The following is a 141656-nucleotide window of genomic DNA, read 5'->3' as shown; positions in this document are numbered from 1 at the left end:
CCTTGACTCGTTCTGAGGTTTGGGCACACCTACAATACACCTCATGACCTACATTTGCCATGAACAATTTCACAGCTCCATTTCAGATCTTTCAAGAGGTGTGGAAGCGGAGCAATACAAACTTCAGCACTAAAGAAGTGCTGAGTTTTGTTTTCAGAAGGTTCTGGATAGTATGTAATGAAGGTGGAAGAAAAGATAAATTATTATTTAGTGCAATGTCTTTTTCTTGTGGTAAGATGACTGTGTTATTAAAAGGAAAATGAAAACCATGTTTCATACAAATACACAAACAGCAGAACTAGAACAGCTGTTTTCAGAATTAATGAGATATAACTCATCCTTAATTTGTTTGTTCAGAGAACCTTTTGGGTATTTCTCCTCTGTTTTGCCCATTTATATTAGGTCTTTATGTGAAGTACTTCTGGACTTCACGGTGAAACAAACATCTTGGTATGAAACATATATGAACTTTTTCTTTCAGCATCACAGTTTCTTTCCACAGAGCATCAGTCAGAAACATGATGAAGCATTGATTAATGCTGTGCTTTTCAAAAGGCAAGAAACGTCTGCATTTGCCACATGTCACACCTTCATATACTCAGCAACTTGACTTTTCAGCTCTTCCAAGCCGCTGCAGCGATCTATCTTAGGCTAAGTCTGTTTTCCTGTGGGCTGAGTTAACTCCTGTTGTCTGGCACTTGCTGTGAGCTAAGATGGTTTGGGCAGACAAATGCTGCATCTCAGCTGAGCCACATCAACGCCCAATGCCCTGGTAACTTCTGGCACCTGAGCCCCAGCTTCTCGTGCAAAGTTCATGTCTGGCTCATGGCTGAGCAAGAGGCAGTGTGCACTCTGCATCCTGAGGACAAGGCGAGACATTCTGAGTAGCTTTTTGAAGGGCAGGCTCTCTGCGAGGGGGGGACTGTGGCTGTGGTAGAAAAGCTGGGCCCTCGGTGGGAGAGCAGGGTGGCAGGAGAGCATCGGCTGGAAGGGGATGGAGGTCCCCAGCACCAGGCAGCCCCTTCCCAAGAAGGCTCTAGACCCCTCTCAAAGGGGCTGCTGGACACCGACAGCCCAGGACAGGCCATATAAGGGGTCTGCTGATGAAAGATCCTGAGGTTCAGCTTCGCACCAGCCTCTCCCCACCCTCAGCCTTCTGGTGACACAGGCTGGAGCTCCTCACGGACCTTGGCCTTGCAGGCTGCAGCAGCTGGGCAGCACAGGGCTGAGAAAGAGTGCCTGCTGTGCCGTGGACTTCTGTGGGCAGTGGAGTAAACACCCGGCTGAGTACTCACCATCTTCTCAACAGAGAAGAGCTCTGGAAGCTTGCTATGGACCCGGCCCATGCTTGTCCCAGTGCAGGCTGAAAGCTAGAGCCAACCAGATCTGTGCTGCGGGAGACATCAGGGTCTTCTCTCCATACTGCGGCTGTGTGTTTCCCCTAAATAAAGTATCTTTCTGGAACACAGGCCACAGCTACTCATCTCTATGTCTGCAAGCAGGCAGGAGTGTACGCTTTGCTTTTCACACATTTTTCTGGTGTGCTGTCCAAAATATCATTTGGTTGACACTGAAAGTAACGGGGTTTTTTTGCGGTATAATAATTCCAGAAAAGCTCATGTGATCCTACCGGTATCCACACAACAGCTTTACAGTTCTTCTCCTGAGGGACAGGAAAGGAGTTTCTAAACCTTTTTTTTTTCAGATGGCCTCCTGCTTGCAAGGACCAAGCTGGAACTTGGTCCCAACTTGTTCTTAGCAGAGTGGATTTAATGTAAACGACCCATGAGAAAGGTATCAGTCTGTAATGTTTCTAGTACAAAAAGTGACACAAATCTTGTCATGTCATTGAGCAGCAATTTACAGGCTTCTTTTCAGGGCTGTTGAGCTATTACTTTGTTTGGAAATTTTAATTGTGTATCCTGCCTGAATCTGTGGCTCCTGGAAAACTCATGAGGAGGGAAAAAGTGTATATCAAACTGTTCATGTTTCCATAAGTCTCCATAGCTGTTAATGACCCTTTTTCATATATGAAAACATTTAATTAATAGTGACTTTCTTTTTATAAACCTGTTGTTTGAAACCCTCATACCACAGCTCTGGTTACCAGACACGGTTATATGCAGGCATAGTTTCTGTCACTAATCGTATGTTGTTAGAAGAGGAAAGGGTTGATATAACTGTATACATCAAACCAGTCCAGAGAATGAAAATGTTAATCCACATCCGATTTCAATACCATGATCTGAAATAAGATACACCATGGGATAAGACAGAAAAATAGTCCTTTCTGAGGAATTCATATACTTAGTGAACGTGGGTCCCTTTTCCAGACCCGCTGTGTCCTTGCTCCTGCTGCATAGCACAGACTGACAGATGTGTGCAAGGTTGGCTGTTTGAAACTCTCAGAATTTAGAAAACTTCTGTTAATAAGCAACCAGCTATGGGACAATCTCAGAGCAGACAGATGCTTCCAGCTATGGGACAATCTCAGAGCAGACAGATGCTTCATGCTGTGATCTAGCTAGGTAAAAAGCTGCATTAAATTTCTTCTTTTTTGTGCTCCCACTCAGCAGCTGCTTCGTGATGGGCTCCATTTCTAGACAAGTTACTGAGTTTTGCCTTGATCTCTACAATAAGCTCAACAGAAATGCAGAGGACACAAACATCATCTTCTCTCCAATGAGCATCTCTGTTGCCCTGGCCCTGGTCCATCTAGGTGCAAAAAACAACACTGCTGCTCAGATAGAAAAAGTAAGTATTAATTAAACATGCTGAGATGCTTCCACACTGCTTGCTGTTCCCTTAATGGAAACGTTGGGCATCCTAGCAGGACACGTGTGCGAGGGTCTCATAGGAAACAAGCAGGAATACAAGCACAGGTGCTGCCTTCACCATCGTGCTTGGTGTGCTCTGATCCTTGCCATCTGCTTGTGTATGTTGCCCCATGCAGACTCAGGAGCAGGAGCTGAATGAGAGGAGGTAATACACCACAGTGGGGCACTCTGGCTTTCCCCCAGCCTGCTGCCAGGATATCAGACTTTGTTGCAAAATTATGAGCAGGTGCTTCCTCTTGTGGTTGCTATGAGAATCCTGAAAGTGTGAGTCTGGGTGGGTGGTGGGGAGAGTTGCAGAAACCTGAAGTGATTGCGTCTGGGTGACAGGAAGCATTAGCTCACTTACCGCTTATGACATTCAAGAGTCAGAATGTCTTACCTGCAGAGCTCACAGGGACCCAGGTGGGCAGGGAGGAGGTGAAGAAGGCCACCCCTCCGATTGCTGCGCCTTTACTCCCCACAGTGCAAGTTCTCCTTTCTACAATCTTCTCTTTTCTCCTTTGTGCCCATGAGCGGTAGAAGACCAATAATCCTAAGCCAGAAGTTCTTGTCAGCAGCTGGCTCTGTACTGGTAGATCTTCATCCATCATATCTGAACACTGCCACGTGCACAGTCTGACTGCTGGGTCATCCGCAGGCAAGGTAGACATGCCGTCCTCACGAGGTTTCCAGGGTGTGGTGGGTTGACCTTGGCTGGTGGCAGCCACATGCCCACCCAGCCGCTCTCATACTCCCCCTCTTCAACAAGGACAGGGAGAGGAAAATGATGAAAAAGCTTGTCGGTTGAGATGAGGACAGGGACATCACTCACCAATTACTGTCATGGCAAAATAGACTCGACTTGTTTTAGAGGTGGCTGGAACCAGCTCTGTTCGACATGGGGGCAGCCCCAGATCTCTTTGCACAGAGGTCACCCCTGCAGCCTCCCGGCTACCATAGCATTGCTGCATAAACCCAATAGACAGGGACTCTTGCTTATTTTAGGAGAGCAATGGGGATCCAGTATCCTCAATAAAAAACATTAAGTCTATGTATGATGCAACATTATTATAATGGAGAAGCTGCTGGAAATTTTTCAGCGAGATATTTGCACATTAGAAACGAGGACTGGTTTCCATTAAGAGCACTGTGGTTTTGATATATTTCCTAAGCTGATGCAAAGGTTAAGAATGATTGCAAAAAGCCAGTTTTGATGTTTTCAAAGAAAACTGTATTTATCTCTTTGCCTGAGGCAACTTTCTGTTTTGAAATTTAAGGTAACGGTAGCAATAAAAATACAAATAAAATGTAAATATTTTGAGGGATTAAATGCAAGTTCTTCTTGGTTTGTTAATATAAAAATGTGAATCTGAATATATGAACAATTTCAAGTCTGTCATTTTAGCCTTACTGAAGTTGAGAAAATATCTTTCATAAATCTACACCATTTATCCAGGATGGCACAGCAAATCTTTTAAACAAGGAAAATGCTTTTATCCCAGTTACAATTGCCATAATTTGACATCTTCAACTGCAGGTGCTCCATGTCAGGAAAGCTGCAGAAAGAATGAGCCTTGGATCTGATCTTGAGAGCGCAGCCCCAGAAATGGAGCCAGAACGAAGCCAGGAGAGACAGCCTTCCCTCTCGCAGGTGCGTCCTTGGGTGGGGAGTACTGGAGTCTTCTTCACTGCACGGAAGGTTACTAGGTACAAAGCACTGGAGTCTGCCACTGGAGGGAGTCAAAATCACATGCACAGAGTCTGCTTAATCCACTAGGAAATGCCTGACACAAGGTGTTATTTTATTAAGGGCCAAGTCTTCCATGAAGCCAATACCAAAGCCTTCGGTGATCTCATCTGAAGGAGGATCAGGCTACAAAGCTTAGACTAGCTGCATTTAAAAATCGGTACAGCAGGAGTTAGCCCTATAGTGTAATCTAATTAGGATGCAAATTAACAACCAAAGCTATACGGAGTAATCGTTATAATTGTTGTGTTTGTAATATTCCCAGTGTAACAAGGATGGGGACCTTAACCATGAAGCGTTTCAGGCACTGCTTTTGCAATTACAAAACCTTGGTGAAAGATATGTTTTAACCCTGGCCAACAATCTCTTTATACAACAAGGATTTGAACTCCAGCAGGTAAGTTACCTGTACCTGTTAACTGCTGTGGCCCTGACCTCAAGCCTCCCTGTAACTGTGAGCCTCACTGTTGTCCTCCTCGTGTGTATTTTGGAGCACTTGATGTGCTTCTTAGAGCCAGATTCCTTGCAGCTGGTCGGAAAGAGACAAGAGTTTTAGCTCTCCATTCTTTTGGTTAAAAAATCCCACCCTGTGGCTATCAATGGCTATAGAGCAAAAATAAAGCAGGAGTCTGTTTGCTTTTGGCATATGTTGACACTCAGCTGGAGGTGTGACTACAGCCAAACCCGGCCTATTCAAGCTGTCTGTAAGCTATTTATTTCTGGGCTTGCAAGTGGCGTGGCTGGGGCAGCAGTAAGCTTGGAGAGGGCTTATCACCTGAGATGTTACACAGTTTCATGCGTAGGGCTGCTGTGCTGAACTTCTTACTCCTTTCTTACTGAATGACAGAGCAGTCTCTAGACTACCTAGTATGGATAACTTGCTAGTCACATCTTTGCTTTTCTGTCAATTATTTCTGTTGAATGATTTGGATACTTAAGCATCAAACAACACATCTGGCATCTTCTCTAATGTTTTATTTTTATCTGGACCTCAGGTATGCAGTTCTCTATGGAAGACTCTTTCTTCTGGCTTTCCTTTTACTTATTTAATTTTTTTTGCCTATGCAATAGAATAGTTATCTCTTCTTCAAAGATTCTCTGAATAAACTTCAGGTAGTTGATGTTTCCAAAATTAAATTTTGCCTTATGAAGTCAACAGGTCCCTCACCATTTCTAAAATAGTTCTGAACCATTGATTTCTTTCAAAAGGGAATAAGTGCTTAACAGATTTGACAAATTTATAATCTTTATTGCTTTACAGCAATTTCTAATGTGCGCTAAGGAACTGTATGGAGCAATGCTGCAAACAGTGGACTTTCATGGTGCTGTTGAAGCCACCAGAATAAAAATTAACAGTTGGGTTGAAAGTGAGACACAAGGTAAAACAAAGCAAAACCGTAGCCATACTATCACTGCCTTCTTAGACTGCTTCAACAAAAGAAATTCCAGGGTGTGAAAAGCAAAGACTTGTTCATGTTTTTGGGTGTTCAGTCCTACGCTGTTTAAAGACAGCTTGTCTTCCCATCCACTCTTGAAATATTAGAGTAAGCTATCAGCTAAATTATTTCTGAATTAAAGGTGTGTTTGTTGTCAAATACTTTTCTATTCCCACCCTTATGCCTGGTATGATAATTGCAATAATACCTACAAGGCTTGACCAGACAAATTGCTTCCGCAAACAGCCAGAAATGCAGATACAGGACAGCAGGGGATGGAAGCTGTGAACTTCATGGTGAGACTGGGAACAGCCTGGGGAGCGGGGGGGGGAGGAGGAGGATGACTGAGGGTCTGGTTATGTGTAGAGCAATGTCCATAAAGACGAGAGGTTTGACCACCAGCGAGACTCACTATCACAAATGACAATCAACCAGCTCTTGCCCTTAACAAGGTAGCGGGGGCCATTGGCTCTTACTGATTAGACTAAACACGATATATGCCATTTTCCTTTAGTTTTGCCAGAGCTGCAGTAGCAGTGGGATGAAAATTTTATAAATCTTCTGGCTGAACATAAACCAGAACTTACTGGGGGACAGGCAAATAGATTTGAAGGCTTCTGTAATTTCTCAGTTGCCCATCTCCTGACCAAACCTGTCCTTGTACTGGTAGAGTGGCCTGTGACTGGTGTGGGAAGGAGCTGTTAACCCCAACTGGCTCCCAGTAAGAGGGCTGAAGGCGCAGGAGCCACCTTGCACAGGGTTAAGAGCCATCATTGCTCTGGGTGCTCATATGAAGCCTGTGGGCCTGCTAACTCCTCCTTCAGCCTCTCTCTGTGTGGAAAGTCAAAAGCTCCACAGTTGGTTAACTAACTGCTGCGTTTGGTGCAAAGGGAAAGATGCCCTCATGTAAACCAAAATATGTGATTGATGGTGGTGCCCCTTTCCCCGTGGTTAATGTCACCTGGCACATATGTATGGTCACTGGCACTGACGGTTGGCTAATTTGGTGACCCCCACTCCCCCCTCTACTTCCTGGCTGGTAACACTGCAGAGGAATCTACCATTTGTTTGCCTATATTGTCCCTGTCCTTTGAATAAACCAAGAACTGGATTTCTAAGTTTCTCCAAAATTAAGTCCACAGACAAGTAAATGAGTCTCAGTCCAGAGTCTTAATGACAATGAACAAATACTTGTATATTCCAAAATTTCCTTTAGGTAAAATCAAGGAACTCTTTGCTCCGGGTATGATCAATGCACGTGCATTGCTGGTGCTGGTGAATGTAATCTACTTCAAAGCATCCTGGGAACACAAGTTTGAAGAGCAAAAAACAGTACAGAGAGATTTTAAACTGAACGAGGTACATCTGCATTCTGTAAATCTTAACATTATTTACCCTAGAGACTGTGAGCATTGCAGCAAGCATAACATAGAAGCACAATGTCCAGGGCTCAGCTGCCCTGTGAGCAAGGTGTGGGTGTGCTGGGAACTTAGCCTGCCTCTCCTGTTGGGTAGAGGTGGCAGGAGGGTCATTCACAGAAAAGCATCATCTTTACTGAAAAAATGTGCAAGACTCAGAAGTTGCAACAACTCAGAGTTTTGCTTTGGTGACTGGTAAAACACAAGTGTTAGCCCTGATTAGCACTTTGGAACATAGTAGTCATTACAGATAGTCGTCATGGGTGGAAGCAAACCTGAACATCCCATTTCATATAGGCTCCAAGGGGTCATTGTGGTGTTTATATGTTCAGTACATTTCAACATTAGCTACGCATTTGAGAGATTAAAACAGACCAAACAAACCAGGCCAGATAGTGACAAACAACAAAAATACAGCTGCAATTTGAAAAAGGAGAAATTCTTACAGGGTATTTTGGTTTATTTATAGTATTTGCAACGTTTGAAAGTTTATTTTAAATATATTTTAAGTTTTAGCCCTTTTTTCTGCCATAGGGGTATCACCAAAGCCTTCATAGTTTAACTAAGGTATTGCCAATATTGTTGCAAAGTTAGTTCTTTAATAAGCACATTCCTCCAAGTATTGTGTGTGACCTTTAAGTCTAAGATATTCTCAAAAAAGACAATCAAAAACATTTACTTTCATTTAATTCAGTTTTGTCGTCTTTCCATATGTTGTGCCAATACTCTATTTGTTCTCATCCGTAACAAAAGAAAAAAGCCCAACACATTCAGGTCTGCTCTTAAGTTGCAGAGCTTTGTATGGGAAAAAGTCTTTTTTGAGTGTTCCTCATATATCAAAGGAAAAGGTCAGAAAAACATGTATTTCTAGTTATTGTGTTGCATTCCATTGTTAAGACACTGGTAAGAAACTGTCATATTGGGTACTTATATTTGTGACTTTAAATATTTCTTTGAATATGGATGTTGACAATGATCTATAGCTGAGAACAGTTGGTGCACTGCTGCAGTAGGAGAAACTATGAGATAGGGAGAAGCTGTATAGATTTTTCTTCATACGCTAATCAATACTAGCAGGATTTTTGCTGAAAATATGTCATCTACCAGAAGTCTTCTCCCTCTGCTTTAGAAGTTAGCTAAGAAGTTAGCTAACTGTAAAAGGAAACTTGGCCCTTTATAAAGCTTTCAAACAACCTCATCACAAAAAAGGCAAGATAACAAGACCTAGAAGAGAATGCCTGAGAAAGGTTATGATTTTGCTCTTAACCTATTTATTGTTTCCTGTCTAAACAATCAGTCTGATAAATGACAGCCTGATTCTTGCAGTGCTATTTCTTCTTTATCCCAGTCCAAGTTAGGACTTGCAAATCCAACCAGCATCAGCCTGTTTGGAAGTGTTACACTATTAAGCAACTTCACTATCTATCTGATCAGTTGCAGGGAAATTGTTTTTTCTCCAAAGAATTATCCCCTTTATTTATGCATGGCAAAGCTGAGGTTTTGTGTGTCACAACAAAATAAAGAAAAATGTTTAGCCTAACAACAATTACTGCTGAAACCCTGACTACTGATAATACACGTATAATAAGTTTAAATGTTAAGAGCTGTATTGCTTAAGTGACTGTATAATTTTCTTTTAAATAGAATGAGAAAAAACCTGTGCAGATGATGTATCAGAAAGGCACATTTAAGTTAGGCTACATTGAGGAGACGGGTGCTCAGGTCCTTGAACTCCCTTATGCTCAGAAGTCACTGAGCATGATCATCCTGCTGCCAGGTGACATGACTGATGGATCTACCAGTGGGCTGGAGCAGGTAAGGCAGTATATATCATGGACTATGGATGAAAGTTGGTTGTCTGAATTGAGGCTGGGTAAAGATCTAAGCTTTTCAAAACTGCCTGCCTATTTCAAACTCTTTTTCCCCCCCCATCTTCTAGATTGAAAGGACAATGACCTATGAAAATTTAATGCTGTGGGCCTCTTCAGAGCACATGTTTGAGACAACAGTGGAGGTATACCTCCCCCAATTCAAGCTTGAAGGCACCTTTAACCTCAATGAGGTATTACAAGAGATGGGGATGACTGACATCTTCACTGAATCAAAAGCTGATCTTTCTGCAATGTCGTTTGCAAAATCTCTGCTGCTGTCAAATGTTGTCCATAAGACGTATGTGGAAGTCAATGAGGAAGGCACCGTAGCAGCAGCTGGTACAGGAGCTGTCATTGTGAGGAGGTCTCTTCCTCTCACAGAGGTGTTTATGGCTGACCACCCTTTCTTATTCTTTATTAGACACAATCTTACCAATACCATTCTTTTCTTTGGCAAACTCTGCTCACCTTAAAATCAGGGCCATTTTCTAACATTGTGAGAAACACCTGGATGAAAATCAGAAATTGTATTTTTTTCCCAATGCATTCTTAATCCTTTGACAGCTAGTTTGTATTTCAAAGTAATCTCTGCAACCATTTTAGGTTAGAACCCATCAACTGGATGCTCTGCCACTAGGCTCCTTGAATTGCAAATATTGGTCTGAATCTAGAATAGGATTAAATTTTGCCTTAACCTCACTGGATATGAATAACATTTTGTTTCCTCGATGCACACATATGCTTCTGTATTCCTGCATTCATATGCATTCCTGCATATTAATGATAGTGACGATAGGGTTGAGGTTAGAAGGGACCTCTGGAGGTCATCTTGTCCACCACCTCCCCTGCTCAAGCAGGGCCACCTACAGCCGGTTGCCCAGGACCATGTCTAGACGGCTTTTGGATATCTCCAAGGGTGGAGATTCCACAGCCTCTCTGGACAACCCCCCTAAGTGCCCCATAAGTTCTCAAATGACTCCAAAGAGAATTTTGAATGCACGGTGTCTGCAGGAACAGGATATGAAACCACAGATTTCTAAAGATGGTTAATTATTTACACAGTAAAGAAGGCTGCCTTTTATGTGGGGATAAATCAAGTGATCTCAGTCTCAAAGAATAGGAGGAAAATGGTCTAAAGCACCCCATTGAATTTACTGACACGGAAAACTGTAGCCATGAGCTTCCAAGAAATGTGTTTTCTTCCTTGCATGCTGCTGTCTGGTGAATTGTCACAATCCGAGATGCAGATCTGAAAGACAGGGCTCTCTCTATGCTCTGAGAAATGAAGAAAGGTTTTGTAAAGGGCAGTGTAAATCATGGAAATCACAGTTAAACATAACCTGGGAAGGTTTTTAGTCTGTGGGAGAAAAATAAAACTTGCCACTGACTGATAGGGAGACATTACTGCTAATATGCTGGTTTAACATAAATAACATCTTCCTCAGAGGGATTCTGCATGAGATTTAACAAATTAACATTTGCAACATGCTTTATGACCCATGAAAAGGAAAATATACATTAGCTGTTCGCTGTATAATTGGATGTAAAGCACCCTCATGTTCCGCATTCATGATTACCATAGCTTATGCACCATAAGTTACCTGGGGCCCTTTGGACAAGAAGTCTAGGAAATAAGAGGGAATGATAACTGAGCAAGAACAGACAGGAGCAGGACAATAAAAGAGTCAAATAAACAAACTACTCTTGACAGTCTAAGTTGAAGGTGCAGAACAGCTCCAGCAGTAGTTCTCCAGGCTCTGTCCGTGTTTCCCTTCTGGAGGCTGGCAGCCCAGTTTGCCTATTAGGCAATGTTTTTGTTACCTAAAGCTGTCATCATACAGTGTTTATATTCCCCAGGGAAGTTCTGAGCACTGCAACCTCAAAAATCAACACTGTTTCTGAAGACGCAGGGATGAGGATTCCTGTGATGAAATGGCAAATGCCACAGGGGAAAAAACGCTTCCCTTTATTCCCACCTTTTCTCAGAAATGAATATACAGTCTCCAACCCCCAGCATATCCTTTTTCAGCACCCTTGACTTAAAACAGGAGTTTCTGACAACACTGTGAGTTAGCAGGGGGATGGATCTGCACTTGCTACCAGTGAAGAATGCAGGAGCTTAGTCCCGAAGGTGAAGGAAATAGAGGGGGAGGTTTGCAATAAAAGTCTCTGTTTAGCACCAGCCAAGCTGGACTGTTCCTGTACCACCAGAGCACGGGAGCCATGAACGCGTGTGGTGAGCCCTGCACGGCGTAAGGGATGCGTCTGGGACATTTCTGGTACATGCAATAGCAGCAGTTTTACTACTGCCACAATCTCATGAACTATGAAAAGAAGACGAATGTTGTGAAAGAAAAACCAAATGTCTATGCAACATAGGTTTTTTTACATTTTTTTTCCCCTCGGTGCAAACTCCGCCTCTCTGCCAGTCCCCATCCATGCAAACAAGGTCCAATGCTTCTTCTCTTCCCACAGCTTGCAGCTCACCAGGGGAACAGGCATCTCCTTTGCAAATGGCAAGGTTCGGATGTGTTTGCTGCTCTGCCCTGAGCCCCCGGGGTTGGACTACGTGATCTTTAAAGGTCCCTTCCGAACCAAACCCCATTTTATGGTTCTGTGTGTTGCACATCGGTTAGCTGGATTTGGCTAACGCCACTGAGCTCTGATCGGTTACTGATTTACAGCTGGTTAAACTAGTTTATAGTAACCACATTGTATCGCAAAATATCTGAGTCGGTAAAAGCCACAAGAGTTATTAGGTATTGTGTCTTAGACTTGAAACATACATGCACATTTTAAAATCTCCTGACTTTAATATCCTGTGTTATACTTATGGAACTGTGTAGGATCTGCCTGGTTTTCCTACTCCCATCTGGAACGGGAAGTGGGACAAACTCGACTGTGATTGGAATTGTGGTTATTGGCAAAACATATAGCTTTTAAGCAATAAGGTGAAGAAATACTACTTTTCAGTGCTCATGGCCTGAGACTGGATTTAGAGACATGATCAGTGTTTAAAGTTTCACTTTTACAGTATCACTTTTAATGTTTGTGTTCAGTCTGAGCTAACTTTGCATGTGGTTTCCTCTCGGTGTGAGGCAAGCGGTGGCAGTAGAAATTCTCACAGCAAGTCTCTGCCTCTCCTCTTGAAATTTGGCACGGTGCATTCGGGCTGCACAGCATTTCAGCTTCTCCAAGTTGCGGGGCCACAGCCCTTCTTAGAGGATTCATTAGCAGCTGTGGATGCTCTGTCTCATGGTGCTTATCGTCTCACTGAATTAGGTACTCACTTCTTCCCTAGTATCAACTGAGGGAAGGGCCACAATTTGGCCCTTAAATCACAAAATCAGTTGGTCCCTTATGAGCAGTAAAGTGGAATGCCTACCCCATACACAGCTATTTGTATTATTCACTTATCTTCAAAGAGAGTTGAATTTTACTTTAGAAACCAATTCAACATGTATTTCAAATCTGATAAAGTTGGCATACTTAAATTTCCAGAGGAGTCAAGACCCCCTGAGCTACTGCTGTAGAAAGCTTAAACACTGATTTGACTCTTGGGGAAAGCTTTACCACAAAGGCTAAAAAATAAACCAGAAAAGGTTCAGCTGGTACACTTCAAAAGATGCTACTTTGCAGGATTTATTTGACCTGTTATTTCCTAAGTCGTCCTGGGAACTTCTCAGAATTTGGCGCTCAGTCATTTTTGGTTTTGGCCTTGGTGTTATGGATTGCTAGAGACTAGTCTATTTTAGACAGAGACTCAGGTAAGTATAGTAATTCCGCCTGATCTTAAGACTGAACACAGCAGTATCATTACTAAAAATACTAACAGTAATAAAATTACGTTTAGAAACAATCCTGTCACTGATTTCTTACAAATATTCTTATCTCCGCAACCCTTCAAAAAAAATATCTGACGCATTGTAAATATTCTGGCTTCCAGTCTCCCTTCCAGTAGTTACCAACTTTCCATCGCCTTTCTCATGGACCATCCATCCCATGTATCCAACACACGTATGGAAGTGCCAGCTCACTTTCTTGGATGGTTTCAGAAAATCATCCAGAAGTAATGCTTTGAATTCACTTATTTTTTAACTTCTGTGTTATACCATATTTTATTCCATTAGCCCAGTAGAGTCAACTTAGCAGGGTAAACGTATAGTAGCATCTATCTATATTCAGATAATACCGGGGCTTGTTCCCCTTGAACAGAGCAGCAAGGGAGGAAATACGCAATCTGACTGAAGGGTAGCTGGATGGCAGTGCTACTAGTTAGCGCCTTCTGGCTAAGACCTGCACAAGGTATTATAAACAGATTATCAGGACTAAAATTCAAAGTTCAACCATGGTATGATATACAATATAAATTGTACATAATTTATTACATTGATTCATTATCAATATAAATAGGTTAACTTTTATTCAGTTATAATTTTTAATTATAATAATGTAATATTTGATACAATATAAAATTACCACACATCAAAGGCTGGCCTTGACTGATAGTAACTTAAGTAGTTTCATGCCTTCTGTTCTGTACAAGGTGCTGTTCTACTCCAGCTGTACAGTCAGTCACACGGTAACAGCAGCAGGATAATCTAGACTTCTAATTCCATATTTATTAAAAAAATTGTCTTTTAGTAAATCCTCGATTTTATTTTCTTGGTAAAGTATGCTCATTTTCTATATGGAATTATAATCACTTCTAGCAGGTACTACATCATAGTATTCATAGGCTTTATGAAAACCAGATTCAGAAGTTACACTTCCTAACTGTATTTTTCAGTGTATATGTAATGGAGAATCTGTGAGTAACATGTTTAATGCACAGAATTATAAATGGCTTTAGAAAGGAGAAGAAACACTAAAATAATGATGTGGTTCTCCTAAACATAACATAGGCTGGCTTTAAGCATGTACATCCCAAAAGCCATCCGAAAGAAAAATTCTCTTTTCCTATGCATGTGGAGGTAACCAAAATTTGTAGGCATTTTATTTTCACTTTTGTAAATTCTGTAGCAGCTAGAATTTTTCTTTGCTTGCTCTGAACTGCCTTGACGTGCTTTGCCCATGCTGAAATTCAGGAATGAGGCAGAATAAGGTGCAAGTCCCCAGAGAACATTTAGTGAATGCATTCAAAGCAGATCTTGTGCAAGCTATTCAAATAGGGGTCCCTGAAAATGCCATTAGGGTGACTTCATTTTTTTAGGTGACAATGGTACCTAATTTCTGTAGTGGAAAAATTCATGTGGCTCAGGAGGTGAAGGGCCTGTCTTCAGTGTATCCCTTGTCACCTATGAGAAATTAGCAGAATCGACCCACATGGAGAACGTGTATCCGCAAAAAATCACAGTACACTTGCCTCAGTTCAGAATAGAGGAGAGCTGTGAGCTCATACTAGTACTGTGGGCTCTGGGGATGAGGGGTGCCTTCATCCTTGAACAAGCTGATTTCTCTGGGCTGTTTCTCTGGCCCAACAGCCCGGGCCGTTCCCCTCCAGGGCCATTCACAAGTCTTTTGTGGAACTCAATGAAGAAGGCACTGAGGGAGCTGCTGCTACAGGAGTGACTATAATACCATTGTGCCCTCACATTTCTTATGAGTTCAGAAGTCCACTCGTTCCTTTTCTTGATCAAACACAATCTGAGCAAGAACATTCTCTTCTTTGGCTGATGTTGTTCCCCCTGAGGTTAGAGCAGATTCTACTTCTTTCTTCCCAAAGAGAGCACAATACTGTGGTAGAAAGGAGTAAGGCATAAACAACATGTTGCTATCAAGTGTCACCGGCATTTCCTGATATCCGTAGTCTTGATCCCAACAAAAAGCACCAAGCTGCTTTGGCAAGACTACTGGAAAAAATTATAATGGGCCTTTCCTGTTTAGAGCTCTTCTCAAACAAGAGAACAACGCTAATGGAGTTTATTTCATTCTTAGCCATGAAAACTCTCATTGCAGTCATGTTGTCTGAACAGTTGGGTTAAGTGCTGTATAAATAAGAAGTTCAAAATGATGCCTCCCCTCTTCAGCTGTATGGCAAGGCTGGTGGTGGGCCCAGCCTCCAGAAGGTGTTGCAGACCTTCCTCCCCAGCCACCAGGTCCCAAGCCAGAGACAGCTTCATGCTGAATCCCCTGCTTTCCTCCCACATGCCTCCAGCAACCCCATCTCCAGTGCTTTAACACCACCATGAGGGGAGGCTCTTGGCCACCATGATGGCAGTGAAACCCACAGGACATGTTCATGTCCTGAGAGCAGCTCCACACAGGTGTTGGGCGTGGAGATATGGAGCTGCATTTGTCCCTCACTGTTCTCCTCACGCACTCTCTCCAGCCCTCCCCTTTGTGAAGGACCGCTGAAGTGATGAGAACATTGCTTTCTTCCCTTTTTTTCTCTCCTGCTGTAGATCACGTGTAGACACATGGTCTGACACATTGCATGCCATGAGTGAGTGTGGTTTTCCAAAGCTTGATATATTTACAATAATGAACTATAGCTTAGAAGTAATTTTAACTATAGTAGTCCTGTTAAACTGTAGTAGTTTCCTGAACCATATAGTGTGGCAGCAATAAAGGTATTCAAAGCATTTAATTGGTCTGGCTTTTTGAATCTTGGTTTGAAAGATGCCTTAGGTACTCAATGTTTTTGAACATCTTGCCACATGTCTTGTTTCTTGCCTGTTGCATTTCATCCATGAACTAAGTGAGGTGTAATGTGCCACCACCGGGAACTTAAATGTTCTCCACCTGCCTTTGTCTGACTTGCCATTCTAAAAATAATGGATGCAAAAGGTGGGGTTTTTTTTTAGTATCACTGGGAAACCTTTCAAAGAAAACTCTTCCCCAAAGCTCTGGTGTTTGACATGTGCCTGAAAAACCACACTCCTTTAAGACCATGAGATATTTGGCCTTGGAGGAAGATTGTTCTGCCTGTAATCTCTCATCCTGCCAGTTCTACAGCCCTCTGCCTGATGAGTGGGAAATATTTTACTAAATAATAGAGGGGTGACCCCTGAGGGGAAAGACTTTCTCAATCCAGAATTTCATAATGGATGAAAGCCCCTCTAAAGTACCATGTCCTCCAAATCATGTTTTCAAAATATATTAATGCAATCATCTCATATCTGTACTGGGGTGTACTGAGTGTGACTGGGATGGAGTTAACTTTCTTCATAGCAACCTGTATGGTGGTCTTTTGGATTTCTGGTTAAAATAGTATTGATAAGACTAATATTTTGGCTGTTACTGAATGGTGCCTGCACAGCATTGAGGCTTTCTCTTTTTCCCACACTGCCACTGTCCCCAGCAAGTAAGTTGGGGGTGGACAAGAAACTGGGAGGGGACACAGCCAGGACAGCTGACCTGAATTGGCCAAAGGGATATTCCATAGCACATCATGTCAGGAATAAAAACTGGGGTAGAGGAAAAAGGGGTGGTGGGGTTTTTTTTTGCTTCCAAGGTGTTTGTTGCTCAGAGATTGGCTGGGCATTGTCCTGCTTGTGTGAGATGGTGAGTGATTGCATTTGCATTGCTTGTTTTTTAACTCTTTCTTTTACCTATTAAACTGCCTTTATCTTAACTCACATTTTTTTCCCCCTTTGCTCCTCATATCCTCTCCCCCATCCCTTTGGGAATGGAGGGGAGTAAGCAAGTGGCTGTGTAGGCCCTTGGCTGCTGGCTGGAGTCAACCCACAACACAGGATTTAGCTGCAGTTTGCCAAATGTGGCAATTAAAGGGAAGTATTTTAAAACAGCAAATACGTGTTTGGGTTTTTTTTCTTGAGTGGTGTTCATAGGTTTTAATATCCATTTTATAATATAGCATGAAATAGTGAGCTGAGTGTTTTTCTGTGCCAGAACCCACTTCAGGTAAGGCCTTGAATCATTAAATTTGTCTTTACTGGTTTTCAGTGATAAGAATTGTTATCTAAGTGTATTTGTGCAGTTTACTCAGTTTGCTTCTGCATAGCAAAGCTCATTTTCTGTCTGTACAAGAGTGAGTGAAGTACTGCAATACATGTAGGTTTTAGTGAATGTTAGTAACTCCAAAGTTTGGAAGCCTGCAGTCCTGATTGTTGAGATTCACAACTGGGACAGGGAGAATGGAGCTGTATGCAAAATTAAATTGGGTCTAATTCTGGTCTCTTCTGCCTATACAATTTCCTTCACTTACACAGTATGAATTTATAAGCTATTTAAATATCAGTGAACTGATACCAGGGGAGTTATGATAGATTTACACCCATGCCTGAGAACAGAATTCAGTCCCAAGTCTCCAGCTAAGTTGCTCAGACACCTGTGCATACCAGGAAGAAAAAAGGGCCATCATGAAGTCTCAATTTAGAAATGCACACACACTGCTGTGTCTCTCCATGTAGCACAAAGGCAGACAAAGGGAGACTGTATTTATGAGCACATCTTGTAGCTGTTTTCCAAATACAGGGGAAAAAAATGAACCATGTCTTAAATACATAGTAAACTGCAGCTCTGCAAATGAAGACATGTAGTTGCAGACTTCTCCCACTCTCAAATGAGAAGGCTTGCTGGCAGGATCAGAGCTTTGAAGTCACCCCACAAGCATTTGATGGCATTCCAGCTCCTGTTTACCTCCTGTGGCTTAGTGGCAAAGTTTACTTTGTACAAGATGGAGGTTTAGGAAAAGGGTCAAATGGTACTTTCCATCAGCAGTAGCAGTGGTTGTGTGTGCTGCTGTACAACTGGGACACTGTTCCACTGTTCCACAAATAGATAGTTGCGTGGGAAGCAGTGTGAGACACTTCTGTGTGTGAATAGATTTCACATGGGTGTCCCAGGTCAAATACCAAAGCTATTGGACATCATGTTCTGTCAAGGCATTCTTGTTCACATCCAATGAGCATGCAAGACTGAAATAGCAGGGACTACTTTGCGTATTCTGCATGAAATAATTGTTCATGCAAGTATATTGCTTTAAAGTCAGCTTTTCTCTAATATCTTATTCTGTGTAGTAAAAGTATCTTGCTTTATGAAGGTTGTTGGTAAGTGATACTGGTCACAGGTTCTACATTAGATTATATGTAAATGTTTACAGCGAGCCGGGATACAAATATCTGGTATTCACGAGGTGATGTATCTATCTGGGTTACAGGCAGGCCAGAAATGAAGAGGCTGTCAAATTTTATCCAGGATAATATGAGAGCAACAACTTTATCAATGGTAAAAATCAGTGCAACTGAGAGAAAGCAGAAATGGGGAGAGATGTAGAGAACTTTATCTTCAGGACAGTTCAGTAGTCCTTGGTTACCCCAGGCATGTAGATAGGGAATTTGAATTGCAGAATGATGACATGATATATTATACAAATTCCATGGCAGGATGTGGAAAACATGCCATTTGCACATCCACGTTATTCCATGGCCTGAAGAAGAGCCTTTTTCCATGGGAACAAATTCTCTTTTCACACCTCCTCTGGACCTGAATCAGTTTACATTGGCTGAAAATTTGACCCCGTGTTTTCAAATTATACACCTGCCAGTTCCTCACAGCGCTTGGCAGCTTGGGAAGGGTATTTTCAAACTTTATATTTTGTTTTCAAAACTTGGTCACTAACCATATGTGCACAATATTGGCTATGACTTACATTCCACTTCTGGACCACAATACATCTGATTTCACTAGCTGTAAGAACTGGCAAGAACATCCCCACACTAACTTTTATGCTAATGACATATTAGGCTACCAAGCAACTAGATAATTTGACTAGCTATGGAAATCATACCACAAGGATTGTCACGGGAATGAGGAAGAACAATTACATTTAACATCCACTCTGATGGCCAAAAGCATACCTTTCTCCTCAGAACTGTGAAAACTACACAATGCTCTACAGGGCTGAGCAGCCCTGAAGGGCATTTCAGGTTTCCAAGTCCATAATTTGTTGAAGTAGCTCAGTAGCTAATAATATCCACAGTGTTTTGGATAGTGTGATTAGTGTAGTAATAAGTTCTTGGTTATGAGTATGTCTACAATAATTACATTTTAGGACCAGGGAGACACTCCTGAATGCTACATCTTGTGCAAAGAATAAATTGACTAATAAGTATTTGCATGACTTGGCAGTAACATATGTCAAAGTTTAAAGATGTCTGGATGTAACCGTTCTAATTTACAGTCAGGATGATTTAGGACAGAGATGAGTTAAAACTCCAGGGATAAGGAAGCACTGAAACATAACAGAGGTTTGGAAACTCTTTGTCTAGAAGCTTCCAAAAACAGGTTCAACAAACACCTATCAACAGTGATCTAGACATCTTTGATCCTGCCTTAGGGCAGCATATGCACTAGACAATCTCAAGACTCCTTCCAGCCACACATTTCTGTAATTTCCAATCAAAGCTAATTAATGGCTACACGGAGTTGCAAAAGAACAACAGAGATTTGCTCAATGTATCTGTTCAAAGTTATTACAAGATATGTTGGTAGGAATGGATTTGTCATTCCTTTTTCATACATGTTACTCTTGGAAACTTCATTTTCCAAATGGACAACAGTTTTTATTCTCAGCTGCTTCTATACTAAAACCATTGCCCATCCATTGTATTTTCCATGGTTGTGTACCACAACCCAGAGGAAGGAGTCTGCACACCATGTAGATTGCGGCCAGTGGCTGAATGCAGATTTTGCAGTAAGTGTCTCCCATTTCTTCATGTACAAAATGTTTCCAAGCAATCCTTTGTTCTTTACAACTCAGCTCCAAGAACAATGTGAAAATGAACACTGACCTGTGTTGAATGTGTTGCATTCTCTGAAAAGTTTGGGAATTCTTCACCAAATTTCATTTAAATTAGCACTATATAAATTCTTGTGGTAATCCCCAATTCTCTGAAGATATACCTTGTTCTATGATATTACCTATGCCTCTAACAGTGACGAAACAATAAATGTTTGTGATGAGATTTTATCGCTCTCCAACATCCTCAGTAACATTGAAAAAAGCTTGAGGATTCTAAGGAGAAATGCTTAAGTGATAAAAAACAAGGAATTTCCTTTTCACAAGTGCATAAACATGCCTAACTCCCATTTCTGTCACTTGAAGCACTCCCAAGTCCACCAGAATTATGACAGGCAAGTTTCAGTTTGAATTTGTGCTCTGGGTTTTCATCATTTTCTGGGCTGCAGAATGACTGGTCTGGAGGACTATCAGGGCCTTAGCAATGAAATAATAAGAACCAGTGCCTGGAGAGACCACTGCAGTATCATCTACTCACTGTTGCCTAGATTGAAAAGCCAAAATCCTGATGTTTCATCTTAGCAGAATTTTCATTCATGCATACATTTCATTGTTAAAAAAAAATGTAACCAGTCACTACCTTTGTAGGAATGAACTTCAAAATGCAAATCAATGTCTTTTGCACTTTTAGAAACCCCAAACAACAGCTCCATTGCATGAAAATGTCTATTATTTTTTCAGTGGTTAATCAATATAGAAAAACAGCCCCTTTTTTAAAAACCAAAGGAAGTTTTCTACTGTTTTCACGACTGCACCCCACAATGCTGGCTGCCAAGAAAAGCCATGCATTGAGATGGATGGAAGTTTAACTACTTGAGGTAGAGCTAGGAGAGGAATATTTCTGGATATTCTGTATCTCACAGCTTTAAAAATTGCTGCATTTGTTATTTAGGTAAAAAGACCTGGCTTATAAAATGATTTAAACTGCCAAAAAGGAATGATAGCCAGAGATACTGTAAATGAGATCAGTCACAAAGTCTGGATCAGCTGGTGTTATAAAATAGGCTCATCATCCGGAAATATTTATCTGTCTAGCCATAAACCCTTACTCTCTGGAAGCCAGTTAAGAAGACACATGCAGGCATCCTTGCTTACAAATGTAATTTCCTGCTAGTCATGGCTCATGAGCAGGTGAGAAAGGGTGTGAGCAGAGAAGGAACAACAGGCAGAACTGGCTGCATTGCTAGGGCTTTTTTTGGATGCTGATAAGTGAATCAAAGATGAAGAATTTTTGGATGCTTTTTTGCGTCATGTCTAAATCTCTGTAGAGAATGAAGGGGTCCATCGCAATCATAGAAAGACTTCTGGTGCAGAAGGAAGTTCAGGTGGGGCAAAACAGTGCTGGGCTCACCTTTTCCCTGGCAAGTTGAATGACCAGTTTATTCATGAATGGCCCAAGTCTCTGCAAAGCTGACACTCATCAATTCCTGCACTCTGTTGCCAATAAATTCAGCATTGGAGAGTCAGCAGACAGCAGTGCAATTTAGAAGGTGATACTTGCTTTTCACTAGGTTCTTGACTCATACAGCCTGAAAATCACAGGAATTAATATCAGGCTTTGCTCACATGGTGCTTCCCAAATGAGCTGAGACCACCAGCAATACCTGAAGTCTCTCTCACTTCTTCATCAACTTTAGGAGGTATTCTTCTGTCATGCTAAAGTTGCTGTGGATCACCACAGATGCTTTATCACTCTAATTGCTCTGATATGATGTATAAGGTTTGGTATTTTTTGTGATGATTACATAGCAGATGTCTGGCAAATAGGGAGGGCCCTCTTGGTTCTTGGCCCAGTGAAAATCACAGGAGTCCTTGTTTTGTTCTTGCTACTCAGCAACCCTACTTATCCGATGGTACCTTTACTCACAGACAACCTCAGACACATCAGGTACTCTGTAATTACCACCTGAGCAGCCTCAGAGTGGTAGCAGAAGGTGCATTTTATCAGATGAAAGGGACCAGAAAAGCCTTTGCTGTCAAGCTTGAGATCAGCCTCTGGTTCCTCAACAAGAATCCCCTTCCTTGCTGCGTCCTGCAGACACTGACAGCAAGGGAAGCATATGGCTGCAAATGATGAGAAAAAAGCCAAGGGAGAACTATGGCCATCCAGGCTTACTGCAGTGTGTCCACTTGCAGCAAAGAATAATCACAAGGGACATGCTGATGATCTGTTCTGTACAGAGGGAGTCGTTGCTTCTTGCTGTGAAATTGTGTTCTGCTGATCGACATCACCGAGTAGATCTCTTGTTCCTTGTTCTGGCCTTCCTATGCTTATCTCATCCATGTCATCAGAACTCTTTGTGATTTATAAATCATATAGACAAGTCTTCATTCTCTTGGTCCTAACCCTTGGCCTGACTTTCAGCCAAAATGACTGCAGACAGGTTAAAAGTGCTGAACAAAACTTGTCCCTAAGGATGTGGCACTATTTACAGTCTTACCTAAATGTGGGGAACTTTAGGGGTAGGAAGCAGCTCAGTCTGTGATCCACTCCTCTGTGCCTGAAAGCGACTTTACCATGACAAGCGTCTGACCACCAGCTAAAAGGGCTGTCTTTGAAATCTGCATTGTCTCCAGAGTAGTCTAACTGGCTGAAACAAAATCTGTCACTTCTTTTGTACTTGCAGTGCTTTTACCTTTCCATACAATGCATCTCAGCAACTACTTCTCTGTAACCCCTCAGAAAAATCCTCCTGTTATTTATCCTTTCCTGTTAGGAGACTTATCCCTGGAAAGGAATAGAGTCTCCTGATTCTGAGACTACCATGATCATCTTCAACCCTCTTCATTTTCCTCTGGCCAGCAATGATCCCGTGCATTATTCCAAGAACAAGAAGGGAGTCACAGGGCTGACAGGGATGCTGCGAGTCCTAGTCCAGCCCCCTGTCCAAAGGCAGGATGAGCAATAGCTTTGTCTTTCCCAGCAGGCATTTGTGTACTGAATCTCCTCAGAACCTACAACACAGGACATCCTTCAATCTACTTGAACAAAAATTCCTGTGTTTCTCAGACCTTCCCATAAGAGAGCTATGCCTGTCTAAACCACTCTCTAACCTGCATTATACTAACCTAGAAGAGCAGAAAATATCAAAGGAAGACACTAGAAGAGCAGCAGAAAATGTTCCTTTCTGGGAATTAATGCCAGTCCAGCTACTTCATTAGCTATAATATGACGACTGACAGAAAATGATCGCAACAAATGGAGCAATGGAGCAACAGTTAATCTTCAGGGTAACTAAAAATGTAATATGAACAGAAGTACCTAAAGAAATAGAGAAATAACAAATAACAACAAAGAAACCTGTTTAAGACAGTTAAGGCAAGAGCTCAAAAGTATCAGAAAACTAAGCAGCGCTAGGAGTGTACTGTTTCACTCTGCTAGCACATTAGATAACTTGAACTTTGCCTTGACAGATTCATACACAGAAGAATGAATCTTAAGGGGACTTGTGGCTTTAGCACACACCCCTGTGCCTAAAGGACACAATTTATTGTGCTCCAGGATTGTAATTTCCCTTTTACTATATTAATTCGGATTCAAAATTGCCAGTATTCCTGAAAGAGAAATACACAGTTGTGTCTTGCTGCTTGAAAACCATCTCCCTTCTGTTCTGGGAGATGACTGAACGCTACTTTGATTTAGAGCTGTTGCATCTTGCTGCTCCTACTTGCATACTTTCCACTCATATTCCACAACATTTTTCCTCCAACTGTGCTATGCCTAGTGACAAAAATAAGAATGCAGAGAAGAGCCCACCACTGCAAGAAAGGCAACAGCATCTGCCCGGTTCTGCTCTGCAGTTTGCTTTAGGTGACAACATGAGGAACAGGCTCAGGAGCTGGGTTTTGAAGTGACTGTGTGGAGAGCAGCCACTTCCTCAGCAGAAACCAGGAACACAAACCAGACACTTATTTGGGAAGTTTTCTTGCCCCAACATTAAGCAAGTAAAACCAGACTCCATGGCTTTCTTCCCTTCAGGCAAAATCTGTGCAGGTCTAACCCTCTTGTCCTCAGGGCTTGAATGAAGAGTGTGTTTTTAATTTCTATTTCCTCCAAGAAAAAGATATGAGAAAATTCAAACCAGAAAAGAAATAAACTCATGAGTATCTTATGACTGATATGAAACTGCCTTCAGAGCTTCCTAAATACCAGAGAAGCCTAGAGTCTGATTGGGTTGATACGTAAGTATACGTTAGTAGTAATAACTACATGCTTGTTACAAAACAGTGTTATAAGTATTTGTGCTTGCATACTATGCAAATATTTGCCCACCCACACACCATATCAACCTAAATGTGAAAGAAGATTTTTTTTTTCCAGGAAAATAACCCCAGAAGCATGCTACTTATAATTAGGTTGCTCTGTCCCCGCTGCCTATGCCTTGCTGAAGCAATCGATATAAGGCAAGGACCAGTCTTCCTCAGAGTCACTGATAAAAATAAGGAGTAATGAGAAGTCCTGGGCTAAACTTAGCTGACACATCAGTGTCTTGTGGAAAGCCTGCCTGGAGAAAACTTGTCCAGCTTTCCTGTAAACACATCTGCAGAATGCAAGGTTTTGAAAGAAGACTATGCGGACAGGGATAGCTTCTCTGTTTTGCTCCTTGTGCCACAAATGCCTTCCCCACTCACAGTAGAAATATCAGGAATCCCCAGGAGAGGAACAGGGCTCTCATATTTCCATCAAGAAAACCTAAGGAGGTGCAGATGATGCATGGGGAGCCCCTAACTGCAGTGTCTCTGCAGAAAGCATAGCATCCCAGGTGTACCAGAATTAGTCTGCACATGCTGTGTGGTTGATATGAATGCACACAATCTGTGCCGCATCACTGCAACAAATTCAGAGTGCTCAGCTGCAGCATACCCAGTGTACACACTTGGCACAGTCGTGCGATGCATGCACCGTGCCTGCTCTTCTAGGATGTCATGCAAATGAAAGCAAGCTACTGTTTGTCCAAGCTGTTGGATATTCAACAAACTCTGGAACAAATGGCTAAGTTCCTCTTCTCCATTAAGGATAAAATTGCCAGTCGAGGAAGAAAAACAAGTAGGGAAAGCTCCCTGGAAGGGATCTTTAAGAGAGAAGTCTTCAGAAGCACAGAACTGGAGCAGGCAAAGGGAATTGCCTTACCTCCACTCTTGAACCGCTGCCTTATGTCACAACTGTCCAAACAGGTACTTTTATTTTTTATATTTTTCTTTCCCTTGCTACTCTGCCACCTGCAGAGGTTTTAATAATTAATTTATATTACAAAAACATATGTTTGCATTCGATGGTGCCAATTCTGACAGCAACATACGTCAAATTTTGTAGAATTTATTTTTTTATAGGTAAAACCCCTGAAATCTCCTTTGTTTCTAGGAGTTTGTTTTCTTTTTTATAACTAGGTAGACTTTTTTTACATCTCAGTATGCATTTAAAATTGTGGCTTCTTTCTGAACTCCTAGGGATAAGGAAAAATTCAAGATTCCACAAAAGGTCCCCTAATTGTACTAACTGGTTGCCACAGACAGGAATGTGACTCATCATGAGCAAAAATTATGCTGCCACTGGGAGTGGCAATGGCTTTATATCCCATTGCTCCAGAAGCCCTGTCATCAAGCTCAACAGTCAACTTGACACCATCAGTCCTGAGGAGAAGGTAAATATCTCCCTGACCTTCAATTCTAATGTTTACATTACAAATGACATAAGCATGAAATGTCTAAAGATTGATATGTGCATTAGTGATGTACTTAGCACATATATACTGTATATAACATTTTGAGGAAGTTAGAATATTTTCAAGATGCTGTGCAATGTTTTGAATTACATTAAAATGTATGGGCTGTGTGATGAAGCTGTGCTTAACTTGTACAATGGCTTTACCAGGTGTGTTTCTAAAGAAGATTAAAACCAAACCTTTTCCCACTTCTTCTGCATGACCCAGATTGGTAATTTATGAAAGCATAATCTTTCTACACCATTCCATCTGTTAAATACTTATATGGATAATTTAGGCTTTCATAAGAAAGGAACTCTGTCCTAGGTGTAAGATGTGAAGAGTTTTGCAGAACATTCAAGGTCATCTGCTAGTAATAATTGTGATTGTAACTGAAGTATATGTGGGAAAAGCATTAAAGCTGCAGATAAAATAAAAAATATGACTGGGATTTTCCACTAATACATGATGTGCCTTTGTTGAAAATCTTGCTAAGTGAGCCTATCTGTAGTCCAATTTTCTGTCAAATGTTTGTTAAGCAACCAGCCTTAGAAGGACACAGTATGTGAGACACAGCTGATTAATACACACAAAGTTCGTAGAGAGAGACACAGAGAGTGAGGTGTGATCAAGCTCTGTAATTAATAAGTGCAATGCCTGGAGGACTTGAGGCAAGAAAGATTGGGACACAAAGTGAGCTGGGACTGTGGTTAGAACAAAGTTAGGGCTAAGTAATGAAGCCATAGCTATTGCTTGAGCTGGAGAAACAGCTGAACTCAGAATACTGTTTCTGAAAATGTGTTTCTCCTGCCATTCAGGGTACCGGTTTTCAGATTCACTGTGAAATCCTAGATGTGGTGAATCAGGAATCTTCCATGAAGTGCTGAACAATTCAGACACACTACTGCAGAAAACCTTACCGTGCTCTACCAAGGCATCTAAGCTTAGCAGGCATAATGATGAGAAGCCTAAATCTTTGTTTCCCTTGTTGCAGGCAATTGCAGCTCCACAATGTGCTCTCTCAGCGCAGCCAATGCCAAGTTCTGTCTTGACTTTTTCAGAGAGCTGAGCAAAAGAAAAAGAAATGAAAACATCTTCTTCTCCCCGCTAAGTCTCTCAGCTGCCTTTGGGATGGTTGTCCTCGGAGCCAGGGGCAACACACTCAAACAGATTGAGAAGGTGGGTTTCCTTTGCTCTGAAAAGGGGACGGTGGCAAGATATGAGCCAAGAGGCTGATAGTACCATCTGATATAGTTCCTAAGCATCCAAAGGAGTGATGCATACAGAGGGCCCTTTAAAAATACCCTCTCTTATGCTATTCCTAATACCAAACTTTTTCAGACTAAACACTATTACAGTAATTGATCGTTCAATGAATACATCAGTGCTAAAGAAAGTGTTTTGGAGGTACCCCTCCACACTCCAGGGCTCAGAAGTGGTGGTTCCCTTTGATATGGTCTTCTGCTTTCTCTGGATACCCAAAATCTTCTTTCTTAAGAAGAAAGATTTCGAAGATTTCATGAGCTCACCCTCTACAAAACCTTCTTGTTCACTTGCAAGGATCTCATGATAAACGACAAACGAGACTTTCCCCATTGACTGTCTGGCTGCATTTTGGGATAGGCTTGCAACACGCTCTTTTAGCTTGAGGTGCTGTCACTCATCTGCATTCAGCCAACATTTACATTGCAGGTATTTCATTTCAGTGAAGTTTTGAGCAGTACAAGCCAGGGAAACAGATACCCTTCCGAGAAGGTAAGAGAGTTGCAGCTCTGAGATGAAGAAACAGGTACCGGTTTGTCAGCCCTTTTCCTTGCAAACAATCACTTAATCAGAAAGCGTGGCAGAGTTGAGCAGCCTCTCTGTCTAGATTTGCAGACCTGCTTATTACTGTTCTTTTATTAGTTATTTAAGGGCCCTTGTGAGATCACACATTTCAACAGCTAAGACGTCTCATTACAGGTTTCTAACCAAAACAGCAGTACCAATCTAAAACATGATAAGTGCTTAAATTGTCACCTGCAAAGGTTTTTCTACAGGACATACCAAAGGCACCTTGGAGCTTGCTCCTCCCAGGCTCTAAGCCAGCAGACTTTTGCTCAGTGTGCTCAAAGACATCACTTTAGGATACAATGGGATTTGGAGGTGGACTAGTGGGGGCCTGAAGGGGAATCGTTTTGTCATTCTGTACATCTGGTACAGGGGGAGTTGGAGGTGGTGTCCTGATGCATTCATTCCAATGCCTATATCAACTAGGTGGAGTCAGGCTTCTCATAGAGAGAGAGGCTGCAATTCACTCTCAGGTCCAGCTTTGCATAGGAAAGCTTAAGCCTACCATGAAACTTCTGTTTGAAGTGCGAAGAAGCTGGAGGAGTCCATTCCCAGTTCCAGACTCTGTTGACTGCAGTCAGTGAACCCAGACCAGGCTGCTCTCTCACCATTGCCAACAGGCTTTTTGGAGAAATTACTTATCCGTTCTTCCAGGTAAGTGGCCGTGGTGTCCATTTTAACAGCTCCTGGGAGTTAAGAGCTCAGCAGAATTTCTTCCATCATAAAGTACAAAGGGAAATGAAACACGACAGCACCGTCAGGGTATGCTGCCAAATGACTGCACTCCACAGCTCCTGCAGTCAGGAAGCCTTTCCATTTCAGTTGCCCAGTGGTTAGACGTGGGGAACAGCAGAGCACTGGGAAGCCATGACTTAAAAGCTTTTATATAAAGAAACAGATCTATGGTAACAGCTCTCCCTGGGCATTCAGGAAAATGCAATGGCATTATTCACCATCAATATATCCTTGCCACGCACACCTGGTGTCTAACAGAGCTGGTGCTTGCTGCATCATTTCTATCCAAGGAACAAAGATCTGTGACCAGCAGAAGACTTTTTTTTCTCCCCCAGTGTCTTCTCTGTTTCTAATAAAATGATTGTACTCACTCCTCCACCTTTTCTTCAGAGTCTATGCGAATATGGGACTCTGTGATTCCTGCTGCCTTTTCAAGCAAGGCTTAGAGGAAAGTAACATCTTTGAGATTTTTGTCAATTTAAGTGGAATTTCCTCAGGGAACCAGCCTTAAGGTGTTTATAAGAGTATTGCTAGAAACAGTGCTGTTTTATTTCTGTAATCATCTTTCTCTTTTCAAGTCAAGATTTCATCTTGCTTCCAAAACTTGGTACTCTATGTAAAGAGAGATTTTTCAGAGCCAGAAAAAGGTGACCAGCAGCCTGGAAAAGTTTTATACTTAATACAACTTATAAGTTTTACAGTGTATATATCTACACAGAGTAATATGTATATATATATACACACACATCTCATCGTGATATTATCAGTCCTGGTTATTTGTTCAAAATAAGGCAACCTTCTTCATTTGGTGGCTGGGGGAAAGCAGTCAGCATAACAATGATATATAAGCTTAAAGAAAGGTACCAGGTTTTGATCTTAGGTATTTTTTACTGTGCTGAGACATTTCTGCTGCTCAGTGCTGCTTGAAAATACAGAAAAATATATTTACTAATATGTTTTTTTATAAATAATCATTCTCTAAAAACTGAATGCTGGAGTTATTTCAGTGAATTTCTTATATATACCTTTTTTACTCATTCCTTTCTTGCTGATCTACTACATGGAATTATCCTGAAGCCATGAAATTATCTCTTACAAAAATCATCATGTTGCAATAAACTTCTGTCATTTGTACTTTCCAGCAATACTTGGATTCCACAAAGAAATTCTATCGAGCAGAACTGGAACCAGTTAATTTTAAATACACTGAAGAAGAAGCCAGAGAGAAGATTAACTTCTGGGTGGAAAATGAGACAAAAGGTAAAGAAGAAAATCTGCAGGTTGTTTGGTTTGCAATTGAAACAGTCAGGAATATCATGTCTGAATTTCAGTTTCCACCTTTTTTTCCAAAGGTAGCAAGATTTTTATATATTAAACACTTACCGCATTTTTTTGCTCAATAGGAAATAAATGTAGGAAGAAGCACAAAAATGCCTTGAGTTCCTGGCTTCAAAAGCTGTACATAAACTTTTTGTTATTTGTCTAGACAGTATTATACTACTTTTCAGATTTACAGAAACAATTATTAATAGTCAAATGCAGCAGATTGCCTGAACAAATTAATAATTCTTAATTCATTATTTTTAAAGGTAAAATCAAAGACCTATTTTCTGCTGGGTTTATTGATCCCTCTACTGTGCTTGTCCTGGTCAATGCTATATATTTTAAAGGAAAGTGGGCAGCAGAATTTAAGAAAGAAGACACTAAGGAAACATATTTCCAACTGAACAAGGTACAGTATGGGCAGGAACTGAAACAGCTGGGGGATGGAAATCAGATGTCTGTCTCCTATAACAACAGATGGGAGCTTTCCTCCTCTCTGTTATCCCAAGACAAAATACTGGTCTTCAGCTAGAACAATAGAAAGCTACATCTTCTATCCAGTTTGGTAACCAAATTTGTAGCTTTTTCTGTTAGTTCACATCAGAAGTGAGTCTCATGCAGCTGAGATCCTGGTTGGGCCAAAGTCACTGAGCCCATGCACTAACTTAGTTGGGGATTTCACAGCTAAGGATGCTGTTTCAAAAAGTCTACTTTTGGGACTGAATTTGAGGATTCTGTTCCTCTGCTACGATTTACCAACAGAACAGTGTGTGTTTTCAGGAGAAAATGAGCTAAAGACAAATTATCTCAGGAGAATGTATACATTATTCATGAAAAATTTAGATTCATGGTTGCATCAGGTGCATCAGTTTCCTCATCTGACATGCCAGAAGAAAAAAGGATGTAACCAAAGAGTTGTGAGTAAAGTAATCTGGCACCAGTAGACATGGAAAAGTAGGTTTTATGCTTCTAAAATGGATAACTTCACTGGAGCTACAGTTAAGAGAGAAGAACACATCAATGCTGCAAGTACATTAAACTCATGACCAGTGTAAATAATGTTTCTGGACTCAACTCTAATCTCAATACTGAAACCAATTAAAACCAGGGTGGTCATTTCTGTATTTTCTGTTTAACATGTTTCCTGTGTTCCAGAATGAGAGAAGGACAGTGCAGATGATGTTTCAAGAAGGTTATTTTAACATGGCCATCATAGAGGAACTGAAAATTAAAGTGATAGAGCTCCCATACTTTAATAATGAACTGAGCATGTTCATTCTTCTTCCTGAAGTTGTCTGTGAGGACTTTACTGGCCTAGAACAGGTAATACTTCCTTTTCTCTCTAGTAGCATACATAAAAGTCTGCAAACAGGACAATTCTTTAACATTACTCCAGTGTGGTCAGAAGACAAGCGGGAAAAGCTGAACCTTATTATCTTTTCCTTCCATTCATTATGGTGTCAATCATTATTATCAATACCGCCTTACAGCTTGAATGCATCCTCACATATGAAAAGCTAGCAGGATGGACCAGCTCGGCTAGGATGCAACAGCTGAGAGTGAAGGTGTACCTGCCTCAGTTCAAGATGGAGGAAAGTTATGTTCTCAACAAAACTCTCCAGGAGATGGGAGTGATGAATGTTTTTGACTGGGGAAAAGCTGATTTGTCAGGAATCTCTACGAAAGATGGTTTGGTTGTGTCCAAGGCCATTCAGAAGTCATTTGTGGAAGTCAATGAAGAGGGCACAGAAGCAGTTGGTGCCATGGGGCTTGTTGCAGTACCTCTGTGTCGCCCAATTTCTTACGAGTTCAAAGCTGACCATCCATTCCTCTTCTTCATCAGACACAACCCAACCAACACTATTCTCTTCTTTGGAAGATATTCCTCCCCTTAAGTGGAGGTTATTTTGGAAATTAGATCTTTGTCCCCACTAACATCCCCATTGGCAAACAGCGAGGACAAAAGACGAGCACATTTTCCCTAGGCTTTATCCTAATGTGTTAATTTGGTGTAAAAAAGACTATCTAATAAGAGCAAAACTAGAGATAAAAACCTAAAAGACATTAACCATTTCCTTTCTAACATTGACTTCAGGCATGTTTTACTTTTAGGAGGCCTCACTAAAATGACATCTACCTTAAAATACACTGTATGATATTTGCCAAAGAGCTGTAGGCCTCTAGAGGCATCTGCATAGAAAATCTTACTTTGAGCCTTTCCTAATGTACTATGTCTCCAATGAACCCATGATTTTAGTGCCCTAAAGATGAGTGATACATTCTCCCACATCAAGGAGACAGGAGGATAGGGATCTGCATTAAAAGGATAAACTCAGGTACTCAGTCTCTTTTAACTTTACCTACCCAACCTCTGTACAAGTGCCACTTTGTATGGGAGTAGCAAAGTATTCCTGTGGGACTCCTCCTTTAAACATTGATTGGGGGTAATGGTTCAAGCTGGAACACTCGGGATTTGTTCTCAGAAATCAGAGAAAGCAGAAGACTTTTCTGGTGTAATTTTGCTTGTTCTCAAGCAGGGCAGACCCATTGCGTATTTTTTTCTGTGAGAAACCCTGTATGTGCTAGAAAGTTCTCCAACTTCTCCTTAAACTTCCACAGAACAAAAATAGGGTTTCAGAATAATGGAAGGCCTTTTCTGACAAGGCCTGCTCTGTGATTACACGCTTAATTCCCACATAAAACTTTAAGCAGTGATAAGCCATTCTCACTTCTAAACACCAGCTCTCTTTGTGGCTCAGATACCATGAGTTTCTTGCTCCATCTGTTTTATTCCTCATTAGCATAAAAAACTAATAAATCATCTATAGTGATGGTATTTAGGTGGGTAGCCTGTATTTATTCCATTTATCATAATAAAACCACTACAAACTAAATATTAAATGTAGTAGTCTGCAGAATTAAGTGAACAGAGGAGTAGTCTAATATAGCAAGTAAAGACAATGGTAATCCTTTCAAAAATGTAAGTGACATTTTTGTCTACCTCCCGTTTTTAAATATTCATCATGTTAAATTTAGGCACTGGGCATTAGGCAAAGAGCTGGCCATCTGTGCAGGGCCAGTTATGTCCTTCAGGTGCATGCTTCACAGATGTCCACACAGGACAAACACATTGAACCAGAGCATACAAAGGAGTGTGAGTGCCCAGGAAAGCTCTTCATGGAAGACCTAAAGGCATATTTAAGCAACTGCTGACCAGTAGCTGGAACGCTAATGTGAATATGTGAAAATGGGAGAATAAGAGAAGACACGCTACAGCTCTTTCCACAGAAAACCTGTGCCCTCAGGCAGTAATGGTTTGATAGAATAAAGTAAAAGCTACAGCAGCCCAGTTCACAGAATAAGGAACATTGAACAAGGTGAGAGGAAAGCTGCTTACTGTCTTTAGTTTTTCCCATCCTCATCACTGCTATAACACTCTCAGACGAAAAGCTCATTCTGAGTTGGGAACCGGAAAGCCACTCTAATTATCAGGCTCTACATTTCATGCATGCATTTCAGCAAAACAAAACACACTGTTAAGGGTAAAGTAGTTCCCTTTCCCTGTCACAGAGGGTGCACCTACTGCTGTATGCTCTGTGACTCAATATGTACAAATTTGGGATTTCTATTATCCACCCCTATGGCCTTTACAGATGCCAGATTTGTTTCTTTACTGCTCATCAAATCTATTATTCAATAAAGAGTAATAGCTTTTTACAATTGAATTATATTTGATATTGTGCATTATGATTGTCTAACAGACCATGAATGTTCCTGCAGACAGATTCTGTAGTTTATTCACCTGCCATAGTAAAAAGGTAGGTATGGAAGATCTATGAGAATGGCCTGTGCGTGTACCATGGGCCTTGTTGCCATGACCTGCGAAGAATGAAAATTAAAAGCTGACCCTCAATCATCATTTAAATCCTACTGGCTGGTCAAAATCCATTGCTGAATATCTGAATACTCTGGGGTCTGACTTACAGCCCAGCAAATATGTAATTTCTGACTGTTCCTCAAATCTCTTCCTCTGCCATGCCCACCCTCAGACCTCTAATTCATCTCAACACTGCTGCTCTAAATGTTTTCATCAAAATAAAGTTTTAGCAAAACATGCTTTCTCTGCAGAGCCCTTCTCCCCTCCTCCACATGTATGCTGTAGATCCTTTAGTTTTACCTCAGGTAAAAAACTTTGGTCTCACCTAGGTACAGAAATAGATGTGGCTGTGCTTTTAACAAGTGCAACCTATAAACCACACCAGTCCTTGGACTCCAGGAACATACTTCTGGATTTTGGCAGATCAAAACACCTCTCAGTACTATTTTGGTCTTGAAAAATAAACAGAAAGTTTTGGCTTTGTTCTTACATGAAAAAAATCCATTTCAAAACCCTCTGAATAGAATGACCATCCTGCAGCTGGCTCTGCTTGGAATTGCATTATTTTGGCAACATCAGATGGTCACTGTCCATGAGGAACTTCCCTCTGTTCCACTGCACAGACTCTGTAGTGAGTTGTTGCATATATATCAGACCTTCAGCAGTTAGCCCAGTATCCACTTTTCCCTTCACGCTTGGTGGGAGTACTGTGTTACAGTGCTTTCTGTACTTACAGTGCCTCATAGATGAGAAGAAGAGAAACAGCTTAGGTTTTCAGGGACTGATGCACTTTTTTGCACTCCCTGGTAATCCAAGACTCTTTCCTCAGCTATATCCATGGATGCTCACTAATGATGGACTGTGGTGGGAACTGTTTGCTCACTCCCAGATCACTGCACTGTGACTGGGGCTTATTTTCCTGTAATAATTTGGGCTCTATAGCTTCACTTGACTGTGAGAATCACCTGATCTGATGTTACAGCTAGGTTTATTAAAAATGTATTATGTGCTGCTGGATACATTTGTAACACTGTTTTTCCTCAGTTTTTTGCATTTGTTTTTCATTTGGCTCTAGTTACCTAATATGGCCCAATCACATTAATGTGTAAATTCAAAAGAACTGCATGAGACATAGTTTTAGACTTGAACTCCAATTGCTTTGGTACAGCCTTATAAGTTACAGCAAAAGCTTAAATAAGTAATTTTTTAAATTAGGTTTTACTTCAATAAATAAAGGTTGTTCTGCTGCAGATAAAGTACCAGTCTAAGATTGGTCTACTCAATGTTTCAAAGTGCAATGAATCAGAAGATCGTGACGAAAGGTTAGTGACTCAAAAGATGACTCCTTAAAGGCTAACAGTGGGAGTGTCTCCAATGGTACAATATATATCACCAAGAGCTCAGAGAATCTGTTTAGGTTCAGCTGGCAAGCTGGATTATTACGCGCCTCTTTGAAGTTTGTGGGGTAAGTATTTCTCCAAGTAAAATATAATTTCTAATTTGTATTCTTTAATACAAAAAAAAAGTGATATTTTGTTTAAGAACTTTAAGGTAAGTATAAGATAGATATGTAAAAAGACAGCATATACAGTGATTTTACCTTGCCTTATCAATATAGCTTATACTGTCTGACTGTCAAATACTTTCAGGTGTGCAAAATATGATTGTATGTACACCATAGCTTTGAGTAAAAATACCTCTTTTTTGTTGAAAATCTGGTGTCACATTAAAACAGTTCTTTTATAATTTTAATAGTTATTTTGGGAATAAAGGCATTTCTTTTTTCTCAGTCTCGGTCTCTGGAGAACACAGGTGAGGTACAGTATGACAATTCACAGAGTCTGTGGTTTAGCACCAGATGCCTCTCAGGTCACATAATCAACCACATCTGCTCCAAACTATGGACATGCTGCTATTCCTCCAAATTTAACTGTTTTAGAGACAAAAGAACAGTGTGCAACTTTCTTGGCCTCAGATTCAAAAGAGAGAATGACTGCAGGTTTCAATGACTATCCTTAACATATCACATTCATTTGCATCTACAGGAATTGCATCTGACTGAATGAATGCAGCTCTATGCTGTTTCAAGGTGTACTGCCAAACCCCATATTTGTGATATATATGCTTGTGCTTTTTCTCAACAAAAAAGCATCAGCAGAGATTAAATGTCCGAAATGGGACTACAGGAAAGAACCCCCCTAAATCTATAGTTCAGAATCTAAGCAACTGGCTGGGTTTACAGAGCAACTTACTCCTGTTATTCCTATAAACTACAACAAAGCAACCTCCAAATTTGTGACTGGTTGTACTAAGCAACAGTAAGAAATACACTAAGAGTATAGTGAGCTGACTACATTTGATTTAAAGATCCAGAGCATGGTCCAGAGCAACTGCAGAAGAAATTAAATATGAATCTTGCATTGTCTCAATCATCATTCAGAGTACTCTGGATGACCATAGGGAAACTCATCCATTCAGTGTTGTATTTACCATATTGAAGCATGGATGAAACTATCTGTTTCCTAAAAGGCAACTACAAAATACTATCTTGATGATAAGCTAGTATCTTGCTGGAAGAAAACAAACATGCATTCAGAGATAAATGGATCAGGAGTTACCATATTTCTAAGGATCACAGAATTTGTAAGCTTCACATCATTCATTGGTTCAGCATCACAAAACCAGCAATGAACTAGCAGTTTCTTGACTATTGACAGTAAAACAACTGCTACTATCACCACTATACAGTAATATTTCTGTTTGCTTCAGATAACACTGATTTCACAATGGGGTCCATCAGTGCAGCAAATGCAGAATTTTCTTTTGATGTATTCAAAGAACTGAAAGTCCACCATGCCAATGACAACATCTTCTATTCGCCCCTGAGCATCATTGCAGCCTTGGCCATGGTTTATCTGGGAGCAAGAGGTAACACTGAGTATCAGATGGAGAAGGTAAGTTACATAAATGGATACAAACTCCTTTTGATCCCGTTTAACACAGCAACAGATTATCCATTTACATCTTTGGAACTTTCTCCAGTTGAGGGGAGAAAGTCACATTCACATTTGGCACTGGATTCAAAGCTGCCTAGAAAAAGAATGGCATTCCAAACCATGAGGTTTGGATCTGGAGCTGAGTTTTCACTTACCATTGCTTTTCCCCATGAAGGACAAGAACAGCCTTTGGCTTCCATTAAGAAAGAGCAGTCTTGAAGGATGGTTGAGGCAGGTCTCTTGCTTCAGCTTATATTATCTCACACACCTGATTCTTTCCAGGTGGAAAGGACAACCTGTAATATACAAAAGATGAAACATTCAGAAAACAAGAGTCACAGTTACAGATACAATACAGTAAGGTTGTAGCTGGTTTATAGACTGAGTACCATCAACTGGAAAAGAGGAGATCTAAGCTGAGGATCATAGTTAGTCACAAATTTTCAGTGCAGCACATGCAGTAAAAAAACCTGATTTAAAGCTTACATGAAACTTCTCAGTTCATCTTTGTGCTAATCAGACCTGGTGAGTCCAAACCTACAATTTCAACACAAACATCAGTGACTCTCAGTGGACTTCACATACTTAATTTCTTCTATTGCTACTTTCAATTGCAGGTTCTTCACTTTGACAAAATTGCAGGACTTGGAGGAGCTATTCAGACCAAGGTACAGAAATCTAAGGTACATTTTTTTCTCTTTCACATTTTTTCTCCTGAGAATAGACTGTTCTGATTGTGCTTCAAGTAGATTCAACAGCTTCCCAAACCTTTGCTAATGCTCTTAATTTAAGAGATGTAAGTTACCCCCCCCCCCCCCCCCCCCAAAAAAACCCAAACAACCAAAACCAACCAACAAAAAACCAAACCAGAAAAAGAAGACAGGCTGCACATGTTGCACCAGAACAAGTGTCAGGACAGGATGGGATGCTTTGGGCACCAGGCTGCCTTCTTGTGTAGATGAGCACCTGCACACCTGCAAGTGCTACTGGGGCACAGCACTTGAAAGGGGCTCAGCACCTGGAGCCAGGGTACAGCAGTCAGACTTGCAGCTGAGACTTCAAAGTGGGGCAGGAAGATGCTTCGGCAGAAAAAAGCCCAGAAGCCTCAAAGACTGGAAAGTAACCACAGTCTTCCAAAAGCTACAGGGACATTTCCAGCCCCCAATTCCCACTGCTACCCCAAGACCACCATGAGGGGTTCCAGTACCTTGATATCACCTGTGTGCTTTCCTCCATGTTAATCTGCTGCCCCTGTAAAGATAACACAAGCCATGCTCCCTGGCCTGTCCCCATCCACTTGGGATCCACAAGCACAAAGTGGCACTTGCAAAGGATGAGAACACTTTTTTGGTTTGGGTTTTTTTTGTGTGTGTGTGTGTGGTTTTTTTTTTTAATAAAGAAAAATAAACATAATATCAGCTAGAGCATTTAGTGGCTGGTTAAGCATTTAGAAAGGAGCAGTTCAACACAATTCTCCTTCTCATAAAATGAAGTCCCACCCACTGTTTATCTTTGTGCATTTTTCTTACACAATATTAGCCTGTGTCATCTGGAACACTCTTCTGGGGGCTTGATCCATTTTTTCACTATATTATGAGACATTTCCTGACTCCCTTGTCATCTAGCACTCTTTTCCCATCTGCAGCTTTAGCAGAAAGCTGCCATGAAAATGCAAGCAGAAGCTGGGAACTAGAGGATCTCTATTTATGACAACTCTCCAATTGCAATCACTGACACCTGAATTTTTCTTTTTGTCACCTCACTCCTGAGCCATATGGTTTCAGATTAATCACTGAGGTTTTCTGCTTGTTATCACCTAGAATGAGTGTCATCATATGCTATGAAGTAATTGTACATCCTTAGTTGCTTATGTCGGAGCTTTTAGACTGTAGTACACATTCATTTGCAAATGTCCAAATGCATGTTTTCCCATGTTATTTGTACCTTATAAATAATTCTCTTCTTAGTAAAATAAGCTAACAGCTATACCTTTTTATCTTCTTATCAACAATTCAGTGTGGCAAGTCTATGAATATCCACATACTGTTTAAAGAACTTCTTTCTGATATCACTGCACCAAAAGCCAATTATTCACTCCGTATTGCCAACAGACTCTATGCTGAAAAGACACATCCAATCCTACCGGTGAGTTGTACATTAGAGTGATTTCTTGCTAAACCCTGTATAAACATGTAATCTAGGAGCACTGGCCAGAGTAGGTGATCTGTTAATCCAGTGGTGTCCGCTGGTGTGTAATTCCATGCCTTTTCCCTTTGCCACAGCCCTGACAATACCCTGAATGGAAAACAATTCCAGGAAAAAGATAGCCCTATTAAAAAATGAATGGAGTAATAAACAAAACTATTTGGCAATGTAATTCCCCTCTCCCTGCTTGCTCCCTCAAGGACTTTTCATTTTAATAGGTTGTTTGGTTTTTTTCAGGAAATAATTTGACCTCAGCACATTTCTTCACTTGGAAACCTCACCTCAAAAACAACATTTGAAAGTGTCAAAATCTTTCATTTGACATTTTCAAAACAAAAGGTACAAATATTCTAAATCAAAGAAACTTCCTGTCTTTAAAAATAAGGAAAAATGCTTTAAAGAAAAGGAATTGACATAATGATAATAAAACACTCTGAAATGAACCTGAAACAGTGTTTTTGGATCAGGCTTTCTTCAAGAAAATATTTAAACATTTCTAATATATAACTCTTAACTGGTCAAGTAATAAAAATGTCAGATCTGAAAATCTCATGGATCAGAATAATTTTTCTGGCCCAGTTTTAGCAGATTCTTCCAGGAAGAAAGCAATGAGAACAGCCTAACCATGGCATCACTATAAAAATCCTTTTGGCCATATTTTACTTCACCTTCATACTGTTTTTAAAAAATTACTAGTTTGGTGGCTACAATTGCTGTTGTTACAGATCTACTTAAAATGTGTGAAGAAACTGTACAGAGCAGGTCTGGAAATGGTCAACTTCAAAACAGCATCAGATCAAGCCAGACAGCTCATTAATTCCTGGGTGGAAAATCAGACAAATGGTAAGGTCAGACAAGATTTTGAAATGTACTTCCCTCTTGCAACTGTATTTGAACAACTTCTGGAAAGACTAAATATTAGAGGAGACATTTCCTCCTCCTGTCCCCATTAGTGGATATTTCCTGTGGAAAGGGATGACTCTATGGCACCTGTGTGGCAGTGACAATGTGTTTTAAACATATCTGGCAAAGGCAGAGGTGCCAGGATATGCACACTTTATATGCACACTTTTTTTGTCTGGAGAGCTTAACTCATGTAAGGTTAGTCCCAGCTTCTCTAGAATACTGGCATAATTTTATGAGGATGTGTTGGATGGGTAAGAAGTGGGCTTCCAGGGGAGAAAGTAATGCATGCACTAGGCTGATGGTGGGAAAGGAATGATTCAGGAGCTTGTGTACATTTATCGTGCTGAGGTGGGAGATAAAAACGGAGTGAAGTGTGAGAAAGAAACAGAGTGAGAAACAGAAGATATCACTGCTTCCCTCTCCGGTTCCTTCTTTTCTATATAAATCTTTTTCCAAGCACTGGTTAGAAATATTCCCAGGGATGTATACCACTCTAGAACCTACCTGTCTTCTTGCAGAAATGTCTGGCCAGGTGCCAGACATTCTGTATTAAATCATCCTCATGAACCTGAATTCCACAGGCAGACCTTTGAAGAGGAGGTCAAGTCAAGCAGCAGCATGTTGATTGACCTCTAAAATGCAAGACCACTGCTGTGAAACTTACCACTCTCTGTCCTGCTTCTTCCTTAAAGGACAGATCCAAGATTTCCTTGAACCAGGCTCTGTTGATCTTGATACCATGCTGGTCCTTGTTAATGCCATTTACTTCAAAGGGATATGGAAGACTGCATTTAAAGAAGACGACACTCAGGAATTTCCGTTCAGAATGACAAAGGTAGGAGGGTACAGAAACAGCTCCTGGCCAGGAAGCCAGGCTGTTGGCTTGCACAGCCAGCAGGCTGGGTGTTACACATGCAACATGCTGTGGTCATTGGCCGGGTGACTTAGCTGGGCCCCTCGCTGTCAGGTTTGCAAGAGTTGTGTCTGACCAGAGCACACTAGCAGACAAGAGAGGAAAACGGAGCCACAGCTATTCTTCAAAGGCAACATGCTTGAAGATCAAGTCCTGTCCCTTTCAAAGGGCTTGTACATTTGCCTGCCTAAAGAAAAAATTGTTCCCCAGTCACATTGGCTCACGTTTCTGTTTTTGCAGCAAGAAAGCAGACCTGTGCAAATGATGTGTCAGAACAGTACCTTCAAAGTGGCAACGGTGGCTGCAGAGAAAATGAAGATCCTGGAGCTTCCGTACACCAGCGGAGAGCTGAGCATGTTGGTGCTGTTGCCTGATGACGTCTCTGGCCTGGAGCAGGTATGGCCCTGGCAGGGGAAGCAGAAGAGTTATCTCTTCAGTGGGACTTGGCTGCCCTCAGACCTTTTGCTGTCCATTTACATCCCAGCTGCCCACACCATGGCTGTGCTGGGCAGACGGGAGCACAACAGCAGCCGAGGTGCTACCAGGTGCTCAGGCGGGGACTGGCCTCTTAGGAGACCCCTGGACTCCATCTAATAAAGCAAGGGTAAAGGAGTGTAGTGCTGCTGTAGCTGTGCAGAAGAGGATGTATGTGTGAGCAGATTTGTTTTTTTTCATTGAGAGGTAATTTCACCACCACCCCCCTCCCCATATAAACTGTTGAGGAAATGTTGCTAAAACTGATGAGAATTAGGCATTCTTTGCAGGAATCACTAATGATTTTTTTTAAACAAAATCCTCATTAAACATCATAAATGGGCTGCTTTCAAAAATTGCTCTGATTTTGTCATCATGGAATGAAAAACAAAGTCAGATAAAGCATATTCTTAATAAAATATTCTTGATTTTGAAATGGTAAAACAATCAAGCTAAACTAACTGATCAATAAGACTTCATCAGTTAAGACTTCAGAGAGTCTTAAATATAGAGATGGAAAGGCAATGCATGGAAGATATTTGGAAATTACACATCAAGCAAAGAAAACAGAAGAGGCTTGGGTCTAATGGGATGAACATCAACAGCAGAAAGGATCAGTGAACATACAAGGACAGAAAATGAGAACAGCATAGAAATTTAAAGAAAACATCGAAACTGCTTTAAGTCAGGTTGAGTCATTTTTTGCCAGACGCATGAAAACTAGTAAAAATCCCAGTTTTGTCCTTTAAAGAAATAGAAAAAAGTGGAAGCAATATGCAGTGAGGCAAGTATACAAATATAATCTACTGGCTGTGCAAAATTAAATGAACCTTTTGTCTTGGTCTTGGAAGAAAATGAAGATAAACAACTGAGTGAATGCAGGATGCCAACAGCAAAGAGGAAATAAAAATGGATAGATGCAAGGCAGAAAGAAAACTCGAAACCTTAATTTGCTTCTGTCAGGTGGACTGGCTTATCTTCATGCAGGATTTCTGAATGAAGTAGCAAAAAAATCATAATTGCAATGACAATCATTTAAAATAAAGTTATCAAACTGTTAATAAATTACCTATCCGTACACAGGAAAGAGAAAAAGTGATGCAGCCTGCAATATATAACCCATTGTTCTTATTTCAGCAATTTTGGGGGATTATGTTACAAGTAGAACTATTAAAGATGTAGAAGAGTTTGCATTTGTTAGGTACTATCGACTGTAGATAAATTTTCATGGCCTTTTTCTGCAATCTCTTTCACAAGCTGACTAATTTGCTAGGCTGTGAAACTGTTGGGTTGTGCCTCATGAGACACAAAACTAGTTGGACAGAAGGTGATGTGCCAGGTGGGTGAGGAACTGAATAACAAGACAGTGACACAGGCAGTACTGGACAGGCAAATAATAAACTACAAGAAGGGTGTTGATAGGATGCACATCAGGAACCATTCTGGTTTGGTTTTTTTATGATAGCCTTGATTAAAATGAATGGTAGGAAGAAGTTGTATTCACATCCCAGGCATTTCATTCCCTGCCTCTCTTTGCAGCTTGAGAGCAAAATCAGCTTTGAAAAACTTACGGAGTGGACCAGTCCTAATGTGATGGAAAAGAAGAGAGTGAAAGTGTACCTCCCGCGCATGAAGATTCAGCAAAAATATAACCTTACATCTGTCTTAATGGCCTTGGGTATGACTGACCTGTTCAGTCCTTTGGCCAATCTGTCTGGCATCTCTTCAGCAGAGAGCCTGAAGATATCTGAGGCCATCCATGAGGCAAACATGGAAGTCAGTGAAGAGGGCACCGAGATGGCTGGCTCAGCGAGTGTGGTGGGAGACATCGAAAGTTCCTCTGAGTTTGAAGAGTTTAGGGCTGATCACCCATTCCTTTTCTTGATCAAACACAATCCAACCAACAGCATCCTCTTCTTTGGTAAATATTGTTCCCCCTAAAGAAAGGAAATGCTGGAAATAATGCTTGCCTTCCCTTCAGAAACAGAACCCCTTTAATGTAGTATTGTAGTTTAATCTCATCTCTTCAATATTTTCTCCAAGTGGAAAGCCTAATCTAAGAAATGCCCATTTGGAAAGCTTCCATAGCATAGACATACCGGCAGGTGAGGAAACAGCAGCAAGCATGTTTACTCCTTTCCCTTCTCATACTGGTTTCAGGATTGTTTGAGCTGAGCAAAGACTGAGCCAACAGAGAATAGAGGCACCCACCAGCCAGGAAGGGGCTAAGTGATTTTCTCTTGAGGAACAAGTTGCAGGCATGACTCCAAGTTTTCGGAGTCCATTACACACAAAGCCATGGGCTGTGCTCATCCCATTCCCTGGTCGCATCCTGCTCACAAACCCATGTTGTTGTTCCTGAAACATGGGTTTTGAGATCTCCAGTCTGGAGGAGATGCTTGTGGGTAAGATTCTGCTATGCAGGTTATTGACTGGTGCCTATGTAAATTTTAATATTTTTTACTTAGCTGCTGGGAAATGGTGTATATGTCCACTATCATCAGAACTGGCCTCTCACCATGAGTTCCTCAGCTAATTCTGAATTTCTTGCAGAGGTTCTCCAAAGTCATGGAGAGTCTCCCTTCCACTTCAGAGAGCACAGAGAGATCTAACTTTATGTGAGTGCAGTTATGTCTTCCCACAGAGTGTAGATTCAAAGCCTGAAACATGGATATCCAGATGATCCAGACGATCCAGAACTCAGTGAGAACTGACAGGAAAAAGAGCTGTCTGAATTCTTGTTTACAACATTGGAAGACACTTCAAATTTGAGAACATATTGATTTTTTGTGAAAAATCCTCCACACGGTATTAAAGAATCTGATTTCTCAATGAGAGTTTTTTGAAATACACAGCTTTCAAAATAGTCCTTGTCTCTGTTGAGCTTGCTTAGCAAGTAAACTTCAGTTAGTCCTTGGAAAGCCCTCAGGTGAAGTTCAAAACTCGAGTACATTATTCTTCCATGAATGCAGCTGGGGTTCTTTGTTCCTGTGATAGTTCAAGGCTACATCTCTTGTTTTTAAGAAATACGTGAGAATCCTAGTATTCTCTGTCTTTTTCTTCCTATGTGTCCATTACCATCTGCAGATATGGATAAATTGGCTCAATACTATGTCCTGTTTTCATTCTAATCATACATTATTGATTTTGATGCATAAAATTGATTTTTTTTTGTTAACATAATAAAAGAAAATCACAAATGCTTGTCATGAGATTTATATTAATTTTCTGGACTACAAATCCTTAAAAATATTGTTACATTGGTAACCGTTGTGAGTAAAATGGGATTTAGTATAAAATTCTATTTTCAGAATGAATAAAGCATATAGATATGAAGTTTCCTAGGCATTTATGAAATGCATAAATGCACACATCTAGAGTTTGGTTCCTCTCTGTATTACAGATTACCAAGCAATAGCCCAACAGAGTACTAATTTATTCTTATGTATTTTTCAATACAATTCCAATGGGTATTAAAGATGCACTGACATTTAATCTGGTAAATATTTCAAGAAACAACTATTCCAGCAGCTCTGCCATTTTAGATGATGAAATCATCTGAAAATCATATAACTCAAAAGGCATAAAAAAGAATAAGTAGATTGACAACTATTAGGCAAAGTATTTCCCCACTGAGAGTCTTGAGAGGAGGAACTCTGTCGTTAATGTTGGCTATTTCCACATTAGCACATAGTGTGGTATAATAAAAGCAGATCTGTAGAGGAAAGAAGCTGGTGCTACAGGTTTGATATCCGCATTATTTGAACATCGTCAGGATATTTGTGATACAGACTCAGCTGTTTTTTGTGGTAAAACCAGCTATTTTACCATGTATACTTCAATGTTTGTTCTTTAGAAAGGAAAGCAGTGATATCAACAGTTCCAAGAGATGCAAAATTTCAACATCTCAGGGTTTATAATAAGCAGTTTATTTACCTTTTGCATTTCTTGTAGCCAGAAGCAGTTGATCCAGTCTGTTAAATTTAAAAGCCCATACACTTAAACAATCAGAAGACTTGAAAAGGGTTACATTTGCAAACTAGCCTTCCTATGATTATTAAACTGGAAAGTGCTTAAAGTACAAAGCTATGCCTCAGTGACCAACGTTGTTTCCTGAAAGACAACAAAGGTCAAAATGAAGGAATGGGAAAAAAGCAAAGGAGTCATGGAGCTTACAAGCAAGTACAAAGCTTCCCCTTTCTCAAAAGGGAAAACAGGAGGCAGCAAAAAATGCAAATTCAGCAATACTGGACCAAACCTATAACAAAGCACCAAAGCAACCAACAAAGCCCTGGCCACCACAGACCAGGTAGGAGGCATAGTATTTAAAGGGCAGTGGAAAAGTATTGCCCATGAAGGGGGTGGCAGACCTGCCTGGTGGGATGATGAATGCCTGCTGTCCTCTCATGACAGATGCTTTAATCACTTCATCATTTTTGTGGCTCTTCTCTGGTCCTGCTCCAGTACATCCACATCTCTTTTGTACTGGAAAGCCCAGAGCTGGACACAGCACTCCAGCCGTGGTCCCACCAGCCCTGAGCAGAGAAGGGTAACCTCCCTTTACCTGCTGGCAATGCTTTTCTAATGCAGCCCATGGTGCTGTTGACTTTCTTTGCCACAAGGACACACTGCTGACTCACAGTCAACTTGGGGTCCACCAGGACCCCAAGTTCTTTTCTGCAATGCCAGCATGATGGTATGGAGCTTTGTGCAGTGACATTTCTCCTTCTCTCCTTTTCTGCAGCAGCCTTTTCCTGCAGGGGAGGCAGGAAACATGCCAGGAATATTGTTAAGAATCTCAGTAGGCTACTAGTCGAAGGAGAGGAAGGCTTCATGGAAGGATGTCTGTGTTGAAAAAAACCCGAGTGTTAAGAGTATAATGCCATTTTTCCTGGGAGCATGTGCCAAGATAACTGGCATGCTGGGCAGCCTTCCAGTGAGCGGTGGGAGGTAAAGTGACAGGCACTGTGACTTGAGCAGTGCTAGTCACAGGCTGCCACGAACAGTATTCTCTGTGGGGAGGGACCCTGCTAACTGAGCTTCTGTATGGCACAGCCAGTAAACTAGTTGTGCCAATGCCAGTGGCCACTTGTCCTGCACTGTGTGTATGCCAGGTGTAAGGGCCTGGTTACCATGCTGCCTCCTTAGGACCCAGTGAGGTAAGATCATCCACAGCCTCACCCTGGCTGTTGGCTGATCCCAGGAACTTGAGGGATGAATAAGGGACTTGACATATGCTGTGGTGATTGATAAAGGGACTGCTGTGTGCACTGGTCCAGAGCCTGTATAGCAGCAGACCCTGGACACTGTGTGTGCTGCTAAGGAAATACAGTGAGTAAGTGTGAGAAACTTGTGACCAAGGCCATCAGAGCATCCTTCTGAAGATGCCTTCACTGGAGGAATCCACTCTGCCAACACTGAGGTACACACATCCCTGTCACAGTCTGTGAACGATCAAGGCAGTACTGCAGGCAACTCTTCAGAATGGCACAGTGCTGCTGCAGAAAGGTTCCAGGTGGGCTGTGAGCTCCTGTCTGAAGGAGCTTGACCAGACACCTCATTTTCTTTGTTCTGGAGAAAAAACACAGTCCTACAGAACAACTGAGAGAGAAACCATCATTGATAGCTACAGCACCAAGGTCTGCAGTGGCAACTAACTAAACAATCACTGGCAGTCACTCTGAACAAGACAAACATGAAACAATCAACATGCTCCTTTCTACTGGCAAAAGAGCAGCAGCATGGATGAGAACAAAATCTTGAGTTCTGCATGGGTTGTTGTGATTGGATGAGAGGATTTGGTCTGTGAGCTGACCTGGACTTCATATCCTTTTGGAAAGGCTCAAATGTCCAAGAGTCTGTTGGTTTAGGGACAGCTCCACAATGAAGTGCCTGGCAGAGCAAAGGACAGCAGAGCCTTAGCTGACCTCTTTCTTGGGACAAGCATTGTTGAAAAGGGACATGTGGCAAAACACATCCTTTTATGTTTGTGCTGCATTACACAGCTGTACTGGACAGGGCAATCCATTATCTTTTATACCAGGAATTGTTTCAACTACAGGAAGGTTTGCTTAATCTCACTAGACTCCATGACAGATCTAAAGTTGCTGAGTAGACTATGCAGTACCTCTTAAATTCTTACGATTCTGCACTGATGGCTGATCATGATCAAGATTTTAACTTACTTGTGGAATGATTTTGTTGCTTCTGCAACTTGCTTTACATTAATCATTCATTTGACCAATAAAAAATAGAAATGCTAACAAAAACAGTGACCTGGGTTGTGTCTTAACATGCTTCTGGAGGAGTGTACTGCCCCTTCTCTACTGCAGAACAAAAAATTCCTTTCATTAATGAATATACTCAACTCAGAAGTATTTGAAAACCATGCCATTGCTAAGAACATTAATGCTGCAGATTGGCTGTTATGAAACAACTGTACTGACTCATTGGAAATCTTTGTAACTACTAAGTTACAGTCTCTCTATGATGATCCAAATGTGATTCAGATAGATGATGCACAAATGCCAAGGTGGCTCACATATGGTGAGCTGGAGCGTACCGGTAGACAATTTGATTGTCAAGGAAAAAGATTCAAGGCATACTCAAAAGTTAGAAGTGATAGGGTAAAACATATTGGCTAATCCTTTGACTTCTGAGCTGTAAAGTATACAACAAAGGACCATGGCTGTGAGTGCTAAAGCCTGTTTGAACAGAAACCAAGCAGTCTTAGGCAGGAAGGGCAAAAGGGGCAGCAGCTGCAGGAACAACTTGCAGTTTAGGGAGCACTCCCAAGTGTGTGATTAAAAGTATTCACCATGTACAGACACATTCACCCATTTGACCTGTCTTTCCACCAGCATGGTGATACTATTTTCAGCTAAACGGGACTCACAACAGTTGTGACCAATTTACATATCGCTCCTGTGAGAGAATAGGTCGTTCTCTTTACAATAGATTGGCAATGATAGGCCACCAACGTGAGGCAAGGCCTAAAGATCTTTCCTCAAAAGCACTGTTGCTGCACAGCAATGGCTGTAGCAGACCAGCCTGGGCTACAAACCGTGCTATGTAAAGTACTAGTGGTACGTAAGTGTACCAGTCCAGACCGAGCTCTTCATGGTTATTATTGCACTAGCATCTTCAGCTGAATGGGACTAATAAGAACTGTATTAGGGAAAAAGGTATGGATGATTCAGAGGCTTTCCACTTGCATAGACATCTAAAAGGGTTAAAAAGGCCACCTCTCCTCTCCAGAAGCATAATTTGTTCTAGACAATTTCAGAGGCATTTTGCGTATTGACTTTGGATTTCTGTTTTAAAATCACATGGCACTTAGAAAGGTCAAAGCAGTTTCTTTTATTGTCTGTTCATTCTTTTATATCAAAGGAACTGCAACTGCTTTCTGTCTGCTATTGTATATTATGACTGTCCTGCAGACCATGAATGCTTCTTCAGCTGGTTTGTTCACCTGACGTGCCATGAAGTTACTTGTGGAAGATCTGTAAGAATGGTCTCTGTATGTGCAAAAGGCACATTTTGAACCTAGCATCTGGTGCTGTGACCTATGGAAAAGGAAAAGAACTCACCTTAAACTACACTTCAAAATTTTAGCAGCAAATTCAAATCCTTTTCTGGTAGCATCTGACTGGGATCTAAATATCCTGATGCCTGAATTTAAAAAGAAGCAGAAGCCTTGTCTTTTTTCTCTTCTCAACACTTCTTTCGCCAACACACCTTTCTTCAGCTCTGTAATTCTTCTCTATACAGATGCTCTGAATATTGCTTTTGAAATTAATTTGTATTCTCACAATACGCTCACTGAAAGTTTTGTTCCACTGATGTGCTGCGCAGACTGTGACTATGTTTGAATTCCCTGAGCTAGATGATTGCTCTAGGATGAAAAAACTGTGCACTGTGAAACACTGTATCTGTGGTCTTTTACAATGCAGGCTGTAAGTGGCACCAGGCAACTACATACAAGTTTTTGCAGAATCATCTATTTCAATATTATTAAATTTGGCAACTAACATTTGAGGGATGTGCTCTTTCTCAAGTTCCTTGGTAGCAGAAGTTTCTCCATTCCCCAGCAAGATCTATCGATTCTGGTGGGAAGAAAGACTAGTGATATTGGTAGTCCATCCAACAATGGGAGAGAGAAAAGTTGCAATGAGTATAGTGTGGGCATACCACAGCAAGCAGTACTGCATATGCTGATCTTACCAAATTTTTTGAGTTCACAGAATGGTGACTCTGAGAGGGATCTGGCCTGTCAGTACTCATTACAGAGGAATAATAAGGAAATTAATTCAAAATTCCTTAGAGACATTCTGCAAGACTGCATTTTTCACTTTTTTTGTTTTATTTTGATCAGCTGTGCCACACTATTTATTGCCATAACCAAATCATACTTACTATTCAAGTTCCAATGTATAACTTTTATCATTATTTTTGCTTCAGCTATTTCAATATGCTCCTTCCTTTTCTGCAAGGTTTCACATGCTATGATGAACAAATCTTCCATTCTGGAGATTTTAGGGCAAATTCCTTTCATTCAGGCGTTTATTTTTTTTTAAAGAGTGGACTTACTCCGAGTAAAAGTGCATGTCTGACATTGAGCTCCATTCATCACTTTACTTGGTAAACACAGAACAGGCAGTGTGGGGCGTGTCACAAAATTATACAAGATATATTTCAAGGAGTTCGGCAAATCTGCCCAAAGTACAGCTGAGAAGTTGTACTATTACCTTTGCAGGTGAAGCTGATAAGGTAAGCATTTCTTTTGATTATGATTTAAGTTCTAATCTGCAATTTTTTAAAATAATATCTGTTACAAAACTTACAAAAAGATTGATGTTTATGACCTTTAATATAAGTTGAAGAAACAAATGATTAAAGGATGCCTTCTGCAGAAACCTCATCTCACCTTCACATGTTCTGCATTATTTTACTGTTTCACATTCTGCCATGCATAAAGTCAAAGTATTTGTTTGTATGAACTAAAGCTTTGTTTACTAACATTGAAAAGCTGCTGATATGTTATGACAGCCTTTCTTCCTTCTTCCTCTATCCCTTTAATTTTTCATTTAGAATTAAAAGACAAAATTGAATTTGTTTAAATTCCAGAGGATGCAACTAAAGCTCAGTTGCAGGGTTTATGGAAGATATTCTCTGTATGAAATTAAGGAATAAAGCATGTTCAGGTGACCTCGGCATACTGCAGCTCTTTGTTATTTTTAATAGTTACATTTTCTAAGATTTAAAAAAAAAAGCATTTGCTTCATAAATATGTTTCTTCACCAAGACCACAAATGGTGCTTAAAGCCTAAAATATAATAGCTAGCAGACTTGGTAAATAATCAAAAAATCTACCTTATATCATCTATATAAGTGGTTCAATTTAGAGAGAGATTGAGCATCCATTCTAGCAGGGGAACAGCTAGATGCACTGCTGTTCAAATTAACCCACCTTAAGAGATGACTGTCACATGAATGCGTTGATTCCATAGGGACTGTGATACATACGGCAGAATATTCTGGATTTTGTTCTCTAGCAGCCACAGAGGGAAACAAATTAAAGTTTGCACTGCTTGAAGATCCCCAAGAGCTAGGAGAAATTCCACCCTAGCAAGGTTCTCTCTGCTTGTGCCAATATGTGGGAAGTTATAAGTGGCATAAACACTATACTGCTGCATTAGATGTTACAATACTGTATTTTCTACTCTGTGTTGTCTTCTTTACTAAAAAGTCCTTCCCTTCAGTGTTAGATGAAATGCTAGGTGCTGAAACTACAGGGAAAATTTTACAAGAATGTCAGAATAAGGGCAGAAAAAAATATTTAAATGTTGAAGATGTGAAGATCTCTGCAAATTATACACAGGGCTAAACAAGCACTGTCTTATTAAAAGGTGGATCTTATGGAAAAGGTGATAACAAAAATTAAACAACTTTTTTTTAAAACAGAGTGAGATATAATTGAGTCAACAATGATTGGAACATACTAGTTATAGATGTTTGTCATAAGCTGGATGAATTTGGTAAATCATTTGCAGTCTCCATTGCTGTGCCTTCATTATCCTATTTAAAAAAAAATGAAGGTAATGTTCCTAACATTTGAGACCTCTGATAAAGTAGGTGGTGTGAGAACCTAGCTTCCATTTACAGTAGGCTGAAATTAGAGTAAATATAGCAAAACTTATGCTGTTGCTTCAGACTTGCACATTGTATACTGGAATTAACTGCAGTTTGGATCATAGGGGGCTGATCTGTTAACTGATCTTAGAACTGATGATAAAAACTATACTGAAGAACCTGGTTTGGAGTCTCAAAAAAAAGAGAAGATTCTGACAACAAATCTATGTGTGTTTTTTTTCCTTAAGAGATGAGAAAAGACTGTTAGTAAGCTTCTTTCAAGGTAACTAATATTCTCTGCAACATTTTCAACAATATGATATACATGTACAGAGAAGGAGAACTCAAGTTTCAAATAAAAGAATCACCAGCCTATGCATAACTGGTAGCTATTCAGCATTTTGATTGCTCAGGAATCCGACAGCATGTCTGCCTTTTAAATCCACACCACTGGATTCTCTTTACTGAAAAAAACCCTGTGCACCAAGTTCAGGGGTTCAAGTGCACTGACTTTCTTGCATTACAATTAATATATTTCTTCATAATATGTCAGACTCTTTCTGTTTGCTTTAGACAACACTGATTTCACAATGGGGTCCATCAGTGCAGCAAATGCAGAATTTTGTTTTGATGCATTCAAAGAGCTGAAAGTCCACCATGCCAACGACAACATCTTTTATTCCCCTCTGAGCATCATTTCAGCCCTGGTGATGGTCTATCTGGGAGCAAGAGGTAACACTCAATCTCAGATGGAGAAGGTAAGTTACTTACATTGGTGTAAAGTGACCTCTGCTTGTGCTTGTTGTTCCTTCTAAGTAACTCCACTGAAATATATTATCCACTGACGAGGTTCTCACCTGTTTTAATGTACAAGAAGTAAGCAAAAGTCACAAAATGGAGAACTGGATTGAGAGTTATTTAGAGAAAATACTAAAAAAAGATATGTTTTTTCACTATAAGGGGCGGTTAGTTTTGACTTAGAAAAAAAATCTCAATGACAATAACAAAATGGATTACCAGTCAGCAAATTTTATTATATGATTTTTTTTCTAAATTCTGACATCTTTCAGATAATGTGATCAGATTTTTTTTTAAATATATAAAAAAGATAAATCCCAGGAAGAGAGGAAGACAGACTATTATAAGCAGTACATAATATGTAAACCAGTTAATTTCTAGACATTCACTAGAAAAAATATCACCTAAGCCAAGAGTGCTATTTACGGTTTCCAAGAAAGCCACAGAGGGCACAAACCAGTTGCCAGCTCACCTGTAAATTTTTAGTTCATCTGTGTTCTCAGTTAGCACTTTTTTTTTCCTGAGCCAACAGCTTTACCTCAAGCATCATGTGTAAATCCCAAATTCACATCATTTTTGGTCATGCTGGTCATTTCTATCACTGGCATTTTCTCTTGCAGGTTCTTCACTTTGATAACGTTACAGAAGTTGGAGACACTACTGACTCCCAGGTAGAGAAATAACTTGATCTCCCTTTCTGTCTTATTTTCTCCTCATAACAAAGCTAGAACTGTTCTGCCACTCCTCCTGACAGTTTCAGACCCTGCCAAAAACTATGGTAATGCTCTCAAACCAAGGAGGCCTGTGGAGGGAGTGAAGAAGGGTGTAAATCACCTATTTGTTAAAAACCAGGGAGAGAAGGCAGGTTGCACATCTTGCACCAGAACAAGTGACGGTGTGGGGCAGGATGCTTTGGGCACCAGCGTGCCTTCCTGGGCAAGTGCTACTGGGGGACAGAACATGAAAGGGGCTCAGCACCTAGAGTCAGGGTACAGCAGTCAGACTTGCGGCTGAGAGACTCCAAAGCAGGGCAGGAACATGCTGGGCAGAGAAGAGCTCAGAAGTCTCAGTGAGAGGAACACAACTGTACTCTTACAAAAAGCGTGTTTCAGGGGACTTATCTTGAGAAGGATGAACTTGTTGGTTCAAGGTACCATCACCACAGCACCTGCTCTCCCTAAGGTGACAGCCCTATGCCTGTGGGGGAGGACTCCACTGCACTGACTCTTAACTGATAGGGGCAATTCTTTAAGGTCTTATTTCCTAGATAAGAAGAAGCTAATGCAATGTATCTTCTTATTTTCATGTCATCACCTCAGTGTGGCACTTCTGAATACATCCACAATTGGTTCAAGGATCTTCTCTCAGACATCACCATGCCAAATGCTACATACTCACTCAAGATCGCTGACAGACTCTATATTGAAAAAACATACCCCGTTCTTCCGGTGAGTTGTACTGTGACCTGACTTCGGCAAGATTCCCCATAAAAGCCCCTGTGACTCTACCCTAGAGAAGCACAACCAACAATAGCCCACTGTTGATGAAGAGGTGGTTGTGAGCCATAAGGGGAACTGGTTCAGATGAGTTTGAACCTTCCTGTGGCTGTTAGGTAGAGGCCAGGCAAAAGTATAATGGCATAAATTGCCTGTGTTGCAACAATCACAGGGAGTAATCAAGATTGCTGTTCATTTGCTAGAAAATGGCTTTTAATGAAACATGTAACTTTTAAGGGAAATGAAATACATTTTATAACTTGAAAGCATGAAGACTGAAATTGTCAAAGTTGGATTTTTTCAAAGCCAAATATCAAATATTCCCAGTGAAAGGAAGCTTTGCTTTTGAAACCTAAGAATGTAAGAACACAATATTCAAAATAAAAAGTGGGCACAAAGAGAAGGAAACAAACATTGTCTGTCCTTAAAAATGTTTGTTAAACTGAAAATGTTTTGCTCAAATGAAGAAAATATTTCAAAATTTTAACTTAGAATCTTATCTGAAAAAAAATGCCAGACCTAAATAGTATTTCTTGTCCAGCTTTAAGATTCAATTACAGGAAGACAGCTGTGACTGACACGTTCAAACTCAGGGGTAAAAGTTCACTGTTCTTTTAACCATTCTGCTTCAGTTCACAATCTTGCATTTCACATTCATACATTTTCATGTTCTTATCAGTCTGACAACTGCAATCCTTCTGCTTACAGGAATACTTAGAGTGTGCAAAGAAATTCTACAAAGCAGGGCTGGAAGAAGTTAACTTCAAAACAGCTACAGAGGAAGCAAGACAGCTTATTAATTCCTGGGTGGAGAAAGAGACAAATGGTAAGCACTGAAAAATGGGTAGCAGATATTTTCCCCTACCTACCATAATCTATACCCTTGTCTTCCTCTCCTCATAATGTCTAGAAAAAGTGGGTCAAGCAAGAGCAGGTTGCATATTGCTATGAAACCAGAACTCCACAAAGTGACACCCTTGACCGCCATGCCCTTCATTGCAGGCATTTGTGCATAGCAGAGGAGGTGTATCTTACCATTCTCTGCCCTGCTTCTTTCTTAAAGGACAGATCCAAGATTTCCTTGTGTCAGGCTCTATTGATCTCGATACTGTGCTGGTCCTTGTGAATGCCATTTACTTCAAAGGGGTATGGAAGACGGCGTTTAAAGAAGACGACACTCGGGAAGTGCCCTTCAATGTGACAGAGGTAGGAGGGCATCGACACAGCTTCTGGCCAGGACAGCTGTTGGCTCACACAGCCAGCAGCCTGGCTATTACACATACAACCCATTGCTGTCACAGGTTGGGTGATTTAGCTGGGTCCCTCACTGTCAGCACCGGGGCCTAGGGCCAAGGAGTGTTTGAAAGAGCTGCGTCTGACCAGGCTTCTAGGGCACACCAGCAAGCAAGAGAGGAAAACGGAGCCACAGCTATTCTTCAAAGGCAACATGCTTGAAGATCAAGTCCTGTCCCTTTCAAAGGGCTTGTACATTTGCCTGCCTAAAGAAAAAATTGTTCCCCAGTCACATTGGCTCACGTTTCTGTTTTTGCAGCAAGAAAGCAGACCTGTGCAAATGATGTGTCAGAACAGTACCTTCAAAGTGGCAACGGTGGCTGCAGAGAAAATGAAGATCCTGGAGCTTCCGTACACCAGCGGAGAGCTGAGCATGTTGGTGCTGTTGCCTGATGACGTCTCTGGCCTGGAGCAGGTATGGCCCTGGCAGGGGAAGCAGAAGAGTTATCTCTTCAGTGGGACTTGGCTGCCCTCAGACCTTTTGCTGTCCATTTACATCCCAGCTGCCCACACCATGGCTGTGCTGGGCAGACGGGAGCACAACAGCAGCCGAGGTGCTACCAGGTGCTCAGGCGGGGACTGGCCTCTTAGGAGACCCCTGGACTCCATCTAATAAAGCAAGGGTAAAGGAGTGTAGTGCTGCTGTAGCCGTGCAGAAGAGGATGCTGCTATATGCACCAATCTCCATCAGGTACCAGAAACTGACATGCTAGCAGGATTTTTATTCATTTTGAGTGTTTTCGATCTTCTAGGAGAGCACTTAATGGTTTGCTAAACTAGAAAAGTTTTTCCAAGGGGAAGTAAAAAACAGAAGTGATGAGGAAAGCATTCCAAGAGCTGACTAAAAGGAAAATGGGAAAAGTAACATTAGAAAGGAACTAAGATGAGGGAAGAGATGAATAAAATATGTTCCAGGAGGAACAGTTTTGGGGCTGATTTGATTTGATATTTTTTAAAGAACTGTGTTTTCACAAAAAAAGCCTTGATCTGATTGAAGAAATTTTCAGATGATGAAGTTTTGGAGAACTTCATTAAGACAGATGAGATTAGGCCATAGTCAGGAGGAAGCATACATGACCAACAAGTATATTTAAGATTAAGTATCAGTTCTATTATGTACACAAATAAATGGAAAAAAATAGTAACCAGTGGTATAAACACAGCTGTTAAGGGTATTGCACTCTTGTCTCAGGCATTTCATTCCCTGCCTCTCTTTGCAGCTTGAGAGCAAAATCAGCTTTGAAAAACTCATGGAGTGGACCAGTCCTAATGTGATGGAAAAGAAGAGAGTGAAAGTGTACCTCCCACGCATGAAGATTCAGCAAAAATATAACCTTACATCTGTCTTAATGGCCTTGGGTATGACTGACCTGTTCAGTCCTTTGGCCAATCTGTCTGGCATCTCTTCAGCAGAGAGCCTGAAGATATCTGAGGCCATCCATGAGGCAAACATGGAAGTCAGTGAAGAGGGCACCGAGATGGCTGGCTCAGCGAGTGTGGTGGGAGACATCGAAAGTTCCTCTGAGTTTGAAGAGTTTAGGGCTGACCACCCATTCCTTTTCTTGATCAAACACAATCCAACCAACAGCATCCTCTTCTTTGGTAAATATTGTTCTCCCTAAGGAGAAAAAGAGCTGGAAATAGTTCTTGCCTTCCCCTCAGAAACAGACCCCCTTTAATGTAGTATTGTAGTTTAATCTCATCTCTTCAAGATTTTCTCCAAGTGGAAAGCCTTCAATATCTAGGGAGATATTCTTGAAGAAGCATATAACTTTTTAGATCTTTAGGTGCAGGTATTTCTGCTCATACAATTTGCATTCAGGACTTATATCCAGCATTGAATGCGAATTTCAGGAGGTAGCTTAGGAATATTTCCCATCGTCATTGAATAACTTGAGAGACAGGGCCAGTGTTTTGATTTTTGTGAGAAATCCTGCAACTGCTGTTGAGAATCTGGCTTCTCTATAGGAGTTCTGTGAAATAAACACAGCTTTCAGAATAATCCTGTTCCTTTCTGTTGAACCTGGTGGGCAACCATCCTTGAATTGATGCCTGGACAACTTGCAGATGAAATTCTAAACTTCAGCAAAGCATTCTTCTTCCAGGAATGCATTTAGGCTTCTTTGTGCTGCACATGCTATAAGGCTGTCTCTCTTGTTCTGAGGGAGCATACAGAAAGTCTACCATTTCTTCATAAATCATCATCTCCAAATACAACATCTTCCTGACTGATATAATTTCCCATCTTCATTCCAGTGACTTATCATTGATTTTGTGAATGTTAATTGATTGTCCTTCTATTTATTCTAATAAAAGCATTGCAAACTAAACATGTCATCTATTCTGGGTTACTGCACCACACAACCTGAAACATGTGATATATTGGGTAGTGATTATTGACAGAAGTGTTTTAGATTAGGATTTATATCCCATTTTCAAAACCAGAATGTACCCATATATGAAATCATTAAACAGCTTAAGAATTTTTTTTTTAATTTTAAGCAAGATAAACCCTACAGCTCCTATTCTTACCTTGAGCTTATCTCCATATGGCATATCAAATAACTAATTTTTTTTAATTTGCTGTTGTATTTCCAGACAGTTTTAAAAGATTTCCCCTAAGTGTCCTCAGTAAATATAGCAAGGTGATGCCTAAGAGATTTAACTTCAAAACCATGAGAAGAATATTTGTCTTAAAAGGTGGACTGCTTCAGCTCTCTAACACCCACACAAATCATACGAAGATATCTTTCTTATTGCCTCTTGATGTAATAATCCTCTAGAGATGTTATTTCCTATTTCACACTTTTTAGAAGGAAGGTTCTTTAGGTTACACTTTATCCAATTAAAAAGATTATTAGTGTTAATTGCTGAGTTAAGTAATCTTCCTTCTGCTGGGATACACATGCAGAACTGCAAATTACAGTATCAGTACTTAAAAAGTGCTTAAAAAAGAGACACATGGCAGTATTTGGAGCTGCCTCAACCATTTGCAAATTCTGCATTAAATATAACTTGAAATGATGATGCTGGCAGCAGGGAAACATTTTCACAGATGCTATGAAGTCTATGGGAGAACTGCAAATACTGGTCTTCCCAAGACAGTCATAAAGGATTAGCTATGGTTAACACAAGTATTTAAGCAAAAAGTATTTCAAGAGATACGACATTTCAAGGTTTACTATGTACATTATGTTCTGCTTCTCTTATAGCCAAAAGAAGTCAACAGAGTTTTGCTGCAACTGAAAAAAAAAAGGCAGCGGCAGGATTTGTAAAATATTGTCCTAAGGAGCAGAGTCTGTAAGGTTATTAAACAATTCCAAAACTGTTATTAAACTGAAATAAGCATGTCTGTCACTCTGCACTTTCTATGTACAATGACAATAAAACTATCAACATTTATTACGTAAGTATTTATTACACAACATGAAGAAAAAATAGCTATTCCCTTCTTTAATCGTTCTTTCACTTGATGATTATTTTAAAGTAAAGAAATTGAGAAAAATCAAGGCTGAAATGGCAAGTGGCTTCCTAAAACTGCGCACGAGAGAGGTTTTCAAGGCACAGAGTCCACCTAATGTCCTCACGGTGAAACAGAACTATTTGACTCGTTTTAAACTGGGCCATTAGGTGTCACTAGGGATACGAAGTGATGTCTACCAGTCTTCTGAAAGACTGCTGAAAACTAAGTTTGGGAGCTTCATGTAGGTTCCAATTTTGTTCTTATTTTAATTTTTGTGCAAGCAGATGATTCTGATCGATATACTGAAAATGTAGACCAGTAGCACTGTGCTTGGAACCCAGGAATTTTTTTAAGAAAAAGACAGAAATATTATTTGGTGAATGTCCAGAGGCATTTTAAGATGTCTGTATCCTGGATGAAAAAATAATATCACAGTCAAATACTGTAGTAGGGATAGAGCTATTTGGTTTACAAAGGAGAAAACATCCTCTGTAGAGGCTAAAATGAGAAATAAAAGTGCAGAATCAGCAAAGTTGAATAAAATCTATACCCCCGTATCAATGGCTGGGCCATGGTGAATGTGGCTGCGGCAGCCCCCATGGGAAGCAATTCCACGAAGAGCAGCATGGAGGGTGTTACAAAGGGATGAGGGAAGAACAGCCATGAGGGGAGCAAACACTGCCTGCTGCTTCTGAGCCCTGAAGTCCAGCAAGAGTTTAAAAACATGAACCCCAGTTCCCACAAAATCTAGGTGTTGTCCAATAGTCCTTTTTGTTCCCTGGCAGCATGATTGAAGTTGGTATGTCAATGAATTACCATCTGTCCATCCGCTACACTCCATTTTTGACTATGTGTTGTGTTGTTTTGGATAAACAGTACTGCTAGGGGTCTGTGGAACAAAACCAGCCACATGCAATCACATTCTTTTTAATGCTGCATAGAACAGCATTAGAAGTGCTCTGTGGACTAAGTGTGCCTTTCCTTCTCATGTCATTTGGGGAAGGGTTGGAGCTGACATATATTCTCTGCCCTTTGGGGAATATAATTGTCTGAGACCATTCCACACTTCTCTGCACATTTGGCTTGCAAGAAAGGCCTACCTTCTCCAAAGCAAACCAAATCCATGGCTGAAGGAACAGGACTTTGCAGGCAGTATGCTCTAGTCATAGTCACCAGAGGAGGAGCACTCAGAGAACCTCCTCCTGGACTGCAGGCGAGAAGCTGTCCTGGGCTCCCAAATGATATTTCAGAAAGCACAGCATGCTGAATCAAACTGAAAGCTACATATCCTCTGGGAAGGCTTTGACACGGAGCCATGGTTCAGTTTTCTGTTTCTTGTGGCTAGCGAGCTAAGATTCTTCAATCTGGAAAAGAGACAGCAGAGAGGGGATTATCAAGGAGAGGCAAGAATGAGGCTGCTCAGCAAGGGAAAGGGACACAAGGCAGCAGGTGACAGCAAGGCCAGTGGGGCAGCGGCCTCCCCAATAAGGTGTTCAATGCTACAGTTCCTCATGCTACCACTACAGTGCAGTGATTCCCAAACAGGTCTGTAGCAATGAGGTGGGTCAAATATCAAGCCTGGAGGTTAAGTCCACACATCAGGGTCTGTAGTGGTCCTAACCTGAAGACTGTTGTACATCGAGGAGTTAGTGACCCACATAAAAATTGACCTGGTCAGGCACAGGCGTGTGCTGTGCTGCACTATGTTATGCACACATATCACTTGGCCTCCAGGCCTATACTGTGCTGAACATATTGCATGGCTGTGGGATAAACTTCGCTTGCTAATCATAACGGAGGAGCTTGTAGGTGGTCCCAAACTGGCACTTGGTAATGATGCTGCCAGCACATCCTTGTCTTTATCTTGAAGTGAAGCAGCATGTTTCTATATAAATATATTTTTCTTCAACAATAAAAATTATAAACAGAGTTGTTTACTTCCAAGAACATACTTATAAAAGCTGTAAAGTTCACACCACTAGTGAACCTCTGCATGCATAGGATATGCACAGTGTGCTGTGCCCTGAATAAAGAGCCATCCAATGCTGCACAGCTTGGGGTTCCCGCCATCTGAAGGGACATGAAATTATCTATGATATCTCCTTTTTCCCTCTCATGTTATCTCCAATAATTTGCATTTTAATCAGTTTCTTACTAGTGCCCAAAATGAACACTTGCAGTGGTGCATTACAGGCTCCATCTTGGTGAGGTTCATGCCCAGGAACAGGCATGCAAGTAGCAAGGACCACAATCAAGAGACTCAGTTTAAATTCTTCTCTCAAGTGAGGGGGTTGTAGACTCCCGTGGAGGCATCCCACAGCTCTATGACAAACAATGCTCTGATTCAAGGCTGGGCAGTTGCTTCAGATGCGCCTGAGCCCAGGCAGCCAAGCTCCTAGGAGAGGGATGGTGTTCTCAAGAGCAGAGGTTTCTGAAGTCCTGGATGATATGGAGACAATGACAGAGACTGACTATTCAGTATCTGTTCTGACACAGGCACTTAAGGGTATTAAAAGAAGTTAGTAGAAAGCAGTTTAAAAAAAAAAACAGATAGAAGTAGCTGACAACAAACAGGTAACTGAATGATGGACCTCATGGTCAAAGGATGCTGGAGGTGGTAAAATTTTACATGATTTTAAAGGGAGACTGGACAAAACCATGGAAGAGAAATCCATTGAGAGGTAACAAACATATAGAAAATACTACCAGCTATTGAAGTCCCAGGACTGAAAACAGCCAATGTTAGGACCTTGATGGCATGACCAGCATCAGCAGGAGTTTTCCCACACACCCTCTGTGCATGGGCCCAGGAGCCTGTGTTGGGCACTTGCACCATTTTGATACTAGAGGTGGTCTTTGTGAGAGGAGGACATGAACTGTCCTCAGCCAGTCACAGCCAGTTGCAGCTGGCCCTGTAATGAATGAAAAGAACTCATTGTATGCCAAATCTTCAGACAGTCAGAGGAGCATATGGCACCTCTCCTCAAGTGTAATTAAGAAAGGGTGGCAGGACAAATGTGAGAGATGTATTTGGAGAAAGAAAACAGAGGAGACGTGGAAGGAGATGTTATTGAGAGCACAACTGAAGGCACACTCTTGGGAGGAGGTGCTCCATGCCAGAGGAGGCACCTGTGAGGGGTGCAGCCACAGGCAACCCATGTCAGAGCAATGACACCCCAGAGGGACTGCAGCCTGCAGGTGACTGGCACCGGAGCAAGGCATCCCTGTGGAACTGCAGCCCGTGGAGCAGACTAGAGCACAGGAAAAAAGCGAGCAGCAATAACTGGCAGATAGAAACAGTTATACACCAACCCCAACCTCTTGCATTGCCAGCTGCTTCACCAAAGGGACTGGGAAGCACTGAGACTAACAAGAAAGCTGAAACTAGGAAGTGGAGAAGGAGAGTTTTGGGACTGAAATTGAGTGTGGGGAAGTGGGATGAAAGGTCTAAGTGTCTGTTTCATAGTTTGTTACATTGGTTTTTGTCAATACCTGAATCAACAACAAAAATTTTATGTTAATCAGCAAGAAATTATGTGAAACTCCCCAAGTCAAGACAGAAGCTCATTTCAGCTGAGCATTGGCATTTCAGTCCCTGCCTGAAGTACACTGTAGGTGCCTGTCTCCAGGCCTGCTTCCTGAGGGACCTCAGACCGAAGCCTCGTAGCCTTGTCTCCAGGCCCATCTCTTTTGCTCATAGGTGGGTGACAGGGCTCTGAGTGCACTAATAAGCCTTTACTGGTCCTGACCAGCCACACCTGGAGCCTCTACCCACACCTGTGGGCCCAGGAGCTCTAAGCTATGCCCTGGACCTTCAGTCCCTCTCTGTGCTACATCAGAGGTGTATCAGTCTCCAGTTCAAACACAGCTGTGCCCATGCCTGGCCAAGGACTCCTAGTGTGACCTTGGCCCTGACTCGTGATCCATGGACCTGAGCTTAGCTCAGACGTGTGAACTGACTTCATGGTTTGTCTTGGACTTGCCTCATAGCCATGACATTGCCTTATGACCTAGACTCTTGGTTGGAGCCATCCGTGATCTCTGGGCCTGCTCTGCTCAGGTCCTGTGGGACTGAGCCCTGGCTGGTGAGGGTCCTGCCCTGCTGGCTGTGGGATCCCCCTTGCCTCCTGGTTTGTCTTTCCTTGGGCAGAAGCTGGCCTTGCTGCTACCTGAGAGTGAGCTCAGGCCTCCTTGAGCCCTCTGCTGAGCACTGAGGAGCCCGCTCTCTGGCCACACAGCGCCTTGTCCTTACAAAACTTCCTGATCTTCCCACAGCACTCACCCATTACTCAGACCCAGGCTCCTGAGTGAACCCCCTTCCACCCAGCCAGACCCTCCTTCCCTGCCAGCTTGTGCCCAACCAGCCTCCGGGGCCTGTTGGGATGGCCTGACTCCCTCACTCAGCCCCTGACCTCTCATACCACGTCCCTTTCCAATCCACTGTCCCTGCCCTGGCTCTGTGTCCCCTGAAACAGCCCACTAACACCCCACGGCCACTGAGTCACTCTAAAGCAAGTCCCTCCCGAGCCCAGGTCTCTGCAAGGAGTGAGGACACACCTTCCTCAGAGGGGAGGCTGCCATGTCTGCGCCCTGAGGGTGCTAACAGCCCTGGCTGGCCCTGACCTCCCATGGGGCCTCCCCCACCTGCACATAGGACCCCATGTCAGCCCCTGCCCCAGCGACACCGCCTCAGAGCTGACCTCCAGCTCCCCACAGCCCTGCCCTGCCTGGCCATGGGCGCTCTTGATCCCAACTTGCAGACTGATTTCCTGGCTTGACCTTGGCCCTTCTCTGTTACTATGGTCCTTCCTGGTGGTCGCCGGACCTGATCCCAACCCTCACTTGTGGATTGACTTCCTGGTTTGGTTTTGGACCTGCCTTATGATCTGAAGACTTGGTTGGACCTGCCACCATTTCAGGGTCTGTCCTGCTTCCCTTGATCAGGTACCATGGGGCTGGGCCCTGGTCAGTGAGACTCCCATCCCACAGGGAGCAGCCAGCTCTCACTGCTCCCTGACCCTGGGCTCTGTAGAGGGACTCTGCCCCTGGTTCTTCTCTTGCTGTGTCCATGGCTGTCGATGGACCCTGTTACTGGCATTCGGTTCTACCTCCCTGTGATCAGATCTTGTGGTAAGGCACCGGCTGGTGAGGGCACTGCCCACCCTGGGGGTGACCCTTGGCCCGGCTCACTGTCCTCATGGAGCAGCCCTGCTGCTGCTGCTCCTGGCAGCCTGGCTCATTTTCCACCCAAAATATTGTCTGCTTACTCAGTCTGGTGCTCTCCAATCTGACTACAAGGATATTCTGGGAGATCATTCTGAAGGCCTTACTAAAGTCAGGGTGTACAATACCCTCTGCTCTCACCTTGTTTATAGAACAAGCCATCCCATCCTAGAAGACAATAAGGTTGGTCGGGAGAGGTTTGCCCTTGGTAAATCTGTGCTGGCTTTTCTGATCATGTTTTATTCCTCCATGTATCTCAAAATGCTCCCAGGAGGCTTTGCTCTGAAGCCTTCTGTAGTGATTTGAACTTGAATACAACTGTACATCAAGGAGTATCCACATAACAGTTGTCATGAGAAGGCACAGGCCTGTGCTGTGCTGAGCGCATAGTTTGGCTTCCCGTCCTGTGCTGCACATACCACTGGGCTGCAGGTTAAACTTTGTGTGTTGATCACAGTGAAGGAACATGTAGGTAGCTCCCACTTGGCATGGGTGACTGCACCACTTGTGTCCTTGTATTTATCGTAAAGTGAAGCAGCATGTTTTCATATGAACATACTTTTGTTTCACAGTAGAAATGAATTGAATTGTTTCCTTTAGAAAATCCTGCAAGAGCTCTAAAGACCAAAGTGTCACTGAACATCTATCTCCATGGATAGGACCTGCACTGCATGCCATTCCTTGACAGGTGGTCTGTCCAATGCTGCACAACTTGGGGTTCCCTGCATCTGAGGGAATGTAAGATTATCTATACTATCCTGTTTTTCCTTTTAACATTAGCTGCAATAAATGGTATTTTAAGCAATATCTTACAGAGTCTGAGTGCTTTTCTTAATGCAGTTCCTAATGAACACTAGCCCTAGTGCCTTGCAGCAGTGCACTACACCTTTTCAGTGGCTGCAGAGACCTGTAGTCTCTTGAATTCTCCTCCTTTCCCATTCTGAAAATTAGTCCCATTTTCAAATCATCAGGAACCTTCTCCGATCATCCTGATTTTTCCTTAGTCTTCTTTTTGCTGTTCTACTTGAAGAAGCTTTTCTTACTGCCCTTCACATCCTTTGTCACGTTTCCCTCCAGCAGAATTTTTGCTTTTCAAATTCTATCCCTGCATGCGTGGGGAAAGCTTCTATACTCCTGCCTGGTGGATTCTCCTTGCTTCCAACTCTTGTACAGTTTCTTTTTGCATTTGACCTCTGTCAGAATGAAGGCACCTTCATCATCAGAGACAGCCTGTATATTGCTTCAGCAGCAAGATATGTGGCATGTATAGGAGCAAGTGAAAGGCTTTGCATGTAGGTTAAGCTAAAAAACTCGTTCAACCACAGTGAGGATGATCTCCAAGTTCTGGGTCAAATACTCCCATCCATCCTGTTGCTGGCCTATGGGATGTGATCATTGAAAGGCATGCCATGAAGGCCACATCAACATATGTCACATCAAATATCCATGGGGGAGCATTAAGAAATCATCAGCTGTACAATGAAGGCTGAGCCCATGTCAGGTTAAAATGAATGTAAGTCCTGATATGGGATATCACAATGACAATTAAGAGCAATGACAAATGTCCCTGTCACAGTCTGTGAGAGATCAAGGCAGCACTGCAGGCAACAATGTCTGTCCCTTCTGAATGGCACAGCGCTGCTGCAGAAAGGTGCCAGGTGGGCTATGAGCTCCTGTCTGAAGGAGCTTGACCAGACACCTCATTTTCTTTGTTCTGGAGAAAAAACACAGTACCACAGAACAACTGAGAGAGAAACCATCACTGCTAGCTACAGCACCAAGGTCTGCAATGACAATCAGTTAGACAGTCAGCTGCAATCACTCTGGGTAAAATGATTTCTCTCTCTGTGAATGGCTGCTTCTGTCCCTCATCGAAAGATTGCTTCCAGATTCACAATGTGGAACGAAGACAAACACAAAACAATTAACATGCTCTTTCCTACTGGCAAAAGAGCAGGAACAAGGAGGAGAACAAAAACTCGAGTTCTGCGCAGGTTTTTGTGATTGGATGAGAGGCTTTGGTCTGTGAGCTGACCTGGACTTCATATCCTTTTGGATAAAAAGTACCTTTTATACTCTCAGGTGTCCAAGGCTCAAGTACTCAAGAGTCTATTGGTTTAGGGACAGCTCCACAATGAAGTGCCTGGCAAAGGAAAGGGCAGCAGAGCCTTAGCTGACCTCTTTCTTGGGACGAGCATTGTCAAACAAGAATGTGTGCCAGAACTGTTTGTACTGCTTTGCACAGCTGTGCTGGACAGGGCAATCCATTGCCAGTTGTCCCAGGTACCCTTCCAACTGCAGAAGGGTTTGCTTACTCTCTCTAGACCCGATGTCAAGCAGACTACGCAAGACCTTTTGTGTGTTGATGCTATGCTGACAGCCTGTTCTGATTCAATTCTTCACTTGCTCATGGGTAGATTCTGTTGCTTGCAACTGGCCTTGCATCTGAGCACAGAAAACTAAAACAGGCCTCTAGGAAAGAGTGCAGAATGTCTTTCTCACAGGCTATCAAAGCAGAGCTGCTTATCCTCCATGTCTTTGCTTATTGTGACCATGTTCTGAACCTGAAACTCCAACTCTTGGAGAGAAAACATGGCTTTTGTGTAACTCATGAAACAAAGCTCTGCATCAAACACATACAAAACTGTTGTGCAGGTCTGGAACCAGGACACTACGCAGAAGTCAAATTCACCAGGTATAAAAAGCACCTCTGGGATCATTTTTATTCTGTACTTGCAGTGTGATGGTGTGAAAAAATGATCACTGACAAAACTGCAGCTGCTTCTGGATATGTTTGTAGGTCCTAAAATACATGCCATTTGTGATGAGTTGGCTTGTGACACAGGTCTGGATACTTATGTAATTCATGTACAATAAACCAGATTAAGGGAAGGGGAATTATGGTTGTTTAGGACAGAGGTTTGAGGGACACTGCAAAGGCAGATTTGACTAAGTTAAATGTACTGGTCAAGTCTTATATGCAGCAATGGAAGTATGCAGCAAAAGAAGTATGCAGCAATGGAAGTATGCAGCAATAGAAGTATGCAGCAATGGAAGACCAGTGTGGTAGAAATAGAAATAAATGCCTTTGTGCAAAAAGTGGCCCTGAACAAAAAAGGGATAAAGAGTGAAAATAGTGGCACAGATCTGAGGTTCACTATAAACAGTGTAAGGAAAGCTTATTAAGAGTAGACAGATAGATTCACAGAATCATAGAATATCTCAAGTTGGAAAGGACCCATAAGGATCAAGTCCAACTCCCTGCTCATCACAGGACTACCTAAAAGTAAACCATATGACTACGAGCATTGTCCAGACAATCCTTGAACTCTGACAGGCTTGGTGCCATGACCACTTCCCTGGGGAGCCTGTTCCAGTGACCAACCACCCCGCTCAGTGAAGAACCTCTTCCTAATGTCTGACCTGAACTTCCCCTGACGCAGCTTCATTCCATTTCCTCGTGTCCTGTCGCTGGTCACCAGAGAGAGGAGATAAGCAGCTCCCCGTCCGCTGCCCCCCTTGAGGAAGTTGTAGGCTGTGATGAGGTCACCCCTCAGCCTTCTCTTCTCCAAGCTGAACAGACCAAGTGACCTCAGCCGCTCCTTGTAAGTCTTGCCCTCGAGATATTTCACCCTCTTGGTCGCTCTCCTCTGGACACGCTCCATAGTTTGATGTCCTTTTTATATTGAGGCACCCCAAACTGCACACAGTACTGGAGGGGGGCCGCAGCAGTGCAGTGTAGAGTGGGACAATCACCTCCCTTGCCTGGCTAGCTATGCTGTGCTTGATGCACCCCAGGGCATGGTTGGCCCTTTTGGCTGCCAGGGCACGCTGTTGACTCATATTCGACTTGCCACCAACCCAGACCCCCAGATCTCTTTCCGTGGGGCTGCTCTCCAGCCTCTTTCCCCCAGTTTGTATGAATAACCAGGATTACCCTTTCCTGGGTGGAGAATCCAGCACTCGTTCTTGTTAAATTTTGTAAAGTTGGTGATTTCCCAGCTCTCTAGCATACCCAGATCTCTCTGTAAGGCCTCCCTACCCTCTTGGGAGTCCACAGTTCCTCCTAGTTTAGTATTGTCAGCATATGCCTACTTTGGCATGTTCTCTTCAGCCTTTTCATCTTCAGCTTTGAAGGACTCCCAATAATCATTATTTTGTGGACAAGAAGCTTAAAAGCAAAGCACGGTGTGATACACTCCCTGTGACTCTCAGGGTCCAGGCACACCTCCCAGTATTTTATTATATGCCAAATATTCTTCTGGCCACCTAGCACTAGAAAGCACTTCTGCCTCTCCTGATGTCTGTGGTACCACCTCACCTCCTAAGCTACACAAATGAAATGGGGACCCACTCTGCCAGTGGATACAAAAGAGGGAGTGTGGGTACATGTTTAAGTGTTCAGTGCCTTGGCTCACTGGTACACCAAACTGTTGGGTGAGAAACACCCTGTTATTCAACACTCTTAAGACAGGTTATGGTGAAGTGTTAATAAAAGCATTTATTCATAACATCCAAAGGAGGCAACACACTGAACTATATTCATAAAAATGTAAGTAATTAAAAGAAAAAGAAAATCTTAATTATTTATGCTAGGGTTACTTTAGAAACATCTTGCCCTTACTGGCCTGACCTGGTGTCTGCTGAGACAAAATGGCTGACAGTTTTGGCCATAGTGGATAACTCATCCCTTTTCTGTAGTGGAGACTCTCATAAGACAGGAATTATTCAGGATCCTCCATCTGACAACTCAGCCAAGGCTAGATCTTCTCTCAGAGAGTTTCCATTAAAAAAACACCATATTCTAGTTTCACTAGGCTTGCTCACCCTTACAGCTGTTCTCCCTTTGAACACAGGGGAGGGTGAGCTAGGAGTTGAGGTACTAGCTGAGCTGCCCAGTCCCCTGGCTGTATCCGTGTGACATGCCCTCAGACCAGGCCTCTAGAAAGATCGAAATTTTCCTACTGATACTGCCTCCTGACTGCCTCCCTCTCAAGGAGATCTTTGACCATTCTTCTCAGCTATGATAGCACTGTCTTAATGCTTTAAAGTGTCTGGAAGCATCCCTCTGAGGCTGGATGTCTTCTCCAGCACCTGGCTGGCTGGCAAAACAGCTCCTTGCCTCAGTAAGAGGCAAAACTGTCCTTCTTTTCCTTGTAATTTCACCAGGATGTTTCAGTGTGGCAGGACCACCTGGTCTACATTGATGTGTATATTAACAAACAGATACAAAAGAGCTAAGTAGAATACATGTACACAACTCGTTACTGGTGTTTGATTGACCAGATGGTGGAGATTTTTGATTAACAACACACCTGGGAGACTCATTCTCCATTCCTTTTCTCCATCAGCATACTGATACATATTTTATAGGTAGGCATAATGTTTTCTGAGAAGCACTTCTATCATCAGAAAAAGCAGACAAGCTTTTTAGGCTTTCTTAAAGGCTGAAACAGAAGCAGCAGGCCTGACAAAAAAAAAAGTGAGAAGAATTATTCTGTGCTTAAGTAAGTATAGATACGTATCTGTCAATCTATCTGCGGGAAAACAAAAAAACCAAACCAAACCACTTGGCTGATACCTGTGGAGTAGAGATCTAACAAAAAACAACACTTTCACTACAATCTGGTCTTGCTTAAGTCCTCAGACTGCCTTGGCAACAACTCGGCAAGGAGGATGTGGATTTCTATGGCACGTTTATTTTCACAAAAGGAAGCAGACTGAGGCAAAGAAAACTGCACTGCCTAAACTTTTGACAGCAGTACAGGAACCTGCCTCTTCTCCTCAACAGAGATCACAGTCATCTCCATATATGTTCTAAAGAATTATGTCGTACTGACTTTGGGATTTCCCCCCTGCCTTTTTAAAAATCACATAGTGCTTTACAGAGGTCAGAATGGTTTCTTTACTGTTTGTCCATTCTATTATTCCAATACAGAACAATAGCTTTTATAACTGAAATGCTTTTATAACTGAAATATATTTGCTATTGTACATTATGATTGTTCCACAGACCATGAACACTCCCTTAGCTGGATTTCACAGTTCCTCCATCATCTGCCAGGCCATTAAGTTACCCATGGAAGATCTGAGAGATACATTGCAAGTGCGTATCACAAACACATTTGGACTGACTACTTTTTACTTTGTCTGGGACTACGTTTTGCTGTTACTCCCTGAGAATAAAATAGTTTGCTATAAAACCTTCACACTCATCAAAAGATCTTTTTTAAGTATCCCAACTTTTCAAACAATGTGCCTGCTTTTGACTTTCATCGCAATTGGTTTTCTTACATGCTCCCTTCTTTATTTCCCCAGTTTTATTAGTAGAAAACCAGGCCAAGTCCTGTTCTCACTTATCTTCTGTCTAGCATGGCTCAGCTGCATTTTGTACATTCAAAAGGGATCAATTGAAAGAGACTTCTGGTCTGTTACTACAACCACAATAACAAATTGTCTAATTATAGACAGATTGACTAATAACTGCTAATTACATTTTCCATCACTAAGGTTTTCACATTTTTTTTGTTTTTATTAACATCGCAGTATCTAGTTGCAAATGAGGCTTAAAGGAATGTCAGCATTATGTCCCAGTGTTTTCTCCAGTCCAACAGTCCTGATGTGCTGGTAGAAAACACTTTGTTATACAGAATAAAAAACTAATATTTGCTCCCCCTTCAATCAAAAATGGACCCATTGAAACTAAAATATGACGTAATCCCATTAAATTATTTTTATGGTGTCAAAGTTCAAACTTCTGAAGAGCAGCAGCGGGTGCGTCACAATTCAGACTGTATAAATTCCCAAGGGCTCAGCCAGTCTGTCTACATACAGCTGGAAAGCTGTATTGCCTTTGGTGCTGAAGCTCAAAAGGTAAGCATTTCTCTATGAAAATTTAGCTTTTCACTGTATTATTTCTTGTTTATGCCTAAACTTAAAAAAAGAAACTATCGTGTTGTGTTTGGTATCTTTAAGGACAGAATATTTACATGGTATTCTCTACAAATCTTCTCACCTGTGTATATGCGTTCTACACTATTTTATTATGTGTAAAACCTGAGTATTTGTTTTCAGAAGACATTTTTTAAGTTTCCTCTTTGTGCTTAAAATAGTATTTTGTGCTTAAAATATGATTTTATTTCAGAGCACATTATCCTTTCATTCAGTATCTTTTAAGTTTGATTTTGGCTGCCAAAGAATAAGTTTGCTTGATTGACCTTTGGTTCAACAGAGCGCACTGAGAGCAAAACTGTGGCATTCAATGAATTTGCTATGTTTATTTTAGTGTGAAATTTCTCTAACAGTTGCATCCCTGGAAAATACAGCTGGTGAACACTACACAAGATAAAAACATGTGTGGGTGTTACAGACTTATCTTTACTATAATCTATAAATGTGAACTTGTATACAGAAAGGAAAGTGAGAGAAATGTGTGTGTGAGTGTATGTGTATACTCATGAGCATGGTCACTAAAAACCTTGGTGGAGTTTAATACTTCAAAGAAATACTTGAGATCCCAGCATTAAGCACTTACATAAGGGGCTGCATTTTGAAAGACAACAAACTTCCACAATTTTTATAAATCACAGGAAGGAAACTAGATTCATGCTGATCTCAAAAGTTGTCTTTTATATAAGCATAGTGGCTACACAGGACTGACTTACACTGTCCAGCACTTTATAGTAGCCCCAGACAGAAACAAATATAAAGTTTTTACTGGTCTATGCCACAAACAAATATTCATTTAACAGTGTTGTATTATGGTAGACATTTCTATTTTATCATGTCTGCATTTCTATTCTATCTGAATGTCACTAACAAAATTTAATTTCTCAGAAAGGTTATAGTGTAGTCCATATAGATACATTTAAGCAAAGCAAGCTATATCTGAAAGCACAATAGGGTGGAATATGAAGTTTGTGCATCAGTCTCTCTCCTAAACTAGGTGACCTTAGATGAATTATATTGTCTATCCATGCTTCCATTACTAAAACAAGGGTAAAGATACAAACCTTTGAAGATCTACTGACAGTAAGTACTGTGCAACAAATACATATTTTGCTGCACTTATTTATTTTTAGAAAATAAAAATAGTCAGCCAGCCTCTGCTTTTACTTATAGCTGTCCAAACCTAGAGCAAGTCTACTAAAATTTGCACTTCAAATTTCCAGCTTTGCAAGTATATCAAAGACAGATCATATTTTCTTGTTTTCTTCAAAGGTACTACAAAGTACCAAGGAATTCTAGCCTTCACTGACTGAAAATAAGTACAGGCAATTGTTGTTTGACTGCTTTGAAAAGGTAAACAGAAATCACATACAGATTTAAGACCTCTGAGGAACTTTATTGCCAGAAAGGCAATGGAATACAAATGCAGAAAGAAATAGATTTATGAATACAGAGTTTCTAACATGCATGAGAGGTGAACATAACAATAGGCATGTTACCACAGAATGACTTCAAAACTACTTGTTTATATTTCATTGCGTAAAAACTACTACTAAAGTGCATTGCGCTCTGTTCGTATGGTATTCCATCATTACTTTTTCATCATACTTCTGCTGTTTCCTCTAGACAATACTGGTTTCACAATGGGCTCCATTGGTGCAGCAAGCACGGAATTTTGTTTTGATGTATTCAAGGAGCTGAAAGTCCAGCATGTCAACGAGAACATCTTCTACTCCCCACTGACCATCATTTCGGCTCTGTCCATGGTCTACTTGGGTGCAAGAGAAAACACCAGGGCTCAGATAGATAAGGTGAGGCTACAGTTAAAGATTTAAACCTTCCTGCTGCTCAATAGAGCCATAGTACTTAATTATAGGATAATGTCCCTTGCATAGCTCAGAGGCTAAAAAATCTAGATTCAGAGTTATCAAAAGCTGCAGCCACCTCAAACTCCCATAGTGTTAAACAAATGCATCAGCCAGAAATCTTGAAACTGGTTTTAAATTTTAATGTTATCATTGTTAGCAGTAGGATTCTCAAAGAGAACACCACATTCAAGTGGTCCTTTGTTTAGAGTAAAGAAAGTAGATAAAATCTCCAGGGAGAGAGCGAAAACATGTCTCCAGACTGCAAAATGTTTCACATGAGTTTCCTCCAGCTTCCACTTCCTTCATAGAGAGTGGCTAGCTTGTTACCTGGAAGAAAGTTATTATTAATAGCACACTGGAGCTGATTTCTAGATGTTCAATAGAAAAAGAGAGCATCTGAAATGGCAACAGTAGGCACAGCTGTTCGCAGATGGTACAGATGGATTGCACCTTTTGAGTCATTCAGCTTCTCAATTAGCCAATAGGTTTAGTTCAAATATCATGTGTTAATCTCAAGTGCATAACCTGGTTTTGTCATACCTGTTATTTCAACTACTGCTATTTTCAATTACAGGTTCTTCACTTTGATAAAATGACAGGATTTGGAGACACTATTGAATCTCAGGTACAGAAATAATTTCATGTCCTTCTCTATGTCACTTTCTCCTGGGAGCAAAATCTAGCAGATATAAAGCAGTCTCTGAGCAGTTCCGACCCCTTTCTGATGAGCAGCTCGTGCTCTGCATCCAGCAGTTGGGGAAACACTTCGTTCATAAGAACAGAGAGAGAAGGGAGGTAACAGAGGATTCAGAACAAGCATAAGATGAAACGCAGCACAATAATATTTGGCAAATAGGGAAAATTATGGATATTGGTATGCTTAGGCAAGGTAGCTGGATGTTACTGGTTAAATGGGACTGGTTGGGAATGGAGGAAAGCCTACCTGATCTGCTGGAGGTAGATTACTGTAGCGGGTAATTAAGAGTCCCCCTGAGAGAGGTATGAAGAAATTACAGTAGAAAAACAGCACAGGAATGTATCTTTTAGAAAACTACTACATCAATGTAGTTACAGAAACAAGACATACAGGATGAACAAGTTTTGTAAGCAGAAGTGTCTGAACTACTCTACTCTTTTCATATAGTATGAAAAACCTACTAAGTACTAAAACTAGAATAACATCATCTATCTTTTTATTTGTATTCATGCCAACAATTCAGTGCGGCACATCTGTAAGCATCCATACTTCACTTAAAGACATGTTCACCCAAATCACCAAACCAAGTGACAATTATTCACTCAGCTTTGCCAGTAGACTTTATGCTGAAGAGACATACCCAATCCTACCGGTAAGTTGCTCTAAGATCTGATCTGAGTGTATTTCCTTGTCAAAGCTGTACCATTCTGTAATGCAAAAGCACTGTCAGAAGTCTAGGTTCTGCTAAAGAAATTTTATTCCATATAGAAGACAGGATTCATGACTTCTTTCTATCACAGCCCTAACCCTCTACAGTCTTGAGAAAAAATGTGCCTAGCCAAAAAGATGTTTGTGCAAAGTACAGTCATGATCCAATCATGTCAAGGTATAATTAATAAAGGTAACTTTTATTGGAAATAGTTAACTCCAACTGTTTTCTCAACTTGTAAAATAAACCTGAAAAATAACTTCAGGTTCTCAAAAATATTCTAAGCTTTCCCATTGAAAGGAACATTTAATTTGAAATTAAAGGAAAATACCATTGCAAAATAAAAAGTTAAAAAGTGGGCAACATGAAAAAAACCCCATACTTCAACTGAAAAGAATGCCATTTTTGGATGAAACTTGGTTCTGGAAAATATTTTTTAAAATGTGAGCATATACTCTTGCTTGAAGCAATGAATGTCAAATTTTAAGATGCTTATGAACTAAAATCATTGGTTACTGATGAGCCTTAATAAGCAGATTATTCATATCTGTTAATTTCAGTCTTGCATGTCATATTTGCAAAATCCTTTGACATTCTGATCTGAAAACTGCATGCTCTTCCTTTGCAGGAATACTTACAATGTGTGAAGGAACTGTATAAAGGAGGCTTAGAAACTATCAGCTTTCAAACAGCTGCAGAACAAGCCAGAGAGCTCATCAATTCCTGGGTTGAAAGTCAGACAAATGGTAAGAGCAAGCCAAGTATCGGCATAGGTATTTTCCCTTCTGCCACCATGTTTGAACAGCATATGAGAATGCTTAAGTCAGGAGACAAAAAACCCCAAACCTCTCCCTCTATTCCTTCTCCTGGATAGTAGATCAGTTCCCAGATATGGAACTATCATATAATGATTTTTTTTTTTCCTCAGACACATCCTTTTAGAGGACTTTCTATATCTGTAGGGGCTTTGCAGGTATGTAATTCTTCCAGTCCTGATGAAAGGGACAGCACTAGAATATGTTTTAGACACATTGACAAGTGTTTTGACACTAATGTTGAGAATCTGGATATCCTTTGATCAGTGTGCTTTGCCCTCAAGCTTCCCAGAGTTGTGTGCCTGTTGAGTAGGGCATGCAGTCATAAGGTACTTGAGAAATCTTAACAGGTATAGGGCAATGGAAAACCACAGAGTTAAGGAATGGTAGGAAGGTGTATGAAATGCATAGAAAGAGCTATACCACAAGTGGTATTTTTACCCTACTGCATCTCCATGTGGTTCCTCCATTCTTTCAGTCTCTTCCTGGCCCCCTCAAAACATTCCTTTCCCTCATGCTTGAAACACATGGCCTGAACAGCAAACACAGATAAAAGATGCTGAATTTTAACTGAAATAAAAATATTCACAATCACACAACCTCTGGTGTGATGTCACGTTTGAAGGAGAAAACCAGGCCATGATTAAGCTACTGGTGGGAAAGGACTAAAGGAGGAGCTTGCTATGTGCATAAGGACTGCAGAATAAACAAGAACAAAGTATAAGAAGCAAGAGTAAAATTCTGGTTCCCTGTCCTGCTACCTTCTTTATATAGACATCTCCTTTCAACTTTGGTTTGAAGCAAGAATTCTTTATGTTTACTGTTTAGCTTGGAGACCATCCTGGGTTCCAATGGTCCTTCCCATTTTCACAAAATATACAGGTTTACTCATTTTGTAACAAGTAAACCTCTGGGTCTTTTATCTCTCATTATAATTCTTTACAGAGAGGGATACAACAGCTATTGCCAACAGCAGTGAGCAAATCAACCTCAGAAGTACAAAATTACAGCTGCAAAACTAAAACAATGTCCCTGCCCTACACCCTCCTCCTCAGAAATTCTATACCCTTCATTTAAGATTGTGATTGCCAAGTAAGATGTGTTATACACAGATGTGTTATATGCATGTGTTCTCTTTTCCTATGCATTCTTAAAGGAATGATCAAAAATATCCTTCAGCCGAGCTCTGTGGATCCCCAGACCAAAATGGTCCTTGTCAATGCCATTTACTTCAAAGGAGTGTGGGAAAAAGCATTTAAGGATGAAGACACCCAGGAGGTGCCTTTCAGAGTGACTGAGGTACATGGGCATACATCACCTTAAAGGTGTCATCTTCTAGAATTTATGAAGAGAGCAGATAAGTAGTTATATAATCTTCCTGAACAGGAGCAATCAGTAGTTTTAACCATAAGTAGACATTTCTACACTCTACGAATAATCGTTGTGAAAACCATATTATCTTATTTGGTTTTGCAGCAAGAAAACAAACCTGTGCAGATGATGTATCAGATTGGTTCATTTAAAGTGGCAATGATGGCTTCTGAGAAAATGAAGATCCTGGAACTTCCATATGCCAGTGGGCAGCTGAGCATGTTGGTGTTGTTGCCTGATGATGTCTCTGGCCTGGAGCAGGTATGGCCCTGGCAGTTGGGTTTCAGAAAACCATAAACACAGTGAAATTTAGGTGCTGCAAAGCCCTTCACATTTAAGTTATCCTAAAACACTTCATCAGTACAGATCTGAACACTGGCAACATGGGACTGTTGCATAGAAGCACGCAGCTGTCTCAGTGGTCCTGCAATAGTTTGTGCTGAGCATGGATTGCTTAAGGAACTGCTTTAGTGGATTAAATATTGGTCATTGCAGAACAGATTCTTCTCAGCTAAGCAGCTGCTACTCCAGCAGCTTGAACTCCAAGGGCTTTATATCTCCATTCCTGCACACTGAGGAGCTTCCTGGGAAGTTCATGTTGGCTTTACTAGTTGTAATTATTGTTTGGTTTGGCACTGCTCAGCACACTTCCTTCATACCTTCAAAAATTAAACTATCTAAAAACTGAATATGAGGGGTACGGGAATGGTTAAAGTAATTTCAGGAAATAAAATGTACATGACGTACTATTGTTGATATGAACAGAAAACAGGCATGGGATATTGTCATTAGCAGGACTGTAGTTAGCCTGAATAGGAAAAGTTATGTAATAAATGAATGCTCATCGAGATGTTTGTACACTAACTCAAAGAATCTAAATTATAAAAATGAACAGGCATTTGAACACATCTAAATTTCCTCAGTAATAACTGATAGTTCAGGTATTAGTAATTGGTTACCATTAATACCTGGTTACCTGGAGGTCTTAAATGTAGATAGAGCTTACAATTCAAAAGCAGAGGATGATTTTTGGAATATATTTCCCAAGAAAAGAAAATGAATAGGGAAGAGCTTTAGGTGAAATTTGCTGAGTAGCCATCTCATTAAGAAAATTAATTGGCAGTAAGCCTATTAAAGAAATAGAAAGCAGGACAGAGCAGAGAAGAAAGAGTCTAGTTTGCTTTCCTCTCCTAGATACATTAATCTGTATATACATAGAAAAAATGCCAGGCCAAGAGCAGTCAAAGAGAGAAAAACCCACCACTGATACTGCATTGCCACAAGGGAAATTGTGCTGTCTTCCCAGAGACCTCATTTGCTTGTCTTCTTGCAGCTTGAGAGTGCAATCACCTTTGAAAAACTCATGGAGTGGACCAGTTCTACTACAATGGAAGAGAGGAAAATGAAAGTGTATCTCCCCCGCATGAAGATTGAGGAAAAATATAACCTCACATCTGTCTTAATGGCCTTGGGTGTGACTGACCTGTTCAGCTCATCAGCCAATCTCTCTGGCATTTCTTCAGTAGAGAGCCTGAAGATATCTAAAGCTGTCCATGAGGCATTTGTGGAAATCTATGAAGCAGGCAGTGAGGTGGCAGGCTCAACAGAAGCTGGGATAGAGGTTACAAGTGTCTCTGAAGAGTTTAGGGCTGACCACCCTTTCCTCTTCTTGATCAAGCACAACCCAACCAACAGCATCCTCTTCTTTGGCAGATGCTTTTCCCCTTAAAAAGAAGAAAGTTGAAAGAATTTCTGTCCCTCACAGCAAGATCCAAAGCACTGCAGTATCAAGGGTATAAAGAAACACATACTCTCTCTTTCATCCATATTTTCTAAAACCGGAAGGCTCTATTTAAGAAGAAAAAAGTTAAGTCAGAGAAACTATGCCATGAAAACAGAGGCCCTTTGCCTTTCCCTTCTGCAGAGTAATATTATATACTCATGGATGAAGAGTTAAGGGAATGAAAATTGGACCCAAAGAAAGCATGAGCATGAACAGAGATGTTCCTGGTGTAAGTTAATTATAACAGTGTCGAATCATCACACTGAAAAAACACAACCCCATTTACCAGCAGAAGTTCTATGGAAAAAAATGCAGCCTTCTAATTAAGCCAGGTTTCTCTACGCCCAAGCTTCATGGTGACTCCTCTGGAATTAGTCACTCAAAAGCTCCCAGATTAAACTCTAAACTGTCACCAACCATTCCTACTCTGACAAGGCAATTGCTTTTTCTTTTTGCTCCCGATACTGCAAGGCTCTTCCTCACTTTCTAAAGATGCATTACAGAAATCTTACAATTCATATTTCTCCTTAAATCTTTTTGGCTCAATCATCATGACCAAATATGGCATGTTACTATTCAAATTGTTTTCTGTGTATCCATATGTAATGGATCTTGCAGATGTACTCTTTTGCTCCTTTGACCATAATAAAAGCATGTTTAAGCAAATGCATTTCATTTGGAGTATTTCAAGTGCACCTGGGACAGAGTAATCCTGGTTATTCATACAAACTGGGGGAAAGAGGCTGGAGAGCAGCCCCACGGAAAGAGATCTGGGGGTCTGGGTTGGTGGCAAGTCGAATATGAGTCAACAGCGTGCCCTGGCAGCCAAAAGGGCCAACCATGCCCTGGGGTGCATCAAGCACAGCATAGCTAGCCAGGCAAGGGGGGTGATTGTCCCACTCTACACTGCACTGCTGCGGCCCCCCTCCAGTACTGTGTGCAGTTTGGGGTGCCTCAATATAAAAAGGACATCAAACTATGGAGCGTGTCCAGAGGAGAGCGACCAAGAGGGTGAAATATCTCGAGGGCAAGACTTACAAGGAGCGGCTGAGGTCACTTGGTCTGTTCAGCTTGGAGAAGAGAAGGCTGAGGGGTGACCTCATCACAGCCTACAACTTCCTCAAGGGGGGCAGCGGACGGGGAGCTGCTTATCTCCTCTCTCTGGTGACCAGCGACAGGACACGAGGAAATGGAATGAAGCTGCGTCAGGGGAAGTTCAGGTCAGACATTAGGAAGAGGTTCTTCACTGAGCGGGGTGGTTGGTCACTGGAACAGGCTCCCCAGGGAAGTGGTCATGGCACCAAGCCTGTCAGAGTTCAAGGATTGTCTGGACGATGCTCTTAGTCATATGGTTTAGTTTTAGATAGTTCTGCAACGAGCAGGGAGTTGGACTCAATGATCCTTATGGGTTCTTTTCAACTTGAGATATTCTATGATTCTATGATTCTTTTATCAGAGTTGGTTAATTGCTTACAGAGAAACAAGGAACGAAAGTCTGTCCTAACTTTGGGCTAAGATACAATATTGAGACCAATTTTCTGCCAGGAAGGGACCAGCATGACCCATAATCCCTCATGTATGCAACTCAAACTAGCCAGATTTCAGCATAAACCATGATTCATCTAGATTCTCTGAAACAGGAGTTGATAAGCAGTTTGGAAGGCAGCTGGATACGTGCAGAATCTACATCCCACTGAGACACAACACTGCCTTGGAGAACACATGGGAATGGGAAATGGGAAAGAGTTTTCTAGTTATCTTTGTGCTGTGTTTATAAAGCTTTATAGGCTCATATTTTGTAACTAAAGAGAATAATCATGCTAAGAGAAGCAATGTCTAAGGCAAGTTACAGTTTCTCTCTGGAATGAACTATTCTTCCCTTTGTCACTGAAGCAAGAAATGAAACAGACCTGTGAGGAACTCTCAGAGATAGGTACCAGAAGAGTCAAAGAGAAGGGTTTTGGGTGTGAAGTTACTGCAAAAATGCTATGCTCTTTCCTGACTCCAGTATGCACAGCATGGCACCAGTGCTGCGTGGTCTGTGGTGGAATGTTTTTTCAGTTCCACCACACAGTATTTTGCTTGTTGTACTTGTTTTGGCTTCCCTTCCCATCCCCCAAGATAACATACTTTGGCAGGACCTAGGGGCACAACTTCCTGGTAGCAAACATGATCTTGCAAAAGAAGGAAGATAACATGACACCACCTTCGCTGCGATATAAATAGCTCAAATATTTTCCTTCACTTTCCTGTATCGTAGTCAATTGCTGGTCAGGAGATAACAAATGGGGAAATTTATTGCAAGAGAGCTAACAATGTGTTTACTATTGTCCTGGAGTTTCTGTTGATCTGGTCATAGAAATAGGGCACCTAAAATCCTCAGGACACTTCATTTTGAGCAGATTTGTTCTAAACCTGCACTGTTTCTAGGCTGTTGTAGTTCTTATCAATTAAAACATACTCCTTCACAAACGGAAGATACAAAGTACATCTGCTCCTGTATGTAAACAGATAGATTCAGTGCTGCCTCCTGATTTCTGCTGACTTCTGCCAGGACAGCAGCGAGCAGTCATATGGTTGTCCTCAGTAGTCACTTCCTTAACCAGCTGTGCAGTCCCTCCATCTCTAATACACAAATGAAAAAAAAAAGAAAAAGCATTCTCAGTCCTATGTTTTCAGAGAGTGAAAACTTTGAAACCATTTTGGGACTCGGCAAATCACACACCCACTAAGGAATGGATGCTGGAGTCCTCAAATCTCAGACAGAGAAATATTTATCTAACAGCTAAAAACTTCAACAGCCTTCCACACCTGAGGCACTGTAGCTTCTGTAACAACAGGCACCTAAAGAGCAAGCCTCTAAAGGACAGGCTTGGATGTACCCCCAAGTTGGGTGACAGATATCAGATCTCCACCACCCAGCATGGAACAAGTCCTCTCCTTTGTGCCAACAGAGGAGGCTACAGCTTCTTCTCTCCAGCCCCAAAGAAGCAAAATAGTCAGCACTATGTCCCAGAGACTTTGGCTCTCTGCTGTGTCATGAAGTACAGGTGGATTAACCTCTCTTTTACCACTAGTATTTCTTTCAGCAAAAGTATGGAAGAAGGCTCAGACTCACAGCTTTAGGACCTGTCATAAGAAGCTTTTACTGCTCTACCACCACACCCCATATATATTAGTAATTTCACATGTGCAAAGAGACACAATTAATTAAAAGGATTAGTGAGTTGTGCAGATACAAGGCCACACTTGTTTGCTTGCCTGCAGTCTTACAATGGGAAGGTAATTAATGTAATGAAATTCCATAGAGAAGACAGAATTTGACCCTGGGGCCCTACTGTTTATTGCAGTCCTAATTCTTCAAACGCGTAAGAATGTAAGTAATATTGCTCAGTTGAACAAAGTCAGGTTTTTTGCAAAAATCAGTCTCCTGAAGTTCACAGAGTTAGAGGGTAACTTGGGTGGGAATGGGCAGCTGACAGTCATCTGGTCCTAACTTCATAGATATACCAGGTTGCTCAGGGCCCTTCCCAGTCAAACGTTGCATATCTTTAAGGTTGGAGAATCCACAATGTTCTGATTGATTTAATTTTAAACATAAATCCAAATCTCACTAATGTAGAAGTAGTGTAAGCCATCCAGCCTGCTTAGCTTTCTCTCACCAAATGAGAGTTGCCCACATGTGAGAATGAGCCCCACCAGTTCCTTCATTTTGACTCTCCCATGGTCAGCCCACAAAGCTCTCATTGTCTTTCCTCACTTTTAACCCTCTCAGAACCAAAATCTATAGAACACCACTATAAATCCCAAGCAGTGCTCACAATTGCATGCTACTCCCAGGAAAAAAAGATTCCAAACTAATTCTGAGCTTTTATTTTTTCAACTCACACAGCACTTCCCTACTTTTTCTAAATGTTAGCAATAGCAACCCGCAGTCTAAAATCTATGCAGGCAAACAATGAACTTCTATTAGTGGCACCTTATAGACAACAGGATCCTGGGGTGAGCAAATCCTTAGTGGAAGGCTGACTTCTTAGTCACACAGGTAAAATTCCAGTGTTGTGGCTCTGATAAGAGGTCAATATGGAGTGGGAGAATAGTGAGTTGTTAGATGAGTTCCTGTAAGGAATGCAGAGATATGGGAATTAAAGGTGGAAAAAGGGGATGGAGGAGTAATTAAACTTCAGGGGGCTGTGTGTAAGAGCAGTTCCTCTTTTCTCTTTCATTCTGCCTCATTTCCCTTGGGCACACATCATTGCTATCCAGTAACTCCCCTTCCCCAAGGCGCTGACTATCACCACCCTCACCATGCCCTCTGTTACCCTCCTTGCCCTCCAGCAATCTCTACCTACTTCTTGGGGCAGTGAGGGAAGAGGGCAGAGCTGGGGTCAAGCCTTGTTTCTAAGAGGAGAAATGTCAGGGAGAGGAAGGTTTGAGACAAAGGAAGAAAGTGGGAGGAGAGCATTGCCACTCCTGTGCCTAGAGGGATCATCTGCTCTGCAATAAGGCTGCATCAACTACAAAGTCCAAGCTGCATCTCAGCTGCATCTGCAGGAGGTGTGGCGAGGGCCCATTCCTCCAGCCACAAACAGGGAGCACGTGTTCTGCCTCTCCTTGCACATACTCTACTAACTTTCCTTAGGCTGATGTTGCCTCTATACCACTGAATTCAAATGAGTCTTGGTCTATGGCTTGGTCTGTCTATGTTCCCAGGCAAGCAATTATCAACCACAGAAGCAAGGGATATTAAGAAAGCCTCAGAAGATAAAGCCAAAGCTCTAGAAAATGAAGGGAGGTAGACCAAGAAGAAAGAAGTCTAAAGCAGCTGAAAGGGACAATCGCACTAGTTTTAAACTACACAAAGAGAGTTCTACTTTTGGCTTTGAAAGAGCTAAAAGAGCCACAAATAGCAGTCCAAAAGATAATGGAGCCATGAAGGTCTGCATACAGCTGAATCACAACTAGAAAGGGCAGGTCCAAAGAACTTGGAAATGCTTTGGTAAAGACGAGCAGATGATCACCAGGATATTTTAAAAGAAGGTCCTCACTGCAATACCCTGCAAGTTCACAATTTTGCATCTCTCACAAAAGCTTGAGGAACAAAATCAAAACTTTCCATCTCATTTTGTCTGAAAGCAGAAAGGAAGAGATCACCTTGTCTTACTTGTGTATCGTCATTAATTTCTACTTGGTCATTGATATGAAAAGCTTGCTAACTTGAACCACATAAATGGATGTCAGGTCTCAAGAGACTGTGCTCTTTTGTGCAACAGGCAGAGAACATGAGAGATGGAAAGACAGAAGAATCTTGCAATGGCAAAGGCATTGGTGAGACATGTTCAAATGATGCTAATGACACTCCAGCTCACTCAAGGTCCTTGCCAGTCTGAGGGGGAAATTCCATTCCAAGTCCCCTTTTGGGGGTTACTCTCTTCCAGGACAAAGGCTTACTGCCTTTGTATGTGCACTTAACCAGTTAAGTGTGAAACTCCGAAGGGCCAGCAGGTGCCAAGCAGATCAGTGAATAGCTAAGATTTCCAGTACACTGCCACAAGTGAGTATCAGGGAAATTCTCCTGATGAAACTTCTGAAAATACAAACTGTCTTGTGAAACCCCTGGTCATTCCACCAGGCAAGAATATTTGCAGTCAAGCTGTATGAAAAAATAGCAAATGTTTAAACGGGTTTCTTAAAAGAGAGCCCTTCCTCTATACCCTGCTCTTGCACATCAGCACAAGGCTCCTGTTTAGGATGCACTTTTGTTTAGAAATGTGTTTTGAAGATACATTGACTTGATATTGACATTCTTCATCCCACCACATGGCAGATCTTGCCCTATAGCACTGCAGTCTGGGAAACACCCATTAACACAAAGCAGGGATCAGCTTTCTGATTCAGTATGCAGCTGACATACAGTTACACCCTTTGAGAGATTTTTTCGGAAAAATGACAAGTTTCGGCTAAAGTGCGTACAACCCACACATACGTCATTACTCATAATGCAGTACTGTGTGTCATGATCGAGAAATTCAGGCCACTCTTAATATTTTTGATGTTAACTACTATCTGGAATACTTTAAAAATGCTCACTGCCTGAGTCATTCAAAGGAAAACTGCACCCTTGCATATGTGAAAATAGTCTGCATATTCATTAACAGATAAACTATCTCTTTTCAGATACAGAGATCGGTCCTTTCTCAGAAGTGTTGCGCTTCTTAACAGAGCTGAATTTCTCAGGACAAACACTACCTTTATTAATTACAGTGTCTAAGCCAAAGCACGTAGACGTAATAGCAAAGCATGATGAATTGTGCCAGTATTGTCAAATTTCACCACACCTTTGCTTTCTGCAGGTGTGGAGCAAACTGCCTCAGTAATATTTATACAGGAACCTCACCACACCCTCTGGCAACGCATAAGGTTTTAAATACTGTTAAGAGTATGTCAGCAAGGATTGCTTGGCAAGGGAAGGCTTGCAAACTTACTTGTAGGAGGTACATAACAGATAGCTATCTACTCTGTTTCGAAATAAAGACACATGTATTCTCAACCAACGGTTTATAGGGAAAAAAAGATACCCAAAGAACTAATGCAACTTAAAAACTATTTGAGATTTCAGGATGATACAAAATTATCCTACATAAAAATCTGTTATAGCACAAACCAAAATCTGTTATAACCAGTCTAGGTGATCCATACAAATTATTATTTTTTTTTTACACTATGACAGAGGCATCACTGAGAAGACAGTCCTTCTTAGCACAGAAGAGTTCATGTATCTAGTCACTCAGCACCCTTACTATTTTCTCAGATTCTATGCCCCTGTCCTCTTTACAGTTTTTAACTTTAAATCACACAGAGATTTAAAAAAAATTACATCAGACCTCCAAAGGAATTTAAAAATTCTCAGATTTCAAAATCAAAAACCCTCTCCTCCCCATGATTCTTGTATCTCCTGAAGTCCTTTTAAAGGTTTGGGGACATTTAAAATCCTTTCATGTCTAAAATCTACTGGCCTGCTGTGGCTGAGCCAAAAACTTGAATAGAGTGCTCTGCTGCCTGAACCAGAAATTCTTTCCTCCCAAGTAAATAAACAGTGCTTGTACTGGTAAAAAAATATTTGAAGATGTCAGGGAAACTGAACAGCTTTCTTTCGAACATCACTTTTTCTTTTGATCTACCTGAAATATAGACCATGTTAGTTCTTAATTAAATCAGATTTCCAAGAGCTATACAGAGTTGATTGATAGCTAAAATAAGCTACCAATGAACATGAAAACCAGCCATGGAAAGTTGTATCCTAAAATACTGTGTGAAAGCAGAAGCTACCATTTCTCTGTAACAGAAAGTCTTTCTCTAAAGACTCTCAAGAGCCATTATAGAGCACTTTATAACTTTCTGTTTAGACATCAAGCATTTCACCTACTCCTGAACCCAGGTGCTGATGAACAGAGCAACACACTGTGTAGGAAAGTCACAACAACTTGTGCTAAGTGACGCTGAAACTGGAGGAAAACAAAATGCATTTATATAGCTGAGATCTGGCCAGGGCACTGATGTCCTGCCAATATTTGTCCTGACCAAATGGAAACATGAATGACTACAGTGAAAGAGCCCACAGGTTTACTTCCCACAGGAAGGATACTATTAATACAAATATAAGTCTTCTAGTGTGCTTCTGTGTTGACTTAGTATAGAGTGGGAGTGAGGGTACCACTGCTACTGAGTCAGCAGCAGCACCACCCATTGAGCCATGTCCTCTGGGGGTGTTAATTTAAAAGGATATTGGAAAATGTTATCAATCCATCATGTTGATTTAGCATATGTTGCCCTTTGAAAGAAGTATAATTTTAGTTACTTGGTATGCTTTTTTTTTTTTTGCTAATGACCAGCCATGCCATTCAAGAGGTGTTTTAAAAAGGTAGCTTTAAAACCTTGTGCAAAGGCACAAGCCTCTCATTCAGTCTAACCCAGCATTTCTGTGTAAACAGAACACCTCAGTCACTTCTTGTAAAGCAGCATGCAGTATTACAAGTTAGCAAATTAAATTCACCCCTGCTTTAAAACCAGAAAATCCACAGTAATTGCTCTAAGGGATGAAGTCTGTCCCGTGTATCTATCACTCATTCAACAACATGGCTAAATTTGCAAAGATTACTCAAATCATTTAGGCTTTGGAAACCACCTAAGGCCAATGTAAACAGATTACAACTTTCCCAGGCGCAATGGAAGCAATTAATTCTGAAGTGAATACCTCTCCTACATTATGCGCTCTCTGGAAAATGTAGCAGATGCATCTAATTACAACTCACACTGAAACATGCTGGTTTTGTGTAGCTACAATTTCAAAAGACCCAAGGGGCAGGAAAACACCATCTGATTGAAGTCAAGAGGTGCCTCACAAGTAAGAAAGCAACTTTAACAAAGCTTTCGCTTCCCAAATTATATTGATGCAGAAGGTTCACCATTGGCAAGGGACCCTTTACAGCTGCACACTCCTATGCCCTACACCAAATTTTGCAGGTACTCCCATGGCACATTCCTCATTACAGGATCCTCTGTGCCAGGCACTGACCTACAACGTAAGTCCATGTTAAATGTATGTTTATAGACAGCAGCTCAGAAGAAAGCTCTCAGAAGGCAGTTTATGCTGAGGAGATAGATCTTGGGAGTCAGCCTTGCTCAGTGTCAAGGAGGCAGCCCTGGAGAAACAAGCAGCTCCTATCCAGGTTTTCAAGGTGGTATTACCAACAGTTGTCATGGTTTAACCCCAGCCAGTAACTAAGCACCACGCAGCCACTCAGTCATTCCTCCCCAGTGGCATGGGGGAAGAGAATTGGGAAAAAAAAAAACGTAAAACTCGCGGGTTGAGATAAGAACAGTTTAATAGAACAGAAAGGAAGAAACTAATAATGATAATAATACCAATAATAAAATGACAATAATAATAATAATAATAATAATAAAAGGATTGGAATATACAAGTGATGCACAACGCAATTGCTCACCACCTGCCGACTGACGCCCAGTTAGTTCCCAAGCAGCGATCCCCTCTAGGCCAACTCCCCCCAGTTTATATACTGGACATGACGTCACATGGTCTGGAATACCTCTTTGGCCAGTTTGGGTCAGCCATGCTGGCTGTGCCCCCTCTCAACCTCTTGTGCCCCTCCAGCCTTCTTGCTGGCTGGGCATCAGAAGCTGAAAAATCCTTGACTTTAAAGTAAACATTACTTAGCAACAACTGAAAACATCAGTGTGTTATCAACATTCTTCTCATACGGAATCCAAGACATAGCACTATACCAGCTACTAGAAAGACAATTAACTCTACCCCAGCCAAAACCAGGACACAGTGCAGAGAGGTAAAGAATTAAATAAAGGGCAAGGGTAGGATTACACAGGGTGTTTCAGTTACGGGTCAGAGTGGGGATGGACGGCTACAAAAAGGACAAAAGAGGGAGGCACAGCATGACTGCAAGGAAAATCAGGGAAGGAGGTATTTGAGTAGCCAAGGCAAGAAGAAAAAGAGGATTTGACAGGATATCCATTTCTGGAATGGAAAATAAGGAATAGATCTCTGAGGTGCTACATTGATCAAACAGCAGCCTTCAGATTAGGGTGGGGAAACAGAAGCAGAAGAAAAATGAAGTCTAATCTATGACCCACACCAGGTTCTAGTGATGTTGCCACTGATAATAACAGCAAGGGTCTGGTGTCTGTTCCTCAATCTTAACTATCATCTCACAGTAACAACATTTCCCTGGTTGTACAGTCTTAGAATCCATTTTTCTAAAACAGAAACCCACCAGGAGTGACGAATACTTTCTCAGTAGGAAGCGGACAATAGAAAAACTCACACATAAGAAGTCACTGTCTTTCCTCTGTCTGTCTGTTCCTCAGAAATAATTGCTATTAGACGAATCATAAAAGTAGGTCAGCAACTGCCTCTTTTTTTAAACCCTCCAAACCGCAAAAGAAAGATTGTTTAAAGCAGTGCAGGTTCAAGTTGTTACTAGCCTGTTGCCACAAGTGTTTATAGAAATACTTCTGCAGTCAGTTTTTTAAGGTTCTTGTATGGTATTATTCTCACCATCGCTTCACATCCTACTCTGAGATGATTCAGTTATTCCACAGGGATGTGGCCTTCAGAGCATAATAAATTGCACAGTCATGAGTCATAAGAACCTTTGCAGAACTAGCCAGACACGCTATAAATTCACCCTACCCTTTATGTCAACTGCAGAAACCTTGGAGACACCCAGAGCAGCAGTGTTCCTCCCTGCACAAAACAAGGTACTGTAATGATTTCTAGAGATTATTTATTTCATCTACTCTTGGATGATATTGCTTTGTTGACAAATGCATAGAAAAAAGGAAGCAGGGATCTGAATGGGAAACAACAAATGCTTGGGAAAGTAATTTACTAAGATGGCACAGGCATGGTCTAGAAGGTGGAAGTCTTAAAAATATACAGGAAGAGCAATTTATTGTACAGAATTCTGTAATTTCTAGGGCTCATGGGTAGCATATATATCATAGCAGAGTAAGAACCACTGTGTTTGCTTAAGTCAGCTAATTTGTTCTTGTGCTCTTTAGTTCTTATGAACATCAGGTCAGCTCCTGGTTTGCAAGCTACTAAGGACACAAACTGTCTTTATTCTAAGGCCATCCTATACCAACCAGAATAGCTCTTAGTCTCTGCCTAGAGTTTTCAGCTAAACCTGCAAGGCAAATGACAAATAGCACTTGTGGTCTACTGAATATGGACACTTTGTCCTGCAGGAGAACTGGGAAGCTAGGATCTGGGCTAGTGCTGTAAGACAAAATTTCAGGACATTTTTGAAAGTCAAAAAGGAAATACAGGATGCTTAGCATGCAATAGTTGGGGCAGTGCTTGCCCAAGCATTGAAGGAGTATTTTGCCCTGTCCTAAAGGAATAGTTTGACTGTTACTGTTACCAGAGTATTTGTTCACTACAGTTATGAACATCGAAAGGCTCTTGCACAAACTGAAGTATAAAAGTTGTCATAAGAGGCAGTCTCTCAGTATCCTCTAGCCCAGGCACTGGTGAGTAACATTATCCACTGTCACTCCAAGATGCTGTAAAGGACAGTGAAATAAATGTCCTGGTGAACTAATACAAAGCAAGGTTGGAGGCTGCTTTTTGCCTAACCTAAATGATAGCTAGTGTCATCAGTGAAACAGGACACACTAAACCTTTTATGATTTTATAATAGTTAATCCTCCTTCTTCTTCATATAGATAAATACTTTTAGAAAGGCTTTAAATCACAAAAGAAACTTCAAAACTGAAGACAAACTTGCAGACACAGAGCACTCATAATTAGTAGTTCGCTAATAGCATCTTTTCTCCCTTTCTCTGCAGGTTCAGAACAATGGAAGCTTTGAATAAAGCAAACACAAGCTTTGCTCTTGACTTTTTCAAACATGAGTGTCAGGAAGATGGTGACAAGAATATTTTGTTCTCCCCCTTGAGTATTTCATCTGCCCTGGCTACTGTTTATTTGGGAGCCAGAGGTAACACTGCAGATCAGATGGAAAAGGTGAGTCTGGGCTTCAGAAGGTAGCTGTCTGAAAGGGCTGATCTCTTGGAATAACATCCTCTATGCAAGAGATTTACTGTGATGGAACAGAGGAAAGCCATAAGTAGGAAAATTACTCTCATCAAAACTCTACACACAGATATGGCAGTTCCTGTTTCACTCTGATGGGCACTGCAGTGAATAGACCAAGTTCTCCACTTGTGCAGGTCAGAGAAATAGTCTACCCTAACCTCTGGAAACAGGCCCCCAACAAACGGGAGAAGTGGCACTGGTGACATCGTCTCCTTTTAAATCTCAGCAGCAGAAATAAGGGATCTTTATCACAAAGCTCAGTAAGTTGAGCACTCACCAGGGAGTGGGAGACCTGGATTCTCCTTCTACTCTGCCACAGACAATTCTCATCTCACATCTCATCTCTTTGGAAATGACCCCCCACAAAAAGACTCTCCTCTATAGTTATTATAAGCTTTGCACTTTGCTAAACATAAATCCACATCCACAAGATCAGAGAAGAAACATGGTGAGACTACAGCCCTCTCTTTGGGGTATGTATTTTACAGGCAGAATCACTTACTGAAATCCCTAAGTTGTATTTGTGCAAAGTTCATAGCTTCAGCAGGCGGCAGTGAGAACAGCCCCAATGCACAGCTATCCAGCTCTTGTCGCAGGAGGTCAGGCTTTTGAGTCTGCATCTGCTAAGGCAGAAGTCGTCTGACCTACTAAGGCAGTGACCTAATTCCTCATTTACAGGACAAAAGAGGGCCAGTAGGCTAACAAAGAAAGGAGTGATCTTCTGTTAGGAAGAAGGGAAAACAAAAAAAGGCATAGCTCTTCTGAAAAATGTTCCAAGGTTAGACGCACCCCTCTGTAGCCTGGGTAAGGTGCACATGCCCAGAGCAAGGGATTTAAGGCATGGAACTGCCCACACCATTTTCATGCTTTCTGACACAGAGCAGTGCTCTGTTTAGACTTCTGCTTTGGTAACCTCCACCTGGAGATAATTGGCTCTTCCTAGGTATTAACTGGTCAGCCCAGGGCATAACTCAAAGCAGGAAGATTCCTCTAGAAAGGCCAGTTATGTGAGAGTTTTGCCCTGCGGCCCTCAGCTTAGTGTGCGCAAGCCGTTTTGTACAGATGGGCCTCAAGACCTAACCAAAGATTTCATATTCAGTCAGGAATAGACACACAAAATCTGAGTTTGACTCTCTTCGTCACCAGTCCCATGACATCACTGAAAGATTTTACTGAAACAGCAAATTTTCTATCATTGCATTTATCATTGTTTTTTCCACTATAGGTACTTCACTTTAATAAAGCTGAGGGAGCCAGAAACATCACCACAACCATAAAAATGCAAGTCTACTCCAGAACGGAAGAGCGTCTATCAAATCAATGTGCTTGGTTCCAGAAGGTATCTCACCAAGTCTAGGGATCAAGCTATGGGCAGGGTCACATCTTCTCTTGCTTGTATTTTCCTTCCACATTTGCATTTGCTTATGTTTGCTTTCCTCAGAGGTAGTGTACACAATTAATTGGTACAGCATCCTGTGATACCTTCACCTAATGCAATACTTATTACATGCTTCCCCTTTTTAGGCAGAATTGCGAAAACTAACCTCAAATTTGCAAAATTTAAAATTTAATGTTACCATGCTCTCTCAATAGATCTCTTGGTCTTTTTCCTTTAGCTTTGAGAAGAAATTTCTTTCTCAACTTATAGCTATTCAATAGCTAGCTATTCAGCGAAAACATGTTCTTTGAACAGGCATGGTTCCTACCTCAGAGAGCTAATCACAAGAACAGAGCTGCCCTTCCACACATTTGATTGCAGCATCAAGAAAACAAAAACCAGAACATTAACTTTTCCAGGCTACCTATGCTTGACGTTTCAGAAATTAGTCTCCATTTCAGTTGAATAGGTAACAAAACTAATTGACATGTTGGAATTTCCCAAGGTAGACCAGCTGGTTGCAATAAGTCTTAGAGAAATGGGAATCATTATATTCCTGAGATACTTCTTTGACATACTGGCAGGCATCCTGTACTGAAGTATAGGTAATTTAACATAGCAGAAAAGTACGGAAAAGCAAATGTAATCCCTCTGAGTCAGTAAAGACTGTTTTTCCTCATTGACAATTCAACCATGGTGGTGTCAAGCTCTTCTCCCTGCTCTTTCCTGTCATCCTTATTCTTTGTGGGAGTGAGCCATTTCTCTGCAGTCAGCCCACAAAGCCCCAGCGGCCATGAGTTCTGATGAATGGGAACTTGGATCCACATCCCACAGCCAAATCCCGTGGTGGAAAGATTTATTTTAGGGGCTATGTCAACAACCCATTTGCACTGCATGAACAGGAGAGGGATTGTTCCTCATGAGTAATGCTTGTCCAAACTGTGAGAATTACAGAGCACTGTGGGTAGGGCAAAGGGACCGTTCTAGTTGTTCAGAAATATAAGTGTCTGTTCATGCCTCTGATGTAATGACAAGATGAATACAGCACAGGTCCAGATTTTTAGTTTACTAATTCACAGCTTAACTTCCTTGAGCTCATTTGAGAGTTTGAGCCCACATTCATTTAATCCTGTTACCTCAATATAAAGAATTTACTGCAATTACTGGAACACACACACACAAAAATAAATCACAAAATATTAACATTAAAGCAGATTAAGAAATTTAGGGACAAACTTTCCATGTAACACACTTGACTTTCATAAATTAAAGGAGTCACACAGCCAAATCTTCATGCATTGTTTAACAATTACAGTCTCTCTCATTCGGCGGATATACTTAGTTTCACAACCTGCACTTACAAACCCTTAAATGTTTTACATAGTTCAGGCTCTTAATGCTTGCATTCTGAGACACAGTGTCTATACCACATCTGCAACTTCTAATACTTTCAACTGATTCTTTTAATAACTGTCCAGTTTAGAACACCTCTTGTGTTGCAATACAGGTAGCAGATCACCTGAATAGAAATACTTTACTTGGAGCTGCATGAAGGAAAAAATTAGAAATTTTGAACTATTTTACACAACAGATGAATAATGTCTTTTTTTCCTTTTCTCCAAGACAGAAATTGGCAAATTGGATAATATCCATAGTGGGTTTAAAGCACTCAACTTTGAAATCAACCAACCCACTAAAAATTACCTGCTTAAAAGTGTCAACCAGTTATATGGAGAAAAATCATTGCCTTTCAGTAAGGTAGGTAGACAACTTATTCAGATTATGCAGTGCCATTTAACCTTTATAATCTATCTATGACAACATACCATAAACCATATACTTTAAAATATTTTCATTACATCTGCAAATCATGTTGTTATCCTTCACATAAATGTTTTCTATGAGACTTTTCCTGAGACTTTGGATGCTAAAATTTTAGTTTTATGGGATGTGTATGTAATTTCAGAGTGATTTGCAGATGTAGTTAGATGAGAACATTTAAATTGAGTATTTCCACTAAAAAATACTTTGTTCCTTTGACAAAATGCTGTGCTTGTAGTCTATGTAATTTTTATTATGTTTTCTCCCTGTTTGGCTGTAGTTATTTATTACCATTCATATTGGCAGCAGGCAACAAACATAAGACAGGTGTCTCTCTTGCACTGCAGGAATACTTACAATTAGCCAAGAAATATTACAATGCAGAGCCACAATCAGTTGACTTTGTGGGAGCAGCAGATGAAATCAGAAAAGAGATCAATTCCAAGGTTGAACACCAGACTGAAGGTAAGCTCCAGCCTCTCCTCTCCCAGTTCAAAAAGAAGCCATTTCGGCATTGAACAAAGTCTCTGTACCCAAGGGGCCCAAGGCAGGTAAACAATTCACCTCAGAAAGATAAATCAGATCAGTTTTCCTAAAGTAGTCATCTACTGACAAGCCCTTATTAAAATTAGTGTCCTCCATCTGAACACAGGAGGAATGTGGCTTACTTTTCTTTGTAAATCAAGATTACCCCAGTAACCACCTATTTGTGAATAATCTCAAGCTAGAAGCATGCTGTGTCATCATTTACAATTTCCCTGGCTTATATCCACAGAAACGGTGCCAATACTTACACCAAAACAGTAAAACTGCACAAATGTGTAAATGTCCTTCTGTTTTCTCTAGGTAAAATCCAAAATCTGCTGCCTCCTGGATCCGTAGATTCATTTACCAGGCTAGTCCTGATAAATGCACTCTACTTCAAAGGAAAGTGGGCAACAAAGTTTGAAGCTGAAGCTACCAGGCAAAGGCCTTTCAGAATAAACACGGTATGGGAGTATACTGCCTTATATCCTACACTGCAGGTGGAAAAAACTGAAAAAGATGGGGGAGAGAAATTCCTGTCAATCTTTAAATCCATGCGGCATGAAAATTATTTGATTTAAAGCATACAGTATATTTTCTTCACCACATCTTCAGCACAAAGACTGCACACACATACTAGCACCTGAGCCATGAGTCAAATTGTCAGAAGCTGACTTGAAACAAGCTTCCATTCTCTGAAGGCAGAGAAAACAAGGAGGTGAACAAAACTGTATGGGTTAGTTCTTTACATTTTCATTGTTAACCATATGACAAATCAGAGTGGAATACAGCTTCCTATAGTGGGTGTCATCTGAGACACCTTGGATAGCCTGCCTAGCCTCCAAGTGCCTTTCCAGAAGACCAGGGGTCCTCTGCAGATCCTGTGTCATACCACTTCAAGCCATAAGGATGTCTCAGACGCATGGGGCGGCTTTTTCAGTAAATACAATAAACTTCCACTGTGCTACTTTAACTCATTCCTCTACTGTTCAGAGTACAAATGGCAAACATTTAATTTGATTTGTTGCAGCATACAACTAAACCAGTGCCCATGATGTACCTGAGTGATAAATTTAACTGGACCTACGTAGAATCAGTCCAGACTGATGTTCTTGAGCTTCCATACGTCAATAATGATCTCAGCATGTTTATCCTGCTACCAAGTGACATCACTGGCCTACAAAAGGTAAAGCAACTGAGAACACAAATCATCTGAAAAAACAAGAGTGTCTTTATTTACTTACTTTATGCATGTGCAAGGTAAAAGACCAGCCGGCAGTCATGTTTCTAGGAAGGAGGGTACTGGTCAGGCTCAGGGAAAAGCAAATCCCCAACTTGGTCTAGCACTGTGAACTTGAAGCTTTTGGAGCTCAGAATATATTTCTTACTTTTGGCAGCTGGCACTTCTGTGGTTCCTAATGTTGATTAGTCCTGGAAACAGGTAACCCAAACCCTACAAGACTGGCTCTTCTTCCAGCTGAACAAAAATGAGGACAGATAGCCTGCCCTGTTGAGATCCACTGTCTGTACCGATTCAGACAGATACGATTTCATTCCAAAAAAACCCAAACCACAAATTGGGCAGCCTCCATTACTTTCCAGGATGTGCAGAGCTAATACATATGGATACTGCCACCTTCTGTAAAAAGACTGATCCTGCCTTTGGATAATAAACTTTTATTAAATGCTCATTTACGTTAGTGGGTGTTCTGTAGAAAAAAGCTCTTTTCAGTAAATTCTAAAACGTAGGGAGGACAAAAATATGAACAGCGAATCAACCAGACTATTGTTACCTGACACTGATGTTTTTGTTCTACAACTATTTAACCCAGCTATATTCCCTGATAATTACTGAGAACAGTTCAAATACTGCATTGACCTACCATAGAGCAACACACTCCTTTAGTCAAAAAGATCTCCAAATTGGTCTTTCATTACTGTTTTTCTTGTATTCTTACAACAGCTTGAAAAGTTCTTCATTTAAGGAAAGAGAATAGCCCTTAGGGCACAGGTTTTTGAATGCTCTGTAATTTTCTGATTCTCTTTTTACTAACTGCAGCTAGAAAGAGAATTGACTTTTGAAAACCTGTCTGCATGGACCAGCCCAGAACTAATGGAGAAAATGAAAATGGAGGTTTATCTGCCCAGGTTCACGTTAGAAGAGAAATACGACCTCAGATCTACTTTGAGCACGATGGGGATACAAGATGCCTTCACTGAAGGTCAAGCTGATTTCACAGGAATGTCAGAGAATGGTGATCTGTTTTTGTCACAAGTTTTTCACAAATGTTATCTGGAAGTCAATGAAGAAGGCACAGAGGCAGCAGCTGCCAGTTCAGCAGCACTGACATCACGAAGTCTTGGTGCTACTGTTATTTTTGTGGCAGATCACCCTTTCCTCTTCTTTATCAGGCACAACGAGACCAAGAGTATCCTCTTCTTGGGAAGGTTCTCTTCCCCGTAGAAACTCAACCATTGCTAAACAGGCTCTTGCAACAACAATAATGAACAAAATATGCACCACGAAGAGCATCTCAATAGCCTGTGCACTTCTTAATTTTCCTGTACTGTAGATAAATCTCTCAATGGTAGAAGAGAGGACATATTAAAAATAACCTCAAATTCACACCTCTGGGTCATTTTCCTGGCCAAAGAACCCCAAAATGGCAGCACTACACTATAAGCACCAGACTGTGCACAGTACAACATTGATGCATTTTTTCAGTGCTTTCTGAACCAGAACTGCCACGATGCAGAACAGACTAAGTTGATCTAAAACAGTAGGTTTGGTACTTGCTTTGGTACCTAAGAAGAAAAGAAACAGGAAAAACTCCTTCCTGCAGAATGCTGCTGAATCTCCATTGGTTTCAGCTCACTAAGCTGGTCATCCCAGGAGAGCTACCTCACCCACATTTTTGTCAGTTTTATACCAGCTTTGCAGCCTGGCACAGCTGGTAATGAAATAAACGTGCAAAATCCTCTGTGTTCCCAATACTGGTGCTTCTTTCTTGCATGCAGAGGGGCTAACACACATACTTCCTAATTTCTGTCCCACAGCAATTGGAAAATATTGAACAACACTATAGAATTGGAGGAAAATAAAACACATGTGCCTTGAAACCTTCTCTTTTGTAACCTTTCATGCATTCAGCACTGTTGCGAGCCCAGCAGTGCACTACTTTACCCTCATTTTGCTTTGCCACTTATTTCACTGGTTTGAGACAAGATCAAATTGGAGAATCAAGCCTGTAATACTAACTCCCTAAGTGTTTTCTGGAAGATTACATGCAAATCTCCCAGTACACGTTTATTCCTGTCACAGCTCTTTTCTCCTATGGAGGAGAGTGTCCTAATCAGTCATGCATGTTTGCAGGGGATGCTCCTAACTCTCTGAATTCACAACAGAGAGCAAAGGACTGGGTCTTTTACAGGACTTGCACCCACAAAAAGCATCTTACTAGAAACATCTCTTCTTGGGATGGCAGGACTCCCTTTTCCTGACAGAGAGGAGACTGATGACTGTCACTGAGTCCTTTCTGTTTTCTTCCATGTGGCCAGCTGCTTCCAGGGTCCCTTCTGGCTCTGCTTCCCAAATACGAAGGAGCATAGGAAAAGTGTTGTGAAGGAAGTTGTGGTGGGTTGACCCTGACTGGATGCCAGGTGCCCACCAAAGCCGTTCTATCACTCTCCCCCCTCAACTGGACAGGGGAGAGAAAATGTAACAAAGGGCTCATGGGTCGAGCTAAGGACAGGAGAGATTACTCACCAAGTACCGTCACGGGCAAAACAGACTTAACTTGGGGAAAATTAACTCAATTTATTACCAATCAACCAGAGTAGGGTAATGAGAAATAAAACCAAATCTCAAAACACCTTCCCTCCACCCCTCCCTTCTTCCCAGGCACAACTTCACTCCTGGATTCTCTACCTACCCCCCAGTGGCACAGGGGGATGGGCAATGGGGGTTACGGTCAGTTCATCACACGTTGTGTCTGCCGCTTCATCCTCTTTGGGGACAGGACTCAACCCACTCTTCCCCTGCTCCAGCGTGGGGTCCCTCCCACAGGAGACAGTTCTCCACAAACTTCTCCAATGTGGGTCCTTCCCACGGGCTGCAGTTCTTCATGAACTGCTCCAGCGTGGGTCCCTTCCATGGGCTGCAGTCCTTCAGGCACAGCCTGCTCCAGTGTGGGTCCCCCACGGGGTCACAAGTCCTGCCAGAAAACCTGCTCCAGCGTGGGCTCCTCTCTCCACAGATCCACAGGTCCTGCCAGGAGCTTGCTCCAGCGTGGGCTTCCCATGGGGTCACAGCCTCCATCGGGCATCCCCCTGCTCCGGCGTGGGGTCCTCCACAGGCTGCAGGTGGATATCTGCTCCACTGTGGAGCTCCATGGGCTGCAGGGGCACAGCCTGCCTCACCATGGTCTTCACCACGGGCTGCAGGGGAATCTCTGCTCGGGCGCCTGGAGCATCTCCTTCCCCTCCTTCTTCACTGACCTGGGGGTCTGCAGGGTTGTTTCTCTCACATGTTCTCACTCCTGTCTCCAGCTGCCATTTCTGTGAGTCCTGCAACTTTTTTTCCTTCTTAAATATGTTATCACAGAGGTGCTACCACTATCGCTGATGGGCTCGGCTTTGGCCAGTGGCGGGTCCGTCTTAGAGCCGGCTAGTATGGGCTCTCTTGAACACAGGGGAAGCTTCCAGCAGCTTCTCACAGAAGCCACTTCTGTAAGCCCCCCCGCTATCAAAACCTTGCCACACAAACCCAATACACAAGTGCTTTATTCTATCGCGTATCACCTCAACAGCACTGCCTTCTGTCTGTCTCCGCTGTGAAACACGACACAGGATCCCTTTGTGTTCAGGTGCAATTCTGCCATGCCCTGCTTCACCTAATGCAAGGGCTTCACGTCCCCGTGGCTAAGCCTCTTAAGCGCTTCCTGATCTGCCTCAGGAATAAAAGACAGGGAAGCCACACCTGGGAGGCCAAGGAGGAACAAAACCATGACAACATGCACCCAAATTCACTCACAGGCCTTTAAAATCAATGGAAATGTGAGTCATCTTTTCTCTCTCCTTCAACTATTTTAAGCATGCTTGCAAAGATGACAGAGTGAATGTCCTCTTGGCAGTGCCAGATCATTACCAAGTGGCAATGGCCACAACGCTTGAAGGGTGAGTTGCACATTAGGGAACAACCTTTTCCCAGGGCGAGCAGCACACCGCCGGAGAAGGGTCCCCAGAAAGGTTGGGGAATCTCTATCCTCAGAAGGGCTGTGGCTGCCCTTGTCTACTGATGGCCCTGTTCCAAGCAGGAGGTTGACCTCTGGATGTCCCTTTCAATTAACATGTGTGATTTTCTCTCTCTTGTCAAGAGCCATTCTGCCTTGCCACCTCCCTTTCTCATCCTGCCTGGCATCCTTGCATCTTGACTAGCAAAGGGAGCTAGCTCTCAGCGTACTTCTTTGGGACTTGGAGTCTCCTGGCTTGGGCTTTCCCACCACCTAACCATTCAGCTGACCTTTCTCCTATCCTGATTTGTTGAGGATTTACTCATCGTACTAAACCCAATACTTGTTTAATTTCTGGCATTTCTTCATTGCCTTGCACAACATTGATTTCTGCCACTTTTTAGAAGACTTGACCCACTCTGTTCCCGTAATCAGCCTTGCAGCAAAATGCTTAGCACACAGTACAGTTTCCTTCCCTTCCTCCACTCCCCTTCCCCTGTCCCCCAGGGTCTCAGAGTTGTTGCCACCACTTTCTCCTTCTTCCACCACCCAACAGCAGCTCAGCTGCCTTCTGGGACTGCAGAGTGACAACTACTGTGCCATGTTTGCCCCCATTGTATTTTTTCACTCCATCCTTACTCGAGCCCTCCAAGTGGGGTTGTTTCAGTCCTTGCCCTCCTTCAGTACATGCAAGTACTGTGCACTAACTCTGTGTTTTGCAGTGTTTCTCTCAAATGATTCCCAGCCGTGGCTGCAATGAGATTTCTACACCAACACAACCAGTGGGGTATCCGCTCCTTACCCTGAATAGTCCTTCATGGCTTTGCTTCTCTCTATGCTTCTAATGATCTTCAATCCGAAGCTGGACACCCAGTGTCTAGTTCAATCACTAAGCTTGATGTTTTACGTTAATGTACCGCATTTGAAACCCAGGAGTCACAGCTGCACAAAGCTGGAGAGAAGAATCAGGCCTACAATATCTGCTTATATCCAGAAACCAAACCCAAGCATTCTAGTTGAGTAACCTTTTTACCAGTCATTTATTTTAAACAACAGACCAGTTGTCTCCACAACACCAGAAGACCATTGGAATGGGTAAACTGTTCTGCTGTCCTGTCAGTAGACTATTGTGGTGTAACAATAGAGCTGAGATTTTAATTCCATCGTCCTTTTGAAATGTCTAAAACTGAAAAGTGACAAGGTCAACAAAGAGGACAAAATTACATAAGATCTTTTGGGGATGTGGTAGAAAGGAGCTTTGAGTGGGCGGAAACAACCTGGACGTAAGGGAGAAGGAAAGGGAGGTGCAAGCAGTAATATATTTCTAAATTTATTCATTGCTTAACACACAAACGCAGAACCTGACTGAGGACAAGACCTAAGTCGTCTGTCTCACAGGATCAGAGGTAAATATTTAAACCAATTTAAGTAACTTTTCTGAAGCTTTTAAAAAGTGATCTGTAATTTGCATGACCGTATAGGTAAATTATAATATACCAGTGTTATAGTGCATTATTCTTGCCTCTTGTTTTTCTAGATGTCAACCCTTAGAGAAAATAAATCTGTGAGGCTAATGAAAACTCCTAATTTCAGGCAGAATTGATCAGAAGAAGGATGGTTTTCTTAGGGCAGTAACTGTCTTATAAATTAAAATCTTCAGTTTGATAAAGGAGTCCCATACTTCACGTGAAGAAAAGGCCATTTTCATTTGGCAAAGGCACAGCACTTCATGTTATCAGGCCAGGGACTCAGAGGAGTATTCATTAGCGGAAAACAGAGAAATCTCCATCCTGATGCTCTCTTGGTTGTGTTCTCCAAGGAAAGAAAATCACTCTGTGGTACAGACTTGGTACTGACAGCACACTGACTGTCAAAAGAACTGTAGTAGTTTGGCAACAAAACACTTGATAAATACCTGTAGACTTCAGAGATTGCCCCACAATTTCTGTTGCTCCATTCCATAGATATAAATAACAACAACAACAACAATAACATTTCTGGTCTCTTGACTGGAAAACAACATGAGGCAGATATCTTCAAGTCTGGAATTCTCATAACCTCAAGGAATCTGCTAGTTTCTGGGGAAAATAAAATTGCTGGAACATACAGAAGGGGTGGTAGGTACACATAATGAATAAAACTCCATCAATCTAAAAGCAAATAATAGCTTTGCTATTCATACTACTCAGAATAGGTGGCTGGCCAGGAAAAGCACACGAGCCTAAGAATTATGCTTAAATTCTTCTCAGTATCAGCTCTCAATTCTATACAGATCCAAAATGAAGTAGTGGGAAACTTGGGCATGTTGTGAACCTACGTACTAAAACTGCATTTAAATTCCCCTGGGAGCATTACTTTGATAAATCATTAGTTAAGGACAAAAAGGAAGAAAAAGAGGCAGCTTACAAATCTGCATATTTTTGAAAACCAAAGGCAGAAAGAAACACAAAGAAAACTGTAGCTGTATAAAAGAGGACATATGTACAATTATAGGAAAATATTATCTGGTTAACAAAAAAAACCTAAAAGAAATTGCTGCTCCTAACAGGTGGCAAACAACCTCTGTGTGGAAGATAAAACATAGAACTAGGCTATTAGTTTTAGTGGGTGCCAATATGTTGTATTGCACATGTAACATTTCTCCCTAATATGCACTGCATAAATAATTGTAATAATTCAAATAGTACAATTCTGTCTCTTGCCTCTTTCCAGGTTGTAGCAATGGAACTGGTCTCAACATCAATTGGCAAGTTTACAATTGATCTTTTCAACAAGCTGAATGAGAACAACAAGGGCAAAAACATTTTCTTTTCCCCTTGGAGCATATCATCTGCTCTGGCTCTGATGTACCTGGGTGCAAAAGGCAATACAGCAAGAGAGATGGCAGAGGTAGGTTGCTCTACGAAGCACACACCCCATACAATACCTGGCTCTTGTACTGGCTGCAAAATTTAGTGTTAGAAAAACTTGCCACCACAATGACAAGGAACCATGGGAGACCACAGAACGTAACAAGTGAATGGTAAATTTTATTCATTTCATAGCAGGTTCCCCACTTCTCCACTAAGAGAAAGTGTTCTGTGGGTATCGCATGCTGAGCACAGAGGTTCTCTGAACCTGACTTCTTCTAAACTATTCTACACCTTCTGATTTATCCTGTGATTCTATGATTCTGTTACAGATGAGATATTCCCTTTGAGAAGCAAACAGCTGATGTCAGTAGCTCCTAACTAATTGGCAGGAGGCTTGCAGATCCCAGCACCCTCCCTCTCTCCCCTGGCCAGGATGCCTCTTTCTATCTTGATTTATGCTTTCCTAAACAACTGCCTGACAATCCAGCAGGAAAATAGGAAGCGCTTTAGCATCTCCACATCCCCCGACCCAATACTTCCTAATGCCACACGGGCACATCGCTGGCTCAAAGGGAGCTGTGGTGCTCAGCACTGCCCAGCACTCTCCTCTGTGTCACCGCACGCCCGTTCAGATGCCTTTGTACCATTATCGTGGGGAGAACTGTTTGGGTTTGCCAAACACTTTGCTATTGCTGAAAGCAACAGCTGTGGAAAGGGGTTCAGCCTTGCAGCGTGCAGACAGGAGCACTGCGTCGATGCTCTGGGAGGGGGACAGTGCTACTCATTGTTACTCTATGGGGTTTACATATACTACAGCTTCAGCATCCCTTTGATTAGTCACCTAAGCAGCAGATGATAGCACAGTGAGTTCTCATAAGGAGCAAACCAAGACAACCATTTGATCCCCATTTGGCTTTAAGTCACACCAGTTCCTTTATGCCTATTTCATACCTGTGGAAACTCTGCTTGCAGGTTCTTCATTTCACTGAAGCGGCAGGAGCTGAAGGCTCTTCTTCTGTGGCCAGACCTTCTCGTGGGAGACCAAAGAGAAGAAAAATGGTATCTATTAGAACTGAAATCCCAAGATAAAGAATCTCCAGCATCAAAATGTCCAGATACAGCTTTAGGAGTCCAGTATTCCTTGTCTGCCCTCCTCTTTAAAGTACAAACCCCAACATACTTCACAACGGGTTCAAGTTCAGTTCCTTTCACTCACTCAGGCTCTGAGTAGCATGGAAGGACAAGTCACTGGGATAGTCTGGAAGGTTTGCTATATGGCAAATCAGTTAATCCAGTCATAAACAGAGCCCTGCAAATCGCAGTGGTGGTAAACTTGGAAAAATAAAAAGTAAGAGAGAGGAAACCAAATCCTTCTCCAACATACATCACATCATAGCATGTTTTGAAAACTTCATGCAAAAATGCAATTGCTGAATGTATGGTTTCTCTTTCCAAGGATCCTGAGTACAAGCAAGCTGAAGATATCCATGCTAGCTTCAAAGAGGTCACGACTGCCATCAACAAACCCAGAAGCACCTACTCGCTGAGAAGTGCCAACCGCATTTATGTGGAAAAAACCTTCCCATTACTCCTTGTAAGTTAAATCTCAGAGACGAGTAAGAAAAGGGGCAAAAAATATTTCTCATTTTAATTACTTGCCATCAGTAGAACAGGTTTGAAGCTGACCCCGAATACTGTAAATAAGAGCCCTGGATTCCAGTGATAACTGGAGAATACCATTCGGTCTGCTCACAGTATTTAAGGATGCATTACCCTTTGACTGAAGTGAAGGGACTCCTTTTCATGCAACATGGCTTTATTATTGGAACACCCAAAATTTACAATTGTAAATGAGACATTCAAATAAGCACATCCATGGAATGTGCACAGCCTTCCTCACTTCTCCAAGTAAAAGTGGGAACAAAAGAAGGGAACTTTCTGTTCTTTTGTTATTTCTTATCTGTTAGCTCACAGTCCAACAGAGAGTAACAGGCAAGATGCTGCAGTCCTCTAGGCCCAAGAAGCTATTAGGAAGTCCAAGAGCTAACAACTTCCCTTTGGGACTGAAAAATCCTGTATGGTATAAGACTTCCTTTTTTGTTGTTTTTGGTTTTGGGGTTTTTTTTCTTTCTTTTTTTTAGACATACATACAGCTCAGTAAGAACTACTACAAAGCACAGCCACACAAGGTTAACTTTAAGACAGCACCAGAACAATCCAGAAAGGAAATCAACGCTTGGGTTGAAAAACAAACTGAGGGTAAGCTGAGCTCAACCCCAACGTCTTTCCTGTCCTATTGTCAGCCTGCCATTTCCTTTGGGCAGGCGCCCTTGCTTCCCCACGTGCTACTGCAGCAGCCAGGTCATGCCTTCTGATATGGACAGTGAGCAGAGATGCAGTGGGAGGACAGAGAAAAAGCAGCACTTCAGCAGCTTCAAATACCTGACCCAGACCTCAGTGAGCTCCTTGGGGAGACTCCCATTGACTCTGCTGTGCTCTGCATCAGCTGCTCCTCAAGCACGACTGCTGCCCTGGTGCTGCACCCATGCACCACAGGCAGAGCAGACAGAGGGGAGAAACACCTCTGCAGACCAGTGTGCTCCAAGGCGGGGAGGGGTGCCTACCTAGCTGTACCATGCTGCACTGGCCAGAGGTGCTGGCCTCCTTTTACCTGGCATAACCAGCTGGTGAGGCAGTAGATGGCTTTCTGCTTCCAGCTGCTTGCCATGAAGCTGTGACTTTTTTGGGGGAAGTCACCCAGGGAAGTCGATCCCTGTCAGCCAGGAGGAGAACTGGGCAGAAAACAGCTTTGGAAACTGTAAACAAACTAACCGATTTGTATCAGGGGAGTAATTTTGGGAGTAGGGCATGGAGGCATGGACTTCTTCACTAAGGAGTTGAACTGAGAGAAAAAACAATCAAAACATCCTCACTGTGCTACACTGGAATGACACCTGACTCTTCTGATTTCAAAAGGCAAAATCAAGAATTTGCTGAATGCACAAGATGTGGGAAGCGCCACCCAACTGGTCCTGGTAAATGCCATTTACTTCAAGGCGGAATGGGAAACGAAATTTTGGGCAGAAAATACAGATCTGCAACCCTTCCGACTGAGCAAGGTAAGCTCCTCCAGTACCCTTCTTGCCGTAAACAGCCTGGTGACAACAGCTACTGCTGAAATCTTTCCATTATTTCATAAGTCTTTTAGGTATCCCTGTGGTAACTAGACTCTCTGTGAATAGCTGGTTACAGCAAAATGTGTCAGTGCTCAGCTCACTGCAACACTAAGATGCTGCTCGTGTAAATGTTAATGTGCTCTAGATAACAGCTACCGTTTCCAAAAGCACTAGAGTCACTTAGGACCTTTTTGTAAAACAGTGCTGAAAGGGCAGATATTAAAAGCATGATTTTGAGAGTCCAAGCTTCATGCACAGGAACTATATGCCATGTCATGGGTGAGTACGGTACCTGGGCCTCTGTGCTGCGCAGCCTAGCTGGGCGCAAGCATACCTGCTCAAATACAGCTGCAACAGGGTACCCTGAGTGGGTGCATGGTTGGGCGAGACTAGAAGAAATGTTAATGGCATGTATCCAGAAGAGGTGTCAATGAACTCACATCAAAAGACAAGAGCTCTGTGCAATTTCCACCAACTGTAGCTTCTGCCTTCTGATTAGCACGTATACATCGGCTGCTTCCCTGAATGAAGGGACATAGATGTTAAGAGAGGTTACATGCTCCTGCAAAGGTGACTGCTTGCCAGGAACTCCCCTCTTCATGAGCCCCTTTGCTCAGACATTAGTGTTATCTTCTGTTAAGGGTTGTGACATAAAGAGCAATCAGCTAGTCACTTTTTATTGCCAGAGAGAAGAGACCACAGAAAAACTGCACAACACTTGTCCTTTTAAACCATAGCCGCTTCTCTGCTGTAGTGTTGTAAGGCCATGTCCCATACCTGCTCCATCCCCTCATTCCTTGCAGACATTTCTAACTCTCTTCCTCCCTTCTCTGGGGGCTGCTGTGCATGTTTTGGGGAGAAGAGAAAAATCAGTCCGTTCAGCCCCCAACAAAATGCTCTGGGACAAACACCAAGATAAGCAATATTGTCCAGTCAAGAAAAGCTTTGGAAAATGAATGACAGATCACTGTTGTAAAAGTTGCTTACAAAAGTTTCCTCTCCCTTCACTGCACTGAGTCATCATCATCCTGCCTTTCAAGGAATGATTTCTTACTTATAAACAAATACTTTACAGAACAAGACCAAGCCTGTGAAAATGATGTACATGAGACATACATTTTCAGTTCTTATCATGGAAACAATGAATTTCAAAATGATTGAGTTGCCGTATGTGAACCAGGAACTCAGTATGTTCATCCTCCTTCCCGACGACATCAAAGACAGCACTACGGGTCTTGAACAGGTAAAAAAGTATGCTACATCTATTTTGTATCACCACCCAGTCATTAAAAAAAAAAGGACAGGCTGGCAACCATATCTCCCCCTTGGAGGATATGCTGTTTGATCTCCTCCGCTAGCTGAATTAATTTCCTTTAATACTTATCTAATCCCAAGAAAGTTCCTCCATGCTGAGTGCTCTTAGTTTGCTAAGAACTGAAGACAGTCAACACTGTGCATAATCAGATGCTTAGGTCTTCAACAGCCCCATGACTGACACCCAATACTACATGACTGTAAGGGTTAAATCTCCCTTCATTGCACATTCAGGAGGGACAGTACTGCACGAGTAGCCACAGCCTCTTCCTGAGATAATAGACACCTCTTCTCCGTGGCCTGGAAGTTTATTCACCATCTTGTTCTCATTCTGTTTGCTCCCCACCCCCCTGCTCCTCCCTATTTGTTCACTGTCTAAAAAACTAGGATTTTGGTGAGACTGCATTTGCTGCAATAATGCGATCTGGCACTGTAGTTACTACAATTGCAAGACTCTTAAATTCTTGGCGTCTATCATGTCAAGAATATCATTCATTGCTCTTCTCCATTTAATCTGAGCTGAACCCTGGTGACATAGTGCCCAGGACACAGAGTGGCAGTGAAAGATTTTGCTGGAAGCAATTTGTTTTAAAATTGCCAGGGGAATATGTGCAATATTAACACCTGTTTCTATGGAACTGGACCAAACCGTGTCAGTTGCACAGCTGACAATCTCCTGGCAATTACCTTCACATCAAGACTGAATTAAAAGAGAGGAAAGAACTACCTCAGCTGCAGGTGTTGAGTGCCTTATCTTTCTTTTGCATTGAATTTGGCAGGGGTGGTACTCAAAACTTTGCAGCATTAACTCTCAAATGTTTGTTGTACACCCTGCCTCTGATCATCAGTAAAAGCAATTTATATTTCATGTTTTCAGCTAAATGTTAAATTTGCCATTTTAAAAGTGTTTAATTCATTAAATTGCCATACAATTGATTAATTCATAGCTAATTAATTGTTTTTTCCTTGCAAACAAATTCCTTCTCTTTCTTAAATGATAGCTGGAAAGAGAGCTGACATATGAGAAGCTGGCTGAATGGACTGATTCCAAGAAGATGACCGAAACTGCCGTGGATCTGTACCTACCCAAGTTCACAGTGGAGGAGAGATATGACATGAGTGATAAGCTGGACAGCATGGGAATGCACAGTGCCTTCAGTGGCAATGCTGATTTCAGTGGAATGGCTGAGAATGGTGATTTGCTGATCTCCAAAGTTATTCACAAGTCTTTTGTTGCAGTTGATGAGAATGGCACTGAGGCAGCTGCTGCTACTGCAATTATAGGACTAACAAGTCCATATTTCCCCCATGTTCTGAAATTTAAGGTTGACCACCCTTTCCACTTCTTCATCAGACACAACAATTCCAAGACTATCCTCTTTTTTGGCAGGTTCTGCTCTCCCTAGAGTGAGTTATTACTTGCTCCCAGACAGCACCCAAGGTTCACTGTTCAATGGAAAAATGTGAACTGCAGTGTTAAAAGCTCAACCTTAAGCCATGTAGCCATATGTACTGAAATATATGTCCTTTTTCCCCCCAACCCCCAGCCCCTGCCAGTAAGGCAGCAGCCAGAGACCACCCTGTGCCTCAAAGATCATCCCTCTACTGCTCCTTTCCATTGTCCTAGTGAGACAGCCCTCCACAGAAAACAGAGTGCAGAATTTTGCTCCCTTGCATCAAACCTGCTCTTCTGGCTTTGTTGTTCGAGAGTAAGGTGGAGCCATAAAAGCCCTCTGCACACAGGCCATCATCTAGCCCCATGCCAAGTGCTGACTTCAAGGGAAATGCAGTTCACCCTCTTGAATGTCCCAGAAAGGAAAAAAATCCCTGAAAGAAAAAAAAAAGACCTGTAGAATTCTATAGGCTCTCTTTTCCTCACTGGGAAATCTGCATTTGCATTACAATGCAGTTTCCTTATGTTTATTTCAAATTTAAAGACTGTTGGAAATTATCAAAATTTAATACAAACCCAGAATAATCTCAAAATGCCCCTTATCTTCCCCTGTCTTCTCACCGTGTGTATATACACACATTACATTCATTCTCTCCTGCCCTTGCAGCTTCATGAAAAAATGAGGTGGAGAGGGAAAATGGTCCAGCCTTTAACATTTAATTGCTGACTTCTAATCACCCTGCTTTTTTCCCTCGTTTTTCTAAACTTTGTAGGTTAAGGTTGCTGAGAGTTCCAATCAGCAAAAATGCTAAGAAAACTATGAGCAACATGCTTCTTGCTACCTCTTATTGATATGCAATCTAAAACCTCCAGAATTCCAATCTGCTTAATTTAACCTAATTATACCTGTTTCCTGGCTAATATCTGCACAGTTTCCTTGCTACCTGGATCATTGATCAGTGTATGATTTATGTAATGATTTATGATGAAGTATGTAACTTAGGAGTGCATCTCGGCAAAGATAGTCATGGTATTGAGAGAAACACCAGTGAGATTGACTGATGCTTTACTTCATAATTTTACCATGATCCGCATTCAATCCAATAAATGAACTTGGAGTTGTGTTTGTGTTATTCAAGACACTGACTTACCTGGTTCTCTCAGAGCATCATGCAAGGTGCATGGCTGGAGCACGTTTCCATTCTTGCCACTCCAAATCAACCCCACTGACAAAGCTGACACAGCTGACAAAATTAGTGTCTTATTTCCACTAGGCTTCAAACAGCCCTGAAAACACTGTTATTCAGCATGTTATCCAAGGCATTTACTAAACATACCAAATCAAATTAAACTCTGTGATGAGCAAGTTTTTGCTCACTGAGTCAAGGCATTTGAACTTTTCTTTTTAAGATTTCAGTTTCCAATTTTTGACCACTGGTTATTGCACTATCACCCCGCCCCCCCACCCCGGGACCTACTCAAGAGGCTTGTTTTCCCATCACAACACACTAGAAATAAAAAGTCTGACTAGAGCCTATAGCCCAGAAGAGCAGCTTCCAAGCATCCCTTTTGCCCGTGTACAATAGTGAACAAGCACTGCTGCACTGGCAACATCAGTTCCCTCCATTGGCTTGGGAGGGCAGCAGTTGTGCTTTCCTGTGGCCCTGAAGAATAGGATAAAGTTTTGTAGCCATCCCGGTACGCAGCAACCACATATCGGAGAACATTATCTAAGGCAACAAGATTTGAATGCAGGAGGGAGGTACTGTAAAAACATTTACTCTCAGCAAAATTCCACCTATAATTACAACTCACTCCATCTCCACAAAAGATACTCTATTTGGAAATACATCTCCACCCAACAAAGTATACCTGCATCTTCTTCCCTGTACAAAGTGCTGCTTCTAAAATCAGTGCCCTCCCTTGCCTGTAACCCTCAGCTCATGGTTCAGCTGTCTGTCATCCAGGACCTATACTGGTGCAGCCCAGTTGTGTGCTAATGACTCAGCTTTACTAAGAAGTTTGTTGTTTAGGTGTGGAAAAGCACACAAGTGAAGGCCATGCAAAAAAGAAAAGTAAAAACACAAACAGCGAAGTTATTGTCAGGATGGAGTAGTCAGCATAGCAAGGCTTCAGGAGGAGAAACACTTGCATGAGGAGGTATAAAATCTCAATTTAAAAAAAGTGAAGAATTGGAAGACAACAACTAGCAACATGGAGGCTGAGCCTCTTCTAGGGAGCAACAAAGACCAGCCCTCCTCCACTTGAGCGATGCCTGGCCAGCAAAGACTCATCAGGGTGGTAAGCATGTGAATTCTTAGCCTTGTAGCATGTTAACCCTATCTCTCTGCTGTGTGTATTCAACAATAAGTAATTACTGGGAGCACCTAAATTGTGTATACCCAGTTTGAAGAGTCACTTCATGTAAGAGCAAAAGTTGCCCAAAGAGGTGGGAAGAGTTCCATGCCAAAACAAATGAAAGGTTTTCCCATGCTAATTTTTGTGCATCCCCTCACTCAGACCACGCTGCAGGGCTCTGCAAAGCAGTACCTCTGAGGCTCTCTGAGGAACTACGGCACAGTGTCCGCCAGATGGTGAGAGGTGCAAAGGGTCAAACAGGCTGGTTTTGGTACCAAGTTACTCCCAGTCTCAGCTTTGCTTGGGAGATGATGCCAAAGAGCACATCTTCCAGTATAAGACATACTTGGGATGCAGGTGAAAAGGGTGGAAGAGAAGCAAAGGAACCCATCCAGGGGGAAACACTGTTTAGAGCTCAGCTACTGCAAGCAACACTGGAAGCTGCTTCATTTGTGCCTCCCTGTTCTATTTTCATGGTAACAAGTGTCTGGCTCTCAGGTCAGGCTAACCCTTACAGAACCACAGAATTGTTCAGGCTAGAAGTGACCACTTGAGATCATCTGGTCCAACCCCCTGCGCAAGTAGGGTCAGCTAGTGCAGTGTCGTGGTTTAACCCCAGTCAGCAACTAAACACCATGCAGCCGCTCACTCACTCCCCCCCACCCAGTGGGATGGGGGAGAAAATCGGGAAAAGAAGCAAAACCCGTGGGTTGAGATAAGAACGGTTTAATAGAACAGAAAAAGAAGAAACTAATAATGATAATGATAACACTAATAAAATGACAACAGCAATAATGAAAGGATTGGAATGTACAAATGATGCGCAGTGCAATTGCTCACCACCCGCCGACCGACACCCCGCCAGTCCCCTAGCGGCGAATCCCTGCCCCCACTTCCCCGTTCCTATACTAGATGGGACGTCCCATGGTATGGAATACACCGTTGGCCAGTTTGGGTCAGGTGCCCTGGCTGTGTCCTGTGCCAACTTCTTGTGCCCCTCCAGCTTTCTCACTGGCTGGGCATGAGAAGCTGAAAAATCCTTGACATTAGTCTAAACACTACTGAGCAACAACTGAAAACATCAGTGTGTTATCAACATTCTTCGCATACTGAACTTAAAACATAGCACTGTACCAGCTACTAGGAAGACAGTTAACTCTATCCCAGCTGAAACCAGGACATGCAGGTTGCACAGGACAATGTTCAGTTGGGTTCTGTATATCTGTCCCCACCAATGGAGACTACACAACCTCTCCAGGCAAGCTGTGCCAGTGTTTGACCATTCTGACAGTAAACAAGTATTTTCTTGTGTTCAGATTGAATCTCACATTTTTAATCTGTGCCTGTTGCCTCTTGTCCTCTCACTGAGCGCTGCTGAGAAGAGTCTGGTTCCTTCTTCTTCATTACACCCCATAAGGTATTTATGCACATAGATAAGATCTCCCTGAGCTTTCTTTTCTCCAGGCTGTAAGTCCCAACTCGCTCAGCCTCTCCTCATACCAAAGATGCTCCGCTCCGTTAATTACCTTTGTGGCCCTGTTCAGGTGGAAGATATGGAAAACTGTATCTTCCTTATACTGAAGAGCCCAGAACTGGACACAGCACTCCAGCCATGGTCTCATCAGGGCTGAGCAGAGAGGGACTTCCATCAGCCTGCTGACAACACTCACCCTCATGCAGCCCACGATGTTGTTGGTCTTCTTTGCTGTGACAGTGCACTGCTGCCTCATGGTCAGCTTGTTGTCCACCAGGACCCCAGGGTCCTTCTCCGTAGAGTTGCTTTCCAGCCAGTCAGTCCCCAGTGTGTGCTGATGCCTAGCGTTATTCCTCCCCAGATGCAGAACTTTGTGTTTCCCCTTGTTGAACTTCACAAGATTCCTCTCCTCCCAATTCTCCACTGTGTCCGGGTCCTCCTGAATGGCCACACAACCCTCCAGTGTATCAGCCACTCCCCCAGTTTTCTATGGTTTGCAAACTTGCTGAGGGTACACTCTGTCCCAGCATCCTGGTCTTTAATGAAGATGTTAAACAGTACTGGCCCCACTATCAGCCCCTGGGGTACACCACTAGGGACTTGACTCCAGATGGACATTGTGCCACTGATCACAACCCTCTGGGCCTGGCTGGGTTCACTTATCTAACACGCTTTGTTAGCTTGTCCATGAGGATGTTATAGGAGACAGTGTCAAAAGCTGTACTAAAGTAAAGGTAAGCAACATCCACTGTTCTCCCCTCATCCGTCAAGCTAGTTAACTCATTCTAGAAGGCTTAGGTTGGTTAAGCATGATTTCCCCTTCATAAATCCATGCCGACTACTCTCGATCAACTTCTTGTCTTTCATGCCTTTGGAAATGGTTTCCATGAGGATTTTCTCTGTCACCTTCCCAGGGACTGAGGTCAGGCTCATGGGCCTGTAGTTCCCTGAATCTTTTGAAGTCAGTTGTGACATTTGCCCTCTTCCAGTCTTCAGGAACTTTTTCCAGTCACCATGGCCTTTCAAAGATAATTGAGAGAAGCCTCGCAGTGATATCAGCCAGCTCCCTCAGCACTTGTGGGTACAAGTCATCAGGCCCCATGGACTTATGTATGTTCTATTTCTTTAAATGCTGCTGAACCTGGTCTTCCTCTGCTAAGAGTAAGTCTTTCCCTTTCCTGACTTTTTGCTCTAGTCTCAGGCATTCCTGAAGGGCAATTTTACCAGTAAAGACTGAGGTACAGAAGGTATTTTCCATGTCCTCTGTCAGTGTTTCCCCTGCACTATTCAGAAGTGGGCCCATGTTTTCCCCAGTCTTTTTGTCTTGTACTTATAGACTCTTTTCCTGCTGCTCTTCACATTCCTTGCTAGATTCAATACCAGGTCGACCTTGACTTTCCTAACCCTATCTCTGCAAGATCAGACAGCAACTCTATACTCCTTCTGGGTCACCTCCCTTGCTTCCACATCTTACACCCCTCCTTTTTATGTCTGATTTCAGTTAGGAACTCCTTGCTTATCCATGCAGGCCTCCTGCCATATTTGTTGGATTTTCTACTTGTCAGAATGGACCATTGTTGAGCTTGGAGGAGGTGATTCTTGAATATCACCAGCTCTCCTGGACTCCCCTTCTCTCCAGGGCCATATCCCACATGATTCTTCCAAGCAGATCTCTGAAGATCTCTGAGAACCAGGGCTGTAGTCCTGCTTTTTGCCCTGCTCCTTCCTCTTAGGATCCTGAGCTCCACCATCTCATGGTCACTGCAGCCTTGGCTTCTGCCTTTCACATCCATGACCAGTTCTTCCTTGTTTCTCAGTATCAGGTCCAGCAGAGCATCATTGCTTGTTGGCTCCTCAATCACTTGTGCAAGGAAGTTGTCATTAATGTAATCTAGAAATCCCCTAGATTGCTTGAGCCCTAACGTATTGTTCTTCAAGCAGAAATCAGGGTGGTCCCCTATAAGGACCAGGCTTCTTTCAGTTCTTTGAAGAAGACCTCATCTACTTCCTAATCAGGAATTCTATAGCAGATACCCACTACAACAGCACCTGTGTTGGCCTGCCCACTAATCTTGACCCATAAGCTCTCGACTGGCTCCCGACCTGTGCCAAGGCAGAGCCCTGTGCATTCCAGCTGCTCTCTCACACAAAGAGCAACTCCCTCTCCTTGCCTTTCCAGCCTGTCCTTCCTGAAAAAGCCTGTATCCCTCCACTGCAGCACTCCAGTCGTGTGACCTATCCCACCACGTCTCCATGATCCCAATGAGGCAATAGCCTTGTAACCACACACAAACTTCTAACTGCTCCTCTTTGTTGCCCATGCTGCCTGCACTAGTATAGTGGCATTTGTCAGAGGCACCCAGGCATGCCAATTCCCCTGTAAGGGGTTGAGAGGTTTTCCCTTAAGGCTCTTCTGCAGGCACTTCATTCTTTACATGCCTATGCTTGAAGTGATTCCACTTTAGCTGTTTTGTTGATTGCTATGTCCCTCCAGTTCTCATCACCCCAGGCCCACCGCATGCCTACCACATTCACAACCTTCTTTTTTGTTGAGGAATCAATCACTCCTCCATCCATTTCTAGTTTAAAGCTCTGCTTAGCAGGTTGGCCAGCCCCTTGACAAAGATACTTTTCCCTGTTCAGTCAGGTGGATCCCTTCTCTTCCAAGAAGCTGGTGACCCACAGAGAGGTCCCATGGCCAGAGGCCAAACTGAATCCCTGCTGCCGACAACAGCAATGCAATGAATTGTTAACCCACAGGATCTGTCAAGTCCTCCTCAGGCCCGTCCACTTCACCAGCAGGATTGAAGGGAGCACCACCTGGGCCCCCATGCCCTTGACCACTTCCCCCAGAGCCCTGTAGTCACGCTTCGTACTTCCTAGGTCACCCCTGGCAGTATCATTTGTGCCTACATGGAAGAGCAGCAGGGGGAGGACAGATGAGCCTCAGTAGCCTCTCTATAACATCCCAAATCCATGCCCCTAGCAAGCAGGAAATCTATACAGATGACAAATTAGGTCAACAGATGTGGGCCATGCCCGCTGCAGTTACTTTCACTCCTCACATTTGTTAATGGCCTTTGAGATCTGGAAGGTGCATCTGCCAGTGCTGGAAGTTACAAAAAGTTGCAAGTCTTTTAGTTACCATGGTTTTACAATTATTTCCCCCTGTTAGGTTGGGATGCCACACTTGGATATAGCAAGGGAGGCAGTCCTGGGACTTTGAATTTCCAGTGCAATGTGCTAACCATGCTTGCTGTTCTTGTTCCAGAAGGTCTGGGGGCTCCTGGAGGTACAGGCTGGCAGGCAACAGGCTTGGATGGGGGAAGGGAAGAGAAGACAGATCTGGGGCAGAGCAGCTCCTATGCCATGAACAGGTCATGGTGTTCCAATGCTCCTCTCAGCAAGGGCTCTCCCAAGCACTGTCCTTTCTCTTTTGTCTGCCACAAAGGGTGGCTTGGTGCTTTTGAAAGATGGTTCCATTTTATTCTTCCATACTGGGGAAAATGCTATTTAATCACCTTTCTAAAATACTCCAAGGTAGCCAAGTAATAGGTGCTACATGACTGCATTTCCAAATAAATGCTTTCAAGAAGCCCTGGGTTTGTTCTGTGTCATCAAAATTTGTAACTTCAGGTCCATGAACTCCTCCTTGAAAGGTCCCAGGACTTTGAAAACTAAAGAAAGAAGTATTTACAGGAAACTGCTAAGATAAGCCTCAATACAAACATGTTGTGAGCATGGACTGCTTGTCACTTAGTGATGCCATGCCTGTCAAAACACAGTAGATTAACATGCTTTCAGTTTATCCTGAAAGATGGGGCTTTTTCCTACCAGTGCAAATCTCAGCTTCATAAAATAATCCCTGGCACCTCTATGGTAGACTGACCTCATGACAAGCAGAAATGGCAGACACAGCACACAATAATAAAGACAAGAAAGTTTACAGTGCTGGTGTAGCATTAGTATTCAAGACAAGGACACATAAAAAACCCCTGCTTCAGAACTGAAATACAAATGCATCCATATTTTTAAAGGTTTTATTTTGCCATACGTAATAGGCACAAGAAAATCCCTTTTAAATGTTATTTATAGTCCAACCCTTTAGAGTTCTATTGCAACAGATGTGATAAGTGGTCTCATTATCTTCCGGGGGGACATAGCTGAATGGGATTTCCTGCAGAGTAAAAAATCCGTAACTGGACTTAGTCTAGCACTGATTGTAAATTGTGCTGCTTTTTACTAGATGTAACTGAAAGAGAACTGATCTTCAAGAAATGCCCAAATGGTCCACTCAGAGTGGACCATTTACAGAGTAAAGGTATGGGAGTATGACAATCAAACAGGCAGAAAGATACAACCTCACATCCATGCTGAGCAAGATGGGGATGAAAGACAGCTTCAAAAAGGGTCAAAGTGACCTCATCAGTATGCCAGAGGAAAATGACTGGTTTTATCAAAAGACTTTTAATGACATTTTGTCAGAGGTCAATCCACTTGAGGTCAACAAGTCAGGCATTGTGATGCTGTGAAACCTTGTTTCTACCATTGTGGTTGCAGCAATTCACTATTTCTTCTCACTATTTCCATCTGGCACAGCAAACCCAAGAGCACCTCTTCTTTGGCCATTTTGCTCCCCTTTGAAACTCCACTCTCTCTTACTAAACAGGATCTTGCAGCAGCAAGAGTATACCACAAAGAGTGTCTACACAGTTTGGGTACCCTTTCTTCATTTTCCTGTATTTTTGGCCAATCTTTGTAGCTTGTAGTGCCGGTAACTGTTGTTTGGGGTTTTTTCTTCTCTTATTCATTTAGCTAAAAAATAGAAAACAGCAGTTTTAGATACATAGCAGAAACATTTCTTAAGCACATAACTAAACATAATAGTGTCTAACACACTTCCAAAGCAAGAAAGAGGCACAAAACCTGCACGCACTTAAAAAAAAAAGTGTGAAAAAAGCGAGGCACATATATCGCTCTAGAAACCTTGTATTGCATATGTACCACTCAGATTTGAAGTGAATATAAGCACACAAATGTAATTCTAATTCAAAATATGGACTTGTACTCTTTATACTGATGCTCTTTCTCTATAGGTTGACTGCATGCTGGTAATTGGTTTACTCTACATGTGTCATACTAGTGGGCAGAGGCCATTCCTAACTAACCGTAAATGTCACAGAAAAGACATATAATGATTGCAAAGGAAATTTAGCAATGTAGTTGAATCTAATTAGACAGATAAGAGCAGAGCAAACCATCAGAATTGCTAATTACACTGGTTTAAAGTAAAACATTTGTGGACATGTAACTGTTTTGTATCATACCTTTGCTGATATCCAATTTTACACATTCTGCTGTTTTGGCGCTCTACTCCAAAACAACAAACAGTTTCAGTAAAAGAAATCAATACAAGCAGAGCTTCCAAGCAGTTTTGCAGCTTTTGGTGGATGATCCAAACTCCCTCAATCCATCGCAGGGCAATAATAAGCTTGGTACAGTTAGGGCCTGTAGGTACCTAAAGCACCTTCATCTCCTCTCCTAGGAGCAGCAGTCTCTTAAAACAACATCCACCAGTTCAAATGAGTCCAGCGTCCACTCTTATTTCATCACCTATTTTAGGTGACTGTGTAAATACCTTCTGAGCTTCCTTTGTGACCTGCTTTCTGAAAGAGAAGAGCAGAAATGTAAAATATGACAAAATAAGGGCTTTATGTGGCCTGAGGGCTGCAAGTATTCCAATCCTTCCCCTGTCAAATTTAACCACAGGATGAACGAGACTAACAGCCTATTTCCGTATTCCCTTTTAGCCATATCTTTGAGATTAGTTTCTATTAATTTCCCCAGTTTGTAGAGTAAAAAGAAAAGGAAGCTGTAAAATTATTTCAACATGACCCTCAGCAACACAGGGTGGTTGAATTCTTTTCTGCAGTTCCTACATATCTGCAGGCCAAACGCTGAGGTTGTGGAGGACATTTGTGGGAGAAAGGCATACTGGCCTTCACATTTCAAGACATTCGTCCACTAACAGTGGCCTTGAATTGAGGAGGTCTCTCTCTAAGTTCTGAAAGAGGTGATAGAGAGGAGAAGCAGGAATAAATGGGGGAACATGCACATTAATACAAGAAGAGGATGTAGAGAAGAAAAGGGAGGTGCAAATATTTCTACATTTCCCAAACTATTCACTGCCTCACAGACTGCCACTGATCCTGACTGAAGACAGATCTTAACTCTTCTCTCCCTCAGGATTTCAGGTAGTGTAAATATTCATATCAAAATAACTAGCTTTACTTTGGAAGTCTTAAAAATTCACATTAAATTCTTTGGAACTTAGCAGTTAAATAATGGCGTAAAAGTTACCCAGGGGATGGGAGTGCTCATCTTTTAGTACAAAGTGTAGCCCTTAGGAAAACCCCGTGCCAAGGCACAGTGGTCAGAATGCAAGCCCAGGTTGGGCAAAGCCTACACAGCCTGGGAGGGCAGAAAGTTTCCTCACCTGTAGGAAGGGTGCCTTAATCACCAGGCTACCAGTTGATTTAAGATCAGAGGACTGAGAACAGGCTGCAGGAGAGAATACACTCCTACTGATCCTGGAACTGAACACACAAGACAGCATGACTCTGTAGCACAGTGTTTTGGATGCTCAGCATGGGGCGTATTGGTTCAAGCCTCTGCTTTATTAATATCAAAAAACTACTGCATCAGGCATCCAGACTTTTCCTTTCCCAGATGATCGAAGTGGCTAGTAGACCAGAGAACCTCACAGAAACACACACATGTTCTCTCTCTCAAGACTGAGTAATGCTTGACTGCTCAATGCAGATTCAGTTCCGGTACTTTCTGGGAACAGGAGATGGAGATGTCGGTTTGAAATTCTTCAGGCAAAAATGTTCAGCTCAGCCCTCTTCCCTAGATATGCTCTGGGAGTATCAGCATCTCCAGGCACAGCAGTAAGAGATACCTGACTTGAAGGTCCTAGAAATGCTTAGGCATGAGTTAGGCTGCAGGACATTCACATCTGAAGCACTCCTGAGAATGATTCAAAGCAGTTGTAGAGCCCTGGAAGGCTTTGAAATCAAAACTCCAGGATCCCAGAGGCTCCAGGCATCTCTAACACTGCATGGCAACAGGCTTTGAGGACTGCAGTTTTTGATTTAAGCATGTAAATTGTGGGTGAAGATAGATTTAAATGTCCAGTTGCTTTTGTGGATAAAATGCTTAACATTTTACCTGATGCCATCTTACCCTGCCTTTAATACATGTTTTAGGTGAAGGCAATGGAAATTTCTGAATTTAACCTGATATTTGCCCACAATGTTAGATTGATCTAAAACATGCTGATAAGAAGCACAGGTTTGTTCTAGATCCACATATGGAAAATCAGTTTAGTCCTGGGGTTGGTTTTCTTTGTTTGCTTTGGTTTTGTCATGTAAAAACATACTTGGAAAAAGAAGCAGAACAAGGATGGAAAATCTGCAGGTTCTGATAAGCCAGCAGAAAACCAGAGAAAATTTGTTGTTGTTGAAAACAGGAACTATTTGGGGTTGTATGTAAGATAGAAGAGTTTACTTGAAAAACAGTAATTTACAAATCTAGCTACAGCTTCCAAATGTGGGTTTACCTACACCAAGAACATATAAAAGTCTACAGATCTCTAGTAGCCTTCAAGATACATGCAGTGAATCGCAAAAATTCACCATGCTTTTTTCAGCAGAAAATAGTAGCACAGGAAGTTAAAGAAATAGAAAAAAGCTCAAAGCAGCACAGTGAGAAATTATTCTGTTTCACTCTCTCAGAATCGAAGAATAATTCTATGAAACTTAAGCAAATGGGGTTTTGAAACAAGTTTGGTCTGTGAAAACATTTCTAGCTAAAATTGTGCTCATCTGATGAAGAATAAATAAAAAAGCTGAGGACATTGAGAAGTGATGGGGAAGGGAGAAATAATGCAGGTCTTAGAAAGAGAGCCAGTAGCTGACTGTACTTGGTCTCTGTGCAGTATTTTACCCATTACAGGGACACCCTCACACTGTATTTGAGAGGGTGCAGACAATCTCCCACTAGAAGCCTTGCACTTTTTAAAAGAAGTGAAGAAGCAGTCATCACCTCTCTCTGACACTCATTTGTCTCAGGCTGCATCAATGGAGTCTCTCTCAGTGTCAACCAACACCTTCACTCTGGACCTTTACAAACAGCTGAATGAAATTTCCAAAGGCCAAAACATTTTCTTTTCTCCTTGGAGTATTGCAACTGCTCTCGCCATGGTCTACCTGGGTGCAAAAGGTGACACTGCAACCCAGATGGCTGAGGTAAGGTCTGAAATTAGCAGTATATCACCTTACAGGTGGTTCCCACATAAATTGCATTATTCGCCTGCCTATGGGGAACAGAAAGGAACAACATGGGAGAACAGTGACCTGCCATAATGTTGGGTACAGGAGATAACCCCACTCATGCTGCCAGCAGTCCAGCAGGTCACTGCTCTTCCACTTTATTTCCAAGATCTCCCTGCTGTGCGCTACCCCTGTGTTTAGCTTATGCTTACAGTTCCCAGAGCATTGCAAGTGGTCTACCAGAGGGAAATTACTGACATTAGAGACTACTGCTGGTCTTGCTTGGAACTCTACCTTCTATTTTAATTGCCTTTTGAATAGAATAATTCACCTGATTGATAGAGTGCTCAAATAGTAAGAGACAGCTTTATTAGCAAAATTAATACAGAGATATGATAATCTAGAAAAAGGAGTGCCAGAGATAAAATCACTGCTTCTAGACCCCAGCTGGTTCTGGAAGCAGTATATCTGCTTTCTCATATTGCATACCAAAGTTAGTAAGCTCTCCTGAATGCACGTTGGGCTGCACAGGAGCAGTACAAATACCTTTGCTTGTGACATAGTCCATAAATAAGGTAATCCTCCCACAAATAATGAAGACATACTAGTACTGAAAATATGATTTCACTTATGTCTGTTTTAGCAGAACTTTTCGGTCTTGTACTTTTTCAGGTTATATGCATTTACTTAAACATATAAAATGTATAATTTTACATTTCTGTCGCAGTAGTAAGACTCTGAAGTGCACTATGCTCTTTGTTGTGCTTGGTCATTATCTGAAAATAAGTTCCATGTAGCCAAGCATGAACTGACCATTTATCTAAATAAATTCATATTTGAGCCATGATATTGACTGACCACTTATCTAAATAAATTCATATTTGAGCCATGATATTGATCTATTATTAAGCAGCAAATGTGACTAAAGTCTATATAATGATACAGTTATAGAGACTAAATCAAGAGTAAAGTCTTGTCCTCAGTAATTTTTAATAGACTAACTGTCATTAGGCATGACTGGTGAATTACCATAGAAAATTAACATGATTACATGACACTCGGGCACATTTATCTTCAAAAAACAAGCTGTCTTTATGAACATTTATCATCATCACAGGTTCTTCATTTTAACCAGACTGAAGGAAAAGAAGGTTCGTCTGAGACAACAAGGCCTTCTCTGGGGCGACCAAAGATAAGAAAGATGGTATTTATTACAACAAAAGACTCAGAGAAAAAAAATCTCTGGGAAAGGGATAGTTCATCACAACTACTCCTTTAGCCTTCTAACATTTTCTTGTCTTCAGTCTGTATCTACTGTCTCACTTCAGTAAGAACTATATACAGAAAGAGAAAAAGCGAACAAGCAGTTAACATTACCAGGCCTTTAAAAGCAGAACTGAGACACTAACAGCACTTTGATTGACCCTTATACTGTGTTACTTGGTTTTAGCTGGTCTATGGCAATATCAACAAGTCAACTGTCCTAATGTGCTTCGGACAATTCTCTCTCTTATCAGCTTCAAGGTTTTTCTTCTGTAGTGAATAACAGCTACTGCATTCACACCTGATTCCAGCCCTACCCAATTTTTTTCCCTTCCACCTTTTTCATGCATGGACACATCAGGCAAACAAAATTCCCCTTTAAGCTAACACATGCTAATTCACCCTTGTTCATCAGCTCCTCAGAGACTTGCCACCAGGAGGAATTGCCCAGATCTTTTTCATCAAATGAACTCCCTAAGCACCAAAAAGCCTGTAAACTCAAACGAGCCATGTTTCTTTAGCACAGAAACTAAAAGAAAGCTCAAAGAAACTAGATTAGACAAATGGAAGTAAAAGCGGGGAGGAGGTCATATCTTTCTCTCCCTAGGTGGTAGGGGATGAATCTTCAAGATGAATCATTACATCCACATCCACAAGTCTGCCTAATCTGGTCCTTCAGGCATTTCCCTGCATTACCTCTTCAAGTCTGTTCCCAGCCCCTTGCAAAACCCAACCACTCCTATCCTGTGGCCTCTGGTTACCAAATTCTTTCCCAGGTATCCTTCCTAGCAGCCCATGTCTCAGCATGAGTGAGAAAAGACCAGGGCAAGGAATGCCACCTGACCAACCTTATGACAAGTCACCATGAGTCAGTGGCACAGACTCTCCGTGTCTCACATGCAGGGCATGGTATATGCCATGGAGGAGGAGACTGCACCCAAGCAGCTGGAAGGGAGCAGCTGACAGGTAGCAGCTTATTCCTCCATTAGGGAAGCAACAGCTGGCAACAGCTGGCAAGCAAGCCCATGTTCCCTAAAACCATCAACATTGACATCCAGGACAAGCTCCCTCCAAAATCCAAACAGCAACAGCAAAATTCATGTGAAAACAGAGAAAATCTGAATAGTTGGTAAGTCCATGCCCTGAGATTAGTGTCTGTCAGAACCGAGCACCTCCTCAAAAGCCGCAAGGCTGCCTTGATGGGCCCTTGTGACACTGAAAATTAGGCCTGACCATGACTGAAATGAGGAGATTCAACTTCCTGGGTGCACCATCAGCTGATGTCCCCAAAGGCCTACGCAGCACTGTAGAAACAGATGATCGCCCTACAGACAGAAAATAATTTGTCCAGCTATACATAATGCTGCAAACATGCAACATACTCAAAAAAAGGCTCCATCCCTGTCCTGGTTTTGTCTGGGATAAAGTTAATTTTCTTTCTAGTAGCTGGTACAGTGTGTTTTGGATTTAGTGTGAGAATAATGTCCATAACACACTGATGTTTTAGTTGTTGCTAAGTAGCACTGGCCCTAAATTAGGGATTTTTCAGTTTCCCATGCTCTGCCAGCAAGCAGGTGTAACAAGAAGCTGGGAGGGAGCATGACCGGGACAGCTGACCTGAACTAGCCAAAGGGATATTCCATACCATAGAACGTCATGCTCAGTATATAAACTGGGGGGAGTTGGCCAGGAGGGGCCAATCGCTGCTTGGGTGTCAGTCAGCGGGTGGTGAGCAATTGCATTGTGCATCACTTGTCTTTTCTTGGGTTTTATTTCTCTCTCTTTTTGTTATATTCCTTTTCATTACAATTATTATTATTGTTACTATATTTTATTATTATTGCTATTATTATATTTTATTTTATCTTAGTTATTAAACTGTTCTTATCTCAACCCACAAGTTTTTTTCCCCCAATTCTCCTCCCCATCCCACTGGGAGGGGTGGAGGAGTGAGCGAGTGGCTGCATGGTGCTTCATTGCTGGCTGGGGTTAAACATCAACAATTGCCTGAAATTCCTTTTTAATTAAAACAACCTGGGCATTTTAAATAACCACAGCAGGTGCAACACTTCAGACAGAAAAAAAAATATTCTATATTGATTGGTGTCTCTTTCCAAGGATCCTGAGCACAAGCAAGCTGAAAACATCCACTCTGGCTTCAAAGAGCTCCTGTCTGTCATCAACAAACCCAGCAGCACCTACTTGCTGAAGAGTGCCAACCAACTGTATGAGGAAAAGACCTACCCATTACTGCCTGTGAGTTGAACGTTTTTACTTAAGAATATTTTGACATTAAGAGGGATCGTCAACAGAGATGATAAAAATTTTCCACATGATAGCACTGTGGTTTCAGTGAGAACATGAGGACAGCCTTCCACAGACAAGAGGTCCATTTGTCTCCAACAGTGGTCAAGAGTTTAGGAAGCGTATGGGAACAAGGCACACAGTATAGTGATGCTTCTCCAGAATCTGCTCTGGTCACCAAGCGATCTGCAGCTCAGGGACTTCCCGAGCCAGAGGGCATGTCTACTTCATAGACCTTGATGAGCTGTCCTTTCATGAATTTGCAGACCTGCCTTTTGAATCTACCACAACCCTCAGCACCAGGAGTTCCACAGTTGAACTAATGGAAGCGCCTGTGTTTTTTGAGCCTGCTACCTGTTGGCATCATTATTGGTTTGTTTTTCCTCTAAAGGATGTTTCTCCATATTTCAGTCATCCTTGTCCCCTGTCTTTGTATCTTTTATACTCTAGCATTTTTGAGACTGCGGAGGCCAGCGCTGCATAGAGAAGTCAGACAATGGGCACACCATAGCTTTATACAGTGGCATTCTAATATTCTCTTTTTTGTTCCCTACTCCTTTCTTTGTAACTCTTAAAATTGTATTTGCTTTTTTGGCCACTATTGGGCAGATATTTTTTCATGCAGCTGTCCATTATAGCTTCAACACCTCATTCCTGAACAGTAATAATCACTCTCTGTAGTGTACCCTTCACTGGATCAGTTATAAATGTTTTAATAAATATATATTTTAATGTAAATATTTAGACCTGTGTTTTATAGAATAAATATTTTAGCACAGATCCCAGCACGTATAGCTGTGGCAGTCCAGTAGTAACAACCCTTCACTGTGAACACTACTTCCTCCTACTCTTGGTTTCCAGTCATTTAAATAAACAAGACCTATCTGTGCAGTCCCATGGATGCTCAGCCTTTGGTGAGAAGTCTTACAAAATGCCTTTTGGTAATCCAGATAGACTGTAATGGCTCAATCTTCTTACTCAAATGCTTCCTGACACCTTCAAAAAACTCTAACAGGTTTGTGATTTAGGACTTCCTATTACAAAATGCTGTTGACACTCTTCCAATATGTCATGTTTAACCATAAGCCCACTAGAGCTATTCATTCGCCCCATACAGACTCACGAGTTTGTAATTACCTATATCTTTGAAATCTTTTTAAATCATCTTACAATTTCTTGGAAGGTGGTTTTAAATGAGATCACTGTTCTTTGATCTTGGGTTTTGTTTTGATCTCCTGAGTAACTAGTAATTTGTCCTTCTGAATGCTTATTGCTCATTTTCTCCCTAATCTCATGTACCTATGTTTTACAGAGAATCTAGAGAATTTCCTGCTGGGAATCTCCATGAACCGTTTCACAGCAGACAGCAATGCAAACCTTAATTCTGCTTTTCTGCTATGACTTTATTCTACCAGAACATTCCCTTTATACCTCCACTATTGTCTTCATAAACTCTTCTCAGGTTCCTTGCCTCTGAAGCAAACTAAAAGCTTTGTTTCAACTTTGTATGAGACTATTCTTCCCTCTTGTACTGAACTCTACATCATAAGGCAGGAAAAAAGTATTTAAATGATATAAAATGTCATTTTGAGAAATTAAAAAAAAAATTGTGAAGAATGTTTCTTTCATGCGATATTTCAGAATTACATATTTGCACTTTGGATTTCAAACACAAAACTTTGAATTATCAGTTTCCTTGAAACTGAAGTTTGATCAGTCCTTACTTAATATTTAGCATAGAATGTATCAGACCTTATTTTAAGGGTTATCCCATTTCAAACAAATTATATTTTTTCAATTATTTATTAGTAGATTGTATAATCTGTTGAAGCGATTATTTCTAACATTTTTGTAACTCAAATTTAACTAAATAAGCATACATTTTCCAATTCTATCTTTCAGAATTTCTTACAGCTCATTACAAGCTATTACAATGCAAAGCCACAAGCTGTAAACTTTAAGACAGATGCAGAACAAGCCAGAGCACTGATCAATTCGTGGGTTGAAAATGAAACTGAGAGTAAGTACCACGCTGATGGCTTTTTTCTTGTCTCACTTTCAAATTGCAGGTATTTCCACATTTATTGCTCTTGCAGCCAAGGATCCATAAAAGATGGAAACTCAGCTGGGGTGATGAGCAAAGTGCAGTTAAATAGCTTGAAGAATGCCTCTCTCCAAACCTAACTGCTGCTCCTTACAAGGTCCTTCCCTTGATTCTTCATGCCGTAGCCTCTTCTGCATGATTTCTGTTCAGAGGGAGGCACAGGTAGATAGATACTGAGTGGCTCCACTCTGATTAGTGAGGGTTTTACTTCTGTATTCTTCAGCTGCTTGCAACTAACTTCACAGAACATCCAAGCTATTCCACTTTAGCCACTTTACCCACTTTCCAATGCTATTTACTAATGAAATTGCTATATATTAAAAAAAAAAAAATAGAGATACATCAAAATCCATTTTTACCATATGTACACCCTGAAAAATGTACAGTAAAAACCCCTCCCAAATGCAAACATTTTTGCTAGATAGGTAGGCACAGAGAAGGCACAATTACAATTGGCGAGTTACACAGTCACACTGGAATAACAGTTCTGTTTGTCTGATTTTGAAGGGAAAATACAGGATCTGCTGCCTGCAGGATCTCTCAGCTCTCACACTGTGTTGGTCTTAGTAAATGCCATTTATTTCAAAGGAAACTGGGAAAAGAAATTTCTAGAGAAAAATACTTCTGAGATGCCCTTCAGACTGAGCAAGGTAAATTCCTTGTCTATATGCCTGTTGTCCTATGTCAATGTGTCTATTAGGGAAGAACAAGAAACTTCTAAATGTTACACCTGCATTTCGTATGTCACTGCAACACTACTCATAGCTGGGCAGATGGTATAAACTCAGTGAGAACTGCCATAGTGAAAATAAGTCAGCATTATCTTATTTATGCATATCCATGAGAATAGGATTTTCACTTCAATTAATAGCTTTTCGGTATCAAAACACTTGAGAACACTGTGTTCACATAGCTTAAGACAAGAGGAAATTTCCCGAAGCACCAAGATCCCATTTTCAAAAGGGACCGAGTCACTTTTGAGAGCAATGTTTACACACCTACATCTCTTTTCTGCTTTTGAGACACAGTCTATACTCTGAGTTCAAGGAAACTGAACCAGCTCTTCTTTCCTCACACACCCTGGGTGTTGCATAAAACCTCAGAGGGAATTTTCACGGGGGTTTGACTTTAGGTGAGTGCGTGAGAATGATGTATTCAGTATACACTGAGGGCACGTTATTGAGCTAACAGTATTTAAACGATCATGTGCTGACAATTCACAGTAGCTGACTGCATGCATATTTTTAGACTGTGTCAAAGGCAAGCAAAACTAGTTGTCAATGGAAGCACATATCTTGTTTGACATAGATTACGAATGGAAACACCTTTTGTATGCCAGGCAATGTGAAGCAATTGTGTCAATGATGTGACAGTATATAAGAAACCTACTACGCTACATGTGCGGTTTTAGGATCCTGCATGGTACATGGCTGTGGTGGGTTGACCTTGGCTGGCCACCAGGTGCCCACCAAGCCTCTCTGTCACTACCCCTTCTCAACAGGACAGGGGGAGAAAAATGGGATGAAAAGCTCATGGGTTGAGGCAAGGACAGGGAGATCATTTACCAATTACCATCATGGGCAAAACAGACTCATTTTAGGGAAATTAATTTAATTTATTGCCAACTAATCAGATTAGGTTAATGAGAAATAAGACCAAATATAAACCACCTTCCCCCCACCCCTCCCTTCTCCCAGGCTCAACTTCACTCCCAACTCTTCTACCTATCCCTCACAGCAGTGCAGGGGGACGGGGGAATGGGGGTTGGGGTCAGTTTGTCACACATTGTCTCTGCCACTCCTTCCTCCTCACACTTTCTCTCTGCTCCAATGTGGGGTCCCACCCATGGGATACAGTCCTTCACATCCAAATGGGTCCTTCCCACAGGCTGCAGTTCTTCACAAACTGCTCTGGCATGGGTCCCTTCCACGGGCTGCAGTCCTTCGGGAACAGACTGCTCCAGCGTGGGTCCCCTGTGGGGGTCACAAGTCCTGCCAGAAAACCTGCACCTGAGTGGGCTCCTCTCCATGGGGTCACAGGTCCTGCCAGGAGCCCGTTCCAGTGTGGGCTCTCCATGGGTTGCAGCCAGGTGGGCACATCCACCTGTTCCAGCATGGGGTCCTCCATGGGCTGCAGGGTAGATATCTGCTCCACCATGGTCTTCAGCACAGGCTGCAGACGAATCTCTGCTCTGGCGCCTGGAGCACCTCCTCCCCCTCCTTCTTCACTGATCTTGGCGTCTGCAGAGTTGTTTCTCTCACGTTTTCTCACTCCTCTCTCCCAGGTGCTGTTGCACAGCAGTTTTTACCCTTTCTTAAATATGTTATCACAGAGGTCCTACCAGCATTACTGACCGGCTCAGCTTTGGCCGGTGGTGGGTCTGTCTTGGAGCTGGCTGAAACTGGCTCTGCCTGACACAGAGGCAGCTTGTGATGTCTCTTCACAGAAGCCATCCCTGCAGCCCTGCAGCTACGAAAACCTTGACACATAAACCCAATACATTGGTGCACAGAGAGGGTTTAATTCACAAGGTACCCAATAGCAAAGCCTGCAAACAGATAACCTTTTGCATGCAAATGTAACAATGTAAAGGAGAGAGTCGATATATTAATAAAAGCTCTATGAACATAATACAGCATAGGAGTTCAGACTATTGGGTAATCCAATTCCATTTGGTAATCCGGTCCTCTGTGTTTTGGGGAAGAGGAAAAGGCAGCACGGGTCACAGAAAATATGGTTCAGAGGCAAAGTGAGACAATCAGTATTGCCTGGAAGGATAAAATAGGCAAAAGAGTTGATGTCATCCAGAGGAAGAAAGTCAACATTCCCTGCCCCCCCCCAATCAAGGCCCTCACTCCAAAAATGTAACCCTTGGGAGAAAACATGAAACACTTACAGTAGTTACTTACTTATCAAAGCTAACTCCTTTATTTTAAAATGAGAAATATATTACATGTTATTCAGTTAGCAGGTAGATAGCATATGTGTCTATGCTGAATTTTGATAACAATCCCAATGACTTTGAAAAGGGGGTGTATGTGATACTGTCCAAAGGAAAGGGTACCAAGTATCCAAATACTGCTGAGTCTTGTACTTGTTTACAAATTTTTGCTTTCAGTTCAATGAAGCAAATAAACTTTATCATCCATTTTAAGGAATGAAGTAACACTATTTTTTATGTCTGAATTTTTTCACAGACCACGACTAAACCAGTACAGATGATGTTTCTGCGAGATGAATTTTTGATGCTCCATGAAACAACCATGAAATTCAAAATCATTGAACTGCCATATGTGGAAAATGAATTCAGCATGTTCGTTCTCCTACCAGATGACATCCATGATAACACTACTGGTCTGGAGCTGGTAAAACTGACCTACTGTTGCATCACATATACTACGAGACAGTAACGGTAACAGATGAAAAGAGTGAGGAAGAAGGAGCTTCAAAATCATGGTAGAATAGGTTCTGATGCGTGCATACTTTGTTTCATAAACTGTAACACCATGATTTCTCAGCTTAGTATTCAAGGCACCTGATAACATTGCAAACATAGTATTTTACTTAGGGATACATCTAAAAACTATGTCCACACACCTGTCTTAGCCTATTTTGTGTCCTCTTTTCTATTGCCATAATAGCGCAAGGAAAGCAAGGACCAAATCTGAATCACCTTGCCCTGCAGTTGTCTTCTCCTGAGGGCTGCATTAATTCATGTTTATGACATTTGCAGTCCAGATTTGCACCCGATACTTTGTGGTGAGGTTTCTCATAAGTGGTGACTACCCTGACCCAGAAGGTATCAACAGCCACACATGACCACACCAGGATCAGTTTCAGATTCTAAACAGATCAGGGCAAACATCTTTTTATTTGTACCTGAGGTGCCATGTGTTGCACTTATTTACCACTTCTAAGAGAAAAGTTATCCATATATACACATAGCAAGTGCCTGTTAATATCATTATGAGTCACACATTGCAGAAAAGCAGTATTCTTCACACCAGAAAAAAAATAATCAACTACTCTGAGGGTTCAGGCCTATACCTCACCACCTTTAAGAGAATAAACAGCAGTATAAGTCACTTGGCACTTTGCAGGATCATGCCCTATGAATGCGGCGCACATTCCAGCTGTACCCACTGCTGGTAGCTGGGCTTTGTTTTACATGTTCTTGATGAGCATTAAGACACTGGTGTGTGCATGTCTTGTCTCTGTCCTTTGCATTCCAACTATTTTCTTCCTCAACTCATTGCAGGTGGAAAGTGAGCTGACCTATGAGAAGTTGACTGAATGGACCAAATCAGCCAATATGATGAAAGCTAAAGTGGATCTGTACCTGCCCAAGTTGAAGCTGGAAGAGAATTATGACCTTAAATCAACTCTGAGCAGCATGGGGATACGAAATGCTTTTGACCCAGTTCAGGCTGATTTCACAGGGATGTCAGTGAAGAAGGATCTTTTCATCTCAAAAGTTATTCACAAAGCTTTTGTAGAGGTCAATGAAGAAGGTACTGAGGCAGCAGCTGCCACAGGTGTCCTGGTGCTGAGATCAAAAGCACCAACAATGACTTTTAAAGCTGACCACCCTTTTCTCTTCTTCATCAGACACAACAAATCACAAACCATCCTCTTCGGCAGACTCTGCTCACCCTAGTCTGAGTTACTCCTTGCCCTGCAGAGCAGGAGACACTCACTTGCCAGCATAGAGGCAAACACCAAAACCTGAAACTCCTGCTGCAACTGGGGGGGGGGCAGGACCTGAACCCTTTCTCCATCAGACCACACACCCCAGGGCCTGAGGCACAGCTCCTCCTGTACCGCCCTCCTACCCTGAAGGGACAACCACGGCAGTGCCAAGGGGAGCGCACGATGCCTGGCATCCACAGAGCAATCCCGGTTGTCTTTCAGACCAGGCCATCAAGGGTAGCTCTGTCCTAACCACTATTAGCTATGGCTTTTCTATCCCTTCCCCTCACAGCAGTGTCTATAAATGTATGCTAACGCAGTCCCTTCTCCTCACCCTCATGACTAGAGCCCCTGATCCAGACGTGGTCTCAGCACTTGCTCCCAGCCCGCAGCAGTTAGTCCAGCTCCTCTTTAGCCCTTGATTAGGTCCTTGCATTACAGCTGGAGGCAGACCCTCCCTCACCAAGGCCTGTAGCCATCCCCTTGCCTTTCCTCTACATCCCAGCTGTAAAGTCTTCATCAGCTCCCAGTTTAACCTCAAATAAGCATCACATGTCACTCCACTGATTTCCTAAAAAAAAAATTAAAAAAAATAATTAAAAAATACACCTCTATAAGGGCTATTTGCATCACTCAGACTCTCAGGTATGCGAGGAGGGGCCAAGCCCAGACGGTCTCCGGCTACAGCAACAGCTCGCTTTCGTTCAGAACAACCCCCACTTCAGAAATAATTATTATTAATAATAACCCCTCACGGACTGCAAGTGTTTTCTGTCCGCTCTACCACAAGAGGGAGGCTGAGGTGAAAACCCACCAGCTGTGGCGAGGCGAGGCCTGCGGAGATATAAAGCGAGGGGGCGGCGGGGGGGGGGGGGGCTGTGATGGTTCCCCGCGGCGGTGGCGGACATTTTGTCCGGAGGGGCTGCGGCGGTTCGTTCATGGCCAACGGGGAAACACCGCAGCTGCCGGCTAACCCCGGGGGCACGGCTGAGGAGAGGGCCGCCCTCCCGCCCTTTCCCTCAGCAGCGCCATACTTCCGGGGAAAGCGAAGGGCCCCGGGAGGACGGGAGCGCGGCGCCCGCTGGGGTGAGTGCGGCGGCCCCGTTGTCCTGGAGATGCCGTTGCCGTTTCCTACGGGAAGCTTGCGCTTGTGGTTTTTGTTGGTTTTTTTGTTTGTTCGTTTTTAAGAAGTAGAGGCTGCGTGGCGTTGCTTTTGTTATTTTTCTTTCCGTGACGTGGTTTCTGCTTCTCGTCCGCTGGAGTCGTAGCGGTGCGTAGAGACCGCTTTTTGTGTGCAGGAGTGACGGGGACGCCCCGGCAATGTTGAGGTTTAGCGTCTTTTTATGGTGCCAGGTCCAGTGCGGGGGCGGAGGGAGAGTCTTTTCGCCCCGGGGGGTGCCAAGCCCGTGGCTTTTTGTGCCGGAGCCTGCCAGGACGGCGTCAGATCTGCGGGGCTCCTCTCGGCCCCTGCTGAGGCGCGGGGGCCGCCAGCCGGCGGTGGTGGCCGGTGTCCTCCCCCGCGTCCCGCCGCCCGCTCCCCTTTCCCCTCCAGACCGCCTGCTTTGGTTCGGAGGGTGGGCAAAGGGGTGTCCGTGCTGCAGCGGCAGCTTCCTCGGCGGAGATGGACACCGCCCCGAGTTCCCCCTCCGGCTGTGCTTGAAACAGTCGCCTTGTGACTCCTCTGAGGCAGCTGACCCGAGGTGGGGAGGCGTCCGCGTACACCGGGCGCTGATCCGGGTCGTAGTCCTGGTGGGATGTGTCTCCTGGGCCGCAGGCCGGGGGAGAGCTGCGCCCTGCTCTGGACAGGTTCCCCCTTGGTAAAACCGGTAGCTGGGAAGAGACGCTGCAGTGTGGATCGGCCGTTTAATCTGGATACAGACTTTCTGTCCATAAAGAGTGCCCGAAAGCATAGGCGTCTACTGCTGAGAATATATGCTTCAAATTCACGGTGGTAGGGACACACAGGGTCGGGGCATCCAGAGACCTCCAGGCGAGTGCCTCACTGCTGACCTGCAGAGCCTGCGGGGAGACCAGAGCGAGGAATGAGTTGCTGCCAGCAAACCCTCTGATCACTGAGGGGTTTGCAGCAAACCGTTTACAACTGACTGACAAATATGTGTTTGTATCATATGGTTTTTGTTCCTTAAAGTGCGGTTGTTGTGTATGGTCTCCAAAACTGCTCTGATGAGAAGGATATCAGTAGTTAATGTTGCTATTCCTGAACTGCAGGGAAAGCATGGATAACTGTACAGATATAACTCCTAGCCTTGTGTCTCAGCTGTTGGAATATTACTTACAGTTTGGTTAAATGCACTGATTTTCAGGTAGGCAATTAGTGTGAGTTGCATCCTTTTGTCTGTAAATTCTTGCCTGCCATGGAAGCCCTACAGAAACTTTATAGATAATAACTGCTTGCTGCTGTCATTATTCCTGTGCATTTTCACCTCCAGGTCAAAAAACCTTACTGCTAGCAATCTGCAGGTATTGGGACAGTAGGAAAATTCTAGTCTTCACCATAACCAACACAAACTGAAAATGCTAAGTGCCTCCTACTTACGCTGTAAAGTACCTGTAGTTAAATTACTCATTTCAGACAGAATTGGGGGATTGTTTCCATCTGAGCTTGCCTTTTTTTTAACCCCAGTTATGGGAGAAGAGAAATGGGAGGAAAGTTGCTACTGTTTATAGCAAAGCTACTAGCAAGAAATTTTCTTAGGTGGAAGAATGATGTGTGCAGAAACTTGTTCCTTCCACCTATTTGAGATAATGAATCAGTAGTATGAATTAGGTGTTGGTTTTGTATTTTGTAGCAACACATCAACACTAGACACTGCCTTAAGGGAAGAACAAAACACAGAAACTTCTACTACAGGCTGATATCTTACCTGTAGTTAACTCGGCATTCTAGTATTTATTGCTTCTTTTATAGGTGTGTCGTTTAATCTCAGGTTAGTTAACTACCTACACAGCTGATGTATGTAGAGTATGACAGGCATCAAGTTACACATATCGAAGGGTGCACGTACAGTAAAACCATAAGAAGGTTTTTCTTATTGTGTGTGTTTCCGTGTTGCAGGCAATAAAATGGAACTGAAATGGACTTTGATTTTTCTTTGTACTACAGCAGGAAATTACAGTAATTTGTCATGCTGACCAAATAACATTTTTTTCTTTTCTTTTTTAATCTTGTAGGTCAAATCATTCTGCTGACTTCTCCCAGACTGGCTGTTAGGTTTAAAACACAGTGTGCACACGTGTAAGTAAGCTGAAGGTAATACTGAAGATATATAGACTTAGAGAAGGTAAGAGTTTATAATTCTGCCATTCTGATGCCTAACTCTTTGCTCTGGCTTTCCTATAAAGGCAAATAATTGTCTTTGTGAAGTCAAAAGAGATTTGTTTTAATAAGTCCTAAACAAAATATTGTTGTATCTGATCATCTCAAAAGATGTAATATTATTTACCCAGTGAAGAGTCTAATGACACCAGTGGGAATTGCTGTCTCTGTTACAGGTATGGGATTGAAATACAAAAGCAAACAATAAATCCCTAAAATAACTCAAGTGCCTAGTATAGGATTTAAGGTGCTTGTTACACCAAATCAGTTTTTCAGTGAGTTGATAATTTTTCAACCTAATTATGGCATTTGCTGCATAGTTTATACTGGGAAACTTATGAGCTTGTATTCAAATAAATTTGAGCCATTCTTGTTTTGTGTTTTTATCTCCCAAGCTCTGAACCATGGATAGCCTCTGTGCAGCAAATACCACTTTTGCACTCGACCTCCTAAGAAAGCTGTGTGAGAACAAAAGCGGGCGGAATCTATTCTTTTCTCCTTTTAGTATTTCTTCTGCTTTGTCCATGATTTTGCTGGGTTCAAAAGGTAATACCGAAGCCCAAATAGCAAAGGTATGTCTAAATAAATTTAGTCTATTGAATGTGATGGGACCATATGAGCAACAAATCTGCATTATAGTTTGTGACTTGCACTTATGCTAAAGTATTATTGTCATTCTGGTCTTGGAGAGCAGAGGTCTTTATTTGGTATGTATGTAAGCAGTACCTGTTTTTAATGCTTTTATAGAGGGAGCTTCCTTTGGTATGAAATTAAAAGGTTTCTGGTTTTTCTTGTGTGTGTGGTTTTTTGTGGCTTTAGTTTTTTGAAACAGAGCTTCCTTCAACATGTCATTAAGAGGTACCTGGATTTTTTTTTGTAGGTTTGATGAATCTCTAGCTACATAAAATATTTTCTTCTACTTTCTTCTTTGGGCTTAATATCAGATTACACGTGTTTTGAAAGTGTAGCCAGGCACATTAAAAAAAAAAAAAAATTAAAAATGTGAACATTGTATGCATGTCAGAATGGTAGCTGCACCTTGTTTTTTTTTTTTTTAAACTTGCTCAGGTGGCAAATACTACTTGGCATATTTTTTACATATGCAATTGACAGTATTAAATGCATAATCAGTCACTTTTGTATTATGTTTGCCTCTTTTTGCAAAGTGGAAGAGGAGTATAAACACATATTTTGCTTTCATTTAAATCTAAAAAGTTTATCTAATATTGTATTATATTATTGCCATGCTTGGAGATAGTCAAAAGCTGTCTGGACATAGTCCTGGGCTACCAGATGTAGATGGCGCTGCTTGAGCAGGGGGATTGTACCAGAGGTCCCTTCCCACCTCAGCCATTCCTTGATCCTCTGATGCTTGGCTTGAGCGAAGGAAACTAAATATTGCTGACTCTTCCGCTCCCCAATTTATTACTTGTACAACATCTGGCTGGGTGCATCATATGTCACTTGCATGATAAGCTCCAGGTAGAAGGTGTGATGAGAAATCTTTTGGCTTCAAGTCACGGTTTTTAAACCCAAAAGTCATTAAAAGAAAAAAAAGTAAGTTGTACTGAAGCAAGTGTGTTTAGAGAAGGCATGGACTCTGCTGAGGATGTTTGTCTTTCTACAGGTGCTTTCTCTGAACAAAGCCAAGGATGCTCACAATGGGTATCAATCGCTTCTCACTGAAATTAACGATCCGAACACCAAATATATACTGAAAACTGCTAACCGACTTTATGGAGAAAAGACATTTGAGTTTCTCTCGGTAAGTAACCATTAAATCTGTGGTGTTTTTCAGTATAATGTACTTGCTACCTGTTTCCTTTGGAGGCCAAAGACAGGCTTTGGATTTTACTTCCCAAATTTTCTAGGCTGAGACCTACCAATGCAACAGATTATGTTAGAGCCTGGTATCTGAAGTTGGTGGAGAAGCTCCTTTTAGATAACCTGTGATCTGAATGCACAGCTGGTGCAGACCACTATAAAATCCACTCTAAATCTTCATGGCTCTATGATCCATTCATATTTTTGGCTGTGAGACAAATGGTTGACATATCTCTCTTCCCTTGATCGTGTGTAAATAGGAGAAAAAAGAATTGTTATTGCTCTTCAGCGTGGGCAGTATTTCGTAGTTTTTCTGTTATGTAAGTCATCCAGAGATCATTCTGAGGAGTGTGTGACTTCTAATATTTTCCTTATAAGAAGATCTAAATAAAGATAATAGGTATTGTGTTACACATGTGCCTTTAGGTGCTTCCCTAGAAGCAAGAAGATGTAAGGCTTTGTGGGGTTTTTTTTTTCCTCTGGGAGTGATTTACAGTGATTCTTTTTATGAAGAATGATAGTGTTTCATTTGTCTAGCAGATAAAAATTACATGGATTGTATTCTAAAACTTTGTGTCTGTGTAATAAAGATCTAACTATATTAAATCAGAGAGAAGGTATGTTTTTTCCTCTCTAAGAAAGATCAGTTTACCCTCTGAACTAAAAGTTTTCTATTAGTCTGGGAGGTTTAACATTGTAAGCTTCTCTCCATGTAAATTTCAAAATCATATGTTCTCTCTCTGAAGCCCCCCCCCCCCCCTCCCAAAAACCCAAACCCTAGTCACATCATTTCTCAATTAAGTTATGTAGAACTTTGTAGCACAGTAAACAAGCCATTTAACTTAATAACATACAGTGGACAATTCCTAGTTCAGATAGGTGGTATAGAACCTAATAGGAACATGTCAGACAAAACTTTAATGGCTTTATATGAAGCTGGGGAAGGAAAGTGGGCAGATTTTCTTGGTGTATTTAAGAATCATCTGTGGCTGAATGAGAGTGAAATACATTGCTGAAAAGCTGTTCTGAATGTCCATGTTAGTCATTTATAGAGTTGAGTCAGAAATTCTACCATGCTGGACTAGAACAGACTGACTTCATACAAGCTTGGGAGGATTCCAGAAAACAAATAAATGGCTGGGTAGAGGAAAGAACTGAAGGTGAGTATTTTGCAAAATGCCATGGTATATTTAATGGCAGCCATGGCTTGGGTAAACAGCTGTTTCAAGATATAATATTGTGAATTAAAAAACCCAGACATTGAGCTCTTGCTCTGTTTGGTACATAATTCTCTTGTCTATTGTTTATTAATTACAGAGTAGATACTATATTAGGTAACAGTTTGACATGTATCTAATTATTAAAAAATGTGGGTTTTTTTTCTATGTATCATAAAGGTAAAATTCAGAACCTGTTGGCAGAGGGGATTCTCAACTCACTGACCAGACTTGTGTTGGTGAATGCCATCTATTTCAAAGGCAGCTGGGAAAAGCAGTTCAACAAAGAGAGAACAGCAGAAATGCCATTTCAGATTAACGAGGTATGATGTGCTAAAATGCTGACAATACACTGTTACTCTGAAGTACTCTGAAATTAATACATTTAACTCTGAAGAAAAAAAAAAATCAATCAAGCACAGGGTCACCCTGGGTAGGCTGTATGAAATTCCTTGTACTCCGACCCTTTAATATGAACACTCTCTTTGTTTAGTTTCTGTTAAGTTTCATATAATTACTAGAAACTTTAATATAACAATTAAGTATTTCTTTCATTCTGTCTCTTTTTTCCTTTTATCTTTCTTGTTTGAGAGAGGTAGCTCTCTACATAGTTACAGAACTTAGAACTGAAGAAAACAGTTGAGAGAAGCTGTCAGGCTATTTGAGTGTTGTGAACAATTTCACAGAAGTCGGTGAACTTGATTATTTCAGCATAAAACTGGTGTGGATAAGAAAAGAAATTTTTCTTTGGGTTGTAGAGCACTTACACATGTACAGAAACTTCTGAATATAAGTCGTCTTCAGTCAGTGCTTTTTTGCTGCATTTCTACTACTGAAATGATCCAAAATAAATGGAAAAAAAAACCCAACCAAACAACCCTGCTTTGAAGACCTCCATGCTATACTTTCTTGCTTTTAGAAGTAGATCAGTGCTCTTGAAGACTTGGATACTATCATTAGCAGGCCATGGCTGCCCCTCAGAATCACCTCAAACTCTGGGTATGCCTCCGCATGTCATTAACAAGAACTGGTAACATGACTTCCTTAACTCACTTGCTTAAAACAAACACTATGCAAAATTGAAGCCCTCATGTGTGACTTTCCCAGTGATGATATGTATCTAAGAATGCTTGAAACTTCTAATACCCCTCTTCAAATAGGGAATGTTACTGCTCACCCCTTACTACCTATTATAGCACTTCAGAAACCACTGGACTGACTTGGTTCCTGACGCCTTGCCCTCTCCCTGTTGAAATGTGTTGAAAAAGCTAACAGGCTATCCAGATACACTGTTCAATTTTCTTTTCCTTGGACCAGCACAAACCTAGGACCAGATTTTAAGATGCAACACCAACAGCATGCAGTGCAGATGAATAATCTGCCTTTTGACTTGTGACGGAATATTGTGTAGTGCTACCACATGTGGAAGGTTTGGCATCAGTTTCCTACAGAGATGTCACAGAAAACCCAAGCTTACAGATTTGCATAGGATTCTTTCCTTTCCCTCCTGAGGAGGCAAATTCAGTGATATTTCTGTATTGGGTACTGTGCTATGGTGAGCTCATGGCCTAAATCTTAATGTTCCTGAAATAAGGCCCGCCTAGCTCTGAGATTACTTTTTCCTTTGTAAATATAGAGTATATTATATATCTTTTTAATATTAGAGTCTTTGGGATCCAGATAACTATTGGAGAAAGTTGTAAGATGTAAGGTGGGGGAATGCTGCCTTGGCTCACCCAAGGAACTCAGGCAAACAACTGCAAATCTCTTTGCTTGTAAAACTAAAGGGATTAAGTTTGTATTGTCATCCTACTAATGACTAGCCACTGATGAGCTGCAGAAGTGTGTGAGTAGGCTCAAATGAGGAATTGGAAATCCCAGGTGTAACCTGAAGTTTTAAGCTCGTTATTTTACAATCTGTCCAGTAGCAAAGAGTTGCTTTAACATCCCAGGAGTCTTTCCAGCATCCTGTGACATTATTTCTGTGACTCTTGCACTTCCTATGACTCGCTGGATGATTTTCACATGCTGTGTGGCCTTTTCGTTGCTTATCTGTCCTTTTCATGTGTCATTGCTGCTGCAAAATAATTTCTGCCATATTTGCTGTGGACATTGTTTCAATGGGCTTTACTTTAAAAACAAAAACCTACTTGCATTGTTATCTCGTGAATGTAAGGGAGAAAGCAATGAAACTCTTTCTTAAATGAAAAGGAGGAAAATAATGATGTAAACAATAGTAACTGATGCTCCATGTGAAAATGGAAGGAGATAGCAGAGAATTAAATTGAGAAGACACATCTCTTCCCCTCCTTACTGTCCATGTGACTTTTAAGAATTCAAAATAGCGCTCTCACTTTCTTGGCATTTTTAGTATAATTTCAAAATATTTTAATTCCTCTTTGTTACAGCATTTGGAGCCACATGGACTAAAAATTAAAGTACCTACATTGAAATTACTATGTATTCATTTAAAGCAAGGAACACAAGCCCTGTTTCTTACCAGCTCTGTTTAGTGCTTGTCATTAGTTTATAAGTGAGCAAATATGTATCCTTGCCTCTCTGCCTTAAAGGAAACTTCACAGACATTTCCACACTAGTAATTAAAAATTAAATCTCAGGGATCCTTACTTCTTACCTCTTGCTTTATGAAAGACAGTGGTGGGGCTGTACTCTGTGGTGTGTTTAGTTCTCTAGTCAAATTCTAAAAAGCTCTAACTGGATGCCTGCTTTGCATTTTCAGACTAGCATACTAGGTCAGTACTAACTATTGACATATCTTTATTTTTAGAAAGAGACCAAACCTGTGCAGATGATGTTCAAGAAGGATAGATTTAACATGACCTATATTGGGGACTTCCAGACCAAAATCCTTGAGCTCCCTTATGTTGGTAACGAACTCAGCATGATCATCCTGCTCCCCGATGCAATCCAGGATGGATCCACTGGCTTGGAAAGTGTAAGTTGTTGAGCTAAATGCAAAGATGGTCTGTATCCTTCCAGGGAAGAAAGATTTGATATTGCATATAGACCTACAGTTCAGTTCCAAAGCTGTTATGTCATTGGTGCTCTGCACTAGCTGAAATGTCCCTCACCTCCCTGCCCCCAAAGTGATTGGCATGCCTTGTATCACTACTGGTCAAGCTGTGTGCTGCCCCCTTAGCCCGAGGCTCCAGAAGGAGGCCTGACGCCCTCCTCAGGAGCAGAGGTTAGCTGTGATTATGGTGAAGGCACAGTATGGTGAGCATCATACGTGGTGAGAAGGGATCTGGGGGAGCTCTTGGGAAGTCCGATAGCTTGTCCCATCCATCTGCCATTCTGAGCAGCTGGCAGATTTTCTGGCCCACCACCTGGAAATGGGCTCACAGGAAAGTGTATGATCTCTTCTGGAGACATGATACAAGTTTTAGCTATTTCATTCTCTGGACAAGGAATTTATTAACAAGATTTTTTAACACTGACTGCAAAGCGCATTGTGAGCAGACTTTTTCATCAGTCTGTCAACCTGAAGGAGGATCCTTTGGTTAAGAGACAGAAGAACTGGGTTCATTTTCTTTGGTACCTTGTCATCAGTTCTTTTGTGCCTTTGCTTCCCCTATGTAAAAAAAAAAAAAAACCACCCAATCTAACATGTTTTATAAAAGTAAACTGTATGTGGAAGGGACTGATCCTTATTCTACCTACCAAAAAGCATATGGGACTGATCTTAGCTGGGGCTGTAGTCTCTAGTGAGAAGTGTAACTTGCGCTTTTGGCTTGAGAAACTCTAAACCCTGGGAAAAAAGATACATGTTATGCATGATGTAAACAAACACAGTAATCACTACTTTTGGCTGTGTAAAACTGATTCTTTTCTCATTTTAATGATGTAAATTTTGGGTTTTTCTTCAGCTGGAAAGAGAACTTACCTATGAGAAGCTGATAGATTGGATCAATCCTGAAATGATGGACTGTACAGAGGTGAGGGTGTCTTTACCCAGATTTAAACTGGAAGAAGATTATGATCTGAAACCCCTTCTGAGCAGCATGGGAATGCCCGATGCATTTGATTTAGGGAAGGCAGACTTCTCAGGAATCTCAGCTGGCAATGAGCTGGTGCTCTCCGAAGTGGTTCACAAGTCCTTTGTGGAAGTCAATGAAGAAGGCACTGAAGCGGCAGCTGCCACAGCAGGAGTGATGATGCTGCGCTGTGCAATGATCGTTCCAGAATTCACTGCTGATCATCCCTTCCTCTTTTTCATCCGGCACAACAAAACTTCCAGCATTTTGTTCTGTGGCAGATTTTGCTCCCCCTAAAAAGGAGATGCCTTGCCAGAAGAGCTGCCATTACACACTAACTTTGTTTCTTTAGAATAGGGCTACTCTTTTTGCACCAATTGTCTTTCAGCTGTGCCTGAATCCACTTCTGTGGTCTTCATCTCAGGCTTGGGTAGAATAACAGAGCTACTTAGACATACACAGCAACTGCCATTTAAAACAGCTCTTGCCCTGTGCACCTGAGTGCAGAGGTCTCCAACTTCTTGCTGACACAAGAAACGTCCCACTTGCTCGGTGAATGCTTCATCTGTTCTTGCAGTTCCCGTTGCAACTTCACTTTTTGTGGCTACCAGGCAGTGAGTCAGGCAGTGACATCCAAGGAAGGGAATAAGTTAATTTTGTTTCTGACTAGGCTGGAGTACATCTTTAGCTCCCCTCCACCTTTTTCCTCCCATCCCCAGTCTCTTTTTTTTTTTTTTTTTTTTTACACCCTCCCTCTAGCCTCATCCATTTAATGTTTTAATACATTCCCCAGAGATGAAAGGAGTCTTTGGCAGTCTGTTCCGAGTGTTGCTAAGCATCCTGACTAGACAGTTTTTTTTTTTTATAACAAGTGGACAAGCACTTAGGCAAGAATGGAAATAAAAGTATGTCTTTGTACCAGATGCCCTTATAGGGTATTCAGGGGGTGAGGATCATTGTTTTATCACCACAGGACACCTGGGTTTATTACCTATCACCTAGTTCTAGTCCTTTAACAAAGAATGTAATGAAAAAGCATATGGTGCCTATGCAATATTGAATGACAAAGCTTTAACTTTTTGCTATTGTTATATATTTTTCCTATTCATAGTCTCTTAAACATTTTATTTTAACTGAATAATACCAAAGACATAGCTGAAATAGCTTTCCTAATACAGTTGTTTGGTTTGCTGTTTCTGTTCCTGAAATAAAAGAACTAAAATGCTGTAGGACTCTGTCTCTTTTTTTCCAACCATAAATTATGCATTTTATCTGTAGCATGGAGAAAACAATTATTTCTTGATAAAGTACAAGCTTCTACATAGCTTGGTTGGTGTTCATTGTTAAACATGGGATTTTTGGAATACTAACAACCTGAGGTGCTTACCTAGGGTTGTCATTGCGTTGGGGGTGGCCTTGCAAGGGCTTGCAGCGAAGGGGTCATGAGCCAAGGTTTCTGGGCAGGACTGTGGTGCTGTGTACAGCTCCAAATCATTAATTAATGATTAATTAATCCGGCTTAATTTAGTGTGCAGTAACTCAGCTGTCAGGGGTGAAGACAAGAAAAGCATTATTTGAAGGGGGGGGGGGCGACCACTGCACTCCAGTTAAAGGGCTGGTGCTCTGCACCCGAAGCCCGGAGAGGCACTAGGGGAGGGGTGTGTTCCTGGTGGATTGGGAAAAAACAGCGGGTTAAATCAAGGAGAACCCTCTATGCATTAACAAAGTAAAGGTAGCTGTGACCTAAAAGTTGAGCATAGGCAGAGCAGCGCGATGGGAAGACAGAGAAGTGCTACCCTGGGCGGCCCCGGTGCGCTTGTC

The 141656-nt window shown here is 41.9% G+C and overlaps 8 protein-coding genes across 12 annotated transcripts in view; all 8 read left to right on the top strand.

The window, feature by feature from the left end:
* The window catches only part of LOC128138870 (serpin B12-like), a 30479-nt gene extending 4892 nt beyond the window's left edge, over window positions 1–25587 (top strand). Inside the window, exons 2-10 of one of the 2 annotated variants that reach the window (XM_052780534.1) lie at window positions 2574–2754; window positions 4354–4467; window positions 4829–4960; window positions 5825–5942; window positions 7216–7358; window positions 9062–9232; window positions 9357–9479; window positions 25070–25228; window positions 25502–25587. In XM_052780534.1, coding sequence (XP_052636494.1) covers window positions 2587–2754; window positions 4354–4467; window positions 4829–4960; window positions 5825–5942; window positions 7216–7358; window positions 9062–9232; window positions 9357–9479; window positions 25070–25228; window positions 25502–25507 — 1134 coding nt within the window. In that variant the 5' untranslated portion in view covers window positions 2574–2586 and the 3' untranslated portion in view covers window positions 25508–25587. Of the gene's footprint in view, window positions 1–2573; window positions 2755–4353; window positions 4468–4828; window positions 4961–5824; window positions 5943–7215; window positions 7359–9061; window positions 9233–9356; window positions 9988–25069; window positions 25229–25501 lie in introns of those variants that run through there. The other variant, XM_052780523.1, reaches the window with a different exon arrangement.
* Window positions 25503–33226, top strand: LOC128138878 (serpin B4-like). Of its 2 annotated transcripts, none has more exons than XM_052780545.1 (8): window positions 25503–25695; window positions 26817–26934; window positions 27448–27510; window positions 28111–28239; window positions 29463–29580; window positions 29910–30052; window positions 30799–30966; window positions 31134–33226. In XM_052780545.1, the coding sequence occupies exons 1-8, from the start codon at window positions 25595–25597 to the stop codon at window positions 31536–31538; spliced, it is 1245 nt and encodes a 414-aa protein (XP_052636505.1). In that variant the 5' UTR covers window positions 25503–25594; the 3' UTR covers window positions 31539–33226. The 2 variants fall into 2 exon arrangements, with proteins under 2 accessions (XP_052636505.1, XP_052636514.1); XM_052780554.1 differs by having other exon boundaries at window positions 25620–25695; window positions 26750–26934.
* Window positions 33227–33650: 424 nt separating this feature from the next.
* Window positions 33651–45114, top strand: LOC128138887 (ovalbumin-related protein X-like). 2 transcript variants are annotated; one of them, XM_052780568.1, is made up of 8 exons: window positions 33651–34985; window positions 36290–36474; window positions 37134–37199; window positions 38533–38661; window positions 39447–39564; window positions 40320–40462; window positions 40781–40936; window positions 42554–45114. In XM_052780568.1, exons 2-8 carry the CDS (start codon window positions 36307–36309, stop codon window positions 42953–42955), a joined length of 1182 nt encoding a protein of 393 aa, XP_052636528.1. In that variant the 5' UTR covers window positions 33651–34985; window positions 36290–36306; the 3' UTR covers window positions 42956–45114. The 2 variants fall into 2 exon arrangements, with proteins under 2 accessions (XP_052636528.1, XP_052636538.1); XM_052780578.1 differs by having other exon boundaries at window positions 33651–36474; window positions 37134–37184.
* A 6621-nt stretch (window positions 45115–51735) lies between these two features.
* Window positions 51736–56769, top strand: LOC128138860 (ovalbumin-related protein Y-like). The gene is made up of 7 exons (XM_052780496.1): window positions 51736–51903; window positions 52564–52614; window positions 53263–53391; window positions 54148–54265; window positions 54503–54645; window positions 54992–55147; window positions 55953–56769. Exons 1-7 carry the CDS (start codon window positions 51736–51738, stop codon window positions 56352–56354), a joined length of 1167 nt encoding a protein of 388 aa, XP_052636456.1. The 3' UTR covers window positions 56355–56769.
* Window positions 56770–72009: 15240 nt separating this feature from the next.
* LOC128138866 (ovalbumin-like) lies at window positions 72010–77555 on the top strand. Its single transcript, XM_052780510.1, has 7 exons — window positions 72010–72177; window positions 72809–72859; window positions 73455–73583; window positions 74269–74386; window positions 75612–75754; window positions 75932–76087; window positions 77160–77555. Exons 1-7 carry the CDS (start codon window positions 72010–72012, stop codon window positions 77553–77555), a joined length of 1161 nt encoding a protein of 386 aa, XP_052636470.1.
* A 10243-nt stretch (window positions 77556–87798) lies between these two features.
* On the top strand, window positions 87799–96095 carry LOC128140049 (serpin B10-like). Its single transcript, XM_052783473.1, has 8 exons — window positions 87799–87905; window positions 88998–89175; window positions 90473–90586; window positions 92249–92383; window positions 92794–92911; window positions 93293–93435; window positions 94002–94157; window positions 95031–96095. The coding sequence occupies exons 2-8, from the start codon at window positions 89008–89010 to the stop codon at window positions 95433–95435; spliced, it is 1239 nt and encodes a 412-aa protein (XP_052639433.1). The 5' UTR covers window positions 87799–87905; window positions 88998–89007; the 3' UTR covers window positions 95436–96095.
* Window positions 96096–99438: 3343 nt separating this feature from the next.
* Window positions 99439–108075, top strand: LOC128138852 (heterochromatin-associated protein MENT-like). 2 transcript variants are annotated; one of them, XM_052780483.1, is made up of 8 exons: window positions 99439–99608; window positions 100915–101091; window positions 102027–102113; window positions 102511–102648; window positions 103196–103313; window positions 104031–104173; window positions 105306–105473; window positions 106546–108075. In XM_052780483.1, the coding sequence occupies exons 2-8, from the start codon at window positions 100924–100926 to the stop codon at window positions 106948–106950; spliced, it is 1227 nt and encodes a 408-aa protein (XP_052636443.1). In that variant the 5' UTR covers window positions 99439–99608; window positions 100915–100923; the 3' UTR covers window positions 106951–108075. The 2 variants fall into 2 exon arrangements, with proteins under 2 accessions (XP_052636443.1, XP_052636434.1); XM_052780474.1 differs by having other exon boundaries at window positions 99556–99608; window positions 100887–101091.
* Window positions 108076–116725: 8650 nt separating this feature from the next.
* LOC128152167 (heterochromatin-associated protein MENT-like) lies at window positions 116726–141064 on the top strand. The gene is made up of 15 exons (XM_052810246.1): window positions 116726–117023; window positions 118902–119078; window positions 120220–120306; window positions 122484–122621; window positions 124572–124689; window positions 125281–125423; window positions 127971–128138; window positions 129032–129429; window positions 131612–131661; window positions 133199–133371; window positions 134427–134564; window positions 135666–135783; window positions 136021–136163; window positions 138629–138796; window positions 139728–141064. Exons 2-15 carry the CDS (start codon window positions 118911–118913, stop codon window positions 140130–140132), a joined length of 2415 nt encoding a protein of 804 aa, XP_052666206.1. The 5' UTR covers window positions 116726–117023; window positions 118902–118910; the 3' UTR covers window positions 140133–141064.
* Window positions 141065–141656: the final 592 nt, after the last annotated feature.

The sequence above is a fragment of the Harpia harpyja genome, chromosome 1 (genome assembly GCF_026419915.1).
Source record: "Harpia harpyja isolate bHarHar1 chromosome 1, bHarHar1 primary haplotype, whole genome shotgun sequence".
Lineage (NCBI taxonomy): Eukaryota > Metazoa > Chordata > Aves > Accipitriformes > Accipitridae > Harpia > Harpia harpyja.
This window is presented reverse-complemented; position numbering and strand designations above follow the sequence as displayed.

What these genes read in the sequence shown, in the direction of transcription:
- LOC128138866 (XM_052780510.1), top strand. Translation starts at nt 72,010, where the DNA reads ATGGGCTCCATTGGTGCAGCAAGCACGGAATTTTGTTTTGATGTATTC. An exon ending in GAGACACTATTGAATCTCAG is followed by an intron (nt 72,860 to 73,454) that starts GTACAGAAATAA and finishes CCAACAATTCAG; the next exon opens with TGCGGCACATCTGTAAGCAT. An exon ending in TGCCTTTCAGAGTGACTGAG is followed by an intron (nt 75,755 to 75,931) that starts GTACATGGGCAT and finishes TTGGTTTTGCAG; the next exon opens with CAAGAAAACAAACCTGTGCA.
- LOC128138852 (XM_052780483.1), top strand. Translation starts at nt 100,924, where the DNA reads ATGGAACTGGTCTCAACATCAATTGGCAAGTTTACAATTGATCTTTTC. An exon ending in CAGCAAGAGAGATGGCAGAG is followed by an intron (nt 101,092 to 102,026) that starts GTAGGTTGCTCT and finishes CTCTGCTTGCAG; the next exon opens with GTTCTTCATTTCACTGAAGC. An exon ending in AACCCTTCCGACTGAGCAAG is followed by an intron (nt 104,174 to 105,305) that starts GTAAGCTCCTCC and finishes AATACTTTACAG; the next exon opens with AACAAGACCAAGCCTGTGAA.
- LOC128140049 (XM_052783473.1), top strand. Translation starts at nt 89,008, where the DNA reads ATGGAAGCTTTGAATAAAGCAAACACAAGCTTTGCTCTTGACTTTTTC. An exon ending in CTGCAGATCAGATGGAAAAG is followed by an intron (nt 89,176 to 90,472) that starts GTGAGTCTGGGC and finishes TTTCCACTATAG; the next exon opens with GTACTTCACTTTAATAAAGC. An exon ending in AATGTGCTTGGTTCCAGAAG is followed by an intron (nt 90,587 to 92,248) that starts GTATCTCACCAA and finishes CTTTTCTCCAAG; the next exon opens with ACAGAAATTGGCAAATTGGA.
- LOC128152167 (XM_052810246.1), top strand. Translation starts at nt 118,911, where the DNA reads ATGGAGTCTCTCTCAGTGTCAACCAACACCTTCACTCTGGACCTTTAC. An exon ending in CTCTGATGAGAAGGATATCA is followed by an intron (nt 131,662 to 133,198) that starts GTAGTTAATGTT and finishes CTCCCAAGCTCT; the next exon opens with GAACCATGGATAGCCTCTGT. An exon ending in GGTAGAGGAAAGAACTGAAG is followed by an intron (nt 135,784 to 136,020) that starts GTGAGTATTTTG and finishes TGTATCATAAAG; the next exon opens with GTAAAATTCAGAACCTGTTG.
- LOC128138887 (XM_052780568.1), top strand. Translation starts at nt 36,307, where the DNA reads ATGGGGTCCATCAGTGCAGCAAATGCAGAATTTTCTTTTGATGTATTC. An exon ending in GGTGGAAAATCAGACAAATG is followed by an intron (nt 39,565 to 40,319) that starts GTAAGGTCAGAC and finishes TCTTCCTTAAAG; the next exon opens with GACAGATCCAAGATTTCCTT. An exon ending in ACGTCTCTGGCCTGGAGCAG is followed by an intron (nt 40,937 to 42,553) that starts GTATGGCCCTGG and finishes CTCTCTTTGCAG; the next exon opens with CTTGAGAGCAAAATCAGCTT.
- LOC128138878 (XM_052780545.1), top strand. Translation starts at nt 25,595, where the DNA reads ATGCTGCCACTGGGAGTGGCAATGGCTTTATATCCCATTGCTCCAGAA. An exon ending in CACTCAAACAGATTGAGAAG is followed by an intron (nt 26,935 to 27,447) that starts GTGGGTTTCCTT and finishes TTTACATTGCAG; the next exon opens with GTATTTCATTTCAGTGAAGT. An exon ending in ACTTTACTGGCCTAGAACAG is followed by an intron (nt 30,967 to 31,133) that starts GTAATACTTCCT and finishes ACCGCCTTACAG; the next exon opens with CTTGAATGCATCCTCACATA.
- LOC128138860 (XM_052780496.1), top strand. Translation starts at nt 51,736, where the DNA reads ATGGGGTCCATCAGTGCAGCAAATGCAGAATTTTGTTTTGATGCATTC. An exon ending in GAGACACTACTGACTCCCAG is followed by an intron (nt 52,615 to 53,262) that starts GTAGAGAAATAA and finishes TCATCACCTCAG; the next exon opens with TGTGGCACTTCTGAATACAT. An exon ending in ACGTCTCTGGCCTGGAGCAG is followed by an intron (nt 55,148 to 55,952) that starts GTATGGCCCTGG and finishes CTCTCTTTGCAG; the next exon opens with CTTGAGAGCAAAATCAGCTT.